A 144,179-nucleotide genomic window follows, 5' to 3' on the forward strand; every position below is an offset into this window, starting at 1 on the left:
AAATAAATAAATAAACCATCATATATTACCTTTTGTTAACACTGAACTTAAAATATATTTTGAAATCCTTTCTAATATGAGATCAGAAAACCAGAAGCTTATAAAAACAATACAAATTTTTAAAGCTTTTCTGCCCTAATATTTTACAGCACTTTTTTAGACTGGTATTTTTATTTTAATCTGTTATATTTTAATTTGTAATTTAATTTGTATTACTATAACATTGACAAGCATTTAAAAAAATGCAGGTAAAGGAGACAGATCCAGGTAGGGTCTGCTGTCAGTACAGAAACAAGATGTGAGGGAGTTAAAAGAATAACAGCAAAAGAAGCCATGTACTCATGTAAAGGCATTCTGAATTTATACCATGCTTGGTATGTTCATATTAGTTTCTTAATGTATGTACAAGGAAAGTTGTTGCAGGTTTTGGATTGTGTTTTTTAGATTTATATGCAGATGCTGATCGTAGTCTATGGAAGTATTCATTCTATGTGCACCATGTGTATCAATTTAATTAATTCTAGTCCTGTGTTTTAGTTCATTATTATACGCCCTCTTTCAGACACCCCTTCAATCATGTGCACAAGTGAAATAAATGGTGGTTTAAATAAAGTGTCAAAAGACATTTAAAACCGTTTTTTCATATATCTGAACAAACATCTGTGTTGAACTAGTTTCCAACCAGCATCCCCTACTGGTTGAAGCTTAACCAATTTTCTACAAATGCTACCTTGTTGGTGTTTCTACAGCGGGAGAAATTTCACATCATTCTCTCTTTTACATACATTTTACATACCAGTCTAAGTGGGTGCCTTACTGTAAATGAGAAGTGTGCAACTGCAAAAGCCCTTATATCATTGGAGCAGCCAATCACACAGTGACACCATGCATTCAGTCAAATAATAGTCTGGTGAGCTTATTAAAAAACATAGATCCCAAATTAAAGTTGGATTTTCAAAATCTGAAATCATATTTTACTGAAAAGCTGTATAAAGTACATACGTGCCTGATAAATGACATATGCACAAAAAATGAAGGCAATAGATTAGAGAAAAAATTAAATAAATGAAGTCATGTTTAAAACAATAGCAGAGATTTGATTGTTAATATGTTGCTGGTACCTGGACACACAAGTAACTTTTTCGCTACCTCTCTGTTCTCTATGTACATATCTAAACAAGTAATGTATAAGCTGAAGGAAACTGAAGACAATTTTAGACCGCAAGTGTATCTTAATCTGAATCCAGTTCTCAATCAAATTCAGGAATAGAGCCAAGAGACTCCAATCCAGAGCTCGTTTTTGAACTTGACTTGAAATGCCACTCTTCAGGTGTTTCTTTGGATCTCTGGGACAGATATGCTGAACTTATCCCTGAAGAAGAATTGCATCTATCAGCAACTACAAATAAAGGATTTAATACATCAGACAAAGCTTAAAATATCACACAATATGCAAAGAACAACTTACAATTTAAATAACTTATTCTGAACAACTTACGATTTATTGGATCATCCATACTCTGTGCTCTTTTAATGGGTACAGCTACTGTTCTTTCAGCCTTCTCTAAAGTCTCTTCATCTAGTCTAAAATGGTATCCTCTATTTTCTGCCACCATCTTTTCAATCTTCTCCAGGAGTTCTGTGACTTGAGATCCACCACCCCAGTTCTTAGTGTTGAGAACATGATACCTGTTTCCACATTTTTCAATGAGCCACTGGAGAGCATCACCTTCACTTGCAATGAATAACTCTATGGGATTTTCTCTTAGTTCATCGGCAACATGGAACAGAACCAACGTGTGATTCCAAATGTTTTCACCAAGAGGCTCCATGATTTTCTTTAGTGTTCCGTTCTCTTCCTCTGCAAAGGAACAGTCAACACTCTGGACTAAAATGAAAGCATGCGTTCCAGAAGACTGTTCTGTTACACTTCTTAGAAGGTTGGGTTTAGCATCCTTAAGTCTTTTTCCAAAAAGGAAATCTTTCTCAAAACCTGGTGTACAAACCACAGTGAGCTTCCTCCCGGCCACTTCCCCATTATCACTTAGATTGTCTTCGATTCGTCTGTCAAATGCTTGCCTTCCCAAGATTGTGTTCCCTGTAAAACTTATGCCGGAATAATGTGGTCCAAGCAACACCAACCTCATTTCAAAAAGTTCAGCATCTCCTTAAAAAAGACAGAGCACAGACAGTAAATACCGTCATTTACTTCACTGTTAAAACCATGTTTTCAGTGTTTACTCACCTGATGCTGAATGTCTCAGTTCGTTTCTTTTTTGAACTTTAGCCTTTATCTGTTTTGCTATTTCCTCAACTTTCATCCTTTTGTTCTTCACCTCTTGTAAATTCTGATGCTGTGTTATAAAACAGTACCCTTCCTTTCCTGCAACCATCTCTTCTATCTTTCCAAATAACTCTGTCACTTGATTGCCATCATCTGTGTTTCTGTTGTTGAAGACATGATACCTGTTCCCGCATTTTTCTATTATCCACTGAAGAGCTTCTCCTTCACTCTCAATGAACAGCTCAATGCTTGTGTCTTGCAACCAGTCACCAAAGGTAAAGAGAACAATCATGTGATCCCAGATTTCGAGACCAAGAAGAGCAACATGTTCCTCCACTGCCTTTCTGTAGACTTCAGTGAAAGAGACATCCACGCGTATGACCAGCAGAAAGACATGTGGTCCTGGAGGACAGTGAGATGGACTCAACACAATCTCATCTTTATAAAGTCTGGGGGTGTATTTTGAGTGGTAATTTCTTCTTCGGCCTGGAGTGTCTACCACAGTAATGTGTCTTCCTGAAACATCTCCTTCTCGTACTGAAGATGTAAGTGATCTTTTGGAATCAAATGCTGAATTGCCCAGGATGGTGTTTCCTGCTGAACTCTTGCCAGATCTATTATAACCCAGTAGCACCATCCTCAGCGCTAAGATGGGATGTTTATTTTCTGCAGGCAGACATAAATATTTTATTATGGTAGGTCTTTGAGCTCAGTTTGTTTAATGACCTCCAGTAATATGAAGGTATTTCTGTGGAGAAGGAACACTGTTGTGTTATAAATAGAGTAGGCTATATAATTAGAGGTTAAAGTCTCTTAAAGTCAAATTAGTCCACTAGATGGCTGTCTATATAAGTAATGTTTTCAGGCAGCCTAATGACCGTATTTACTTAGACAGTTTTAGAGATTTACAGTCTTTCCCTGTTTGTCAAGATTATGTTTCAATAATATTTCAAATGAACAAATTACTATGACAACAATTGTAAAACAAAAGTTTAGTACAAATCTGCTAAAAACTGGCAGATCCTATTAATGTGCTTGAGTGTTCTAGAGTAGTACAATCAGAAAGAGGATTTGATTGGCTCCTTTAACTGAAAAGTGGAAATATTCTATTCTATTCTATTCTTAGAGGTGTCATCTTGAATGTTACAATTTATCTCATTCATTCGTTATATAAAGTGCCTGGCTCTTTCCCCCATAAACTGTCCCTGGTTGAACACAATAGCAATATACAGAGTTATAAAAAAGCTCACCAGTTGTTCTTGTCTCGTCTTTCAGTTGTTGATTTTTGATCGTTCTTTTGCCTGCTCTCTTTTCTTGTTCTTTCCTCTTCTCTTCCACCTGTTGCAAAGTATCTCTGTTTATTTCATAATAGCCGCCTCTGTTTCCTTCCACCATCTCCTGTATTTTCTTAAGCAGTTCTGTGACTTGAGATCCATCACCCCAGTTTTTAGTATTGAGAATATGATATCTGTTTCCACATTTCTCAATGAGCCACTGGAGTTTTTCATTCTCAAACTGTTGAGCGATTATATCTCCTTGATGATCTTCACAGGTGAACAGCACTATAATGTGCCTCCATACTTCATGACCAAAACATTTAATATTATCACATAGGATGTCTTTTTCATTTTGTTTAAACAGTGTGTCCACATTTAAGACCAGCAGCAGAACATGAGGTCCTGGAGGACATTTAGTCACACTCAGGAGAATTTCTTGTTTATACAGTTCAGGGTTTTCTGCAAATGGTAAATTTCCCCACCAGCCCGGAGTTTCAACCACAGTGATCTTTGTTCCAGCTATTTCACTGTGTTTCTCCACACAATGCAAAGTCTTCTTCAATTCAAACTCCTTTTTGCCCAGGATAGTATTTCCTGCTGAACTTTTCTCCGCATTTTTTTGACCCAAAAGAAGAATCCTCAGCTCTGTTAGAGAAAATCAGGGCAGAAGTATGCAAGTATGTACTTTATTTAAAAAAAAAAAAGTTCTAGACAGAGCACAAGCTGTTTATGTTAATATGACATTTCTAGTAGGCCTGCACAATTGATTATTACAATATGCCAATACAATAATGGCTGGCGTGATTAACTAATCGTGAAAAGTGTTAAATTATAACATTCTATTTCGATCTACTCTCACTGCTTCAATGGTTTCTATTTAGTTTCAGTTCTAGCTGAAATGAAAGGATTCACGGCATAAGTAATACAGAATGTGAAACACAGGGTGCGTTATATGTAAGCGTTCTGCATATAATTGATACACTTTGTTTTTCATGCTGCTTAGATGATCAATGTTAAGTCTTGATATGCTGATGCATAAAACAGCAATAAACAAAACAGTTCTCAGCTTGTTTTGGATGTGTACTCTGTACATAAAAAATATGTAATCCAAAAAGTATTTAAATATAAATTAACCAGCATTATTAATCACGATTACAATACCAAGGGCAATGAAAAATATTGTGCAGCTCCAATTTCTAGAGTAAAGTAAGTTAAAGTAAACCGTGCAATAATCCATATTTTTCACACTAACCTGAGGAACTATGTGAGCTGCTTGATTTCATGATGACACTGAAATTCTTCTTCCAGAATTCTTCTTTAATGGGTAAATGTCCAGTTCATTCCCTTAAAATAATGCATTAACTGTAGTAATATACAGTTAATGGTACAAGTATTTTTCAGAGACGTTGTTGCGTTGCACAGTCTAACTTGTTTATGCAGAACTTTGTTCCCTTATTGCTACTGTTTTATTGAGCCATATATTTTACAACGGTCAAAGAACAATCAGGTGTGTTGATTCAAAAAGAAATGATCCACAACAAAGGAATCAGTATGTGAAATACAATATTTAACTGCAAGATTTAAGCTGTGCAATGAGCAACAGTCACATTTACTAAATGAATGAATAAATTTTATACATATATGGCAAAAGGTGCACAAAAAAAGGAGAAAGTGAAAAACAAAAAGTAAAGTTTTGCGTTAAACTCATACATTAAAGGCCCTGATTTTTAAGTGCCCCTATTATGCCTAGAATATTACCTTTCATGCAGTGTCATGTAGCTGTATGTGAACCAAGAGGCAACCTCCCGCTCCCTCTCTTGAAACCAATACGGAAGTGACTAAATCTGCAATTCAACGACTGGCCGCTAGAAGTTGGCTCCTAAAGGGAGTCAGTCCCATAGACCCATTTTAAAATGCCCAAGTTTACAGCAAAAAAAAAAAAAAGGTTTACAGCCTGGTACAAAAAGTGGTTGTGGTATATATATATATATATATATATATATATATATATATAGGTAATTTTGCCCTTCATGACAACTGTGAGGGGGGTGAATTAATTTTTTTATAAATCATCCATTTAATTTATATTAAGCTTTAAATTCGCGTGAACCGGAAGTTGCTGCCAACTTTATTTCAGTGCAGTGACGCATTTCCTGCAGAAACGGAATACTGAGTAGAGGGCAGGGTTTTATTTTAGCGCTACTCCTCTCTGTCTCTCACTCATAGCAACCTAATGGTCGGAGGGGTGTGTTTAAGGATATTCTGCCCAAGCCGTCAAACTGACGACATCAGAAAAAGGAACGTCATTCCAGAGCGGACGTAAATGTTTAGATTTTAATTAACTTGCACGGATTAATTGTTCACATCAAGACTAGCAATGTGCGATTTAAAGATTTTTATTTGAACAGAAAAATTTATTGTAGGTAGGACACTGGAAATCTGGCAATTAAATGTTTTAATGAAAATGATCTCAATCTTGATTTTTACCGCTATTTTGATATTACACTCTGCCTTTGAGCTGTCTGCAAAAAGTGAGATGTCACGCCAAGCCATAAGGCAGTAACTTCTACATTATATACAATATTTGGGTGCTGATCACCATGTACAGAATCATTATAGTAACATCTGTATAAAATCTAATGATCATTGCCTAGGCTATAACATCTAGTAATATGATTCTTTTTTTTTCTAACCACAACAACCAGAAGAAAAGTTAAAAGTGAGCGGATACCGTTTTGCAACCAATTTATTTGCACTGTTCGCTAACATTAAAGGATGCAAGACATACTTAGCCTATTGTTTTTACATCGAACTGAATTCAAATAGCTTAACCATATAAGAACGACTTGTGGATTGATGTGAACGCCAGCAGGAATAATGCTCCAAATGATAGTGAATTAAACATCTCCGATAGTGTTCTTTGCAATAGATTTTATTGAGTTACAATAAAAGGAAGGAAAAGGATTTAATTACGAACAGTTATTGATTTTGTGTGATATGCTGTCATGGCATTTGGTACAGAAGTGTGCAGCCCCAGACTGACAGCTGGCACGGAGTGAATAATCTGCATTATAAAAAGAAGAAAAAAAACTTTAAAGATTATTTATGATTAATTGTTGCCAAGTTATCTAGTCATTGCTTGTTTACGGTGTTGTTATATGGAGCACTTTGTAAGATCGCGATCTATCTAATTTGTTTGTCTAATGAAGTGCTGATGTATAAACGTACACAAGTCACACCGTAATTTAAACGCAGTTGACTTTAATGGAGAGTAAAACAAAGGCAGACTGCTGTATAACTCCAGTATTGACTAACAAATGCAAACGAATGCAGAGCACCATAACTTAATTTGAGCGTTCCCAAACAAAGTCAAAGAGCGGTAACTGATGTAATACTGTGTTCTGCCTTGGTTTATCCAGGGCTTTTCTCCATGATACTTAAACACATGATAAAGGAGGTCATCAATGTCCCAAAATTATCAATAATTTATTTTCGACCAAAAATGAAGTTATGGTGTTTTGTCTTTGCACGGCAGCACTGCTGTCACTATAGACGGGCGTGGTTTCAGCAACCAGGCACCTCAGCTTCACCCACGTCCCGCCTTTTTGCCAATTTTCGATTATCTGGAATTGAAGCGCTGCCTTATTTCAAAAGATTTTGAAGAAACCACTCATTAGTATGTAACTGTGGTTCATAAAAATATTGTCAGACCCAGAATGTACCATACAGGACCACAATCTAGTTATTATAAAAAAAAAAAATGCTGATGCTAGTATGGATCAAATAGTTCACTCAAAGAGATTACCTTACTTCAATGTTTCTAGTTTCCAGTAAGGATGCTCCATTGCAGCAGAGAGCAGCATCATATCTAAGTAACTTGGGTTATTCTTTGACAGGTCCAGTTCTCTCAGATATGAGGGGTTTGATCTCCGAGCTGATACCAGAGCAGCACAACCTTCATCTGTGAAACTACAGCTCACCAATCTGCAGAAAAACAATACAATTTTTCCTTTTTTAGTTCAAGACACACTGATCTTTGAAGCTGTGATCTCCAATGGCTACCCAAAATCGCAAACAATTTTTTTTTTTAAATCAACAGTGCTTCAAGATGTGCGGGTCTAGTCGACTAGTTGACTAAATTATGTTTTATTAACAAGGTTCGGGGAGGAGCACGATCAGATAATCAACTAATTTGGCGGAGGTGCAACTCATTTAGCTAACTATCGAGCACAGTGCATATAAATATGCAGCCTGCCTACCTCTGTTCAATGACAGTTTTCTGGCATCCAGCTTCATTCGTCTGCCGAGAATGTCCGAACTCGAGCTCTTCCCGTCTGACAACGAGCTGGACGCTCCACCACAAGCCACTCGCTCTAATGCACAGCTTGGTCAAGCCTCCGGCTCAAAGACACCACCTTCTCAAGCCCCTGGCTCAAAGGCATCTCCTTCTGCCGGCTCTAAGGCGCTTCCTACTTGACGTCCCACTGCAGACGTCCAAGTAGGGCATCATCAGCCAGCAACGCAGTCTCACTGGCCTCCTCCCTCTTTTCTTTCTACTTCTTCCTATGGGCTTCGATCCCCAAGCACCAGGGGCTAATCCGTGTGTGAGGCTGCCTCTGCAAACGGTTAGGGCCCATCCCTATCTTCCTTCCAACCCTTCTATCCCATCTAAATCTCAGTTCACTTTATTCACAGCAGTCCCTCTACCTACCCCATCAAATGCAGCTGCTCTGGAACCACCTCCTGTACCTAACACCATCAAATCTCACATCCTTGCAGGTGCGGACATTGATCTCTCATCTCTCCTCTCTCTGCTACCCCCCGCCGAAACCCACCGTCAAATAGATTGCGGAGATTTTCTGTAACTTTAAAAAAATCCAACTCCCAATTGATCCTGCCCCCTCTCATTTTCTGAATTCACTATAGCGTTCGGCCGCTATACGGAAATGGTTTGCTCAGCTTTTCCCCATAGACAGTGCGAACTTGATGATTATCTTACGATAATCACTGAACTCACGCTGTCTTATGGCGGGGGCCATTTTTACATGTACCATAAACTATTTTCAGCCAAATGTGTGGTTGACTCACTCGACCATCTCATGCCCCAAAATGAATCCCGCTATAATACCCTGCCCAGAACCGACGCAAGTCAAATCCACCAGCTACATCCCTCGTTCTACAACTATGAATCCAATATCAGATTCTCTCCTGGAATCCGATATTGGATTCAATCTCATTCTCTGGTAATCAGCAGGTATGCGGAAACTTCAACAGAGGAAGATGCGTGAGACAGCAATGCAAATACATCCACGTCTGTAGTTGTGGTGGGGCTCATGCCTGTACAGTATGTCCTGTCATGAAAGCTACCAATAAAAAAAATCTAGAAACTACTTATCGACTCCAGTCAATATATTTCTCGTCTATCCTCTGAACTTTCACATCACCCAGATACTAACTTCACCAGTTATCTATTGTCTGGCCTCAAACAGGGCTTTAATCCTGGCACTACATGCCCGCTCTCACATAATATAATTTGTAACAATCTCCAATCTGCACTCGCAGAGCCAGATACAGTAGATAATCTAATCAAAAAAGAAGTTGAGTCAGGTTTTATGATCGGACCCTTCGATTCTCCACCCTTTTGAGATTTTTCGCATCAGCCCTGTCGGAGTGGCTACCAGAGAATTTTCGGGAAAAGAGCGATCTATCAGCTCCACGCAATTCCCTGTTTTCTAGCATAAACAGCCTCGTACCACTTGAGGAATATCCTCTACACTACCACGATATGGATCAAGCGATCACAATGATAAAAAATGTAGGTAGCAGCGCGTGGCTGGCTAAAGTAGACATCACTTCTGCCTTCAAAGTGACTCCTATCCACCCAGATTCTTGGCATTTATTTGGGATCTGCTGGCGCGGGAAGTTTTGTTTCTCAGTACGCCTAACTTTCGGATGTAAAAGTAGCCCAAAAATTTTCGACATGTTATCGGAGGCAATCTATTGGATCCTGTCTAACAACTATTCAGTTCCTCACCTAATCCACCTGCTCGACGACTTCCTTATCATATCTCCTCCCGATGCCATCCAAGCCAAAAATAATACACCAGTCCAAAGAATTTTCGCAGAGTTGGGAATCCCCATTGCGCAGGAAACGTCTTTAGGACCAACACAATTCATCGAATTTCTAGGCATGAACCTGGATTCATTCAAATTCCAGGCCTCGCTGCCCAAGGAGAAGAAAAAAAAAAAAAAAAAAAAAAAAAAAAAATCGATAGATTAATCTTAGTGGCTTCCTCCTTCGCAGAGGGCCATAATTGCTACAAACGCTATCCTATCCTTACTCACCTTAACTTCGCAATTAGCCTAATCCCCCAAGGCCACCCCGTCATCTCTTATCTTCTCACACTCGCATGTAGTAATTTTAGAACTATTTTAATTTTAGCTTTTGGAAATAGAGTCGTATGGATGCAATATTTATATGATTAATTGATATTAATCAAAATGTCCAACTTATACCTTATTAACGATACCTCATTAACGACTTGTCCAGCAAGCATTAAAATCAGTATCTCTTAACGAATCGGTTTATTCCCATGGCCACGGTAATACAGAATTGATTAGATAATTTTGAGCATAGGTAACGCGATCTTTGGCAAATAGTTTCAGACTTGAAAATCACATAACACCAGACAAAAGATTCCTTTATAAATCAAAGTTTATTTGCTACTCTACAATACTACTAAGCTAAATAACACAAAACAGAATACGTGCACACACAAACAAACATTGCAGGCAATGAACTTGAAGAAAGCTTAAAAACTAGCATTCCTTTGCTAGTTGCTGAAACCTTCCCTGAGGAAGTTTCAAGCAGAGAACTTGTCTATCTTTACTCTTAAAATTACTTCAACCAGTTTCCAGCAGAATTATGGAGAATTGTTTGATTACTTGCTTTAAGTTGAGTTTGACAGCTGATCAAGTGTTTCCGCGCGGTCTCCGAGGGGTCTGAGGGAACCTCCGACTGATTGGCTGCTGATGTGTCATTGTCTGACGCGTTTCAAGGAATGCCCTTCGGTGGTTGGTTTGCTTCTTTGTGAAGTGATGACGCTTGAAGTTCTACCTTGAGTTCCTTTCGCGTAGCTTCAGACTTTCAAGGGTTTCTTCAGAAGTTTGACTAAGTATTGGTAGTTGTTAAATGCTCGGCCAGATGTTAACGGCTGGGAGCACTTTTGGCGCAACTCAATGAGACGAAGCCAAGATTTTCAAGCAGCGCGCGAGCAAGCAGCACAAGCCAAAGTTTGTTGTCTGTCTTTATCGGGCTGATTTCAGTCCGCCCCTTTTGCTGTTTGATCCAATCAAAAGTGTTTCTGTAGGGTGAAGCCCCCCAGATTCCTATAAGTGTTTTAATCATACATTATGATGAGCGAACTCAACTTTCATCCACACCAAATTATCGTTGAGGACAACAGCTTTCGTTCAAAATCAAACACCAAGTATTTGGCATAGCCAAAGTACATATTTCAATTTTATCTATTACGCAGTTAAGGCATAAATTAAACTATGCTAAGTTCTAAATAATCACGTCAAGCATATGATACTAAACACAGGGAAAAGTTGTCACAGATAATACACAGCAAGCTTATAAACGACATAAAATACCTTAATATATATTGTCTATATATATATATATATATATATATATATATATATATATATATATATATATATATATATATATATGAGTATATATTGCTTCTAATAGCAGCATACTTTATAAAGGTCTGATTTTCTTTGTTCTGCCAAAGAGAAAAGGCGTGCTTCTTGGAATGCAGGAGAGAAACGGGAGGTCAGGAAGTCAGTTTGGGCATGCATCTGCAAAACTTCAACACTCGGACTTCTTCTCGTAAACCGGTCTCCCATTATTGAATTATGCGTTAAACGCTCATCCTAGACCATGTCCAGATAGGGAGTTCTTTTGTCCTGTTTCGGTTGAATTATGGTTAAGTGATAAGAACCAACCGTGAAGTCCTGTTTTAAATACATTCCAGATTTTCTCCACAAATCTATCCTTCTTTTAGGGGTCTCATGAGACGTTAAAGCACGCAGTGTTGTTCATTTATTAATTCTACGACCACAGATAATGAAAAGAGGGGAGTTCCTCAGGAATGCTGTCTTGTTAATGGTTGTGCGTGTGTTCCTGGTTTGACAAGGTTCTAAACGCATCTTCCGTACATGCCTTACACGATAAAATTATCATAAATCAGGCTTGTCGTAATGAGATCAGTTTATGGATTACCTTCCTTAAACAATGGAATGACTTAACTTTTTTTCTACAGCGATTTGGTTTCTCTCCCTGACGACATTCAATTGTTTACCGACGCAGCCCCATCCGTCGGTTTCGGGGGATATTACCAAGGGCGTTGGTTCGCGTCTCCATGCCCCCCCCCCCCCCCAGATGCTCGACTCTCCCCAGTCCTCAGCACTGTTCGAACTCTACCCTCTAGTTATCGACGCTTTTTTGTGGGGAAAAAAATTGGATGTCAAGCAGCATCTTGGTGCACTGTGATAACGAACCATTCACTGCATAAAAAAAGGCTGTTCCCATTCCCTCGCTCTCATGCCACTACTAAGACGTCTAATCTGGTTTTCATGCAATTTATTATAACTGCTAAACACATTCCCGGATCCAAAAATCAAATAGCTGATTCTCTCTCTCGTTTTATGTCCAGATGCGGACCCATTGCCAACCCCAGTACCTCACTAGTCGCAACTCATATTCCCTTAACATTGGGCTGTAGATGTTTTGACTAGTTGTGTATTGATATGCTTTGTGTGTAATTTATGGATATTATTTGTTAAACCCACGTGAGCTATGTTACTGTTAATCTCAGCCAGGACGCTCTTGTAAAAGAGATTTTTAATCTCAATGTGCTTTTTTTTCCTGGTAAAATAAAGGTTATAATAATAATAAAAATAATAACACACAATACACAGTAATGAACACACACTATGAGCCCTGTTCATGATCCAAGTTCTCTTTGAATTTGTGTAACCTGAAAAAAACAAAGAAACACCCAATTACATTCTTGTTTAAATGAAATTGTGGTTCAACTGCTTATAAAAAAGGAAAATAAATATTCATATTTTATTAAAATTTTTGTAACTTACATATATTGTTTTACTTTTCTATCCATATCAGCACATGGCAAAAGTGGATTCTCTGAGAGGACTGAAGACAGAGCTGCTAAACCCACACCTGTGATGTCACAATCATACAGCCTGCAGAGAGAACACGTTTTTAAATCTACAGATCCACTCATCTTTTAGGAACTTTATTTTCAGAGTGAAAGTGCATAGATGGCTTGTTTGTGATTGGTGATAATCAGTTTGACTGTGATGTTGAGCAAGCAAAATGTGGTAAAAATCCTCATACCCGAGTGTCTCCAGTTCACAAACAGGATTCTTCAATGCAACAGAAAGATGTCTCACTCCTGTGTTTGTTACTTTTTCATCACACAGATACAATATTTTCAAATGTGAGAGGTTTGATGTCATAGCTGAAGCTAGAGCTTCACAACCCTCATCTATGATGGCACAATCAATCAGCCTGCGGGGAGAAGAAAAAAAATAAATAAATACAATTAATTTTCACAGAAAATTAGATATTTAAAACCGTATTCATTTCCTCATTTATGATTTAGTCATTTATATGAATATAAAATAAAATTCACTGTATTCATTGTCTAAACCAAAAGAGTCCACACAGGATAGGTCTTATATGAATGACACATAGTAAAATGATCTTACCAAAGTGCTTCCAGTTTGGAGTGAGGATTCTTCATTTTAGAACAGAGGTGTTTAATTCCAGAGTCTCCAAATTTATTTTCTGACAAATTCAGCTCTCTCAAACATGAGTTGTCTGAACTCAGAGCTGAAACAAGATCAGCACAATCTTCATCGGTGAGACCACAGTCTATCAGCCTACAATGGATTGTAAATAAAACAATGCTTTCTGTTCAAGGTATACAGAATGATTTTTTTAAAAAATCATAAAATACCTTTAAACAAATAATTATTATAATGGTTAGTGATAGTCATGTGTGAGACTAGATAATACAATACCTAAGTATTTCCATTTTACAGTGAGGATTGTCTAGAGCAAGAGAGAACAGCTTTCTTCCTGAATCTCCTATATTATTATGAGACAGATCCAGATCTCTCAGGTGTGAATGGTTTGATCCGAGAGCTGAAGCCAGAGCAGCACACCCTTCATCTGTGATACCACAATCATGCAGACTGCAGAGAGAACAATGATTCTATTATGAGTAATAATTGGTGAAGGATGTTGATGGATAATAGTGATGAATCTATAAGATATTATTATCTTAATATAATTAAATGTTAACTCCCTGACCCTTAAAATAACTTTTCATCAATTAAAGATGACAAAAACAAAACGGAAAACTAGTTAGCAGAACAAAAGTTAGCCCTGAGTCTCTAGCAGCACTTGTTTTCAGATGCAACTTTTGTATATAATTCAAAGAAATTCCAACATTTTAAATGTGGCTCAAGTGTTCAAATACTATTTGGGGAATCTGAATCTGAAGTTTCTGAAATTTTGTACTGCATAAATCGAAATTGCTCTCACTGTTGAAGTAAATGATATAGGCTTTAATAGGCACCATGTCACATAACGTTATATATATAAAAAAAAAATCTTACCACAGAGTTTCCAATTTGGAGCAAGGATTTGTAAGTATAGCAGAAAGCAACTTGATTCTGGAATCTTTAAGGTTATCTCCCGTTATATCCAATGTTTTCAGGTGTGGGTTTGAATTTAGAGCTGAAGCCAAAACATCAAAACCTTCATCAAGGCCACAGGATCTCAGCCTGCAGAGAGGGGGCATAATTTAGCATTAGATAATGAAAGATCTACTGTTTTAGAATATTTCTTCAGAATGTTGACACAGACCATTAATTTGCAGTAGTATTAGTTTAAACAAATCTATAGAAAGTGACTTACAAAATCAGATAAAAAGATATTTAATTTTGGTTATACTTTATTTTGATAGTCCACTTTAGACATTCTACTAACTATAACTAACTTCGTATCTACATGTCAACTACATGTCTACTAACTCTCAGAGTAGACTGTTAGCGTAGGTTTAGGGTCAGTAGAATAAATTGACATACTTGCAAAGTTTCTCAAAATCAGTATGTTATTGGGTTGTGGACCCATCAAAATAAAGTGTTTGAAGATATGAAGCAGACAGTCTACTAATACTCTAAATTTTAAAGTGTATGGGATGTCAAAGGTATTTCTATAATCACTCTTGATATTAAAAGAACCACCAAAGAAATCATACTTCAGTTTTTCCAGTTTACAATCAGGGTTCAGTAGTGCCTCACAAAGCAGCTTCAATCCTGAGGCTCCTAGTTTATTCTCAGACAAATCCAGCTCTCTCAGTTGTGAGGACTTTGATGTGAGAACTGAGTTCAGATGAGTGCAACCTTCATTTGTGATGTCACAATTCCTCAACCTTCATTGAAAATAAAATAAGTGATTGTAACTACTTCAATGCTGTGGCTTTGTGTAAATAACTGCTATGTTAAATAATTAAAATGGGTCTAACTGAAAACATAAGTCAACACAACACTGACAGTTACCTCAGTATCTCTAGTTTACAGTGAGGACTCTGCAGTCCTTTAGAGATAACCTTGACACCTTCATCTTTCAGTGTATTTTCACTCAGGTTCAGCTCCATCACGCATGAGGCTTCTGAGCAGAGAGCTTTGGCTAGAGGAACACAGCTTTTCTCTGTCAATCCACACTCAATGAGCCTAAAAAATAAAAAAATTGTATTTATTCTACCTCAAAAGAAGAAGAAAAAAAAATTAAAGGTGCAGTATGTGATACTGACAGCTGAAATGGGTACTACAGTCCAAATTCAAAATATTGGAGAGAGGCATTTCTACAGCCCCTTCCTCCTCAGACTCATTGCTCACGTGGGTTGCCAGATTAAGTATACACAACAGAAACGAGCACTGATAACGGAAGGTGACAAGTAAGTTCTTGAGCTGATTTATCCATGTTTTACCATGGCCCTGGTCATAGAGATTTTAGATGGATGCCGAGGCTTTTTGGATCAAGGAGAATCTGATCTCTGACCCGGTTGATTCTGTGTTTTCCACCAACAGGCAACCCAGGGTATTTAAATACTATTGAATTAAATAGCAGTGGGCGGAATCACATGGACCAAAACAAAAACAGACATTCCGACACAGAAAACACAATTTCAAAGTAGACTATCTGGCTTTTTTGAAGAAATTAAAACTTGGAAGGTTTCCTTAATATCTGCAAAATATGGTATTTTTATGCTTTAATACAGTCAAAATATATGCACAGCACCTTTAATATTGTTATGTATAATATTTTGATAATGTGGCTATTGTTCTTATTACTTACTGAATGGATGTCGATGCTTCAATCACAGGCAGCAGTTTAAGGATAATTTGCAGCATTCGTGCAGAATCCTTTACTGAAGCAGAATTCTTAAATTTAAACACACCAAAGTTCTCTGAAGTCAACAGAACAAATATGAGAGCTGACCACTGTAAGGAAGTGTTTAGATACCACAGCATTTGTTCTGTTAGTCTGTAGTTTCCCCTAAATTGTGTAAACAACAAATTCCTCTAAATCTGCTTTCTGTCTGCGTTAGAAGGCCTTTTAAAAGAGTCTGATTGGACTCCAGAGAAAAGCTCAGAAGGAAGCGAAGAAAAAGGTCTAAATGTCCAGTTTTACAGCCTCATCCACAGCTTTCTGATGTAGGTCAAATATTAAAATCTGTTCGTTTTTTGTTTCATAAGTTGGTTCAGTTACATTAAACATGTTAATGTTGTTTTTTGTGAAGGAGTGATGCACACACAGATCAGCTAGATGTTCTTGGATGGTTAGATGAACAAAACTGTAGACTTTCCTTTGATGCGAGTCCTCTCTACAAGTTGCTGGAAAGCCAGTTTCCCAAGTTTGAGGATCATGTCTTCACTGTTCATTCTCTTCTCATAGTCCTTCTCATGTTTGATTTTGGTCTGAAGGATCAGGAAGTGTGTGTACATTTGAGTGAGAGTCTTGGGAATCTCTCCAATTTCTGCTTGACTCAACATCTTCTCTAGAACAGTGGCTGAGATCATGCAGAAAACTGGTATGTGACATGATGTAGAGGCTCCTTGATGACTTCAGGTGTGAGATGATTCTTTTGGACAGAAACTCATCTCTGATTCTCTTCCTGAAACATTGGAGCCTCATACCTCTGTCACACGATGGACACACTCAGAGGGGATGAGATCAGCTGCTGCTGGTCTGGAAGTGATCCAGATGAGAGCAGAGGGAAGCAAATTCCCAGCAATGAGGTTTGTCAGCAGCACATCTACAGAGGCTGATTCAGTCACATCACACAACCTCACGTTTCTCTGAAAATCCAGAGACAGACGACACTCATCCAATCCATCGAAGATGAAAATAATTTTAACTTCATTTGGAGAGACTTCAAGTTATTTTGTGCCCATAAAAAATTGTAGAAGATCTTCAAGACTGAATGTTTGGCCCTTGAGTAAATTGAGCTCTCTGAAAGGAAGTGGAAATATGAGGTGAATGTCCTGATTCGCTTTCCCTTCAGCCCAGTCAAGAATGAACTTCTGCACAGAGACTGTTTTTCCAATGCCAGCGACTCCTTTAGTCAGCACAGTTTTGATGGGTCGGTCTTGTCCAGGTGATGGTTTGAAGATGTCATTGGAGTTGATTGGTGTATCTTCTGTTTGTTCTCTCTTGGAAGACAAATCAGTCTCTCCATTTTCACCTTCTGTGATGGAGCTCTGTGTAGATCTCATTGATGAGGGATGAAATTCCCTGCTTTGCTATTCCCTTGTGCAGATGTTGAAACTTCTTCCTCAGCTTTATTTTGAAATTAGTGCTGTTCAATTAACAGACACAAATAACACAAGTGATGAGCACACTGACAGCAACACAAAAAAGTGAATAAGATCAATAGTCCTACCTGTGATCAGAAGAGATGCCAGTTTCAGATTTAGCACACAGAACATGCTTTGTGTCACTCTTTTTGGACTCCAGTGAGTCTGGTCTTTTCTGTCTACAACACAAAAGTATCTTACTTAATAAACACTTCAATATTTAGCTGAATGATACATGCTTCCTATAATGTCTTCTAATGAGTTTAAATTTGTCTTTATTATCTCACTATATCTGGAGTTTATAGAGGCTGAAAAAAATAATTAAGAGAGACATATCATATTTGGTCATTCAGTTTTAGCCGATTAGACTTAAAGTGACAGGCCAGTTGACTAATATGATGTTCACAGCTTACAAAAATGGACAGACTCTAAACAGAAGTAACTCATTTACATCAAAGTTGCATGAGGAAGATCATAAAATATATTCCCTCCAAAAGTATTGCATTGATTTGTCCTATCTGAGTAGTTTATTATTCATTTGTGCCCCTTTACTAGAAACACAAACAGAAAAACTACAGCTTCACAAACAAACTTGAAGACAGAGAAAAGACAAGGGTGAAAAATAGCGATGGATGGATGGATGGATGGATGGATGGATGGATGGATGGATGGATGGATGGATGGATGGATGGATGGATGGATGGATGGATGGATGGATGGATGGATGGATGGATGGATGGATGGATGGATGGATGGATGGATGGATGGATGGATGGATGGATGGATGGATGGATGGATGGATGGATGGATGGATTTTTTTTCATTGTGGTTGTCCACACACTGCTAAGATACATGTATGCAATCATCATGTACAAGTGAATTTTGCATCCAATGTCTCCTTTAAAATTAAAATATTATAATCTTAATTCAAGTGATGAAGGATTTCGAAAGTCTGACAGCAATCAGTGTTGACTGTTGAATACTACTGTAAGGTTAACCCTGCCTGATTTGTTTGAAAATGATTAACAGTTGAAAACATTAGAAATTTAGAAAAGTAATCAGAAAGTAATCAGTTACATTACTTTAATAAGAAATTGAAAAGTTACACTACTTATTTCATTTTAAATAGGGTCACTTGTAATCTGTAACCTATTACATTTCCAAAGTAACCTTCCCAACACATACATACATATATATATATATATACACACACACACACATATACATATATATATATATATATATACACACATATATATATACACATATATATATATATATATATATATATATATATATATATATATATATATATATATATGAACTGATTATAGCATTACCCCGATTATAAATTTACCTGTGGTGAGAATTGCAGCCGCATTTAAATACATCAAATGGCAGATCCTTTGATGCGTCACTTTTCATGGACACACAGCTGGGCTCTGGTGAGTGTGGTGAGAATTGCAGCCGCATTTAAATACATCAAATGGCAGATCCTTTGATGCGTCACTTTTCATGGACACACAGCTGGGCTCTGGTGAGTCTGATCTCTTCTGCCTGTGACAGAGAATAGATCATGCATAAGTGAATCACAAAAAATACCACAGTGAGAAAACTATGCTTCTCGGTTTAATGTAGGTGTAGCAATAAGACTGTGCATAACTCCAGCTATAGAAGTGTGGGTATATTAATAAGGTTACTTCAAAACAATGTTCAAGCAGTACTATTAACATATTTGAAATGACATGCTATAATATATACCTGCATTGAGAATCGCTGTCAACTTTAAATACATCAAATGGAAGATCCTTTGACGCGTCACTGCTCATGGACACACAGCTGGGCTCTGGTGAGTCTGATCTCTTCTGCCTGTAAACAGGGTGCAAATTATATAATCTTTATAAAACGAAATTGCATTGCAAAATTTATTCACAGCCATGGCCCTTCTTGTCACCCCTAAATTGAGTTGCTACTGAGTGTTTAAGTGTATTCACACATTAACAGTTAACAGTATGTTGGGTTTCAACCTGTTGGACCAGTTTCTGTCACTTTTTTCTGTTCACCTGAGTGCAGAAGAATCTCTGCCTTCAGAATGCAGTGGAGGATCCATTGAATGTTTACTCTTCAACAAAACACTCCTGGGCTCTTCCACTCTATTACAGAGTCTAAGAAAAAATTGGAGTTTTAATTAATCATGTAGATTACATATGACAGAATTATTAGAATTAATACATTTATTGTAAATTTTACTGTATGTGGATAAAAAAAACTTCACAAATATCACAAGCACAGTAAGAGCTCCTTTAACACTTTGAACACGTTATATATAACCTGCTTTTAGACTTATACATTTATTGCAAGCTGTTAGTGACTGAAGTATTTCTTTGTATATTCAAGGATTTATAAATTAACAATATTTATCGAAATTTAGGTAAATAAATTACCATACATATTAAAATCAACTTCAATTACGACTTAAATGTCAAGATATTGCAATAATATGAATACCGGTAATACTTACAGTTATCATAGAGCTTCATGCTGTGTCTGCCGGTGTAAACTAAAATGAAAGTAAAAGACCTCTTATAAGGGACTTTTTACCTACATACTTTCAAATCTTGATTTTCTGGAAATGTAGCTTTGCTAAACTATGTAAAACTTATCTGTATGAGATGGTGTTGCACACGTACACACATATATACATAAATACACAGAAAATGGCTGAGAACTTTAAAAAGAAAGGCTTTCTTTTCATGTATAAATACAAAAATGCCAAATCTTGTCTAGTCTGTCAAATTCATAATGGAGTTTTTTTTTTTTATTATTCCAATTTAAAGTTGCTTATAATTTAACCAAGATTCATACCTGAAAGCACTAGATGTCCATTCTGTAAATGTATCTAAATGGAATCACAATCCTAATTTATACTTCTCTAGTCATACACTTTGTGAAAACATACTGACTTCTATTGCTTTTATAAAATCTGAAACTCACCATTTGTGTTGAGAGCCGGACACAATTAAGCTGGCACTACAACTTCAGGATTCTCGATTCAATAGTTTGTCATCAATTATTCCTTAATTAACCACTATAACAACATTTTGATAGCCATTGATAATTCTGTTTATGTTAATTATAAAAAACAAAACTATTTAATAAACAGCATATAAGTAAACATTAACATACATATGACATACAAAAACATAAAACAGTTGTTTGTAATTATAGTTAATGGATTGTATAAAATTACATTTAAATATGTGACATTGCCTTAACTCCACATTTACAACAACAAAAAAATGTACATTAGTTAAATCATTATAGTGTTACTTCTTTTCTGAATGTGAGAATTGCACACACTTGTTTAAGAAACATACATGACAAAATATGTTAGTTCCGTTCCTTTTTAACTAAACAGGTAGCCTTAAAATTACTGCATTCCAAAAAAAAAAAAAAAAAAAAAAAAAACATTTAACAGCTTAAAACATTGCCCATGTTTGTGAAATAGAAACACAAATAGATTGAAAGACAGACAGACAGATAGGGCAATTGTACCATTTTTCTCTCTTAACTAACAGACCTCTACAAATCATGTTATGATAAACATGCGTCCACAGTTATTGCACCATTAATACTCTATATTTATATATTAGTCTTCATATGTACTCTTTAATACATTTATTAATGACATAAGCACACTGTACTCAATTTTTTTGAAGTTGTAATAAAACATTGTAAAACCTTATTATAAAAAATTAGGCCTACTGGAGTACACTTTACAGAAAAATATTTCAATTTTGTATTTCAAAATTTCATATTTAAAATGTGTTGCTTGTGAATATTAAAAAAAAGTTACCCAATAATGGATAGTTCAAAGTAAAAGAATGAATGCTGAAAAGTTCAGTGCTTATTTACAAGTGTGAGGTGGATCTTGTGTCAGCCTGTGTCAAATATGAGTAGTGATTAATGTTTAATTGTGCAGCAGGATCATTGTTGCTCCTGACATCTCAATATTCTAAGTAAGAATCAGATCTGCAAGTGGATAGACTGAAAGGAAAGCAAAGACAAGTAACAAATAAATTACATCTCTACAATATATAATGTATAATGAGTGTACAGATAATGAGTGAACTACGGTGCCTGGGAGGGGCCGTCTTCGGTTCACTTAGTTTTGTTGTGGCCACGAGATATTAATTCATGCGAACGTCATATTAACTCATGGGAATGTGATATTATGACTTCTTATATTGAGGGAACGACATTTTTCTCGTGGCCATGAGTTTAATGTGTGAACAAACCTGATAAATAGTGATGATAAATGAGCGTGTTGTGTTTTCATTTACTAACTATGAATGATTCATTCCTCAACAAAACACTAGGCAGTAGGCTATAATATTAATAATTATTAATTTGGAGAAAAAAAAAGAAATATGTTAAATTCAACCTTTAAACTGTATTTCCATTAGGCTATAAATTCCAGTCAGCATAATCAAAGCTTAATGTCGAGTATTTACAAAACTGATCAGAATGTTATGTAAAGAGATCGAAATGAAGGGAAAAGTTTATATAAAAATAATAATAGGCTAATAATAATAATGATAATAATAGCTAATAATAATAATATACAAATATTATGGAAAAAGACTATCAGTTAATGGAGACACACAGCTAGCAAGACTGTGTGATGGATAAAAATGTTTTCTTGTAGGTCTATTTTATTTTATGTAACATTTAGCCTTTGCACAACTGCGCAACATTGCGTGCAACTGCTTACAGTCCGGCAGCCTATTCTATAATAATTAATGAATAATTTCTTAATTCAAAATAAAATATGAATGAATCCTGATAATCCCGGGTTGCTATGGTCACGTAGGTTTGTTTACACATTAAACTCGTGGCCACGAGAAAAATGTTGTTTCCTCAACATAAGAAGTCCTGGCCATGAGAAATGGATGTTGTTCCCTCAACATAGCATCTCGAGGCCACGACATAAGGATGTCGTTACCTCGACAAAACGATCTCGTGGCCACGACATATCACGTTCCCATGACTTAATGACATGACAAAACTAAGTGAACCGAAGACGGCCCCTCTCGGGCACCGTAGTGAACAGATCTACTAATAACTGCTTAACTTCAAGTCTGTTCCTCACACTAAGATAAAGTGTGGCTTAGAAAGACTTGCAATAAAGCTCATGGGATATATGGACTACTTTTACTGTTTATTGCGGTTTAAAATGTGAATCATCATCCACTTTAATTGTGTGAAAAAGGGCAACTTTCTTTAAAATAGCACTTGCATGCAGGATAGGAAAGGTTTAAGTTATGGTAAGTAAATAATTTTTGAAAAATCATTTTGGGTGAACTATCCCATTAAAACTCACTTGACTTTTTTCAGCTTATTATCTGGATGATCCTTTAGAGCCAAAAGTTGCTCCGTTGACTTTTCTATTTCATTCCCAGACAGATGCAGCTTACTCAAGTTTGAGAAGTTTAATGTCAGAGCAGAAATCAGAGCATCACAACCTTCATCTTTGATACCACAATCATTCAACCTGCAGAAGGAACAAAGACACATCTTCACTGTTGAGGATACTCATAGACACTTATGTGATTTCTGAGTTTGACTTGCAGAGTATTTCAAGTGCTGTGACTCTACCCGAGTGTCTGTAGTTTACAGTGAGGACTCTGCAGTGCAGCAGAGAACAGCTTCAGCCCTGAATCTCCTACGACATTGTTAGACAGATTCAGCTCTTTCAGCTGTAAGAGGTTTGATGTTAGAGCTGAAGCCAGGGCACCACAACCTTTGTGAGTGATACCACAACCAGTCAGCCTGCACAGAGAAACTTATTTGGATACACTGTAATTGGGGTCAGGTAATGTGTAACTCAGGAAAGTTTTCTTACCACAGTTGTTCAAGACCAATAGCAGGACAATTTTGTCCTTTAGAAAGAAGCTTAATTCCAGAGTCTCCCAGTTTATTCTCAGACAGATCCAGCACTTTCAGGTGTGAGGGGTTTGATCTCAGAGCTGAAGCCAGAGCAGCACAACTTCCATCTGTGATACCACACTCCTTCAGCCTACAGACAGAACAAATATGCATCTTTCACTTGTTTTATTCATAAAACATAGATCAGTTCACCAGTAACCACTTGAGCAGACTACACGAGATCATACCTCAGAATTTTCAGTTGACATTCAGGATTATGTAAAGCGACAGATAGCCAATTCGCTCCCTTATCTCGTACATTATTTGTAGTCAGATCCAGCTCTCTCAGGTGCGAGGGGTTTGATTTCAGAGCTGAATCCAGAGCAGCACAACCTTCATCTGTTATATCACAATTCCTCAGCCTGCAGATATAACAAATTACACACTTATTTGTATGTAAGTGTTTTGAGGGCAGACTTAAGTATTCTGTTAACACAACAACCAAAGAGATCATACTTCAGTTTCTCTACTCTGCAAAGAGGATTCTTCAGTCCATCAGACAGACACTGTACTCCTCTACCTCCTAGTTTATTAAATGACAAGTCCAGTTCTCTCAGGTGTGAGGGGTTTGATATGAGAGCTGAAGCCAGAGCAGCACAACCTTTATCTGTGATACCACAACCATTCAGCCTGCAGAGGGAACAATAACAATTCTCTCTCAGTTCATGTAAGAGCAAATACTTCTTCATAAAAAGTTAACCACAACCTATATTGCCAAAAATATTGGGACGCCCCCTTCTAATGAACAGGTTTGACTACTTTAGTAATTCCCATGAGTACACATCTTAATGTTTAAGCATATAATGATATTCTAGGGAAGTCTGTGCTTCTAATTTTATAGCAACAGTTTGGACAGGACCCTTTTCTATTCTAACATGACAATGCCTCTGTATATAAGGCAAGGTTCAAAAAGAAATGATTGATGCAATCAGTGTGGAACATGTTCATTAGAAGGGGGTGTCCCAATACTTTTGGCAGTATAGTGTATGTACATTTCAGTACTTGCTTTAATATTACGAATATCCTTCAATATAAGCTTATGCATAATAACAGTTACCCCATTATCTGTAGTTTGCAATTAGAATTTCCCATTCCTTCAGACAGCAACTTCACGCCTGCATCCTTCAATTCATTTCCATTCAAATTCATTTCTGTTAGACATGAAGGCTCAGAGGCAAGAGCTATGGCCAGAGGATGGCAGCACTTTGGTGTCAGTTCACAATGAGTAAGTCTATGAAAAATATTACAAAAATTTACAGAAGGATTTATTTCAAAATAAATCAATTGAAGACAGTTTGTATCATGGAATTGTATAAACGCATTGTCATTATGACATACCGAACTGATTTGGATGCTTTAACCACAGGCACAAGATGCAAAAGAACTCGCACCATTTGTGCACAGTTGGTTTTCCAGGCATATGCCTTCAGTTCAAACACATCCAAGTTCTCTGAAGTCAGAAGAACAAACACGACAGCTGACCACTGTAAAGGGGTTAATTTGGCTGTGGTAAGAGCTCTTTGATTGAGATAATGCTGAATTTGTTCCACTAGTGAAATGTCACCCAGATCATTAAGGCAGTGGAAAAGACTGATGAATTTATCTGGAGTGGGATGTTCCTCTATCTTCTTCTTAATGTATTCGACCGTTTTCTCTAAATTGTGGTACCTGGTTTCTGTCTGTGACAGAAGAACTTTTAAAAGAGTCTGATTGGACTCAAGTGAGAAGCCCAGAAGGAAGCGAAGAAATAGGCCCAGGTGTCTATTTTTATTTTGTAAGGTCTCATCAACAGCTTTCTGATGCAGGTCAAATATTGGAATCTGTGTATATGTTGCTTCGTGAGATGGTTCAGTAGTTTGGTGTAACACATTAATGTTCTGTGTTGTGAAAGTGTGATGCACATACAGAGCAGCCAGATGTTCCTGAATGCTGAGGTGAACAAAGCAGTAGATTTTACCAGAATGTAACCCAAACTCCTCTCTGAAGATCTGACTGCACAACCCAGAGTACACTGATGCTTCTGTCACATCAATGCCACACGGTCTCAGATCTTCTTCGTAGAAGAGAGCATTGCGTTTCATAAGCTGCTGAAAAGCCAGTTTTGCCAGTTTGAGGATCATGTCTGCATCTGTCCCGTTATTCTCATAGTCCTTTTCATGTTTGATTTTGGTCTGAATGATCAGGAAGTGTGTGAACATTTGAGTGAGAGTCTTGGGAATCTCTCCACTCTCTGCTTGACTCAACATCTTCTCTAGAACAGTGGCTGAGATCCAGCAGAACACTGGGATGTGACACATGATGTAGAGGCTCCTTGATGACTTCAGGTGTGAGACGATTTTCTCAGCCAGGATCTGATCACTGATTCTCTTTCTAAAGTATTGCACCTTCTGAGGATCATTGAAGCCTCGTACCTCTGTCAGTCGATGGACACACTCAGAGCGGATGAGATCAGCTGCTGCTGGTCTGGAGGTGATCCAGATGAGAGCAGAGGGAAGCAGATTCCCAGCAATGAGGTTTGTCAGCAGCACGTCTAATGATGTCTCTTCGGTTGCATCCTGTAGAATCTCATTTCTGGGAAAATCTAAGGGAAAACGGCACTCGTCTAGACCATCAAAGATGAACAAAATTTTATATTTATCACTGAAAATGTCAATTTCTTTAGTTTCAGGGAAGAAAACATGGAGAAGATCTAAAACACTGAGCTTTTTGTCATTTATCAACTTGAGCTCTCTGAAAGGAAGTGGAAATATGAGGTGGACGTCCTGATTTGCTTTCCCTTCGGCCCAGTCCAGAATGAACTTCTGCACAGAGACTGTTTTTCCAATGCCAGCGAATCCTTTAGTCAGCACAGTTCTGATGGGCTGTTTTTGTCCAGGTAACAGTGAGAAAATATCATTGCAGTTGATTGGTCTGTCCTCTGTCACTGCTTTCATAGCTGCTGTTTCAATCTGTCTGATCTCGCATTCTTCAGTGATTTCTTTAGCATCTGTGATGTAGAGCTCAGTATAGATCTCATTTAAGAGTGTTGGGCTTCCTTGCTGAGCTGTTCCTTCATGTAAAAACTGATATGTTTTTGTCAGTTTCATTTGGAGTTGAATTCTGCAAAATTTAAATAATCATACATTACTAATATGTAAATGTACTGTATGTACGTTGAAGACTTGTGATAGTAAACAAAAATAACCTTTATTTGATTATTTTAAGTATTCCTCATGTGTCTCCATGAAACCTGTGTTAAATGTCTTACCTGCACTGTGTATATGTAGATTCCTGGCAACTGTACTCATTTATGGACACACCACTGCTAAGGTCCATTCTTTCCTGCTTTATTAACCTAGAGTAATAGGCAAGGCAAGGCAAGTTTATTTATATAGCACATATCATACACAATGGTAATTCAGTGGGATTTACATAAAAGGAAGTAAAATAATCAAAAATATAAATCACAACAATAAAAACAAGGAATTTAAAAATGTTTAAAATTATTTAATTTAAAATTTAATTTAAATAAATTAAAATTAAACAGTTAAGAATATAAAATTATTATACATAAAATAGTGTGCAATCAGTTTGGCACTGATTTTTTAAATAAATCTGAGTATTCAAAGAACACAAAGCGATTAAAGACACAAGTGTGCTGAATCTGATCTTCTCTGTTGACTTAAACTGAAGTAAAGCACATATTTTCTTCATGCAATAAATAACATTTTGGAAAACAGTGCAGTACTTATAGCAGCCACATAAAGCTTTATTTTTCTGACATAATATTTGCTACATTACATGTAATTTTGATCATTGGTGGATGATTGTCCCATCTATAAATTTACCTGGGTTTAGAATCGGGAATACATTTAACAGACAATGGCGGATGGTTTGCTGTGTCGCTTGTCATGAACACACAGCTCGGCTCTGCTGAGACTGGTCTCCTCTGCCTGTAACAGGGAATATTATACTTCACATACAACAGTAAATAAATAAAAAACATTAGTCTGTTAAGAAGAACAATAACAAGTAACAATCACACATATTACTTTAATTTGTAAGCTTAATACAGATTCAGATAATTTCCACATGTGCCACACCATGTCAGTTCAAATCTTTGATTTAATGAATTGAAATATTAGCTAAATAATTTAATTTCTGAAAAAATAAATAAATATCAATAACATATTACAGATTTAAATATCTGTTTTTATATTATTTTGTTATGACATTTTAATGAGAGATAGGAAGTGATAGTGACAAGATTGTCCATAAATGTACCTGTCTTCAGAAGTGCGGTCACCTTTGAATTCAACATATAGTTCCTTCGATGCATTACTCTTCATGGAGACACAGCTGGGCACTTCAAAGTCTGATGTTTTCTGCCTGTAATGGTGCAAAAACAGTTTTACGTCATATACAATAATAATCTGTTAAGAATAATCTGTTGGGCCTCACAGCCTGCCGGACTGCTCAAATCTGTATTCACAGATTTTTTTTTTTTAGTTTTTTGTATGCTTACTTGAGTGTAGGAGATTCACTTTCCAGTAAAGGATCCATTGCGGTTTACTCCTTAACACACTCACCAGTCCTGAAAAACTCATTTGCTGTGTTACTGGGATACAGAAAAAATAAGCGTTTCAGTTAGAAATGCATTATATAAATAGCAGTAATTTAAATTGACTTTCATAAAATATCTAAATAAAAATGAGTATTTAAAAATGTATCTAAATACAGATGAAATACGACAAATTATGCAGGAAAAAATGACTATGATGCAGTGCAATAAACAAAAGGTAGGAACAAAGGGTATTCCGTGGACATGGACTTGGACGTAACTATGATTTAGAAGTCTAGTATTACAAAAAAAGCTCATTCAAAGACTGCTGCGCCTTGTGTGTTCATTGTGCTCCAGTGACATTCAATGTACCAAAGATTTTCCACTTTGAACGGCCTAATCCACCACCCGTTGAACAAGTTTAAAACAACAATCTGCAGCAAACACATTGCAGTCCACTGTTATTGCACTTGTGTAACCACAATTTTTAAATTGTACATTGAGATTTATGATAGTGATCAGTTTATTTTCCCACATTGCTGTTGCATTAGGCCAGTTGACATGAAGAATGACAACTAGAGGAGAGCAGGGCACAACCTAATACTTTTGGACTTTCTCAGTTTGTGTAAATCCACATGGGGTTCAGAGTAGCCCCCACAACAATTTCACACTTGTCTAGTACAAATATGAGATTGTGTTTCATAATTACAGTGTATACTTTTTTCTTTATTTACCCTAAAAGAACAGAAGTGAAATCTGGCAACATTCCCCAGTGGGGCACATTGTAACATGACCATAGACTGTAAAAAAAAGAAAGAAAGAAAAACATAAAAAAATATGACCATAAAAAAAAAAAAAAGGTTTTATAAAATACTGGCAATATAATAAAATTAAAGGATTAAAAATAAACTAATTTTGGACTTTGACAATGAACACATTACAACCAGGGCCCCATGCTTGGGACTGCCCCGATCGCATAGTTCAAAACAATAAGGGGCAATGAAGAAACATGTTCAGAAAAACCGTAAAGAACACATTCCCCGCCATTCACACACAGCTCTCACAGAACAGGAGACAAATAGACAAGCCAGTGCTTGTAAAGCAAAGTAGGCTAATCGTCTGTTTGTGTGGACGCTAATAAAGTTATCGATATTGGCCTAGTTCTGGGAGTGAACGGGCTTTATTTTTTCGAATGGAGATCAACTTATTTGAAGTATTTCCCAAACATATTTAATTTACAAGCTCTAGTATTTTATAATGTAATAAATTGAACTTACCAACAGTTTTACCCGGGCTTTAGATGCTGCGCTTTAGATGCTGTTCTAGTCTCAGCTGAATGCATTCAAATGGCTATAACCTGCCTTACTGGAAATGCAGCTTTATTGTTTAGTTATCTAATTGGGCTGAGTTTTAAAACAGACAACACCCTCTTAGCTGCAGACGGTGACATGACGTGACCTAGAGTAACTATGTGGAAATTCCAAGCTTATTCCCCCAAGAGTCAAGTTTATCCATCGTTTGCAATGACCAGAATTAAGAAGATTTTTATTTATTTTTTTAAAGACTGTTTTGTGGTGACATTTTTTTTGTTTTTTTTTGTTACAAGGATAAATGACGGTAGTTCACCTAAATATAATTTACACTGAAGATTTAAGTCATGACATAGAAAAGAAACGTAGGCTACATTGTAGGTTTAATTTTGCAAGTAAGGAGTAATAATTATAACTTTTCCTTAGAAATAGTGTAGGAGTGTTTGGTTTCAATAGTTCAAGAGGCTTCATTGGTTCTGATTCATTTAAATTTATTCATAACTATTATGATTCTCACAGCATGTACTTACAGCTGTATATAGCACACAAATACATAAGCTTTTGAATGAACTGAACAAAGGTTTAACCTGTATGCCCACGTGAAATACATCATGAGATTCTGGCTGAGGTGTCACCGACAAATCACAGAGTTCAGATTCTGATGTCATGCTCCGGATTATTTATTTTTCAACTAAAGTCAGCAAATTGAAGCTCTGAAAAAGATTGATGTGTGAAAAAGCCAGTAGAGAGTGCCAACATTTTTACCTGAGAGCATGAGGAGAATTTTCAAAGAAAATTCTGTGGAAAATCTAAAGAATGACCATCACAACAGGTCACACTGGTAGCCACTGAGTCTGATGTTCTCTGATGAACTTGGAATAAAAATGAAATGTACAGTTCTTATTAGTATTATTAAGAATTAACAGTAATTTAACTTCAAAGCCAAATGACAAGAAGTTGCATATGGAACAACATTTGTGTCCAAAATAACTAGCTATACACAAACAATGTATGTACTCAAACATCTAGTGTGTGAGGTTTAAGGTTATGCTGCCCCATGCCATTGGCCATCTAACGAAAGGCAGTTGAGTGCATGTCAAGTTCTGTGTGTTTTCTGACTGACCACAGCTCTGCCCAAACTTGAAAACTGCTTAATCTCTGATGGACGCAAAGGACAACTCAAATCTGTTTCTTTTTTGTTTTTTTATTTTCTTAAAGATGGTTTGATAGATTGGGATGGAACAGAATAGTTTGATAACCTTTAAGATACACAAACAAAAGACATGAATTAGTTACAAATACATCTCAATAACACTTTCTCAAAGTAATAAATAAATGTTACTGAATCCTCAAACCAAAACAAAGTCATGTAGATTAACCTAGGATCTCTAATAGTTAATAATTAAAATACCAATCCCATAATTAAACTTGTATAATAATTAATACACATGCTTAAAGTAACGTTACTTCCAAGTTTGACGTTTACGTAATAAAGTCTTAAACTATTTAACTTAAATTGAACGTTACAACTAAGCAAAAGTCATATAGAAGCATGACCTCAACACATTCAATCACATTCTGTCCTACCAGTTGCGTCTTTGGATGATCAGGAGCTGTGGTCATAATATTTCTTCAGGACCGGGTGAGAGGGCCAACTGAACTCTTACCAAACATTTCAATGCCATGCACTAAGCCGATCAAAACAAGCCCAATTGGGCGTCAACCCGCCCAATCTGGCAACACTGCTGACAGAAAGACAGGACAGGACATTAATACAGCGTTGCAAAAACCAAGAAACTGTTGGTTGCTGCCATCTGCTGGGGTTTTGTATACATGTTAGAAGAGTACACAAAATTAGAAAAACAATAAATTTTTACAGATAGATTTCAGATGTGTATTTTAATGTGCATAATCTCAAATCATAAAAGTGCAGTAATAAGACTAAAACATACTAAATAGAAATAATTTACACTTAGAATGTGTGTAATAATTTACACACATTCTAAACCCCAATGTACAATTAGCTATTCCTTCTTTAGAAAGAAATCTGTGTTAGCAAAATCAGAATCCCTTCCTCCCAGTTTTGTTACACATGACTGGAATAAAAACACGAGTAACAGGTTAGCCGCTGACATTACATTTGAAATAATGCTCTTTGTTTTCCAATGTTTCAGAGGCTAAGATGAGGTCTTAGGCCTACTGGAAATGCATCTGTTTACTTGACCAAATTGGAAAGAAAGAAGTTTAAATTGAGACGCCCTCATGGACAGAAGTGTTGCATGTTACAAAGGAAGTGGCATGTAAATGTCAAAATGATTTATACTGCGAGCTTTAGGAAACAAAATCCTAACAAATTACATTTTATGTACATGCAAGAACAGGGTTACTAAAATGGTTTAAGTAGTTTAAAATAGTTACTTTTTGCACAAATATCTTTTGAAGGTTTTGGTTATAAACCCTTCTGTAGATTTCAAACCAGATCCAGGGTTAGATCTCAAAGCAGTTCAAGCATTATGTGATGCCACAACCTCTCATCCTTCAGAGTGAAGAATGACATCCTTTATATTTGAGTACTGGTCAATTACAGTTTAATCATGACAATGCAGAAGTTAAAGACACTACATAAATAATATTAGTACAATTAAAGCCTTTATACTTAATCTACTTTTGAAACTTTACTTTGCCAAGTAAACATTTTGTGCTTAGGTCTCACGTTATCAACTCACAATTAAGACTGCAAGAAACAGAACTTAGTTTATTTTGATTTTATTCATGACATGTTTAGTCTTATTTGGATGATTAACCAGAAACATACATACTGTATACCTCATTAGTGCATATTCACTTTAATCTGCATTGTATTCCTCTTCAGTCACAATCTTACTTCCAGCACTTTTCAAAATACTTTAAGCCTAGGGCCAGGCAATTTGGGCAAAAATGACAGTTTCCATGTACGATATACAATATCTCTCATGGTTTATCGTTGGTTGATGCAATCTACTGGGGCTTTGCGCATGTCTATTAAAAACATGGTTTTGTAAGGTTTCAGAAGTGTATTTTAATGTGCACACTCAATTTGTAAGTACAGTAACAAGATCAGACTAAAACATTGTATAAATCAGTTTTACACCTGTTAAACAGTATTTAAATAAAATACAATTTACAATTACACTTCATAAAGTCTTTGTGCTAGCAAAATGACTAATAAAAGAACGAGGACTAACAGGTAAATTTACAATTCCTTTATTATACTGAAATCTGTGGTAACAATCTTCCCAGGATTGTTAGACACTGTAATAAAAGCACATGAGAAGTAAAAGATTAGCCAATGCCATTCAACATTGTTATGCATTTGTTTTGCAATGTCCATAATGGGAGTACAATTAAATCTTGTATAAATGGCTTTAGGACGACCATCCATACAATAAAATATTTACCATGTAAAGTCTTCAGCCTGCCAGGATGCAGCAACTACAGACATCACAGTGGAGTTTCTCCCATCAGAAGTTGTCATATCATCTGCAGGGTTTCCATTAAAGTTGCCACAGGCACCACAAACTTTGTCTATCAGGTCTCTGCTTATGGATAACACGATGCTTTCACGGAGAGTGTAAGTCAGTGTCATGGCAGACATCTTGATGATCACAGCCTCATTTCGGTACGAGATTGACATTCCCTCTTTAGGAACGACGGGATACGAGACTTTCTTTCCATTCACCTGTTTTAATGAGAAATACATTCCCAGTTTAAATGTCGACAGCACTTTATATTTGATTTGAAGCAATCTGAAGAATCTGAAGTAGTTAAGTTTAACAAAAAAAAAAAAAAAAACCTAATTCCACTGACCCAGCTGTGCCCGTGATTGACTGTGATGATCATGTCCTGGAAGAAGACATGGACAATTGTCACATTACCAGAATCATTCCTGGCACACGCATGTGCATCTAACACCACACGGAACCAGTCAGGTGACTCTTGATTGCACAAGAAAGCCATTTGATATGCTCCCGGCCGCTGCACTGCCCCCTGTACACCATCAAAGGACTGCAACTGGTCACTGGCATCGAATACACATTGGCCTTGATCAGTGTAACAATCTCTTCGTCCATCCTGAACCTCACAGATCTCTCCTCTGCCACAGGTTTTGTTCACACACTCCAGCAGCCCAGCAGCACGACACACACACTTCCTGTTGCAGGTGTCAGTCACCAAGACTTCACCAACCTAAGTGGAAAGAGTGGAGAATATAACCATTTAAGATAATTAGCCATAACCTTAGCCATATAACCACCAAGGAAGGTGATACCAGTTTTTTTTTATCATTCTACAGAAACTACATTTCAACTTGAACAATGATTTGAGTTAACAAAAACATTAAACAATGGATTTAAGAAACTTCATGAAAATAATAAAAAAAAAAAAAATCTAATTAGGAGAATCAGAACTCCTAAAGCCTGTGGCCAAAGTTAAATAAATGCTCTTTTTAGACCGCAATCACTTATATCATCATGAAAATAAATGAATCTGACCTTTAAGTATTTGCCATTATGGACACATCCGCAGTCTCCCACAGTCACACACGTGTCACCATCTGAGAACCAGCCTTCGTCACACTGACAGCCTTCCATGAAAATATCTGGGCAGTTGTTAACGAACCTGCCAAGGCTGGCACAGGTGTTGGCACAGTTATTAGAGTACTGTGTATAGTGACTGTTGGCTGGACAGTCCGCCGCTTTAAGAGAGTGCAAAAAATAGGCGGTTATTTAAAAAAAAAAAAAAAAAATCCTAAAATATTGTACATTAAAATAGATAAAATCATAAGGTTTAAACTTACAGCAGAATGAACCATTTCTCCATGGCATGATTTGTATTCCAGCTTGCTGGCACATGATGGCATAAGCCTGAAGATTCTCACACAGCATCGCTGTCTCTCCATCCATAAAACACATGTCAAACACACAGTTAATCACATGCTGCTCAGGATTCACGTGATCATGACAGGCACTGAAGGGACCAGCAGCAGCTGCCATCAGTCCACAGGCATCATCTCTGCGGTATCTCTTGGTTTTGGTTTGATCGCACTGCTGCGGTAAACTTTCATCTCCACATTCAACACCAGTGGCTGGCAATGCCCATGCTCGTCCGAATGCACTGACACTGGCGCTTTGTGTGCCATTGGGCAACAAGAAGTCATCGGCAGGGTTACCATTGTAGTTTCCACACAGGCCACGCATGCGGCCTTGATAGTTGGAGGGTACATATACTTCTGCGTGGTATCGGGCGTCATACAGAACTCTCAAGCCAAAGTCGGTTTGCACCGTCACACTTTGATCAACCTGGTTAATGGTGACTTGAGTGCCAAAAGATGAAGGGAGTGTGACCAACTCGTCGTTCACCTGTGAAAGGGAACCAACAGGAACATTTCATCTTAATATACAGTTATTTTTCTATTATGATTTGTTTCATATTTACATTAAGAAATTAAAGTAATAAGTTAACAGTTTTTTTTACTACACCGTTCAAAGGCTTGGAGTTGGCAAGTTAAATTTTTTTTTGCTCCCCAAATGAGCATTTTCTATGCTTTATCAAATACAGTAAAACAATAGAGAAATTACTAAAGATTTACAATTTTAAAAAATGCTATTTATTCCTGTGATGGCAACGATCATCCAATATGCAGATTTGGTTCATATTAGAAAAGACAACCATTCATCAATGTGGACAACAGCTGAGCAGCTTAACATCTTTGTGGAAACCGATAAACATTAAGATTTGCTGAATAAAAGTTCAAAAGAACAATTCATTCAAAATAAGTGACAATAAATACATTTGCTGCAGAAGATTGTTTAATCCTTGCTAAAAAAAAAAAAAAAAAAAAAAAAAAAAAAAAAAAGGGCCAATCTAGATGAAGACTTACAGTGACTCTCAAGCGTTCACCTCGTCCGATGCTAATCGTCAGGTTGTAAACAGTCACGGTCAAGCTCTTGACGACAGAAACCCTTCTGTTTGTAATCTGGTCGTTCTTGGATTCCACAGAAAAATTCACCAGCCGTCCTTTGGCCTGATCAAATACCTTAGCGAGCGTATAAACACACGCACCTTGAAAGTCAAACATCCTGCCATCAAATGAAAAGTAGTGAGGGTCACCAGTGGCCACACATCTTGCATAACTGACAGGGTGGCATCCTAAAACTCCATCCACCACCCTGCAAGATTCCCCTGGACTACAGCTTGATGCTTGGCAGGAAACGCTTCCATTTTCTCCACACACGCAGCGCTCCAAGCATTGCTTTTGGACGTAAAACATCTGGTGTTTGTTGTAATAGCGTCCTCGATAGAAGCAGCCACATTCTGCTTGCGGCAAACAGGTTTGACCGCTCAGGATGTAACCCTGATCACACTGGCAGGCCTCAGCACAGGGTCTGCTGCAGTTGTGTGCAGAGATATTAACACAGCTCTCCGTACAGCCTGGAGCACAGGGGTTGTAGTGGCTGTTGGATGGGCAGGATGGAGCTGTAATAGAGCAGAGACAGAATTCATTTCAGTCAGTTTGTCTTGGGAGAGAGAAAAAAAAAAAAAAAAAAAAAAAAAAAAAAAAAAAAAAAAAAAAAAGTTTCTACTACTAAAAACTTTATTAAAATAAATCAAATAGGGATACTTAGTTCACCCACAAGGGACCTTTTACTCATGCAGAAAAATGCATACAGGTTTAGATCATGAGATATTTTGACTCATTGAATGGGGAAATAAAATTAAAACGATCATGCTAACTGAAATAAGTTTAAATATGCATAACATCTATTAAAGCTATATAGAAATAAAATCATGACAAGCACCAAAAAGTGCCAAAACTTAATGAAAACTAATGTTTTGTCACTTCTGCATTCACATTCAAAATTCTAAATATTAAAATACACATTCGTATTAGTATAATAGTAATGCTGCTCTTTAAAATTTAGTCAAGTCACAATTAATTTTAGTCAATTGTACTAAGCATCAAATTGTAACGCTGACTTTAACAAGTAAAATAAAATCAGTCTTGATTGTAACACTTTATAAATTTACTTACGGCAGAAAGTGGCATTTCTCCATGGGTGAACCACGATATTTTGACTCTGACATGCAGATGCATAAGCTGCCACTGCATTGCACAACGCAACCTGATGTCCCTGGAAGTGGCAGGTGTCGAATATGCAATCCTCTAGGTAAGATCGGGAATTTATCTGCTCATGACATTCTCTGAAAGGCCCCGTCCGGTTTGTGATGATCTCACAATAGCGCTGGGCGTTCCCTCTCTGGGTTACTTTGCAGGTTGAGCATCCAGCACCAAGGCAACCAGCTGAGGAACAGCCAGGTGCTGCAGCAACCTGCCAGCTCTGTCCCAAACTACTGGCATTGGCTGCCATCAAACCATTGTGCATTGTAAAGTCATCCTGAACAACACTGTTGAAGTTTCCACAAAGTCCACAAACTGCACCGCTGTAATTGTCACGTAAAGTGACCCTGACCACACTGGACCAGTCAAAGGTCACCTGGAGACCAAAGTTAGTCTTCACCACAGCAATGTTACCGCTGCGGAAAACTAGAAGCACATCTTGCATCAAAAAAGGAAGCTCCGCTAATTGGCCATCGAACTAAGAGAGAAAGACAAAGACTGATTACTAGCACAAAAGAGTCCATATTTCAGGTTATACATCAAACTGCGGGAGTGACTGGAAAGCAGACGGCGCTTTATGCTTTTGGATCACCCTCGTGGTGCTTTGTGCGCGGATTGATCAATCCGTCTGCATGGCACCGATGCACCTCAAACAAGCCAGTTGTCTTTGGCGCGGCCATGCTAGTGAAATGAAAGATGAAACCTGTTCAGTGATGCAAGATCTGGCTCTGTGGTGGCTCTCTAGCCTGTGGAAAAGCAAACCAGTTCTTAAAGGGATCGCCAGTCGAACAAACTAAAGAACCGCCAAGAACACTGGCTCTGAACTAGCACTGGCCCCCCCTGAAATTTGGCTGGCCACCCCAGGTGCCCCCCCCTACCAGATGTCTTGCGATAGGCTTGTTTTTAGTTAGTTTCTAACTGCATCTGGCGCATCTTGGCATGTGTAGGCAGCTGCCTAGGGTCGCTTTCTCCTCTTTATTAATTTTAGGTATTTTAGCGTGATCTAAATGACAAATGTCGAGAGCGCATAATGTTACGCGATCATGTAATGCGCGAGCACGAATCTCTCCACTCGCAAGCGGATTTCCTTCACTCACACAAAACTGGACGTGTGCTTTTAATTCTACATTGTTCTTTTATGAATTGGCTCGGGTCTCACTCAGATATTGCATGTATGCTCAAACTTTATTCTCGCATCACTGAAGACCAGAAAAGCTTTTTTCTAATTCAAGTGAAGAGTAGGCTTTTCTCTCTAAATGGAAGCAAGCTGAATATAGTTAGCCTTCTGTAGTTATAAAATGTTATTAATAACTATTTTAGTTAAGTGCTTAAATTGTAAATATGCACTTATTGAATTATTTTATGTAGTACATTTGTATTTTGCTGTTTTTGTATATTTATAGAAGCACATCAACCAGGTTCCAGAAATAACCACTAAGGCTGCTTCTGAAATAAGTGGGGGTGCTCTCTTAATGCACATTTTCACATTTTGTCCCTTCTATTGCCATCAATATGCTGCTACTTCGAGAGCGAATCCCGCATAAATATGCAGATGTCATTCCCAAAACTTTGCAACGTGTGTGGGCAAAAAACAAGTTCTACATTTTAAATGGATTGCTTAGAAGGCTCGCAAAGAGTGCTCATAACCAATAAAGCTGTCACTCTTTGTTCATCGCGATCTCACGAAGTTCTGTGAGGACCAATGAATCTCACACTGTGCAATTAATAGCCTATATAATATAGGCCTATTAACATTGTGTATCCAACCCCTCCACCCCCACCCCCCCCAACCACCCTCTTTTAAGGCAGTGCCCCAGACTGCCCCCCCCCCCCATTTAAAGTGCTCTAGACACACCCCTGCTGGCAATTAAATGATCTTCATACTACGGACTTGCTAATGGGAATCAATGGCTACCAGGGGCCTGTACCATGAAGCTGGTTTAGCTGGCTAGCCAGGTAAGTTTTAGTTCGCACCAACCGACTTACAATTTTTTTTTTTTTTTTAGGTCCAGGGTCATAATTGAGATACCAAACTTGTTTTCCTTCTTGATAGGTAAACTAATATGTTGGAGCTTTTATTGAAAGCAGCCTACTTTTACCTACAGACACCGGTCGTAAGTTTTATAGGCCCGTAAGAACCGAGATTGACGGAGGAGGGGGGGGGGGGCACACAACATGTGAAACGGGTGTTTGCAAAGGTGTTTTGAAAATGCGTTTTGTAATTCCACGGAGTCAGCGCAGAAACTACACACTTCACATTTAAACCGAGCTATTATGTTAACGAAAAACCACTGGGAGCTTCCATTTAAGCTTCCTTTGGTGTGTGTAATTTTTAGCCTAATTTTCCAAATAAATGTATCAGTAATTACCAATCTCTGTGTCTGACTAGAGTAACTTTTTTTAGTCGATTCACTTCAAAGAGCCACCACATAAGTCATTCGCAATAAGACTTCAGCAGTGTCATAACACATCTACAGGCAGCATGGAACTGATAGCGCCACAGTAGAGTAGCACAGCAAACAGTATTTTAGCATGCTAAAATACTGTTTTCTGTGCTACTCTACAGTGTCTCACCAAAAATATAAACCAAACATCACTTTAGTCTTAATGAACCTGAACAAGAATGGTTCTCACCCCACTAGTGTATAAGGTGTATATTGTGTGACTGTACTCACCAGTAATCGATATGGATGTTCTCTGGTCATTGTGATGGTGAATCCATTCACAGACACATTGACAGTCTTGGGGAAGCTCACTGCACTGCTCAAACGATGATCATTCTGAATGGTCAGATTAAAAGGTACCAGGCCTTCTTTATCAGTGCACAGGGCAGCCAATTGATACACACATGTGCCCTGGAAGTCAAAATGGAGGCCGTCGAATGTGCTGTAATGTGGGTCTCCTGTTGCTACACATACGGCAGAGCTCATTGCATGACAACTGCGATTTCCATTAATGACCAAGCAGCTCTCATCAAGGGCACAAGACGATTCATGACACACGACAGACAAATTTTGATTACATTTGCAAAGCTGATGACACTTTTCATCCGCCCAGAAAGTTTGGCCTTGTTGGTAGTAGGCACCTTCATAGATGCAGCCACATTTATTGGTGGGCACACAAGTGTCAGCGCCGAGGACAAATCCACTGTCACACTCACAGGCTTCCACACAGGTATCACTGCACTTTGGCTGCTGATTTGGGTACGGACACGTTACTGGACAAGCAGAAACGCAAGCCTCATAATGACTGTTGGGCGGGCAACTCATAGCTGTTGAAGAACAAGAGGTTCATGGTTAAAAAGTTTAGGAAATAAACGTGCACCCTATGAAAGTAATCAAACTTACAGCAATTGAATCTCCCTCTCCAATCTGTAATGACAACACCCTCTTGACGACACTGATGGACATACGTCTCCAGAGCCTGACAGAGTAGTTCTCGGTCTCCGTTATTGAAGCACAGATCGTAAACGCAGCCTTGCTGGAATGCCTGTGGGTTCACTTTAGCATGACCTTCACTAAACACTTTCTGGCCTTTAGATGTCAGGACACCACAGAAAGCATCCGTTTCGTAGAGAGCATGTTTGTCAGGAGGGCAAACAGGGCAGTCAGTCTCACAGCCATCGTGACACACAGATGTGACACTGTCTTCTGCTCTCCAGCTCTTTGCCCACTGGTACAGACTTGGAAGGAGGTTTCCAGCAGGGTCTCTCAGCTCATCTCCACTATTACCATTGAAATTTCCACACAGTCCACACACAACTCCATAGTAACTACTAGGCAGCTGCAGGACAACTCTTGAGTTCCAGTTGAAAGAGACCCGCAGACCAAAATCGGTTTCCAAAAGAGCAGCTTTGCCACTTTGTCTCACCCTCACACGGCCATCATGAAGATCAAGTGGAAGATAAAACTGTAAACCATCCACCTGACAGAAGAAAGTCAGAATCATTAAGAGGCATAGTTAACCCAAAAATGGAAGTTCTATTAATTACTCACCCTCATGTCGTTCCAAACCCGCGAGACCTTTATTCATCTTCAAAAATATCTAAAATAATAAATTTGTGTTTTGATGGCATTCGAGAGCTTTTTGACTCCACAGACAGCAAGGGTCCTATCACAATCAAAGAACAGAAACGTAGTGAGGGCACACTTAACAGACCATGTGCCAGTGGCTTAACAGTAATATTATGAAGCCATGAGAATACTTGGAGAAGAATTGTTGAATAAAGTTATTAGTTTTTCGCACCGTGTCACCCTAGGGTGCCATTTTGGAGAATGATGACACACGCATGATTTTCCTGCTCGTAAACAATGTGGGTGCAGCTGACGATGAACACGCTTTGTTGTGATACTCTCCAAAATGGTGCTCTAGGAAGACGCAGAGGAGAAGAACTGAATAAAGTTATTTTAGTTCTCTTTTCACACAAAAAGAGGAATCTCGTAGCTCCATAATAAAATCACAGCTGAACCCCTGATGTCACATGGACCATTTTGATGTCCTTACTACGTTTGAGTTTCTTGATCGTGGTAGGACCCTTGCGGCCTATGGAGGGCCAGAGAGCTCTCGGATTTCCTCTATCCAAATTTGTGTTCCGAAGATGAACGGTGGTCTTACGGGTTTGGAACATGGGTGAGTAATGACATTTTAATTTTTGGGTGAACTAACCCTTTAACACGAGGCGGTTTAAATGGAAATGTCTGATTTAAGTGCGGGAATAGATGTTACACCCCAATATAGATTTGGAATGTCAAATATTTTGTCCAATTTATACATGTAAAAAGTAGACTTAGAAAACAGCAAATCGGTTTTGTATAAAATAAATTACAGGAACAAAGTAGGCAAAATATTAGGATAAAAGCAACCATTTTAAATTCTTGCTGAAACCTTTATATAAAAAAAAAAAAAAAAAAAAAAAAAATTGTTTGGAAAAGTACATTTATGCAAGTGTCAATGACTAAGTGATGGCCCTGAGTGAGTATTACAATATGAAAACGTCTGTAAATAAAGTGACTCATTACCATGATCCGTGCAGTCTGGCGCTTCACTAAGGTTAGGGTTATGCCATATACAGCAACTTCCACCTCCCGCACACAAGACACGTCAGGGTTACCACGGTTTTCATTGCGCTGAGTTACCGAAAAGGGCACTAGTCCGCTCAGATTCCCAAAGGTCTTAGACAAAACATATCTGCAGGTGCCCTGGAAGTCATATTTGTAGCCATCAAAGGTGTGGTAGTGCGGATCACCCCACGCCAAGCATGTGCCGTTGTACTGGGGCACACACACTGCCTTGCCATGTTCAGAGAGGCATTTCTCTTTCTCACGACAGCGGAGGTCTCGACAAGGATCTGTAAACCGAAAAACAGGGGTTTAAAAAAAAAAAAAAAAAAAAAAAAATTTGCCATTTAATAGGATTAAGAAATTAGCGGTTAATAGGATTAGCGGTCCAGTAACATCTTACCCTCACAGGTAAGTCCCTTCCCTGGATCACACCGACACATCTGCTCATAGCGGTCCAGGTAAACAACTGCTCCAGACTGAAAACACAATGTGACAGTGCAAAGCAATGCATATGGACACTCACAGAAAAGCTAGGATGTGCGCCCATCCAAAATCCTTAGAGTAAACGCAAAGCCATCACTCCACCTTAAATGTGTGTCCCTGATCATAGCACCCACACTGCAGGTGTTCAACGCACTGCTGGCCATCAAAAAGATAACCATTGTCACAAGCGCAGCCCTCTGTGCAGGTTTTAGGACACTGGACTATTGTAGTTAAACCAGGACAGGCAGCAGAGCAGATGTCTACACAGAGCTCATAATGACTGTGAGTGGGACATGACATTGCTGGAATACAAAATGATAGACAAATATACTGATGAGGAAAAAACAAATTAAGACAGTCACTTAAGTTTCAGTCAGTGATGGATAAATACCACTAAATGTCTAAACACTTACAGCAGAAAGAGTCTGTCCTCCAGTTTTGGATAATGACCCCAGCTGTGTGGCATCTAAAAGCGTATCTCGCCACACTGTCACAAACCACCTTGCTGTTGCCATCAGAAGCACAAGCATCAAAGACACAATCATTCAGATACGTTGAGCAGTTCACCACAGAATGACAGGCAGCAAACGGCCCACTGGGGTCAACTAGAACTCCGCAGTAGGGAGGCTTTTTAAAGACTGCTTTTAGATGGGAATTACAGTTCAGACATGTGTCGCCTTCACATCCGTCCTCACACACGGCTCCAGGGATGTCCACTTTCCAGGCACTCCTGAATACATTCACATCCTGTGTAACACTGCCATCTGGGAGGCGGAAGTCATTGGAAGGGTCTCCGTCAAAGTTGCCGCAGAGTCCGCAGATTTTGCGGCGGTAGTTGCCAGGAATGGTAACAGTGACGTAGTTAGAGAGGTCATGGGTCACTCTGAGACCAAAGCCAGTCGTGATGACGTAGTTAACGCCATCTTTATAGGCCTGGACCAAGGAGCCATTTAAACTCTTTGAACTGTATGGGAGGTTAGTCAGAACCCCATTGACCTGTGGGAATGGTGTTGTGTTAGGATCATACTACTTATTGGACCAAAAAACAATACACAGAATCTCTTGGATTACAATTTACAACTTGACGGATGCACTGTCACATCCTCTAAAGTCAAAAATCTGGGTGTTATATTAGACAGCAACTTGTCCTTTAAAAATCATATTTCCCATGTTACAAAAACAGCATTCTTCCATCTTAGAAACATTGCCAAGCTTCGAAACATGCTACCTGTTTCTGATGCAGAAAAGCTAGTTCATGCATTCATGACCTCTAGACTGGACTATTGTAATGCACTGCTAGCTGGTTGTCCTGCATCTTCAATAAACAAGCTACAGATAGTCCAAAATGCAGCGGCTAGAGTTCTTACAAGGTCAAGAAAATATGATCATATTACCCCAATTTTACAGTCTCTGCACTGGCTACCTATTCAGTTCCGTATCATTTACAAAATATTATTACTTGCCTATAAGGCCCTAAATGGTTTAGCTCCTGCGTACCTAACTTGTCTACCACGCTACAATCCAACCCGCTCGTTAAGGTCGCAAAACTCTGGACTTTTGGTAGTACCTAGGATAGCAAAGTCCACTAAAGGAGGTAGAGCTTTTTCACATTTGGCTCCCAAACTCTGGAATAGCCTTCCTGATAACGTTCGGGGTTCAGACACACTCTCTATGTTTAAATCTAGATTAAAGACACATCTCTTTAGCCAAGCATTCACATAATGCATTTTATAATCTTGTACTGTAGTATATCTGATCAAATGTACATTATTATTATTCTTTAGCTTGGGATGGAACAGCAGCTACGCTAATTATGTTTCTATTTGTCTCTGTTTCTGCCACGGGATTAACATCCCGTGGTAATTAGGAATGACAGAAGCTTCAGTCTGGATCCAACCCCTAAATGATCTGAGATGACCGAACACCTGAGAAAAGATAATGCCAACCCCTCAGAGGATGCCAACGCTCAGACAACATACAGAATTACCAAATGACCACTGGAACTAGTTGAGACCTTACAATCTGACTTTGCTGCAGTTAAATTGAACTGCTGGTTTGTTGGCCAGAGGCCAATGTTTGATATTGATATTGTGATATGTTTGATATTGATATTGTGATATGTTTGATATTGTGCAGTTGCTTTGACACAATTTACATTGTTAAAAGCGCTATATAAATAAAGGTGACTTGACTTAGGATCATACTATAAAATTAAAAAAAAAAAAAAAAAAAAAAAAAAAAAAAAGTTAAGCAGAACTACATATCATCAGGCTTTATGGAAGCTTCACTGAAGAACAAATACAGACAAATCAGCACTTACCAAGATCTGGGGCTCGTTTTGTCTTAAGATGATGGTGCTGCCGTAGACCGTTAAGGCCACTTGCTTGGTAACGGAGACTTTATGATTACTATTGGGCCACCATCTCTCATTCTCCACCTGGATGGAGAAAGGGGCCAGGTTGGTCTGCTCCAGGCCAAAGGTTTGAGACAGAATGTAGGTACAAGTCCCCTGAAAATCAAAGCGTTGCCCATCAAAGGACACATAGTGTGGGTCTCCAGAAGCTTCACAAGTGGCCTGTCCGATTGGCTGGCATCTGCGAACGCCATCCACCAACTCACACCTCTCATAGGGGCCACAAGACAACTTATTAGAAAGCACCTGTGGAAAGAGCATTATATTAAATGTTTAGTAACTAGTATCAAGATATGAAGCCATCAACAGAAAGCCATTCCAAAATCTGAGAACTCCCTTACTATAAAGAAAACAAAATCAACAAAAACCATGTACAGACAACTTATTTCAAAAGAGCGATGTAATAAATTATTTCTCATATGACTGAGAAATAGGAGACTGAATTCTTATAACAAGCACTTTAAAACCCAAATCAAATCCTATTCTAAAACTGATGTATAACCTCAGTTTAGGGTCTTCATACCTGGCCATTCGGTAAACAAGTGCACACCTCCTCACAGTTTTTGCCAGGATAGAACTGTTGGTAAAGCAAGTAGTAGCGGTTGCCATAGAGACACCCACACTGAGAGCGAGGGACACATTGTTCCCCACTCCTGATGTAGCCCTCATCACACACACAGCCCTCCATACACGGGCTACGACAGCCAGCAGGAGGAGCTAAACTATGACAGGTGACTTCACAGGCAGAGCCACAGAGCTCATAGTGGCTGTGGACAGGACACTGAACACCTGACAAAATGAAATGTCAGACACATGTCTGGTTAAGTGCTGATTTGAATTACAAGAATATAAGTGGTCAAACAACCAGTAGAAATGCTAATATTAATTCTGGTACTCACTGAATTAATATTAGCCCTAGTTACTAAGTTAGACTAGGGGGTTTTCAAATTGGGGTCCACAGAAAACTTAGGTTAAATAGTGCAAAAGTTAACGTAACATCTTATTTAAAAAAAATAAATGGGGGGGGGGGTTACAATCTAGACCGTTTACAAGTTCGTAAATCATGTCAAATCTACTGCAGGCCATTTTTCAAAATGGGTCTTAAATAGATTTGTATTTGGGGCAAGTTGTGCAACTCAATACTCCGATGCTAAAATGTACAAACATCCTTCTAACCATTCCATTGTTTTTGTGCTCTGCTTTATTTTAAGCCTTTGAATAAACGGAACTAGAGTGTCATGAAAGGATCACTATTCTTAAAACTTGTGTATGAACAATATTGCCATGTATATAGTTTCTCAGAAAGGTCTAAATACAATTGCTCCAGGTTTCTCACCACAGAATTCTGCAGTTCTCCAGGGGCTGATGGTCCTTCCAATCGCCTGACAGGCAGATACGTATGCTGTTATGGCCTGACATAGTACGTCTCTCCTTCCATTGTACAAACATGCATCATAAACGCAATCCTCAAAAAACTGTGCAGGGTTTATCACAGTTTGACAGTCCCTGCAAGGTCCTTGTGGGTCACGCAGGAGTCCACAGAAATCAGACGTCTCATAGACACTCCTTTTGGTTGGGTCGCAATCCTGACAACTGTCAGTGCAGCCATGCACACAGACTGGGATCTCAGCTACACTCCAGCTCGCCCCAAAATCCATCGGTCCTGAAGCAGGTATTGTTGTTCCTCTGACAATCAGATCATCTTCTGGATTTCCATTGTAGTTCCCACAGAGGCCACAAACGGCACCCATGTAGGTGCTGGGGATGGTGATGGTTGCATAGCTGTTCCAATCAAACGTGACTCGGAGACCAAAAGAGGTCTGAATGACAGCAGACCAGCCACTTCTGAAAACCGAAACCAGACCTTCAAAAAGTGTGAGGGGAAGGTTCACCAGCTCACCACTGACCTAAAAAGAAAGCCATTTTTGCTTAATGAAATTACTTTCATGTAAAGCTATATGGAAAGAACGCAACTAGAACTTACGGTAACAAAACCGCTGTATTCCCGATCAATGACAATGGTGATATTATATATTCTGATCTCCAGTAATTTGGTGAACGACACCACTTTGCTTCCCCGAAAGTCATTATGCACCAGCACTTCAAAGGGCACCAGTCTAGAATCTGAGACATTAAGTCCAACCAACTGATACACACAGTTGCCCTGAAGGGAGAAAATACCTTTTCACCAAGGCTATTCAAAGCACATGGAATCATTTACCAAAAAGACGAATAATTCATGCCTACAAGTGCATTTAAAGAGCGCTACCACTGTTGCTGTAGTATTGTTTGTATTACAGTACTTACGTTTTGCTTTTGTGTTTTCATTTTCAGTACATTCCCATTTTATTTTAAAAGACTTATTAATTGCTTGTCAATTACTACTTCACACTAGCTTCTAGAAATTGGTACTTTGTTACTTCCCAGTTAGTTGTGAAGTGAACATTTTTTCCCCATTTTATTTCAAGTTTGCTTTTGAGGGAACATTTGTGGTCTCCTGCATTCTTTTACTCATTTGACTTCATATTTTGTGCTTTCACTCCCTCCATTCTTGGTTTGTCACCCACTACAGAAAAACACTATAGAGACTGCACTTCCCTCGTGTTAACAATAGTACCTGGAAATTAAAGTACTTCCCGTCAAAGGTGTAGTAGTGGGGGTCACCAAGAGCCATACAGGTACTTTGGGAGACCGGGGTAACAGTCCCTAATCCCATTTTCCACCCGGCAGTGCTCTCCTTCCCCACAGCCTTTGTCTTGGCATTCCAGATGTCCACCCTCCATTGAGCAACGACAAAGCCGCTGACAGGCATCATCTGCCCAGAAAGCCTCTCCAGCAGGAACATAGTGTCCATTGTAGGAACAGCCACATTGGGTTGAAGTTACACATTCAGATCCACTCAGAACAAAACCAGGATCACAAGTGCATGTTTCCACACAGGGTAAAGTGCAGTTCACAGGAGACCTGAGGCCCATGCAGGTCAAAGGACATGCGCTACCGCAAAATTCATAATGGCTGTTCTCTGGGCATCTGTAAGCTGAAGACAGAGACAGAGACACAGACAGAGAGAGACAGAGAGTGCGTGTGTGTGTGTGTGTGTGTGTGGGGGGGGGGGGGGGGGGGGGGGGGGGGTCATGATCTTGAACAAATTTGAAGTAAACTGGACAACCATCTACAAAACTACTCACAACAATTGGCTGCTTCTCTCCAGTTGGTTAGCTCTATCCCAACGTGTTGACATACACCTGCATAGACCTCCAAGACCTTGCATAAGTAGTTTCTCTGCCCAGCTGTCATACAAACATCAAGCATGCAGTTCTGAATGTAAATACTTGGGTCAATAACAGAATGGCATGGAGTAAATGGTGCCATCATTAAGAGTCCACAATAGTTTCCCCCCTGCCATTGCTTAAGTGCTTCAGCATCACATCCGATATCCCGAACATTATCATCACTACAACCCTCATCCAATGTTAAGTTGTGAACTTTCCAACTCTGGCCAAATTCTGTTGCACTGGCAGCCTGGGTGTTTGAAGGCATTGTGAAATCATCATTGGGATCAGCATTGAAGTTGCCACAGAGTCCAGAGACTTTGTTCATGAAGGTATTGGGCAGGGAGATCACGAGATAGTGGTTCCAGTCATATTGCACACTCAGCCCAAAAGAAAAAAGGATGGTGATGAAGCTGCCAGACTGGAACATGGACACCCCAACATCATCAAGAACCACAGGAAGGCTCCACGAACTCTGGTCAACCTGCAAAAACAATATTAACTTACTTTATATAGTGACAAAACACTGAATTAGCATGTCACACAGTCAAGGTTGTATAAAGAGTTCAGAAAATGCATAGTTCATAAATTACTCAGATTAAGACATTTACTTGATTTTAATATTGATACAATATTTAAACTAACAAAACTTCACTTTAGATTTATTAAAATGAGGGGGGGAAATGGCCAATGAGTAAGAACAATCAACTTATTTACTAAATCAATGTAAATAAACTCATTTTCAGCAAACTACCAGTAGTCGATGTAGTTTTGCTGCTTGAATAAACTAATTAAAAATGGCAATAATTTAACAAGACAAAGTTGTCAAAACTCAAAAGCATGTTTTAAAACAAGCTGGTTTTAAACAAATTGCAAAGAAAAAAAAAAAAAAAAAACCACATGTACAAAAACCATGACCACTACAAGTTACTTCGAGGAAAATAAAAAAAAATAAGTCTACCTTGACTTTCCCAGGCTGACAACTCTCAATGACTATGGTGGTTTCATGAATATTCACAATTACATGTGCCACGTAAGAGACACTAATGTCACCACGGTTTTCATTTTTAGCCAGGACCTCAAAAACAGGAAGACCATTTTCCTGGTTGTTCCTTGTGACAACATAAGTGCAAGTGCCCATGAAGTCAAAGTGATTGTGGTCAAATGTGTAGTAGTGAGGGTCGCCCATTGCCCAACAGATTCCAAACTGCTTCACACAGGTGGGGTAGGGACCCTTCATCTGGCACTCCTCATCCTCACTACAGACGATGTTGAAGCAAGTGTTAGGTGTTGGCACAATATCTACAGAAAAACAACCCAAAAGGTACGTGTTATTTACACAGCATAAACAAGTCGTTTAAGAAATGTACAGTATATGGTTAACGAGCTAAGAAAGTTAATCTTTAAAATCAAGAAAATCTACACAAATATGGATTACACTTTTTAAACAAGGGACAAACAAGTTTGTATCGATATACCTCGAGCAGTACATGGGGCTGGCGCTCCATACCCATTCGCTTGCATTACACCCACACTGTACACCACAAAGGAAGCATTTGGGTGGTTTACTTTGTGTCTGTCTGCACCGGGTGGGTAAACCAATTCAGTCCAGGAGTAATCACTTCCATTGATAACCCTCCACTGAACATTTCCAGGTAAAGGCAAATTAATCCCCGCTTGTTCATTGGTAGGAACAATCAGGAGAGCTCGGTTGTCAAATCCTGCTATCCCGTCAAGGGTGTATGAAGAACAGAAATGTTTCTTGGGCAGCAGATTTACCATAAATGGGCCATATATGCCACCATGGGATGTTTGCACACCATTAAACATAAAAAACACCTGGATTCCATGGTCAGCAATGATATTAAGGCCATCTGGAAACTGGATTTTGTACTCTAGAACCCGACCACGCTGAAGAACATCAGTTAACGTACTACAGCCAAATTGAGTGGTTATATTCGTTGTCTGTGACGCTTGGATATAGATGCTGTCAAACTGGCTCTGAATGCTAAACGGAGCCACCAGGAAGTGAGTTCCCCAGCTTTGCACCGGCAGCAGTTGCTCATAAACATGATTGCACTTAGAAAAGCGCCATGTGCACATATGACCAGAGTATACGGCGACGGGAAGTTGTGAGGATATGCGGGTTCCTGTGAGGTCTCCTTCGCTTTGAATTTGTGCATTTTCAAAAGGATCCATCACCACAACTAGTTTACTGCCAGCACCATACAAGCGCCCTTCAAACCGGACCGCCGCTCGAAGGAACACGTCCACCGAGTTCTGCTCTTTACTGTTGATGAGCACAAACTCCTTCAGCATTGATGGAGGGGAGTCAGTGGGAGTGAACACAACATATTCAGTATCCCATTCGCTCATGGGGTAGACCAGTGATGTATCCGCGGTGTTTTCTTTTGAGTTTAGTGAGGAAACCGTTATGTCATCAGATGCCTGAACGAGGACCGTTTTGCGGGACCTCCTGGTGCCAGACAGCTCGACCTCTTTGGGGAGGGTCACAGTGAAGCCCTGGCCTGCAGTCAATTGCACCTCCTGGGTAAAATTCAGACTGGGCACGCTAACATTCACTTGACAATTAGAATTCACAGAGGTGACATAAAGCTGAAAAAGTGACTGGTTCAAAGGGGAAACATAGTTTTGCATGAACGCAGTGGCAAACTCTCGTCCTGCAGATCGAGCCTGGCTGCCATCTTCAGGAAGTTAAGAGAAAGATAGAGAGAATTAACTGCACACAAATAGATGAAGTTGCACTTTTCAAATGTTAATTTAAAGTTTAAAATTTAATTTTCAGGATCTCAAAATACTTGCATTAATGCCATTTTCATTAAAATAACTTCATAAAAAATTGCTCAATCTTACCACTAAAAATTAAAAGGCCAAGGTTCACACCAAGGGCAATAACTATAAAGTTCTAAAAATCATTCTCAGGTTACAGAACATAAGAGTCCATGCCACCACTATAACGATAACAGGACAGAGAAACGATATCGTCGGAATCACTTTTTTTCCCAGCTGATGAATTAAAAGAATAAAAATTTAAGTAAAATGGCAATCAATCAGAATCAATCCTGCTATAACTGGGTTGAGAAGTAAAAGCTGCAGACGCTCCTGCACTAAGAATAAACAGTTTGCGGGTGTGGACACTTTTGTTAGTTCTCTTTATAGTAATCGTTCTTGGTGTGAACGGGGCTTTACCCCAACTTCATTTCTGGGACGGTGTGCCTTTTTGACAAAAAAAAAAAAAAAAAAAAAAAAAAAAACACACTTCAACTTAAACATCAAGTGCGGTCACCATCACAGTGTACACTAGATGAGCCAGTTAGTTTTTCTGGTCATAACAGGCTGGATACTTTGACTTAAAAATCAGAAGTTACACTCAGCCTGAGCAAAAAATGCAAACACAGAAGGTCTGTCAAATAAAGAATTGAATGGTTTTCAAAAATGGTACTTTTAAAAATAATTTCCATTTACTTTTTTTCAAATTCCCCTTAACAGGGTGGACATGTTATTAACAAAACAGAAGCTCGCACTCACCTTCTTTGTTACCTTTAATTATGTCAGCTGTTTGAAAAGATGTAACTTCCTTTTTCCAACTTTCATTTAAAGTGGCAGTAGTCAAATGTAACAGGGTGGACATTATTTCGAGTGACAAGCTAGACTTTATGAATTTAATACACATACACACACGAAAAATTTGTCCCTGCTGATTTTGTAAGTTTGCCAACTTAAACCCTCTTTTTTTATCATTTTTATGGTGGGTTTATTTTAACTGACAAAAGACAGAAAAGAAAAAAAAAATACTAAAATTTAAAAAAATATATATATATATATATTTGTAAGTAAAATAAGTATTTGATCCCTAAGCAAAACATGGCTTCGTTTTGAATCCCTTGTTGGCAAGCACAGGGGTAAGACGTTTCTTGTAGTTGGTCACCAGGTTTACACACATCTCAGGAGGGATTTTGGTCCACTCCTCTTTACAGATTCCTCTCTCAGTCATTAAGGTTTCTTGGCGGTCTCTTGGAAACTCGAAGTTTCAGCTCCCTCCACAGATTTTCTATGAGATTAAGGTCTGGAGACTGGCTAGGCCACTCCATGACCTAAATGTGCCGCTTCTTGAGCCACTCCTTTGTTGCCTTGGCGGTATGTTTTACATCACTGTCATGCTGGAAGACCCATCCACGAGCCATCTTCAGTGTTCTGGCTGAGGGAAGGAGGTTCTCATTTAATATGTCACGGTACATGGCCCCATCCATTGGCCCTTCAATGTGGTGAAGTCATCCTGTACCCGTAGCAGAGAAACGGCCCCAAAGTATAATTTTTATACCTCCGTGCTTGACCGTAGGGATGGTGTTCTTGGGGTGATAGTCAGCATTTCTCTTCCTCAAAAAAATAACGAGTTGATGCCAAAGAGCTCAGTTTTGGTCTCATCTGACCACAGCACATTCTCCCGAGCCTTCTCGGAATCATTGAGATGTTTATTGGCAAACTTCAGATGGGCCTGTACATGTGACTTCTTGAACAGAGGGACTTTGCGGGCGCTGCAGGATTTCAGTCCATTGTGGCGTATGTCCCAACTGCTTTGAGATCATTAATAAGCTCTTCCTATGTAGTTTGGGGCTGATCCCTTACCTTTCTCGTGATCATCCATACCCCATGAGGCAAGATCTTGCACGGAGCTCCAGACCAAGGCCGATTGATAATTGTTTTGGGCTTCTTCCATTTCTGAAGAGTCACACCAACAGTTGTCACCTCACCAAGCTTCTTGCTAAGCTTCTTGCTGATGGTCTTGTAGCCCATTCCAGCCTTGTGCAGATCTACAGTACAATCTTGTCCCTGATGTTCTTCGACAGCTCTTTGGTCTTGTCCATGGTAGTGTAGAGGTTGGAATGGAAGATACAGATTATATGGCCAGGTGTCTTTTATACACAAGTCAAACTGAAATTAGAAGCATCTTAAAGTGACAGGACTAATCGGTGTTCCACATGTGCACATAGCCATCTGTGGGAGCCCAAATTCCTGCTGGTTGGTAGGGGAGCAAATAGTTATGCATTTTTTTTTTTACATTTGTATCCTGATTTTTTTCTGGATTGTGTTTGATATTCTGTCTCTATCAGTTGAAATAAACCCACCATAAAAATGAAACAAAAAAAACAAAGAAAAAACGTGCGCAAACTTACAAAATCAGCAGGGGATTAGATTATGTTCCCCACTGTACATTAAAGATTGAAAGCTATTAGGCTACTGACATACCAAACAAGATGGAAAAAGTAAAAAGATAAAAAGCACTCATTAAGTCTTGTATTACCAAAATAGCAGACACAAAATGGTGACTTAAATATGCTTAGAGTTCACGAGGTGTTTTTTTTTTTTTTTTTTTTTGTCAAAGGAAACTTTAAAGTTGATGTTAAAAATTGAAGGCAACAAGATCATGATCTTTACTGGGGACACAAAGGAACCGAATCCCAGGAATGACATCTTTGTAACAACCAAAGTGAATTATAGGGACATTTAAATAACTCGACTCACATGTTTATATTAAAAAGGTATTATCACTACCATAAACAAAAGAAGAAAGAATCTTACCCCAAAACAGATATAGCACAAAACAAGCCAGTAAAAGTTTTGCTTCCACGATTAGCTGCAAACGACCATTAATCATCTTGACTAAAAACACATTTCAACGTACAAATGCAAACAAAATACAAGGCAGGTCACATTCACTAAACACTAGACCTGTGTGAATGAATCGTCTTTATACGCCGAGGAGACCTTCACGCCACATGAATTCAGTCTAATACACAACAGGTGTGTAAGCACTGAATTTGCTCATAACCTCATTCTATTAATGAACTTTAAGTATTCTAAATGAGCGACCGGGTGCCTGAGGTAAGTAATCAGGATAAAACACGCCCAAACATCTATAAGCTTTCATCACAACCGGCTGTCTCAGTCTGTAGTAAAAGCAAGCGGTTAACGCGCTCTCTCGAGCACGCGCAGGGAGAAACAAACCTTTTCGAAGCTACAGATCTTCTTAAAACGTCAGTTGTGTAAATGCAACAAAATATGCACATCATTGCAAATGTTTTCTTTAATTGAATGCACTTAAAATCATAAATATTCATAAAAATAAAATATTAATAATTTGTATAATGTGTTTTTAAAAATAATTATTATTAGTTTGCATTATTAATTAATGAACTGGCACGATTCACGGGTTCACACCACCGCTTTGTTCTTTGTTCTTCTTTGATTCCTTTTTTTTTTTTTTTTTGCTTTCCTTCATTCCACATAAGCCTATTGTTTTGGAACGTTTAAAACGTTTCAATTCCAGTTACTATCATGGAACAGCTTTCTGTAGGCCTTCTTGTTACAGTAACACTTCATGTAATATTTATATGGCCTACCCTACAACAGGATTTTGTTGATAAAAAGCTAATAATTAAAAAATATAAATCTAAACATGATTAACACAACAGTATGGAGCATGCAATTTGGATGCTTTCACACACCATTATAAAACAAGATATGCAAGTTAGTTTTTTGTTTTTCTTTTCAAAATGATCTTCACCTAAGTGCTATGGTCAAAGAACAGATGTTGCATTATTATGGTGTACCGTATGTTGTAATGTCTATATTGTATTACTTTTCCATGTTTATTATGTTATTTGTAGTAGTTCTTTATCTCACAGCTGTTAAACAGTGCTTTGTATTTGACTGCTACTGAACTATAAGTACAATAAAAACCCGATGTATGCTTCTGTGAATCTTAAAGGGATAGCTCACTCAAAAATAAAAATTGTGTCACCCTCATGTTGTTTCGAAGTTGTGTGACTTTCATTCTATTGAAGATTCTGTTAGTGTTTTTTGATACAGTGGAAGTCAATGGGAACAATATTGACTGGCTCCCAAAATTCTTCATATCAATGAACTACCCCTTTAACCTATTATAGATCTGTAGTTTGGTGTTAATAATAATAAAATATACTTGAGTCTTACTGATGGGGCTGTGGAGGCTGGGAAACACTGTTTATAAACAAAATAAATTAAGGATGGCACAGGATAATCACACCAGGCTATTTTGGTTACATTTTATTAGGCCACAGATGCATTTCCATAGTACCACAATCACAGAATGACTACTAGGTAGCTATCAAATTATTCAAATAAATTTGAAAGCCTCACAAAATTAAATAAATCAATAAATAAACATTAAAGTGTTGCATCCCCGGGCATAAGGTTTTGTGACTGTGTTAGTTGTCATTGCGATTTGACATTTATTGTATTGTGCGCAGCTCTCTCTCTCTTTTACATTTACACTTGATAGCACAGGTAAGTCTTCAAGATGTCTTTTATTAAAGGCACTTCATCTGGAAAGCATCTGTCTTTAAAAAGTTTCCTAGACATGCATTCCAAATCATAAACATCTTAAAGACATTTTCTAAACGCATCTCATGGATGCATTGCAGATGAGCAAACACTAAAAAAATTAATCTTGCAGATGAAAACATGCAAATGAAATAGATGTTTATGTGTGCTCATTTGTTTTCTTAGTTCAGATAGCTATCCAAGTTGTTAAAACTTTTTGTAAACAATTTGTTTAATTTACAACTGGCCACATAACTGTCTTTGAGAAACAAATAGCCCACATGTACATTTTCTTGAGCTACAGGCCTATGCAAATTCAACAAGTTCACCTCACCTAGAAAAAGATTTGCACGGCATTTTATTGATCATCAGCTGATTTCTAGATCAAAAACTGCAACAGTTGAGAGAGCATCATCAGCATCAGTGAAAGAATTTAGCGTTTACCACTTTTTATGAAGATGGTGTGCTGGACAGGCGAAGATGCCGTAGATTGAAGATGCGATGGAAAATGGTGAGTTTCATTTTCGTCAGTTTGCACGTTTGCTGAAGTGATATACTCATCTCAGACAGGCCGTATAATCGCAAGGCCTCAAAGCACCTCCATGTGGGCCCGTCTATGCCTATGGGCCCCATGCACACAGACCCCCACTGCATTTTTAATTAATTATACTCTGTGTTGTCAAAGTTCATATTGTGGCTTTATATTGTAGAGAGCTTTACTCAGTGCATTCTAAATTCTAATTTTGGCTATCTCTGAAATGGGCCAAGTCATAGATATTACATGAGAAAGTTCAAGTAAATATGCTGAAATCTGCCGCCATCTACTGAGGCTTTGTGAACATGTCTAACTAGTCAAGAGAAAAAAATATAGAATAATAGAAAAAAGTATTAGACAGTTTTGGAGGTAAACCTCAGAAGCGTATATCTTTAATGTGCATAATCTCAAATCATCTCAAATCTGAAAAGGTGCAGTATTAAGATCATATATAGAATATGCATAAATCATTCAGTTTTCACCAAAGCATCTTCCTAAACCCCAGTGTGCAATTAAATATAATTTACAATTCCTCTATTAGACAGAAATCTCTGTGGTTATCAAACCTTCCAGACAGTTTTTTTTTTTTCCAGTTGTTACACACTGCAAGAAAAGTACATGAGAATTAAAAGGTTAGCCAGTATTTGACAGAAAATTACGCATTTGTTTTGCCATATGATGAAGGCAGCACATTTATAAGGCTTTACCATGTAAAGAAGTCTTCAGCCTGCCAGGATGATGCAACTAGAGACATCACAGTGGAGTTTCTGCCATCAGAAGTTGTCATATCATCTGCAGTGACTCCATTAAAGTTGCCACAGGCACCACAAACCTGGTCTGTCAGGACTGTGCTTATGGATATCACGACCTCTCCAGTGCCATAGTAAGTCAGTGTCATGATAGATACCTTCTCAATGACCACGGCCTCATTTATGTATGAGACTAACACCCCCTCTTTAGGCATAAAGGGGTATGAGACTTTCTTTCCATTCACCTGTTGAGAGAATGAGAGAAATGTGTTCTCAACAGTTTCTTTGTGTCAAATAAAACATTTTAAGACTGTAGCTGATGTAAAAAAACTATAGAATCTTAATCATTTTTTCCACTAACCCAGCTGTGCCACCTTGTTGACCGTGATAATCATGTCCTGGAAGACATGGACCATCGTCACATGACCAGAATCATTCCTGGCACATGCATGTACATCTAACACCACACGGAACCAGTCAGGTGACTCTTGATTGCACAAGAAAGCCATTTGATATGCTCCCGGCCGCTGCACTGCCCCCTGTACACCATCAAAGGACTGGAACTGGTCACTGGCATCAAATACACATTGGTCTTGATCAGTGTAACAAAAAAACAAAACAAAATTGTGTGTATATCAGGTCATTTTGGTCATTAAAAAAAATATTAGTAAAAAATATATACACTACAATTCAAAAGTTTGGGGTCTTTCTTGTATTATGGATGTCTCATGCTCACCAAATCAGAGTTTATTGGATTAAAAATATAAAAAGTAATATTGTGTAAATATTATCACAATTCAGAATAACTTTTCTACTTTATCTATTTTGTGTTTTTTAAACGTTTGCATCTATCTATCTATTAAACATAGATAGTAATATATTTTTCCCGTGCATCAAATCAGCATTTTAAAATGATTTCTGAAAGATGATATGACACTGGAATAATGGCTGCTAAAAATTCAGCATTGCATCACAGGAATAAATGACACTTCAAAATATATTCAAATAGAAAAGTTATTTTAAATTGTAATACCATTTCACAATATTACTGTTTACTGGATTTTTCAAAATCATTTAAAACCCTAAAATTTATTCCAAACTTTTGTACGCCAGGGTATAAAACAAAATGATTATTATACATAATTTAAAGGCAATGATAAAGCGAAGAATAGGTTAAGATTTACGAACTTACGGCAGAATGAACCATTTCTCCATGGCATGATTTGTATTCCAGCTTGCTGGCACATGATGGCATAAGCCTGAAGATTCTCACACAGCATCGCTGTCTCTCCATCCATAAAACACATGTCAAACACACAGTTAATCACATGCTGCTCAGGATTCACGTGATCATGACCGGCACTGAAGGGACCAGCAGCAGCTGCCATCAGTCCACAGCCATCATTTCTGCGGTATCTCTTGGTTTTGGTTTGATCGCACTGCTGCGGTAAACTTTCATCTCCACATTCAACACCAGTGGCTGGCAATGCCCATGCTTGTCCGAATGCACTGACACTGGCGCTTTGTGTGCCATTGGGCAACAAGAAGTCATCGGCAGGGTTACCATTGTAGTTTCCACACAGGCCACGTATGCGGCCTTGATAGTTGGAGGGTACATGGACTTCTGCGTGGTATCGGGCGTCATACAGAACTCTCAAGCCAAAGTCGGTTTGCACTTTGACATTGTATCCAACCTGGTTAATGGTGACTTGAGTGCCAAAAGATGAAGGGAGGGTGACAAATTCATTGTTCACCTGTTAAAGTACCAACAGAAAATATGATTTCAGAATTAATTTTTTCTTTCATTACAACTTAAAAAGTGCAAACCAGCATTACATAGAGAACGATCTTTAAACTTTATGTTTATTTAACTATTTTTCAATTAATTCATACTGGTTATTTGGTAATTATCTTTGAAGACTTTATCTTAATTTTAAGCATTCTTTTATGCATTTTAACCATTCGTCAGGATTTTTTTATGTCTCACCAAAAGCTGCAATACATTTGCATTTAAATGATCAAAAATACAGTAAAAACAGTAATATTGTAAATACAGAAATTGCCAGAAATTTACAGAAATTTGTGTATTCAAATATATTCAAAAATCTATGCTTATAATATGCTTATTTGCTGCTCAATAAACATCTGTGTTGAAAACAGTTTTTACAATTTAAAATTGTTTTTTTTATGTAAATGTATCCTTTTTTCTACGCTATATAAGAAACATTTCTTATATTATCAATGTTGAAAACAGTTTAATATTTTTATGTAAACGGTAATAAAAAAAATGTCAGGAACAGCATTTATCTGAAATGGAAACCTTTTATAACAACATTATACTTTACTGTAAATTTTTGTCAATTTCAATGCATTCTAGCTAAATAAAAATATTAATTTCTTTAAAAAAAAAAAAAAAATATATATATATATATATATATATATGAGGCCAAACTAGATGAAGACTTACAATGACTCTCGAGCGTTCACCTCGTCGGATGCTAATTGTCAGGTTGTAGATGGTCACAGTCAAATTCTTGATGATAGAAACCCTTGTGTTTCTAATTCACTCGTTCTGTGTGTCCACAGAAAAATTCACCAGCCGTCCTCCAGCTCGATCACATACCTTAACGAGTGTATAAACACATGGGCCTTGAAAATCAAACCTCCTGCCATCAAAAGAAAAGTAGTGAGGGTCACCAGTGGCCACACATCTTGCATAACTGACAGGGTGGCATCCTAAAACTCCATCCACCACCCTGCAAGATTCCCCTGGACTACAACTTGATGCTTGGTAGGAAACGCTTCCATTTTCTCCACACACGCAACGCTCCAAGCACTGCTCGTGGACGTAAAACATCTGGTGTTTGTTGTAATAGCGTCCTCGATAGAAGCAGCCACATTCTGCTTGCGGCAAACAGGTTTGACCGCTCAGGATGTAACCCTGATCACACTGGCAGGCCTCAGCACAGGGTCTGCTGCAGTTGTGTGCAGAGATATTAACACAGCTCTCCGTATAGCCTGGAGCACAGGGGTTAACAGGGCTTTACCACTGTAATTGCTAGGCAAAGTGACGCTCACCACATTGGACCAGTCAAAGGTCACCTGGAGACCAAAGTTTGTCTTCACCACAGCAATGTTACCGCTGCGCAAAACTATAAATACATTTTGAATCCAAAAGGGAAGTTCTGCTAGCTGGCCATCAAACTACAAAGAAATGAAAACACATTTGGTTACTATTACAAAGTGCTCATTTAGTTGAAACTGTTTAAATAGTGTGTAGACCTGGGAATCACAAGGAATTTAACAATTTCGGTTCCAATTCTATTTCAGACTAAAAGGTCCATCTCAAAGTCATTGGTTTCGGAATCAGACTACACTGGTTATTCTATAACAATTGATTTACTAAAAAGAAGCATCGGCACTGACCAGGGTATGAATTATTAGAGGAACCAAACATCATTCAATATATATAATTTATATATTTCTTCAAATAGAACTGAATCTGAACAAGAATGGTCCTCAACCCTACTAGTGTATAAGGTGTATATTGCGTGACTGTACTCACCAGTAATCGATACGGATGTTCTCTGGTCATTGTGATGGTGAATCCATTCACAGACACGTTGACAGTGTGAGTGAAGCTCACTGCGTTGCTCCAATGATGATCATTCTTAACTGTCACATTAAAAGGTACCAGACTCGTATTATTAATGCACAGGGCTGCTAACTGATACACACACGTGCCCTGGAAGTCAAAATGGAGTCCATCGAATGTGCGGTAATGCGGGTCTACTGAGCCTGTGCATATGGTGGGGCGACTCACTGGCTGGCAGCTGTGACTTCCATTAACAACTGAGCAGCTCTCACGGACAGCACAGGAAGAATTACGACACACCACAGCACTTAAGTTACGGTCACACATGCAAAGCCGATAACACTGCTCATCAGCCCAGAAAGTTTGGCCTTGTTGGTAGTAGGCGCCTTCGTAGAAGCAGCCATATTGATTGGTGGGCACACAAGCGCCAGCGCTGAGGACAAATCCGTTGTCACACTCACAGGCTTCCACACAGGCATCACTGCACTTTGGCTGCTGATTTGGGTATGGACATGTTGTTGGACATGGAGACGCACAGGCCTCATAATGACAGTTGGGTGGGCAACTCATAGCTGTTGAAGAACAAGATAACGTCCGTGGTTAAATTTAATCATACAAACATGTGCTCTATGAGAGTTTAAGCAAACTTACAGCAATTAAATCTTTCTCTCCAATCTGTAATGACGACACCCTCTTGACGACACTGATGGACATACGTCTCCAGAGCTTGACAGAGTAGTTCTCGGTCTCCGTTACTGAAGCACAGATCGTACACTCAGCCTTGCTGGAACGCCTGTGGGTTCACTTTAGCATGACATGCACTAAACACATTCTGGCCTGTAGATGTCAGGACACCACAGAAAGCATCTGTTTCGTAGAGGGCACGTTGTTCAGGTGGGCAAACAGGGCAGTTGATTTCACAGCCATCGTGACACACAGATGTGACACTGTCTTCTGCTCTCCAGCTCTTTGCCCACTGGTACAGACTTGGCAGAAGGTTTCCAGCAGGGTCTGTCAGTTCATCTCCACCATTACCGTTGAAATTTCCACACAGGCCACACACAACTCCATAGTAACTACTGGGCAGATGCAGATCAACCCTCCTGCCCCAGAAGAAAGAGACGCGCAGACCAAAGTCCATTTCCAGCAGAGCAGCATAGCCACTCTGTCGCACCTTCAAACGGCCATCATGAAGATCAAGAGGTAGATAAAACCACAAACCATCCATCTGACAGACAAAAAACATAATGATAGTGCTTTTTAATTTAAAGACATTTTGGTAACACTTTATGTTAAGGTCTAATTTTATATTCATGATTACCAATGTTTTTATTATTTGTGGGAAAAATATTTTAAAGGGTCATGACATGAACTGAGAAACCAAAATTCCCTAGATATAAGAGGTCATTGTACTATAAAAGCATCCTGTAAGTTTCAGAACTCAAAACTTTCCCATTAGCCTAAAAACAGATTATATTGAAGCCAGTCTGCCAAATGACAGCTTGTGGAATGTACCACTCTATGTTGTAATAGTGAAAATAGTGGATGAAATTTATTTTTAATGAAGTTCCAGACATGTCAGTAAGAACTTGGTCCTTTGTTCACTTCATTTTCCTGCGAATTCATTTACAAACAAGGCATAATTTGACGCAGGGTTTTCAGAAAGATTGAAACTAAAAGACTATGCTGTGCCAACTATACTGGATCCGACAGTAATGCCACACCACACAAGTATGAGTAACAGTTTTCATTATGTGGTCATTATTGCTTTGAATCTGTTCTTACAAATTGTTTGATGTGTACTGAGTGCTCATGCGTTTTTGACCTAAATCACAGCAGCGTCCATCTATGAAGGATGTAGGCTGTCAAACATACAAAGGCAGTTCATGACCCCTTTAAATAAATATTTGAATCATACTGTAAATGTGTTAAACAGCATAGTTAAAAAGCACTCAGAAAAGCACAAAACACTGCAATGAAGCAAAAATATTCTTACTTTTAAAATATGCACAAAAAACTTGAATTAATTTAAAATCATACTGTGACAGTGTAGATGACCCTGAGTGAGTCTGTATCTTTAAAATATTGGTAAAAACGTGTAGTGACTCATTACCATGATCTGTCCTGTATGGCGTTTCACCATAGTAAAAGTGCTGCCATATACAGTAACTTCCATCTCCCACACATAAGACACATCAGGGTTGCCACGGTTTTCATTGCTCTGGGTTACAGAGAAGGGCTCAAGACCGTACAGATTTCCACAGGTCCTAGACAAGATGTATTTACAAGTGCCCTGGAAGTCATACTCGTAGCCATCAAAGGTGTGGTAGTGCGGATCACCCCACACCCAGCATGTGCTGTTGTACTGGGGCACACACACTGCTTTGCCATGTTCAGAGCGGCATGTCTCTTGCTCTGGACAATGGTGGTAATAACATGGATCTGTAGACAGAAGCAGCAAGAAGAAACAAAAAATCTGCCATTTGATAAGATTACAGATGTTGTTCCATTTGTTGCACTATTCCTGTTTTTTGTATATCTTAACCTGGGTAAAAGCAGCCCCATATTCCCTCTCTAAGTAAACACTGTGTGCCGTTAGGACAGTTGGCTTTTTCACAAGTAAGTCCTTTTCCTGGATCACACTGACACTTCTGCTCACACTGGTCCAGGTAAACCACCTCGCCAGCCTGAAAACACAAACTTATTCACAAACAAGACAAGAAAAGGAAAGAATGCCATTTGTAGCTAATATGTGTACAACATCACCACAAACTCAAAGCTTCACCTTATATGTGCGTCCCTGCTGATAGCAGCCACACTTCTGGTGTTCAACGCACTGCTGGCCATCAAACAGAACCATTGTCACAAGCGCAGCCCTCTGTGCAGGTTTTTGGACAATGGACTATCACAGTTAAACCAGGACAGACAGCAGAGCATACGTCTGCGCACAGCTCATAATGACTGTGAGCTGGATACAGCATTTCTGGAATACAGTGACAAAGACAAAAAATACAATGATTGCAGGAGAAAACGTATAATAAAACAGAATCTCTCTCCACGCTGTTGTTGCATTCATATCTTACATTTAAATCTTATGATATAGTTTAGCAATATCACACAAGCAAGAGTGCTGTTTCTTCCAAAATAATGGCTGTGTTGTGATTGCAAATGTGATATTGATTTATATATGTTTTTAATATATTTTGAATATACATTTCCAATAATATTTTAGATATTTTTTTTTATATTATGATTGCAAATGTGATATTGATTTTATACAACAGTTCAACAAACAAGTTTAAATTGTATATACAATATTGTCTGTTTTGGTTAATTAAGGTACCAAATATATAAGCTTATAAATGAATTTCTAATAAATATTTATAAAAAAGTAAATAAAAATGGAAAAAGTTCTGAAATGTCATATAATATTTTATTTTTATATGATGTTTTTATATTTTGAATATATATCTCCAGGAATACTTTAGATTTCTTTTTTTTATATACTGAAAAGAAAAATGTAAAAATATTGTTTAAAGTACGTTAACATTCATTTTGAGAATGTCCTGACATTTTTATTTTATTTTATTTAATTTTTAATTTATTTAATTTATTTGCTCAAACACAGTAAAAACTGTAATATTGTGAAGAATTATTTAAATTTAAAATAGGCATCTAATAACTAATGTATGATTTTTATGCATTATTAAAATGCAATATATTCCTCTGATGGCAAAGCTTAATTTTCAGCATCATTACTCCAGTCTTCAATGAGCCATCAGAAATCATTCTAATATGATGATTTGCTACTCAAAAAATATTTATTACCAATGTTGAAAACAGTTGTGCTACTTAATATTTATAAGGAAACAGATTTTTTTAGGATTGTTTGATGAATAGAAGTTTCAAAAGAACAGCATTTTTTAATATAATTTCTTGTAACAATATAAATGTCTTTACTCTCACTTTTGATCAGTTTAATGAATCGTTGCAGAATAAAAGTAATTCTTACCGACTCCAAAGTTTTGAACAGTAGTGAATTTCAGTCATTTATATTGTTTAGAATATATTTTAGCATTTTTTAAAGCTGTATGAGACATAATCCCTTTGTTTTGCTGTGATATTTATTTAATATAAAAAAAATAAAAATAAAAATGAAGAAAAACTTCTCCAGAAGAACAAACTTACGACAGAAAGAGTCCATCCTCCATCTTTGAATGACGACTCCAGCTGCGCGACAACTAAAAGCATATCTTTCCACACTAGCACAAACCACGCTGCTGTTGCCGTCAGATGCACATGTATCAAAGACACAGTCGTTCAGATAAGCTGAAGGGTTCAGCACAGCATGACAGGCAACAAACGGCCCATTAGGGTCAACCAGAACGCCGCAGTAGGGAGGCTTCTCAAAGATGGCTTTCAGTTGGGGATCACAGTCCAGACACATGTCCCTTTCACATCCGTCCTCACACACGGCTCCGGGGATGTCCACTTTCCAGGCACTCCCGAACACATTCACATCCTGTGTAACATTGCCATCTGGGAGGCTGAAGTCATTAGAAGGGACTCCGTCAAAGTTGCCACAGAGTCCGCAGGTCTTGTTGCGGTAGTTGCCAGGGATGGTAACAGCGACGTAGTAAAACAGGGCATAGGTCACGCGGAGACCAAAGCCGGTCTCAATGATTATATAACTACCATCCTTATAGGCCTGAACCAAGGAACCATTTAAACTGTTTGAACTGTATGGGAGATTAGTCCGAACCCCATTGACCTGTGGGAATGGTGACATATTAGAGTTGTACCATACTTACAGTTAGTTTAATGTGTTAAAGGACCTCCAAATCACAATATGAGAGTTTCACTGAAGAACAAATGCAGACAAATCAGCACTTACCAAGATCTGGGGCTCGTTTTGTCTTAAGACGATGGTGCTGCCGTAGACCGTTAAGGCCACTTGCTTGGTAACAGAGACTTTGTGATAACTACCGGGCCACCATCTCTCATTCTCCACCTGGATGGAGAAAGGGGTCAGGTTGGTTTGTTCCAGGCCACAGGATTGGGACAAAATGTAGGTACAGGTTCCCTGGAAATCAAAGCGCAACCCGTCCAAGGACACATAGTGTGGGTCTCCAGAAGCTTCACAAATAGCCTGGAGAATTGGACGGCATTTGCGAACGCCGTCCACCAACTCGCACCTCTCATAAGGGCCACAAGACGATCTATTACAGACCACCTGTTGAAAGAAAAGCACTGTATTAACGTTTTTGTATGGGGCAAGATTTGTAGTGTGGTTTTAAAGAAAGAATCTGAAATGCAAATTCAGCAGGTTCAGCTACAAACAAAACAGCTCATGTCAGGTAGCTTTAAAGAGACAACAACTAGCAAGAAATGATGAAAAATACTGTTTAAAAAGGTGCCATACTAAAAAACTTTCTGTAGTATGTGAACTTAGCGTGTTTTCTAAATATCTGCAGGTATATTATGGTATTTTGTGCTTTAGTACAGTCAAAAAATACATACAACACTAAGATAATAGGCACTGTATAACCATATAAAAAAAAAATCAAATCAAATCCAGTCACTAATGCCAAAACAGTAGTATATCCTCACTGTCATCATACCTGGCCGTCCGGTAAACATGTGCACACCTCCTCACAGTTTTTGCCAGGATAGAACTGTTGGTAAAGCAAGTAGTAGTGATCGCCATAGAGACACCCACACTGAGAGCGAGGGACGCATTGTTCCCCACTCCTGATGTAACCTGGGTCACACACACAGCCCTCCATACACGGGCTACGACAGCCAGCAGGAGGAGCCAAACTATGACAGGTGACTTCACAACTAGAACCGCAGAGCTCATAGTGGCTGTGGACAGGACACTGAACACCTGACAAAACAAAGACATGTGATTGGTTAAGTTCTGATTAAAAAATATATATAAATATATAAATTAAAGGAATGGTTCACCCAAAAACGAAAATCCGTAAGCTTTCTGACCCTGCATAGCCAGCAACGCAGCTACCACGTTCAAGACCCAGAGAGGTAGTAAGGACATCGTTAAAATAGTCCATTAAAATCATAATTTTTGTTTTCTTTGCGCACAAAAAGTATTCTCGTAGCTTCATAAAATTACAGTTGAAAGACTGATGTCACATGGACTATTTTAACAATGTCCTTACCTTTCTGGGTCTTGAACGCACCAGTTGCGTTGCTGTCTATGCAGGGTCAGAAAGATTTTGGATTTCATCAAAAATATCTTAATTTGTGTTCTGAAGAGGAGTGAAGGTCTTAAGGATTTGGAACGACATGAGGGTGAGTACTTAATGACAGAATTTTCATTTTTGAGTGAACTGTCGCTTTATTTGTTAAATAATAGTAGAAATGCCACTCTGACTATGAATTTTTGTTCTTATTTATAGGAAACATCAGGGTTTTTCAAACTGATGTTCAGGTGCCCCAAAAAAATCAACAAGGTTGTGCAGAAAAGTTTAAAGAAACATTTTTTCCATAGAAAAAAACAAAACAAAATCACAATAACAAATGTGTAAAAAAGTAAACCAACTAAAAAAAATGCATTACCAATTCATTATCGATTATCAAAATACCAAAACATTTATATACTCTCACTGTCCAAAGTAGTGTATGAATTAAAATAATTAAAAGTAGTATATTCTCACTGTCAAAAATTAGAATTAAAAAAAGGGGGAAAAACCTTCTAACAAATATGTAGAAGTGCAAAAAAAATGATAATAATAAAACCATGTACATAAAAATTCATAAAGATAAATTTAATATTATACCCTTTTTCACAGTATAAACTGGACTTCATTTAGGAACATACACACGTTGTCAGAAGTTTTGGTACCCTTGGTAAATATGATCAAAGAAGGCTGTGAAAATAAATGTGCATTGTTAATCCTTTTGATCTTTTATAAAAAAAAAAAAAAAAAAAAAAAAAAAAAAAAAAAAAAAAAAACAGAAATCTAAGCATTCATTGGAGAATAAGAATTTAAAAAGTTGGGAAATACCATTATGACATAAATAGTTTCTCAAATACATGTTGGACAATTACTAGTACCCCTAGAAATTCTTATGAGTAAAATATATCTTAAATATATTCCCATTCATATTCCTAATTTTGAGCACACCAGCATGATTATGATCATGAAATTATCCAGCCATGGGTTCCTGTTTCACGGAAATATAAATAGGAGGGAAAACAAAACAAAAGGCCAAATTCCAAATTAATCATCCATCACAATGAGAAAAACCAAAGAATATATTTCTGATGTGCAGCAAAAGATAATTGAGCTTCACAAATTAGAAAGTGGCCTTTAGAAAAGAGCTAGAGCAGTGAAAATCCCCATTTCCACCATCAATAATTAAGAATTTCCAATCAACAGAAAATGCTATGAATCTGCCTGGAAGAGGACATGTCTATATTGTCCTAATGCACGGTGAGAAGGAGAGTTTGAGTGGCCACAAGGACCACAGCTGGAGAATTGCAGAAAAAGTTTTTTTGCCCTCAAAGGAGTTTCGGGGTCAGAAAACCTTTAAAAAAAAAAAAAAAGATCCAACAGCACCTACATCACCACATGTTGTTTGGGAGGGTTTAAAAAAAAAAAAAAACCAAGAAAAGTAAATGCTTTCACCAAAAAACAATCTCCAGCCTGTTCAGTTGTCAGACATGACTGGAACTTCAAATGGGACTTCAAATCTTCTATGGTCAGATGTACCTAAAAAAAAAGCTTTTTAGCAGCAAACACTCAAGATGGGTTTAGTGAACACAGGCATAAAAAGTACCCCATGTGTACAATGAAATATACTGCTGTATTTTTGATGTTGTGGGGCTATATTTCTGCTGGAGATCCTGGACATCTTGTTTAGACACATGGCATCATGGATTCTATCAAATACCAACAAATAAAAAAAATCAAAAAGTGACTGACTCCGTTAGAAATCTTATAATGGGCCATGTTTGGATCTTCCAACCGTACAATAATCCAAAAACAAACCTTAAAAACACAAAAAAAGGGGTCACTGAGCACAAAACCAAGCTTCTGCTGGCCATTCCAGTCCCCTGACCTGAACCCTGTAGAAAATGAGTGAGGTGAACTGAAGAGATGAAGCACCGTCATGGAGCTGTGAAACTGAAGGATCTGGAGTGATTCTGGATGAAGGAATGGTCTCTGATTTCTTGTCAGGTGTTCTCTAACCTCATCAGGCATTATAGGAGGAAACTCCTATACTATTTTGGCAAATGGAGGTTTCAAAAAGTATTGAATAAAAGGGTACCCTTAATTGTGTCCAATGTGTATTAGAGAAAAACATTTATTTCATAATGATATTTTCCCCCATTTTAAATTTTTATTCTCCAATGAAAGCTTAGATTTTTGTGATTTTTTTTTAAGTAATAGATCAAAATGATTAACAATGCATATTTATTTCCACAGCTTTCTTTGATCGTATTTACCAAGGGTACCAACAATTCTGACCATGTGTTTATATAGGTGCCTTTATATTTTCAGAAATAGGAGACTTGCAAGAAAATCTGTGGCATCAAACAGTTTGAAAACACCTGGGATAGATTACATGTCAGGTTTGATTTTGAACTCAATAACTTTATGCTGAATGCACTAACACACCCTTCTATGCTTAGCGTCTTTGTTTTTGTGCTCTGCTTTACAGTTCTTAAGGCCTTTGTTGACATGAATGGAACTGGAACTGCAGTGTCTTCGCTAGAAAGTCTATCGCTATACCTACAAAAACTCTAAAATATTACCATGTATACGGTTTCTCAAAAAGGTCTAGATACAATTGCCCCGGGTTTCTCTCACCACAGAATTCTGCAGTTCTCCAGGGAATGATGGTCCTTCCCATCGCCTGACAGGCAGATACGTATGCCATTATGGCCTGGCATAGTATATCTCTTCTTCTGTTATACAAACAGACGTCGTAAACAATCCTCAAAAAATGGAGCAGGGTTTAGCACAGTTTGACAGTCCCTGAAAGGCCCTTGTGGGTCACGCAGAAGTCCACAGAAATCAGATGTCTCATAGAGACTCCTCCTGGTCGGGTCGCAATCCTGACAACTGTCTGTGCAGCCATGGACACAGTCTGGGATCTCGGCTACACTGCAGCTTGCACCGATCGGTCCTGAAGCAGGTGATGTTGTTCCTCTGACAATCAGATCATCTTCTGGATTTCCATTGTAGTTCCCACAGAGGCCACAGACGGCACCCATGTAGGTGCTGGGAACAGTGACGGTTGCAAAGCTGTTCCAATCAAACGTGACTTTGAGACCAAAAGAGGTTTGAATGACAGCAGACCAGCCACTTCTGAAAACCGAAACCAGACCTTCAAAAAGATGAAGAGGAAGGTTCAACAGCTCATCAATGACCTAAAAAAGAAAGCCAACTTTGCTGAAATTTCCCATTGAAGGACTTACCATAACACTTACCATAACATCGCCAAGCTTGCCAAAGGTTTAAAGCGTGCAACTTACGGTAATAGCATCACTGTATTCTCTATCAATAACAATGGTGATATTATACACTCTGATCTCCAGTAATTTAGTGAACGTCACCACTCTGCTTCCCCAAAACTCATTTTGCACCAGCACATCAAACGGCACCAGTCCAGGATCTGTGGCACAAACCCCAAACAACTGATACACACAGTTGCCCTGAAGGGAGAATATAAGAAATAATACTATTATGTTCCACAAAAGCTATTTAACCAAACATTTAAAATAATTTTATGCCTACATTCCTACTAGGGAAGGGTGATTTTTTAAAAATAATAATAATAAAAAATATTTCCTACCAGTGTTAGTATAGTATGGTAAGTATAGTATGTATTAATATTTTTTTAAATAAATACTATTAGCTTTTATTTGTGTATTTTCAGTTTAAATTTAGCTTATACTTTCATATTTTGTTATAATGCTTTTGTCATTTTTATTAGTTTTATTTTAGCTTTAAATTAGTTTATTTAGTGTTAAATTATATTTTGGTTTCTTTTTAGATTAGCCTTTCAGATTATTTTATTTCCTTTAGTTGGTATAGCAATATTTCTTATTTAAGTTTTTGTTGTTAAGTTTTTGATCAAAAATTTATATTTTAGCTATAATTAGCAAACCATTTTAATAGCTTTACTTAACAATAGCAAAATTTCCTTTTTTCTTGATTTTTCCTACTTTACAACCATTAAAAAAAAAACACATTAATGCAACCCCAAATTTCCAAAGTTGACACTACATGCTAAGGTTATTTTGTCTTTCCAGGGCACTTTGATTGTGCATTAAATACTTAGAAGCAGAAAACAAATGGCTGAAATTTATATTTGTGGTTACATGTGAGTTTAAAAGAAACTATGTATAAGAAAAACATATTTATACCATGAAAAGGCGTAAATTTTCCACATTATTTACTATTTCATCCATGTAAAAAAAATGGGGGGAAAAAAAAAAAAAATCACAATAATTTTTCATATTTTATGGTTCCCCTCCATTTTTGTTTGTTATATACTGTACAGCATGAAACATGTAATGTAGAAAAAAAATTCACAGTTCTCGAGTGCATCTTGTACCTGGAAGTCGAAATGATTCCCGTCAAAGGTGTAGTAGTGGGGGTCACCCAGTGCCATACAGGTGCTTTGGGAGACAGGATAACAGTCCCTAATGCCATTTTCCACCCGGCAGTGCTCTCCTTCCCCACAGCCTTTGTCTTGGCATTCCAGATGTCCACCCTCCATTGAGCAACGACAAAGCCGCTGACAAGCATCATCTGCCCAGAAAGCCTCTCCAGCAGGAACATAGTGTCCATTGTAGGAACAGCCACATTGGGTTGAAGTTACACATTCAGATCCACTCAGAACAAAACCAGGATCACAAGTGCATGTTTCCACACAGGGTAAAGTGCAGTTCACAGGAGACCTGAGGCCCATGCAGGTCAAAGGACATGCGCTACCGCAAAATTCATAATGGCTGTTCTCTGGGCATCTGTAAGCTGAAGACAGCGAGAGAGAGAGAGCGAGTGTGTGTGTGTGGGGGCGGTGTGTCATGATCTTGAACAAATTTGAAGTAAACTGGACAACCATCTACAAAACTACTCACAACAATTGGCTGCTTCTCTCCAGTTGGTTAGCTCTATCCCAACGTGTTGACATACACCTGCATAGACCTCCAAGACCTTGCATAAGTAGTTTCTCTGCCCAGCTGTCATCTGGGCATTTGTAAGCTGAAGACACATACAAAGACATATTGCAGAACAATATCAAGCCAACTATGCTTTGCAAATGCTATTACTCAAAACAACTGGCTGCTTCTCTCCAGTTGGTTAGCTGTATCCCAACACGCTGACATGCACTTGTATAGACCTCTAAGACCTTACATAAGTAGTTTCTGTGCCCATCTGTCATACAGACATCAAACATGCAGGTCTGAATGTAAATACTTGGGTCAATAACAGAATGGCACTGACTGAATGGTGCTATCATTAGGAGTCCACAGTATTTTTCACCCAGCCATTGCCTCTGTGCTTCAGCATCACATCCATGGCTCCCAAAATCATCTCTACAGCCCTCATCCAATGTTAAGTTGTGAACTTTCCAACTCTGGCCAAGCGTTGTCGCACTGGGAGCCTGGGTGTTCGAAGGCATGGCGAAATCATCATTTGGATCACCATTGAAGTTGCCACAGAGCCCACAGACTTTGTTCATGAAGGCAGTGGGCAGGGAGACCACGAGATAGTGGTTCCAGTCATATTGCACACTCAGCAAAAAGGAAAACAGGATGGTGATGAAGCTGCTGGACTGGAACATGGACACCCCAACATCATCAAGAACCACAGGGAGGCTCCACAAACTCTGGTCAATCTGCACAAATCAAAACATAATAATGCATATTTTATATAACATTATTATATATTATATAATAATAATACACTTATTTTTCTTATTTTAAGCATAAACCTCCTTTTTTATCTATGCTTACACTATTTTCAATGGACAAGAAATAAACTTTAAGATACAGTTTCTGAGAACAACTCTTGGTCTGTTATACATTTCTGATTCTTGAGTAAACTGATCACTATAAAGATGTTTAGATCTTTACTAAAAATAAGACAAAAATACTGATAATTTCTTATAAGAAAGTGCTTAATATAAAGCAATTATCTTTTTATTTTATTGTATTCTCACATGAGATAATGTTTGCAATATTGCTGCAGGTTTTGAATGAGGTTTCTAAAATGTTTGGTATTAAAATGAACTAAATCTAATGCAATTACTAATACCTTTTCTTTTTGGAAAAAATAAAAAAGGTTTACCATGACTTTCCCAGGCTCAGAACTTTCAACGCTGACGGTGATATCCCCAATATTCACAGTTACACGTGCCACATAGGAGACACTAATGTCACCACGGTTTTCATTTTTAGCCAGCACCTCAAAAGCAGGAAGACTGGCATTTTGCTGGCAGTTCCTGGTGACAACATAGGTGCAAGTGCCCATGAAGTGAAAATAACGGTGGTCAAATGTGCTGTAGTGAGGGTCACCCATTGCCCAACAAATTCCAAATGGTTTCTTCACACAAGTAGGTAAGGAACCCATCATCTGGCACTCCTCATCCTCACTACAGATGATATTGAAGCAAGAGCAAGATGCTGGCAATTCTATTACAAATGGAGAATATATACATTACATTTAGCAGCATAAACATAAATTGTCACGTTCCCTCTCGGGAGACAAGGAGCGAGGAGACGTAGGAGTACCAATAATCCTTTTATTGGTGAGACGAGGCGCATGGGGAGAGACGAACACAAATGACGTTAGACCAGACACAGGGGTTAGGAAACACAGGGCTTATAAACACAGGGAAATCAACGAGGAAGAACAGAAACAGGTGAGGGCTAATCAAACGCAGGGCTGGGGACACATGAACTACTAATTAAACTAATCAACAGGAACGAGGATGGCCAAATAGAGACACGAGAGGAGGGGAAACACAAGACAAGGACTGACATAAATAGAGTCAATTAAGATATTACCAAAATCTGAACATTTAATTCTTCCACTGTAATTAAGATTACTGTCTTACTCATTTAAAAATGGATTATTGGATTTTACAAGGGATTTTCTTATCTTAAAACTGTATCAACACAAATGTTTTAAAACAGAAGGAAGAATGTTTAACTGACATACCTGGATCAAAGCATGCAGCTGGAGCTCCGTACCCATTCACTTGCTGTAGTCCCACACTATAGACAACAAAATAAGTATTTAGATGGGTTAATTTGTGCCCACCTGCCCCAGGCTATAAACCAGCTCAGTCCAAGAGTATTCGCTATTTTCGATGACCTTCCATTGAAAGGTTTCCAGGTAAAGGCAAGCTATCAAAACAAATTCCTTCTTTGTCTTTGGTAGGAACAATAAGAAGGGCTCAGTTGTCAAAGCCAGCTATCCCATCAAGCACATATGAAGAACAAAAGCGGTCGTTGGGCAGAAGATTCACAAGAAACGGGTCATATATGACACCACGGGATGTTCACACATCATTAAACAGAAAAAACACCTGGATTCCATTGTCAGCAACAATGTTGAGACCATTTGGAAACTGGATTTTGTACTCTTGGATCAGCCCACGCTGAAGAATGCCAGTTAAAGTAGTATGGCCGAATTGAAGGGTTATATTCGTTGTCTGTGACGCTTGGATATAGATGCTGTCAAACTGGCTCTGAATGCTAAACGGAGCCACCAGGAAGTGAGTTTCCCAGCTTTGCACCGGCAGCAGTTGCTCATAAACGTGATTGCACTTAGAAAAGCGCCACGTGCACATATGACCCGAGTACACGGCGACGGGAAGTTGTGAGGATATGCGGGTTCCTGTGAGGTCTCCTTGGCTTTGAATTTGTGCATTTTCAAAAGGATCCATCACCACAACTAGTTTACTGCCGACTCCGTACAAGCGTCCTTCGAACCGGACCGCCCCTCGAAGGAACACTTCTACCGTGTTTCGCTCTTTACTGTTGACAAGCACAAACTCCTTCAGCATTGATGGAGGGGAGTTGGTGGGGGTGAACACAAAATATTCTGTACCCCATTCGCTTATGGGGTAGACCAGGGATGTGTCTGCCGTGAACTGCTTTGAGTTTAGTGAGGAAATTGTTATGTCATCAGATGCCTGAATGAAGACAGTTTTGCGGGACCTCCTGGTGCCAGACAGCTCAAAAGGGTCACAGTGAAGCCCTGACCTGCAGTCAGTTGCACCTCCTGGTTAAAATTTAGACTGGGCACGTTGACCTTCACCAAGCAATTAGAATTCAGAGAGGTGATGTAAAGCTGAAAAAGCGGCAGGTCAAACATAGTTCTGCATGAACGCAGTGGCAAACTCTCATCCTGCAGATCGACAAAACAAAAATCTTGTTTGGAAAAAAAGTTGGCATTACATGTCAGTGCATCAAATATTTCTAATTTAACTTGTAAAATAATAATAACGATTTCATATTTTTAAACAATAATTTAAAATGATTCATTTTCATAATTAATAAATTTATAATTTGAATAATTTAATTCATGCTTTCTTAATTTATCTCAATAAATTAGTTTAAATAGAATTTATTTTTATATAAAAAAATGAACGTTTCATAAAATAATAATTTAAAAGGTAAAAAGCCTTACCCCAAAATAGAAATATCACAAAACAAACTGGTAAAAGTTTCGCTCCCATGATTAGCTGCAAATGAATGTTAGTAAAACTGATAAAGCACCAGTAACTTTCAACATGCATTCAGTAAAAATAAAATAAAAATGCAGCATACAGAAATAGTATCATCTACTAAATAAAATCAAAAACAATAATATATATTGGATTATACTATTTATGCAATATCAATATATGTATAAATATTCCTTTGAAAAAATACTAATTATATTTCTCATACCACATTATAATAACTTTTTAATGCTGCTTACCTTCATGGGAATCAAGAATTATACAGTCCATCATATGCAGACTTTTAAATACCTATTATCCCAATCTCAAAACCAATCAGAACACTACCAAATTTGGATCCTGGAACTGGGGACATGACCTATTTATACACATAAAAGGATCCATTCTCTCCCTTGAGGCATAAATGAATAGTATTAAATTGCAATATAATTTCCGAGAACATGCAATCTTCATGAAATAGTTAAACAATCTGTGTTTGATTTCTGAGCACACAACAAATTACACTATGTAAAGTCATACAAATAATAGGTATATACATTGTAAAACCAATATAACAGTTGTTGCAGCTGCGCAAATAAACAAGAATGCAGAACATGAGAATGCTTTTCAAACCATGCAAACAAAACACTATTATGTAACATTTCTGAAACATTGTATGAGCTTGTGATGGTAAATTATGCAAATTATGTTGGTTTGGTTTTCATCAGAATACAAAAAAATAATACTTCAAATTCACCAGCCTTCTACAGCAAACTGTCTCCAGTCTATAATATTCCTGAATGACACAAAGCATCTGTTTGCACCATTTCCATGAATACTTTCTAACAACTGTTGATTTTTCTGTTTCTGTCAAAGCCTGCAAAGAAGTCAGCATTACAAATCTGCACAAACAGTATGGCTAATAAAACAAGCATAAAGCCCCCCTCCCATCCCCACCCAACACAAGACTAAAAACTTAGGCTAGCCATTAGATGTAGCTCCTTGCATACACTCATAATGTCTGGGGAAAAGACAATCCACATGGGTTTTGAGCAGCAGAAAGGCCTACAAAAAAGAAAGGTATACACAAGTGGCTATGTCAATATTGCAACCATGAAACTTCCTGCCCAGATAGATGGCGAGTGAAAAGATATTCCCAGAGCTGTTACAGCAGAGATTTACAATAAAAGAGAGAGATTAACAAAACACACCCCACAGTGAAGATAGACTGAAGGAGGGGAAATAGACAATTCACACATTCGATAACTTGTGGTTTCTGTTCATTGACAATGCAACTCCCATGAGTCCAAAGGAACAATGGAATGAACATTACTGCACATATCACCCCCATTTACAGATCAAGCATGGAGAAGCAGATGGTGAATAAAGCATTATGCCAAGCTCAAAAGGACAGCAGCACCCACCACTAAAACCAATTCAGAATGTACAGATTTAACGATAAAGTATCTTGCTCGTGTTGTAGCATGTAACATTATTAACTCACTCTGCTCTTTTTCTGCAAAGGTCTTGCAGTCAGAGGTGAGGTAATGAGATTCCTAGCCATGCAACAAGCCTTTCGCTCCTTTTCCATGCGGCCGTTACTTAAGCTGAGTTACTTAAGCTGAGCTTGGCTGAGTTACTACAAAGAGATCTGGTGAAAAAATAAATCGTAATTAGATTCTACTGCAGCACTATTTTTCTGTCAGGACAACTATCATCAAAGATGATCGACAATTAGCATTTTTTAGATTAGATTTGATTCAACTTTATTGTCATTGCACATGTAAGGTACAAGGCAACGAAATGCAGTTAGCATCTAACCAGAAGTGCAATAAGCAGATGTACAGGATATACAGTGCAGAAATATACAGATAAGGCAGTACTAGGGACATAATTTACAAATTTTTAAATACTATCAGTATGATATACAGATGGCTGATATGAACATACTATACAGATGGATTATGCAGTAAATGTATATACACTATGAGCAAAAACTATGAACATAATTACAAATGGATATGAAGGAGGTTGTGATGGATAAAGGAGGTTGTGACGGACTTCAGGAGAAACTCCGTGGACCATCCCCCACTGACCATCGACAGCTCGACTGACAATAAAGCTCAAAAGCTTGGAACTTGAATAAGCGATACATTAAGATATATAAACACTACTGCAATGGACAATGAAAGTGCATAGAAAATAAAAAAATCCAGTACATAGTACTCAGTGCGTAGATGGATGGATTTTTTTTTTTTTTAACTGATTTAGTGATGGGGAGGGGTGAAGAGTTTGTAGTGGTGTGTGAGGGGGTTCACCTCCTCCCTGTAGGTTGTCTCATCGTTGTCTCTGATGAGGCCAATCACTGTCGTGTCATCAGCAAACTTGATGATGGAGTTGGATCCATGCACAGGCCTGCAGTCATGGGTGTAGAGGGAGTAGAGAAATGGGCTAAGCACACAGCCCTGTGGTGCGCTGGCGTTGAGTGTGATGGTGGTGGAGCAGGTGTGGCCTGACCTAACATGCTGAGGTCTGTTGATCAGAAAGTCCATAATCCAGCTGCAGAGGGAGGTAACACCCAAGTTAACACCCAAGTCTCCAAGTTTAGTGGTCAGCTTGGAGGGAATGACGGTGTTGAGTGCTGAGCTGAAGTCAACAAACAACATCCGTACATATGTGTTGTTGTTATCCAAGTGTGTGAGTACCGAGTGCATTACTGTGCATACTGCATCCTCAGTGCTCCTATTGCTTCGATTTTTTTAATTGGTGTGGGTCCAGTGTGGGTGGGAGGCAGTTCTTGAGGTGTGCCAGGACCAGTTGCTCAAAGCACTTCATAACAATGGGTGTGAGTGCTATGGGGCGGTAGTCATTCAGGCACGTCGGGGAGGAGTGTTTCGGCACTGGCACAATGGATGTGGACTTAAAGCATGTTGGCGCAGTTGCTTGGGTGAGGGACAGGTTGAAAATTTCTGTGAAGACCCCTGCAAGCTGCTCTGCACATGACCTGAGCACACGTCCAGGAATGCCGTCGGGGCCAGCAGCCTTGTGTGCATTGATACGGCTCAATGCTGTGCAGACATCTGTGGAGGTGAGTTTGAGGGTCTGATGGTCTCCTGAGAGTGTGATCTTGGTGGCTGTCTCCTTGTTGTTATTGTCAAAGCGAGCATAAAAGTAATTTAGCTCATTAAAGAAGGAGACGTCTGTGACCGTCGGAGTGGAGTTGCATGGCTTGTAGTCACTGATGACCTGGATGCTCTGCCACATGCGTCGGTGTACAGTTTGCATACAGCATACAGTTTGGATTGACAGTATGGTTCTGTGCATCCATGTAGCCTAGAGCAGCGATAACCCCCCAGAGTAAACAAAACAGAACCAACAAAAGTATTGCAGATATTGTTAAAGTTCAGTAATTTTATGTACACATTTTAGAATTAGTCGGATTCAGCAGAGAATCAGAAGGCTGGATCATGACTGACAGAGGAAGAGTTGGGGATGGAGGAGGGTAATTAGCTATTGAGCAATGCGAAAACTGCTGATAATACGGACAGACCTTATATATGGATGCTTAGATAGATACAGTAGATGGGGATCAGCTGAGAGTCAGCTGATGCGAGCTTGACTAACGTGACCCGCCAGAACTTACGCTACGCTTGATATTCATTTCATTGTTTCAAATCCCATTATATAACAACAGAGTGAAAAAAAATACTATAAGAAACAAAAATTCTGGTGATGAGCTGTAGTGACCTACTACTCTCTGGAAGAAAATTAAATTAAAATAATAATTAAATAAGAAATCAACATTGCAAGTTAATATTGTAATATTGTGAAATACTATTGCAATTTAAAAATTAAACTTTTCTATCATGATATATTTCCAAATGTAATTTATTCCTGTGATCAAAGCTGAATTTTCAGCATCATCACTCCAGTCTTAAGTGTCACATGATTCTTGAGAAATAATTCTAATATGCCAATTTGCTGCTCAAGAAACATTTCTTATTACTAATACTGAAAACAGCTGTGCGGCTTAATATTTTCATGATAACCATGATACTTTTTTAAGATTGTTCAATGAATACAAAATAAAAAAGATCAGCATTTATTTGATGCATTTTTTTGTAACATTATAATTACATTTAGTCTAACTTTTTATAAATTTAGTGGATCATTGATGAATGAAATTACTTAATAAAAATATTCTCACCCCAAACTTTTGAATGGTAGTTTATTTAGATTTTTTTTAAAGCTGGTTCACCTCAATTTTACATCTGAACCTCTCACAGGGAACAGGAACACACCAAAGCATTGCATAAAAAATAAATTAAAAGGACCTAAAAGGGACCCAACACACACAAAACTTGATTTTTATTTAAAAAAATAGAATCCAGGAATATTTGCTAGAAAATTCACAGGTTTCTTTTTAGTTTTGTTTAATTAGTATTTAATTATATGTGATTTCTCATAGATAAAAAGAAGGTTTGCAGAAGGCAGTGTAGAAATGTACTATTTCCGTGAGCTTACCACTTCCTGTAAAAGTTATCTGCAGGTTCAACATTCACGTGCATCTTCACACACAGCATACAGAGAAGCTTTCCCTGACCTTTCTATACACATGCACACAAATCGCATGCAACGACAAATCAACGGTTCTGGGTTTTCCATAGTTTGAAGTCACTGGAAGGATCAGTGGGTGAGCAAGGAAAACACATTCTTTCTAATTAACATATGACTTTTGTTGATGCTATTGCTGATCAGAGCTGAGAACCAGAAGTTCTGATATATGTGGTTAAGTCTGCCATCTGCAGTCTTATTGGTCCTAACTGTCCAGTGTGGATCTGAATAAAGAGAAAAACAGAATCAAATATTGATCAATACACAAAAACAAGTGCAAAAAGGCTTATAAGAGATTAAAATACAGCAAGGTATTCAAATGTCTATTAAAATGTAATTTGTAATGTCTATATAAAGGTATTAGGCTATTAAAATGTCTTTAATACCTGTAAATAAAAATCAACATATGTAAATAAAGCTAAAATGCTTTTATAAAGTACTTATAAAGACCCTAAATCCTCCACTCACAGTTCTTCATACATGGTGCGACACTGCCATCTAGTGATGATACAGGTATACCCAAATCCATTTAGTCCTTATAGGCTGCTCTGTGCATAGCAAATAGATGCCAAGATGAAATTGCTAATCTAAATACTTGTCGGTCAATAACGGTGGTGCATTAAGAATGCATAGCACAAAGCCGCCAGGGCTCAGATCTGAATATGAATAGCCCAAACTCACAGCTTAGCTGCATTTACTCTGCACTAGTGCCATCAATATCATCTTATAACACATCCCATAGTTGCTTCCTTTGACACGGTTTCATTTGGCAATATGCCATGCATAAATAGCTCAATATGGTGCAATTAATGCATCAAACTTGCTGCTGGTTGCATGAATATGAATGCAGACAGACAAAAAAAAAAAAAGGTCTTGTCATTCAATGCAGTGAAAAGTGTTCTGCTGCATAGCGCAAAACAAGACTGATTATATCTTTAGCTTTTTAACTTAGTATCTTCACCATCATTTGTCCAAAACCCAGGGTCGCCCATCACTATATGATAAATAGCCATTCTAGACTGGCTGGTTGTGCACCTGAAAATTATTTCAAAGGCCGTGATAGGCTCACAAACAGCAGGGGAATAATCAATGCTAAATGCAGCTAACAAAACATAACCATTTAATCACGCATGGTTAGAAAACACAATAAAAAGGCTAATAAACTTTTAAAAAGGGAAAGAAAATGTTGCTGCCTTGGAGCAAAACTAGTTTTATTAGATGCAAATTCAACAAATTCAGCCAAACGAAGGTAGCTGTGAAAATTCAAGACACACTGAGCAACCCAAAAAAAATTATAAACAATAATATTAATGTACTAAAATAGGATATTTTGAAGAATGCTGGTGTCAAAACAACATGCTTTTTCAAATTATTATTAACATATTTGTGACTTCAGGTTTTAAGACTGAGTAAATGTATCAGCAATGCTTCAAAGCTTGAAAATACAACTTACAATAGATCTCCCTTACTTTTTAATTAATTTTACAAACAAACACAAAACACATGGTTTGAAAATCTCTGCTCCCAAACACTATATGCAAATCATTTTACTGTACCTTTTGATCACACTGCAAAAAAGTGATGTTCTTCATCAGTGTTTTTGTCTTGAATTCCAGTACAAATATCTAAAGATGAAAAAAGACTCATTTACTTGAAGCAAAACGAAATAAAATATAAAATCTTTTTTTATGAATAATTGATCAAAATGGAGTGAGATTATGATTAAAACATGGCCAAATATCTGCCAAAGGGCTCAGAAAAATCAACTTAATTCAAAGGAAAAACAAGTTTTCTAATAGATGTTTCTTCTTGTTTTAAGAATATCTTGCTTAATTTTTTTTTTTTTTTTTTTACTTTTCAGAAAACAAGACTTGACATCTATGTATTTGACATCTAGGAAATCTATCTTGATTTAAGGATGTTTAGATTTGTGTTGGAAAACAAAATAAAAATACTGAGGAAGATTTTCTCTCTTTTTCTGGCAGCACATGCAACATTTAATGGCATTACTTTTTGAATTTACGTTCTGATGTTCAGTTCTGTTCTGATTTAAAAACTTCTTAGGCTTTAATTTTTGAAAGGGCAAATTAAGACTTATAAAGATGTATATTATTTGCACATTTTATTACACTTATTTCAAAAGTGAAAATCAACAACAGATGTTCCGCAGTTATTCTAAATGCGCAGGTGTTTCTAATAAGACCGGTTCAACCCTTCAGATCATCTTTACATCAGTTGCAGTTCCCACAGAGTCCACAGGCTGCAACAGAGCATTTGCTAAAGAACACAAGAATGCTACTCCATCTCAAATGTAGAACATGAAGCTTTTGAGTCACTTGTTTTGGTTAGAAAATAGCAAATCTTATCTAGAAAATGCTGTGAAAGAGTTATAACTGATATCTGTGATATTCAAAATATTAGTCTCATACATCTTCACAATCTGTAAAGAACAAAGACTTTGTACCTCCAGTCTGAACATTTACATAGTGTGGCAAGCTGAAACATACAGGTTCAGGCTGGATATGATTAGAATTGCAAACAAGCCCTCTAACTATGACTAGCTCAGCCCTCCTCTGGCTGTTCACCTGGTTAGATCAGGTTGGAGGACGCGCCATATTTCACTCATATTGTAACCCTAAACCTGACACAAAAACTGCCTGCTGATTTTCATATACAAATAATAACTGGATAAACACTCATTTTAGTAAAACAAACAACATTAGCAGGTGTATTCAGAAATATCCAATAAATAATGCATTGAATCATTTACAATTGAGAAATGTTTAATCCATTTCTTTTGTTAAATGTTCTTTCTTTTTCTCAGACCTCTGCTGAAATGCCTCGGGCTGTTGTTCATACTTTTGTTTCTAACCGTGAACTAATTGTTTAATGAAGCGCCTTAATATCTGAATGTCAGTGCATCTACCTGTGTGGATCACCTAAGGCTCAGTCAAGGCATCATGGAAACATGTGACCTGTTTTTAAACTCTGCTTGTGAACACTTTGACCCTGCAAACCTTTGTGTACTTGAACATACAACAAGCCCATTTGTGCTGGAACCTGCTAGTTATGATGCAACCTTTGCAATTCGAAACAAGCTGTCCCCATTCTTGACTCACCATCCCCTCCCCACACCTCCACTGCACACAAACACACAATAGGGCTCATTTCTGTTTGTGACGACGACGGGAACATATCAAGACAACACCCCTCTAACCTCCTGAATGGTTATGTAGTCTTTGGGTAATAGAGTGTGAAAAGTTTTCACTGCGGAGACAGTTTTTAGATCCTGATCATTCTCAAAACAACTGTTGTACACCATAACAGCCCATCGAAGCTACAATGTGGGCTCTTCGAAGACTAGCATGTTTGCACATCTGTGAACTTTTTGTGCACGTCTGTTTTGAGATCATGCTAGTGAACTCCTAAAAGTTGATAAAAATACCACCAAATTTCCATGCTTCTCTTTGGTAAGAGCAGACCATGAAGATTCATGACTCATCCTGCAGCAAACAGCCGCAATCTGGCGGTAGCACTTTTAGCGTACCTTAGCATAGATCATTGAATCAGATTAGACCATTAGCATCTCGCTCAAAAATGAACAAAGAGTTTAGATATTTTTCCTATTTAAAACTTGAATCTTCTGTAGTTACATCATGTACTAAGACTGACAGAAAATGAAAAGTTGCGATTTTCTAGGCCAATATGGCTAGGAACTATACTCTCATTCCGGCGTAATAATCAAGAAACTTTGGCACAATGACAGGCACAATGATATTACGCAGGGCCTGAAAGTAGTCCCCAGCTAGGTAGCTAGTTATGATATAGCTGGGGACTACTTTCAGGCGCTGCGTCATATCATTGCGCCTGCTGCACCCATGGTATGGCAGCAAAGTTCCTCGATTATTACGCCGGAATGAGAGTATAGTTCCTAGCCATATCGGCCTAGAAGGTAATGCACCAATTACGCTGGATGCCAACCGCCGTTAAAAAGAAGACATATATCAGCCTAGAAAATCGCAACTTTTAACTTTCCGTCAGTCTTAGTACACGATGTAACTACAAAAGAGTAAATTTTTAAATAGGAAAAATATCGAAACTCTGGTCATTTTTAAGCGAGATGCTAACGGTCTAATCAGATTCAATGATCTATGCTAAGCTACGCTAAAAGTCCTACCGCCAGACCCGGAGATCAGCTGAATGGATTTGAAAACGGTAAAACTCAACTGTTTAAACTCTGCAAAACTTTTCAAAAATAGTGGAGTGTTCCTTTAAAACAGTGTAGCTTTTCCAGTAGCTAACTACTTCTCCAGTAAGTAGCATTGTAGTGCGACCAAAAGCTAAATTCCGTTTTTGTGTTGACGAATCATGGGCCTGTAATGCATTGAAGCAACGCAGCTCTTATTCTTTTCTTATTAGTTTTCTTCTGACTAGATCACAAACTAAATTTGTACATTACCGCCATCTGTTGTGATATCACGCATCTCGCAGCTTTACAGTCTGTCCACCGACAAGACATCGTCTGATGATTTTGTAATGTACAGGAATGGATATTTCACATGAATCAGCTCTAATTTATGCAAAACAAAGATTAAAATGCTCTCTACGTCAAAGACTTAAAGCACATACAGGAGGTGAATAATAACCTTTTTAACGGCTTAATTTTCCTGTTTTTTTTTTTTTTTGCACTCCATATCAAATATCTATTTTACAATGATGAACCATCATAATATAATCTGTCCCCCCACCTGCTTATTTTATGACTCCTCCATATCCACTTTAAGTTGCATACATTTCGTTCTTGCATTAATGTTACGTTTGCAGCAATTTTGTACTTCAACAGTCAGTTTGAGATAACTACTGTATGTAACCAGGGCCGTCCTTTGGGCGGTGTAACTGGCTCCGTGCCAGAGGTGGGTAGTAACGAGTTACATTTACTTCGTTACATTTACTTGAGGACATTTTTTGGGTAACTAATACTTTTAGAGTATATTTTAAAATGGGTACTTTTACTCTTACTCAAGTATATTTTTAGAGAAAAAACGGTACTTTTACTTCGTTACTGTGGGCGACTCTCCTCTCGTTACTGTATCTTAATGCAATACAAGTTAAAAATGCTTCGGTTTATTCCAAACGCGCCGTCTACTTTTCTCTGGGCAATGAACGATGCCCATTCGCGAATGATTCATTCTTTTGAGTCGATTCTGTTTAAAGGCTTCATCAAACCAGTTGGCAAACCAGTGAATCGGTTCGCGAATCAGTTTGAATGATTCGTTCAGTTCCCTGCCGCACGCGCTGAGTCTCTGAAGCGGTTCTCACTCAGATAACAGAGAGTTTAAGAACATCAAGAGCGCTGAAGACATGGCTTTGGATGTACAGTCAGTTGAAAGCAAATCTGCAAAGGCTTGTTTGCTAGAGCTATATAAAGATCTCTATTAGATGAACACCGCGTGTGCTGTCTACTGTACTGTCTAGTGTCTACACAGGTATAGGCCACGATACCACTATGACATTACCAGTTTGTTGTACATGTACCTTACATTAAATACAATGTATAATTTATACATTAAATAAGCTGTCACAGAGTATGAAATGAACACCCGCGGAACCCGCGTTAGCTCTGCGCAGCGGCGCGCGGCCTGTTCTAGACACAATTAATATTCATATTTTTACAATATTTATGCTTGCAAAAATATAGGCTACATTTGTTTACATTTTGCAGAACAGAAGATCCGTCAATATGCATTTGTTTCGTTATGTTCAGAGCAGTCATGTGAGGCGTTTTCAGAGTTTTCAGTGTCAAAGGTTATAGGATAATACATAATTAATTTACTTTAAAATATAATTTAATTCAGTGATGCAAATCAGAATTTTCATCAGCTGTTACTCCAGTTTTCGGAGTCATATGATCCTTCAGAAATCATTATAATATATCGATTTATTACCAGTGTTGGAAACAGTTTTGCTGCTTAATAATTTTTGGAACCTGTGACATTTTGTTCAGTATTCTTTGATGAATAGAAAGCTAAAAAGAGCAGCACTGATAATAAATCAACATGATTTCTGAAGGATTATGTGACTCTGAAGACTGGGGTAAAGGCTGATGAAAATTTTGATTTGCATCACTGAAATAAATTACATTAAAATATATATATATATATTGAACGGCAGTGTGTGTGTGTGTGTGTGTGTATACACATACACATTACATAAATGTAATCTATATATCTAAATAAAAATAGACTATATTCAGTACCTATATGATCCAAAGTAACTAGTAACTAACTACTTGAGTAGTTTTTTTTATCCGATACTTTTTTACTCTTACTCAAGTAACTATTCAGACTTTTACTTTTACTTTTACTTGAGTAAATATTTCTAGAAGTACTTTTACTTGAGTACAGTTTTTGGGTACTCTACCCACCTCTGCTCCGTGCTTTGAGGAGGCCCCACGGTGAACGGACCGAGGGGGAAAAAAATAAGTAATAGTACGAATATTATTATGAAATAATTTAATATAATTTGAAATCATAAAAAAACATGAAAAATAATGTTGAAATCATAAGAATAAAGTTGCCACAATATGAGATTAAATTTGTAGCATTGATAAATAATTTAATGTTTACATACATATGATTTTAAGAAAAGATAAAAAAATAAAAAAATAAATCTGTACACTATATTTCTAAAGTTTGGGGTTAGTAAGTTTTTTTTTCAGCCAGGATGCATTAAATTGATAAAACAAATGACAGCAAAGACATTTATAATGTTACAAAAATGCTGTTCTATTGAATTGTTTGTTCATTAAACAAATACTGAAAAAATGTATCATGGTTTCCATTAAAATATTAAGCAAGAAATGTTTCTTGAGCTCCAAATTAGCATATTAGAAAGATTTCTGAAGGATCATGTGACACTAAAGACTTAAGTAGTCAAAAGAATAAATTACATTTTACAATATATTTATTAATTCATATTATTTAATAATTTAAATAATCACTTTAAATACCAATATTACTATTTCTTCCCTTTACTTTTGATCAAATAAATGCAGACTTTGTGAACATAAGAGACTTATAAAGCATAAAAAGCTTACCGGTCCCAAACTTTTGAACGGTAGTGCATAATTATTTATTTTAATATAACACTAAAACATCATATTTAATATAAAACAAACATCATTATAACAGAATCTTTTTAAAAAAAAAAACACTTATTGTACTCATTGTATAATAAATTCCAGGGTGATTGATTAACTCTTTTGAGAATACGGGAAGAGCTCATATAGTTCCCATAATTAGACACTTTATATTCATCCTTTCTTTGGAAGTCATAAACAGTGCCAAGCACCTTTTCAAACTAACTGTTTATCAGATCTGTGACTCTGTGACTCACAGAGGCTTAAGTCATGTATCCAAGAGTGACGAATAACAACGCAAAGCCACCTTTCAAAACAAGTGTGGGCCGACCATAACTGGTTCTTTAGCTTCTCAACAGCTGTATGAATGCCAGCAGAACCAGTCGTTCCTTTGCTGACTTCAGCTGAAAAATCCATTAGAAAGGGCACAGGCAGAGGCCTCCGGGTAAGTGTTATTTTGGCACTGTAATGTAGCTAAGGAGTAACACCTTTGCCTACAGGTCTTCAGCAAACCTTCATCAGCCAACTAGAAGTAAGAGAGATGTGAGTGAGTCAGATGCATGACCGATACTAAAAACAAAATCATATTATGGCATCAAGGAGCCAGGTAGACAAATATACAAACCTTCAAGGATCACATATTCTCAAAGTGTACCATGGTGGTGGACGAGGAGACACCACCCCTCACAATGTAGAGCGCTTTGAGTGCTTAGAAAAGCAGAAAAGCGCTATATAAATGTAATGAATTATTATTATTATTATTATTACCATGTAGAAATGGAGATTTAAAAAGATTTTTCAGAAATAGTTCTGTCATAATTTACTCATCCTCGTGTCTTTCAAAACCTGTATGAATTTATTTATCCAAAGAACACAAAAGGAGAAGTTTACAGTACATATCCAAGCTGCTCTTTTACAAACAGTTCATGCACGATTTTTAGTGAACAATGGTCCTTACACAAAGCTATTGTATGACTTTGGAAAACTTGAAATATAATGCAGAAGTCATATAGACTGCTTTCATGATTCTTTTGAAGCTTGACAGCCTCTGGTCACCATCCACTTCCATTGTATGAAAGAACCCATTTTTGACCCTCTGCTAAACCTCTACTCTACTGCAATAAGAAATCCACTGAAAATGCTCGGAAGATCTGATTCAGAAGAATCATTTACTTAAACATTGTGTCTGTGCATATGTTATAATGGGAGTTGGCTTGGCAAGTCAAGGCTTGACTACACATTTGAAGGACACGAGGATTGTTCCTTAGTTTAGGTGGATTATATGTGACTAATTCAACCCTTAACCTGCGTGTTGATCTCAAAAAGTCAAGAAATAAATCAACCACCTGACATTAATAAAGCATCACAGGTTTAGTCACAGTTGTGACCCTCATTTAACAAAGCCTGATATATGAAACAACAGTCAGAAAATTGTGTTATTTACTGGAAAGATTGCACGTGTTTTATATTCTGTATCATATGATACATCGGGCTCATATAGTATGATAGTGAAAACATGGAGCTCACACTGAAGAACAGTTGTTATTTACAGTATGACACGATTTTGAATTGTAACATTTTTTCTTAAAAAAAAAAAAAATATATATATATATATACATGGATGGATAATCAAGTAAGTTGATTCATTCCTGTTCATCTTGAAATATTAATGACAATATAAAGTTTATGCTTACCTTTACTTGGTAAAAAAATGCGAACTATCGATCAGAGGGCAGAAGGTATGTTGAAGATTGTGTAAGTTTTTCAGCAAAGTTTTGATCACATTAAAGATCAGGCATTGTGAATTAATGTATCAAATATGATACAGAAGGCTTTATATGGTTAAGGAGAATTATAGCCAGATTTAACAGATTTAACTTGGCCAGTTCATATATATTTCAACTGACATGGTTCTAAATAAAGCCACAGAAGTGGCTTCTGATAAGAAATAGCTATGGTGACTCACTGTCCTAATAAGACGCAGTGATTTGTGATCGTGAGCTATTACTGGACATACGACCTGACAACCAGCTGAAAGCTTGAGGAGGCCTGAGTAGAGTTTTGAAAAAAGAAGGAAAAAAAAAAAAAAAACGTGGGTCTTTTGTTCTTCTTTCCATTTTAACAGTGGTAGGTGCTAGGTGCACTTCCTGGGGTGGAGTGTGAAACCGAGATGGAGGAAAAAAAGAAAAGGAAAACCATCTACATACTATCGACAGATGCTGACTTATGTAGGCTACTCTGTACAGGTGCTGAAGAATTTAGTGTTTTGTTCGTGAGTGAATCGAATCTTTAAGTGAACGAGACTTGGCACGCCATTGAACGAGTCATCTCGTTCTCGAACAAGTGTTACACAGAAATGTGTTACAATATTTTTTCAATTTATGTTACAATAAGATGATGAAGAATTTTGAATGTGTTGATGACAATATTAACCTAAAGAACTCTTAGCTAATGACATTGTTTAGGATAGTGCCTTTATAGGTCAAAACAAAGTCTGTTGTTTGCTTAAAGCTATACAGCAGAGGACAAAATAGAAGAATAAATAATACATCTGTTTTGTTGACAATTGTGGGAAATAGTCACGATGCTTAAACACTCTTGTCTCTTTTTAATAAAGGATAATTAGACTTATTTAGTCTGTGACTTCTGCGTGAATAACTCACTCATAACATGCAAAGACTTGCAGCCACCTACTGGCATAATGTAGCCTGCTGCAGGCTCATTAAATGGATTCAAATGATTCGAGTCACTGGAATGAATCAAAATCCCTACCACCTGTGCAACCTGGTGAATCATTTAGGCTGGAACTGCTCTGACTCATGCTCAGATTCTTATTCACTGAAAACAACCAATTCAAAAGAGTTAATCATTTCTGAATGAGATGGGCTTCATTTGGATGTAAACATGTTTTTATTGCTTATATTGTCAACATGTTATATTTTAGCGCTTTACATGCCACCCGCTACTTACTTAATATAATTCACAGTAGCTACTGAGAAACATTTGATAAAAGCTTCGCTGCTTAAAAACATCAACCTTCTGCTGTAAAAAGTCAAACGAATGCTATTAGCAACACCATGTAGGCCTATACAAAATAGAGAACCTTACAATTTGTAAACTGGTTGCTCAAACACAAACCACTGACAACTTTAATATTCTGTAAAAAGCGAAACTATATATATTTTTTTAATATACACAATCAGTGATTAAAACAGTCAGTGGAAAAAAATAATGCTTCATATTGTTTACTGTTGAGCAAACTAATGACCAATACAATGAAATCAGCCAGGTCTGGCCTTGATGGATCTTGTAGGCTACAGAAGAAAATGTAAAACAACGTAAGGACAGGAAAGAGGCTGGTTCCCCTGAAATGATGTTGAGCAGATGAAAGATATAGAAGTAACTCGTGATATTTATCATTACATTCGGCACCCGAGGGGTCCCGCCAATCCCAGTTCTTGTCAAACATGTAATTCATAGAAAAAGTACAACACTCCTGAAACATCAATTCATATTCATTTGAGATTCATGGAATCTTTCCCCCCAGCATTTACAACTATAAACCATTCATGCAAAAATGCTGACTGCATAAGGGAGAACCAGAATTTGAACTGATATATGATACAGAAAAGGCCCCTACATAAATGTCAATAATACACTCTGTACAAATCCACTCTTTTACAGTCAGTGGCGTGTAGGTGAGACTCATGCAGGTGTCAGATTTCATGTGGAACGTCAGCCAATGAGACATTCACATCACGGCCCTGTCAAACACACGCAGGGGTTAAGACAGCGAGGAAGTTCTCATTCTGCCAGGAAGGTTGACAAAGGAGCTCATATGAGAATAGAGACAGTCATAAGCGCATGTGAACGATACCTCCAGCAGAGGACTACAATTTGGTGAGTGTGACTTTTTTCTTCACTGCTTCTAAAAGCACGGCAGGAATGGATGTCTCAAAAGTAAGGAGGGTTTTTCATTTCTCTTTAATAAAACATTTAGACTACCTTAAGAATTAAAAAATCGGGATCTCTTGAATTAAAACAGTATATTTTCATATATACATTTCTATGGTATTCAGTACAGAGTAAATGGTGGCATGCTACAAGAATAATAAATGTCTGACAGCATGTTTACAGGCTACTGCAAATTCATTTGTGGCTACTTTGCAGAAACCTGCAGGTGCTCAAAGCACTGCTAGAGATTGCATCACATGCAGGATATATATTAAAGTGTAATCAGGCAACATAAAGGCTCAAATAAAGAAGTCTTTGTTCACAGAGTTCAAATTAGTCGGACGTCACATTGCTGACAGTCATCAATTAAGGTATTGGCCTCTGTGACTGTAAACAGAACATGTTGCCACTTGCTTTCTGTATCTAAACAATTGCATCAAACATGCAGGTCAGTATCAGCTTAGTCTAGATTTTAACTAGTGTTTTGCATATTGCATGGATTCATGGTTGACTTTTCTGTCAAAGATCGATAAAGTATCTAGTAAAAACAGGAGCATGGGGAACTTCTCCCATGTCTTTACAAAACAGGAACAATTGTATCCTCTTTTAAAGAATCAGCATTTAAAATTGCCTGTATATGTTTCCACTGGACATGGTGGTGCAACTCCAAAACTTCTGTGTATGTGTGGTTGGGATGTATTAAACTGCTCGATTTAATAGTGAAGCCTTGATAATTTCTTTAATTCTCTTTGCTGAAAGAGGTCAAGGCGAGAACTGTTGCACATTTAGATATTTTAATACTTGTTATCAAGAAAATCTCAAGACGCTGTCAGACGTGTGCAGGAGAAACGCATTTAACACTCTGTCAACACAGCAGCACTGTTTGCCACACACACATGCGCCTAATACAGATATGCATTGTATTACTAATAGCATGTATATTGTTATTATCATCATTTAATATTATGCATGTATCCTCCAGGAGAAATTTTAGAAATGACTCGTGATACCTTGGTCTGCACTCGGTTTTTGGTTTCCAAATGTTTGATGCATGAAACTCACATCGCCTGGCTTTCACTTATCAGTGCAAATAATTGACAGTACTTTGGCACATTTAAAGCTTTTATGGTGTCATTGCACTGCTAAACATTAGTTCCCCACATAAGATTCACTTTTATGTCCTGCTGCTGCAGTGAAGTGAAACTCATGCACACGTGAGCACCAATCTGCAACTAACTTTGCCGTAACAAAGGCAACCACTCATTGGCTTGTTATTTCAATTCGGATAATTAAATTGGTTGACACTTAGAGATTTAACCACGTTTGAAACTACAATTTTTCTTTAATAAACATCATTATTATTGACAATACTTTGTGGAGAACTGAAACACTGACAGGCTTTAAAGATGGCTCATTTGTAAATTATAATGGAAGCATTCTGTTTTGTGGCGCCTTGTACAAAACATACCAAAATACATTACATTGCAATGCATTTACAAATTAATCTAAGTGTACATGGCGATGCATGCATATCTATGAATTCACACAACCTGTTGATTGTCTTTTCAGCACAAAATGCTGAGCAAGCAATTGTAGCCCGATTCCATATAGTTCTTAAGACCTATGCAAGCACAAAATTAATCAAGGATAATTACTTTAACCTTTGACATTTCTGTTTTTATATCAATAAAAAGGTAAAAAACAAACAGCTTAAGTACCAGAAGACATGGTGTTCTGAATATTGTCTATGAAAATATAAGGACTTGTAGTCAAAAGAGTTGAAAACCACTTGTGTAGTTTTGTTGCACATGTAGGATGACGTACATAGCGTAGATCTCACAGAATGAGTCTGCTGCTCTCAGAGCTCAGGTTCAGTCAGCTCAGTTCCCTGTCCTATTCAGTGCGGCAGGGGCCAAGGAAGTGGTGAGTTTGTAATTAAACTTTCTTTTATTATAAATATGTTATTCCCGTGCAGAAGGCTTTATAGTAGTTGCAGTGTTTCATTGGCTGTTGGATGTTTCTCTAGTGATGTTTATTTGCAGTTGTAGTGAAAGCCATATGGTCAGTGCAGATACTGAGGGACACACACACACACACACACACACAAAAAACTCAAGTGCTGTAGATATTTTCCCCTCCAATGTGAAGACAGGTTTTTGGTACAAAACAAACTTTGTCAGGTACTTTTTCCAGGTTCAATTAAACTGCTCAGTCCTATTATTATTCTTACCATTACTGATATCACTGTCAGTTTTACCATTGCAGGTACTGCTTTCACAAGTAAGGCAACTATAATGCTGAAAGGAGTTTTCTGTCTCAAAAGCTCTTCTGAAACACTAACAGATTCATTCTCAAAATATGCTAGTTTATTTTTGTACATGCAACAGTGCGTGTCTGTTAAGCAAGGCTTCCTGTGGTCTAAAACCTGGTATGCAGACTTGGTTCTTCAGACTTTTTCTCTAAAGTTGACCAGAATGTTTTTTGACTGTTTGCACAGTCATGTTAGCTTTCAGATACTGAAGGGAGATTGTACAATGTTTGTCTTGACTGCACTCAAGAACATTCTATCATGCGTTATGCTTGTGAACATTAAGTTTTGTGTTCCGTTCAGTTTCAACAGATGACCTAAACGACGTCACACTTTCAGAGAATGTCAAACTCGCCAGACCTGAGGTTTCGTTTGAAGTGCTGAATTTTTCAGAAACTTTCCCTTCTACCAGCACCCCAGTTTCTGAACTGCCTCATACTTGGATACTTTCGGGGGGGTTTGGGTGTTTGCGTATCTTGTCACTCGTTTTTACTAAGACCTCCGTCAGCAAATACCGTGTAACACAAACCTTATGTAAACATAACCATATCCTTATTATATGAGCTCCATGTGGCTGGCTGCTGCGGTTAAGTTTGCGTCTGAGGATGTGTTTTCATGTGCTGCTTTATTCTGTGACACTTTGATGAATGTTTGATGTCCCTACTATTGTGCTGTAGGTCCTGTCTATCATCATGGCTGTTCTTTTGTATCATGTCAACCCTGTCAAAGCTCAAAAAAGAAAAATAAATTAATTAATAAAGGAATAGTTGGTCCCAAACTAAAAAAATACCCTAATGCCATTTGAAATTTCATTCTTCTGTGAAATGCAAAAAGAAAAATGCTTTGAATAATGTACTGATCACTCTTTTCCATGCAATTGCCATGAATGGGGACTATATGATTATTACATGACTTTAGAAAACTATTAGAAGTACTACTTTTATGATATTTGTATGGTGCTCTGGACTTTTCAGTGTAGAATAAACCGTTTCAACAGAAAAAAAAAAAATGTGTATTTTGTGGTAAATTTTGGCTTTAAATCTAATTCAAACTGTCATACTTCCCACTTAACACCTAATATTTTCTCTTGTATGGTGTTATTTTGATCTGCATTTATTGAATGTATCTCGCTCATAGACCATTTAAAGGAAATGCAACCAAAGCCTCCTGTTTTGCAGCTTCTGTCTCAAGCAATCACACCTGTGAAACATTTGTTTGTGTGTCTTATATAAACGATGTTTTTACTATCCCACATGTCTTTCACTTTCAGTTCAGACCAAATTTAAACATTTACCAAAACCATGTCTATTAACTTTAGTCACATATCTGTGGCATTGAGGTTTTGGTTCACACAAGGTGTTGGCAGTGGGGAACTGTAGATCAAAAGACAGTTGTCTATGTTTAGAATCTTTGCTGCGATACATAACTGGTCACATTAAGCCCGATGTGGAAGTGTGAAATAAAGAAAAGAGCTGGCAGAACAAGTATTCACACTTTGGTAACTGGAATATAATCAACAATATGTTCAGTTAAAAATAATTTGATTTTAGCAGCTAATGACTAAAAATGAAATTCAGCCTGTAACACAGCCTCATCGTTATGCTTTGGAGTTTTGAGGTTATAACAAGAAACCAAACCAGCCCATAAACTTGTATTGTCCCGTCTGGTTAGGATACTGTGTATACCTGTACTTTTCTAGAACCTGAATTCTACATATAATGCTGACATTATGGACTTACTGATTCAACTGAGTGTTGTTAGTGAGTCTGGCCTAGATGTTTTTGAGACAATTTGTGACTCAGATGAAGTTAACAATCAGAAAAGATTAATTTTCATAAGAACGGAGCAAGGCGGTTTCTTAGGTCATATTCCAGTGTGTATTTGTGTTATGGAGAGCCTCAAATTTTCTCTCACCACTTAAAAGAGTTTTCGTCTGTTCTGCAAGTTCGCGAATTATAACAACATGTAGATATGATGTAAATAAGATATTCATTGTGCAGTGCAGACAGCGTCATTGATTAATGGAACGTCATGAGATCATGATAAACTGAAGTGAATGATCTGGAAGGACAGCTTTTTGTGATTATAGATGTAGCGCTTTTTGCGCACTTTCTAGGCTGTTGGCCTATAATAATGTCTGACTGTCTCAGAACAGATATATTAACATCAGAGAAGAAAGAATTGTGTTTCATGTCATGATTTTATTTGTCTTGATCAAAATGACTCGCTTGAGTGCTTTTCCAAGGCACTCTGACGTGAACTGCCGCACACTCATATATATGCACGAATGAGATGAATTAAGGTTTTCTCTTAATAATAGATTACATTTTCGATTGGTTTCTCGGCAAACCCTAAAAGTAAAAGAGCATACTGTAGTTAATGTGTTAGGGTCCCATACCTGCAATTTGCTTAGGGCTCCCAAATCACTAAATCCGCCCCTGTCAATAATACACCATGTTATGAAAGGTTGCAAATTGTTTAATTTTATTTATGCATGTCCATCAGCCTATATCAACCAATTCTACTCTGAGCTTGTGTTGCTAATTTTAAAGCTACCGTGTCATTTTTTAAAAATTTTTATCTCCAATAATTTCTCAGGCTGATTTTCCAGTGCTATTAACATTAACATATTGAAGAAAACAAGAGAGAACAAAAACTCACTGTGCCTAAACATTCAAAAAATTCTAGGCGGGTGAATCATAATAATCCAAACAAGAAAACAGATGAAAAATGGCCGCACACTATAAAGGAAAACAGACAATTAGGCACTAAAGGTGGTCATGCCATGACCGAAATGTTTGCAGTCTCCTAGTAAAGCTGTGTTTTTTATTTCACATTTGTATTTGTCATCTTTATAGTGTGCGGGCCTTTTTGGCAACTTTTCGCAAACATTGACATACCACTACTGGTTTAACCAATCTACAGTCTGAACAATGTAAGGTGTAGAAATCACACACTGTAGGCAAAAGCAAAATGAAAAAACCCTGTTATACTGTGTGTTGATTTACAATTTTATGAGGTATGTAAGTGGTTTTTCATCGGTGGCTTTGCTGCAGGCTCATTTCGGGCCACTTTTGCAGGACTGCACATATTAATGATAGAGCACAAATTAGGTGGAGGCAAAACAAGTGCAAAAACTGGAGAATAGACCAAATTCAATTTGAATTCAAATACACGAATATATTAGCCAATTGTTCAGCAACACAAGTTTAGGAGGACTGTCAACTCACAGGCGTTGGACTGCACTGATAAATATTTTCAAATTGGTTCAGCTTATTATTTCTCCGAGGCAGCCGGGCGCACTAAATTGGAATTTAGGGAGGGGGTCGGAGGGGGTTTCAGATAGCTGTAGGTTACTCTTGATGGGAGATTTGCTGTCACATTTTTACAAGCTTGGATTGTGCTTGCTCCGACAACCAGTCCCACATCTTCTGAACAACAGCTTAATTGAAAGAATCTCTCTTGCCGTGACGACCTGAACTGAGCATGGAAATTCCAAATTACGAGACGAGTTAAGCCACCACAATCTCTCTCTTTATGGAGAGCTTTCTTTTTTTCCACAAATACCGCAGTCCCTTATGGATGAGTTTGCCAAGACAGCCTATCATTAAGACAGACATACTGGTATCACAACCATGATGCTTCTTTCATTTCCACTTATTAACCGTTTTTGACACGTTTAAGACATGTAAGCTACAGATGAAGACATGACAGCACAATTAAAACTAGGTGTTCCAGGCTGATTTCAGCTGCTGTTACTATAATATGATAATTTGCTAATTAGACTAACAAATATAGACTTGCCAGGGTCAAAGCAAACTCTCCTTTCCGCTCAGCACAGTTCCAAGTACTCACAGATTGTTCTAAAAACTAAGCTCATTTGACAGCGTCAAAAGCATTACTCATTCTCTTGTTTGTATTGACGTTGTCATGACCTGTCCCTCATGCTAATCCACTACTTAAGCCTATTTCTGTAATGGTGTAATTTTCCCACCTGCTATTTGAAAATTAGCAACGGAATTCCATTCCAAGTCGGAATAAAATGGCTCCGTCGAACTGGCATGGCACTAAATTGCAATTATTTTAAAAATATACTTATCTTTTACTGAATTGTTTTTGAATTATTTTTATAGTAATATAGATTATTTCTGAGAATACATTAAATTTATAAATAATGTTATGCATTTGTATTACGTAAAACGAACGTGAGCTTTTCGAACACAAAGAATGTTTTTGTGACACCAACTTGTGGTGCGTTCATATCGTGACTTGTGAAAACAAACTGACGTTGGAATTTGTAAATTTAGCACGAGTATTCTGCGTTGAACCCGGCACAACCAACGGCCAGTGCTACATTACTGTTTTTAATGTCAGAGGAGACATAAACAGCTCTCTCTCTCTCTTATAGTCCGATCAAAGTTGATTCATTCCAGTGAACCAGTTCATCCTAAACGGCACTTTCATATGTCGCATTATAAAGCCGGTGCAGAATTCGGAACCGCAATACCGCATACTACTACTCTTAATTTTTATCCGAATTTCGAATTCAGCAGGAGACATTCTAGTGAATCTTTCCATTCTAAGAGCTCTCCTTTCATATTGGAATGACTGGTTCATTCAAGTGAATTGATTCAGTTCGTTCAGATTCACCGATTCAAATTTCTGTGCTACTGCTTTCGACTAGTTTGTGTAAATGGACATGTTTTTGTTGTTCTAATTTTTTACCTTTATTCTAAATTGTATCTACGCCTATTTGAGATTAATTCATTCAAAAACATTCACTGTGCCAGCAAAAATGACTGATTCAATTGTAAATAGGCCTATTATTAGCTGCAGTCTTTGTGTAAGAAAACTGTCCAAAGTGGACATCCAGTTGTGGTAGTATAATGTGAATGGAGAAAGCAGGTGTATAATGTCCCAGTGTCACTTCCCTGTATGGAGTTCCCAGTTATTGTGACATCATAACAGCAATTAACAACAGGAAGTGGAAGCCCAACACAATGGGCACCCACAACAATATCTGGATGAAGAGCAGGGTCTTGTGAGATGGAAATGCAGGCCAGAGGGGGAATTTGGAGCTTGGGCACCATAGCACTCATTTGATTGTATGGCAAAAGCCTTTTCTATATTTAACCACTGGAGGACTCAGGAAAAGGTCATTCCTGGGCTAGTTCCCATCTCCTAGTCCGAAGTGGGAAGAAAAATAAATACATGTAATTGTTAAGCGCAACGGCCAGCTGTGTGTGTCAAACATCTGCCTGGATAATGAGCACAACAAGGCCTTCTGGGAAAGATGCCATGTGGAAGTAAAATCTTGAAAACATAATAGGTAGAAGAGGAACATTCCTCCATGTGTATTTGTGCTTTAGTTGTACTGATTAAAGTCATTTGGCAGCTGGTCAGATGCTTTCACAATGAAGGCTGTTAAATCATGAGGTACACACACATAAGTCACACATAAGTCTGAAATTAATCACTTTTTATTGTTACAGGAAATTAGGGGGCATTTCTATTACACATTTCTATTTGAATGCCACACAACATCTGCTTGGTTCCAAGCTGGAAGGGTTTAATAATTTAAGTTTAAGATTGCATAAAATGACTTGACAAATATTTGACAAGGGAAAAACTTATGGAAACTTATAATACAAATCTGAATTCTGACTTCTGACTGATTCCATCTCACAATTCTGACTTTCTTCCTTGGAATTCTGAGTTTACATCTTAGAATTGTGGAAGTCTGAGATTCCATCTCACAATTCTGACTTTTTTTGAGTTTATATCTGACAATTCTGACTTTTTTTCTGAATTTTGAGTTTACATCTCAGAATTGTGACAGTTTTTAGAATTCTGAGTTGGCACATTTATATTTTGTTTATATCTTGCTTTGTTTTTTACTCGCTTTTGCTATATAAAATTAAAAAGGTAATTACAAAATGTTTAGCGCACAATTCAGATATCTCTCAGAAATGTGACTTTACATCTACCAATTCTGCATGTATATACATTTGGAAAATGAACCAAAATGCTCTCTTGAATATTGCAACTATCTATACATTTGCCAGGCTGTGATATCAATCCCATGTTAACTTCCTCAACAAGTTCCTGTGAAACTTTTATCTTGCAATTCTGTGTTTATATCTCACAATTCTCAATACTGTGAGAATATTTGGACTCTTAGGGGAACATGGCCTTGAGGCTAAACTACGCAAAATAAAGCTTAATAAAGGTTATGATTTCAAGGGAGCAAAACTGATAAATACCCACACTGTTCAGGAATTTACTGTTATGGGAAAATAAACTGCGTAGCATGACTAGCCTGCATGGTCTGCAAAGCAGCTCATGGCACTCAGCATAAGTTTCCTGTCGAGTATGCTTGTTCAAGTGCTTTGGTAAACAAACAACAACAAAAAAAGTTGCATTGCACACCAGACCACAGACCTGAAACCATGAACCATGAGTCAGCCCACATTAAATTCATGCTGAGATAAGGACTAAAGTCTTCTGATGAATTTATAATATTTAGCCTGGCTAACCACAATTCAGTTTCATACTTGACTGATTATATTTCTAGTTATTTATTAACTCTGACATCTTCAACTATGGCAAGGAATGGTGTAATAGATTATTTGTGATCTGTTTGAGATTAGAGAGATGAGGCAGTTCTTCCATGTGAATTTATCTAGGTTACTCTAGGCCAGGTTCACAGGGTTGACTATGTATCAAAGCTCTTGAGAAATCTAGGTGTAGCGTTCTAATGTGTAGATTCATTTTTTCTCCTTATCTTTTTTTTCCCTAGAATAAGAAGATGCTGCGTTTACTCATTCTGTTTTTGATTCTTCGAGGTGCTGGTAAGTTCATTCTATCTAGGCTTACATTATTCTGTCGTACTTTGATCAAAAGTTCTCCATCCTATTCAGATGTTTATTTTTGTACTCAATCCATCTTTTTCTTCTCATGTCTGTCTAAAGTATCTGTATCGGTGACAGGCTTGTGAACCAATCCTCCTGTTACTCGCCATTTAGCAGATGCTTTTCATCCAGTGTGCCTTGAACGCTCTCAAAGTTTTGTGCTAACACTAGAGATTTCATCAAATGATGACAGTTCTCTATCTGTCACTTAGATATGTGATAAATGAAATGCTATATATTTATACATGTTAATTTCACAACGGAGTTGTTTTACCTTCACTATCTGGCAGTTGAATAACCTCTGAAGATATTTAGTTGTAACCCCTTATAATAATTGGTTATGTTCATGTGGCCTTTAACCTTATATTTAATTATTCAAATCAACAGCTGCAACATCAGAAGACACAGAAGAAGATTCTTCAGGAGATAATATCGGTATGACATCTCTCAAGTTTTCTGAAAATCTGAATGAATCTCATCTTGTCATGCCCAGGTCATATTTCACCCCCATAATCACAAAATAAAAAATAAAAATTATATTTATCTTAAAGAAAATTAAACTCATTTTCAAGACCATTCTTATGAATATTACGTGCATGAATACTCACAATTAAATACACTTTCTTCCTCAAAATTAGTGCTGGGTAAGTCACTCTAAAAAAGTAATTAATTACTAGCCACTATAATTGCATTTTCAACAGTGTAATTAGATTACCATACAAATTACTCTTTCTAAAAATGATTGCAATACTTATTACAAATTACTTTCTAAATCCCATATGAACCTGAACCATACAAAGATAGACATGAAACTGCTTGTTTAATTCTTTCAAATAAATAATATGAAATTACATCAATTATTATTGAACTGATCAAAGTATTTAAAGGTAAAAGTTTTCATTAAAAACATACATTTTAATTTTAGGTGTTACAGTTTGAGGTTAAATTTATTTAGACTATACAGCATACAGTGCAATTACATCAGAAATAAGTGTCATTCTGTCAGGATACTATTATCAAAATTATAGCCATTTAGCAAATAGTTCGGTTTGGCGGTACGGTTCTGCTCTGGGCAAAAACTCCCTGCCCATCCATGCAGCCTTTCATGAATGATCAGGGAGAGCAGAAATAATAACCCCCCCTAGGGTGAACAGAACAGAACAAAGCAGATATCATTAATGCATTTAATGATATTTAAGTGTAACACATTACTCAAGATAAAGGAGTCGGATTCAAAAAGGAATATCAGAAAGCCAAGTCCTGACTGTGGCGAAAGGAGGAGTTGGGGATGGAGGAGGGTTATTTGCTCCTGAGCAAGCAAAAAGCTGCTGAATAATACTGAATAGAGCTTATATAAGAATGCCGTGATAGGTATCGTAATTCAGATGTGATCAGTTGAGAGTCAGCTGATGCCAGCTTGACTCACGTGACCTGCCAGAACTAACGCTGTATGCTTAATTTAAATGACAGAAAAATTAAGAGTAATCCCTTACTTTACTTTTTCAAGGGAAAAGTAATCAAATTGCAGTAATTGATTACTTAGTAATGCATTACACCCAGCACTGCTCAAAATATATGAAAATATGAAAAATATGTGTTTGCCTTGATTTAAATTGATAAATAAATAAATCACATTATCAATAAATACAGAATTGTATTTTACTATAATGCAGATATAAATATGAGAACATAATAAAAGTGACTATTGAAAATAATGGGGGAAAAAAATCAGACTGTCAGAATAATTTAACAAAGCTTAAAATAAGCTTATTTCAAAGTATTTTGTCTTATTTTTGTTTCATTTTTGGGCTGAAGGTGACACGTTTTCATGACATCCAGATAGTAACCATTGTTTGGTAAATAACTATTGCTATTTTGTGATTTTCTGTCATTTTAATTTTTTCTATCTTATCTTCATATTCCCATTTGCCCAGGTGACGACGAGGATGGTGATGATTTCGGTAGGTATTCCTCTCTGGTCACACATGTAACATGAAGAAAGGTTGTTACTGTAAGACGTGACCACCTCATCCGTCACATTAATTCCTGAAAGCAATCAATTAGCGTCTCCCAGCAGAGAGGCGCTGATAGCCTCGGCTCCATCCGCACCACTGTCTGTCCCCTTAATGGACGTTGGCAGTCTCATTCAGCTCTCCTGTGCGAGGAGCTGTCCGTCTTCATCAGTGGAATGATTGCTCTCTGATAGAATTACTGAGCTGTTAAGGTAAACCCTGCTCACCAGTTCTGGCCAGAGGCAGATGGGAAGGGTGGGAGGTGGGATGGAGGGAAGTAAAACTCTCCAGTATGAGCACGATTAGAATTGAGATTCATTTTCCATCTAATTTCCTAGAAAAGGCGAAAAACTGTTAGTGATTAATACAAAGAATTGGATTGAAGATGTGGCCTAGAGGCATAAAGCTATGCTGCTCATATGGGTTCAAATCTGGCGTGCGTTGTGTCAAGTCGCATTTATTTATATAGCACTTTATACAATATGGATTTGTTTAAAAGAAGCCGATTCACAGTAATAAACAGGAAATTAACAGCATTAATGTTGCATTTCATGTTTCATTAATTATGAAATGCATACGATTTCAGCTTAAAGCAGCTCAGACAACACGAGAGTGTCATTCTTCAGCTCAATTTAGTTCAGTGTCGATTCAGTTTAACAGTGTCAATGTTGCAAAATTCATTAATTATGAATGAACTCGATTCAAATAAAGCAGCTCTACAAAAGATAATAGTGTCATTGTTCAGCTCAAGTCACTTTAGTGTTGATTCAGTTTAGTTCAATAATAGTGCATTAAGATTTCAATTCAGTTCAATTTAGTTAGAGTTTAGTTAACATACAATAGTGTCAGTGCAGACACATTGACAATATTACTGTATTAAGTGTCCCAAACCTGTTCCCACAACTATTAAAACTATCCCAGCAGGCACAGGACGTTAATATAATGTCAGGTTGACGTTGGACATGACGGCGGACAGACATTACATTTTGGTTGAAAATGGAAATCAGGTTGACGTCAGTAGTTGACACCAATTTGACATTGACTTAACGTTGGATTTTGGTTAAACAACCTAAAAACAACAAATATTAATGTCAGCTATGTCAGTATTGGACATCAAATGAACATTTACATTACACGTTGAATTGTCATTGAATTTTGGTCACCCAATGTCACAACCAAAATTTAACCAAATATCAATGTCTTATGACATAGTGTGCCTGCTGGGATTATGTGAAATCACTTTAAAAATCCATAGACTTGAACAGGAAAAAAAAAAAAGCCTGACCAATGGCAGATGGGGAAGTGTTTGGGAAACCTGTCTGAAAACAATCATTATTTTCAGCACTTCAGTTTGGTGGCCCTAGAGGAAAATATTCACAGTCGTTTCAATAAAATGGGTAAAAGCCCTACAAAATCATTTCATAAGGCTGTAATGGGTCCCTGTTTATTAAGAAATTGGTAACCATTGTTAATGTGATAGCAGTTCATCCATGAATATCATCCTTGAGTTTTTTTTTTTTCAGTGAAGCAAATGCGTCCTGTAATAGATGTTCATGAAATTCCTGGAGCAAGTCCTGGATCAGATAAATCCACAGGAGACGATGAAGCTAATGGAGGTTGACAAAAACTTCAAATTTATCTACTTATTGATTAATTCATATTTCCAACTTGGAGTTAAAGTATATGTGCACAAATTTAATGCACATCCTCCTGGTTTTATTTTTCACTTTTAGGTGGAACATTGGTAATCATCATAGCTGCCGTTAGCGTCATAGTTCTGGCTATTGGAGGTATTGTAGGTAGGTTGAATCCCAGCAAACTTGCCACACTAACACAGACATTTACTACACCACTACAGTTTGATACTAAGGCCATGCTATCAGTTTTCACAAATAGTGTGTGTAAAAATGAATTCAATATTCTATAAGTTTAAATGAATTAATAAACATTTGTACATCTCTAATGTTGTTCATATCTAAAATGAAGATTCTGTCAATAACGTTCTGTACATTCAGTGCCTATGCAAATGAAGGAAAATGTGTGTAAAGAAACACACTTTACATACAAATACCTACGACTACTAATGAGATCACGTTGCAAATGCAAGTTCAGGAATACTTCCTTCTAATTATACAGCAGTTATAAATTTTATGAGATACATGCTGTAAATGAATATATAAAATGTTTGTCTTATTGTAAAAAGTCAGTTTAATATGGGTGTGTACTTTACAAGAAACACGGGATCTAAAGCTGTACACCAAATTTTCGTCAACTCCCAACAGCTCCATTGATGGGTGTTGGATATCCTGGTTTATTTGACCAAAAAGGCAACACAATTTTCATACAGTAGTTTTTCTGTGAGGCTATTTATTAAGCCGTAACATCTCTTTTATCTTTACAGCTATTGTCTTCTTCAGACGTTACTTGCAAAGCCGAGAACAGGGGTAAGACTGATTTAGCTTTGCTTGCAAGCAATTTTAAATGACCTGGGTGTCAGATAAGCATATTTTTGCAAAAAAATGTTATTAAAGACTCAAAGCATGCCGGGTTGAATATAGCAAAATCCATTTGACAGAAATTTGTTTGAGCACTCCACAAACTGTTACCCATGTTGCCTGCAAATGCCGGGTGGATTTGTGCATGCCTTTGTGAATAGAGATTTGGAAATATCTAATGTACTTCACTAATAATTCAGAAAACATTGAAGCTGAAGTTATTTGCACAAGCACAATGCTTATATATTAGTTGCTCCACATGGCCCCCTTTTTATACTGGATCTAAGAAGGATTTGGCAGCACTTGCTGGAAAAAAATAGTTTTTTTCTCACCTCTAGCTTACTTGACACTTTATCTTGAGTGACACATCAGAGCTTAGATATACAAAGTGGCTTTCACGCTCCACCCTGTCAACTTTTTGGGGTGGTCCAACCAGTCGGATGGGTAACAGTTCTCCGAATCCCTGGTAACCCACTAAACACAAGACGACGTGAGTAAGCGAGACAATAGAGGGCCGTATGCAGGAGGGATAGGCCACCATTAGCAGCGGGTTGGTACATGTGTATTGATGACTCCACTTTCCAGCCATCTGTCAAACGCCCCTCAAGCCCTGAGCTGTTAGAAACAAGTCCCTGAAACAAAAAGAAAAAAGGACAGAAAACAAGCAAGGCACTGACTAACATGAACAAGATATGACCTACTAAGCCCTGAGAGAGTTTACACTGTGGGAATATGTCATGGCAGCATTTGAAAACTAAAAAGTTGGATGTAAAATAAGAAAACTGACTTCTTCCATATCTGTTTGTCAAGATGTTTTTGGACAAAAACAATCTGGTACAAAACTGCCTGAACCAGTTTGTATGTGCATTAGAGACAGAAAAGGAACAAGGAAGAAAACTGTGTTGCAATTCATGTTGCATTATTATTGTTCCCGGTGCAAACACAGCCACACTCCCACACCAAATGTCCTCACCTGAATCAATACACTAAACATTATGACAAATTACATGCCATTTATCTGTACATTGCATTTATAGTGACACCACAAAACGATTCATTATTTGTATCACGTTCAGGCCATTTTAAAGCCTTCCTTAAAGCTTAAACGCTTGTTCACATTAAGAGCGATAACTATGCACAAGAATGTTGTTCCCTTGTCAAAAGCTACTCTCGATGCTGCGCTTAAAGCGCTATTGGGAACGCTCTTTGTTCGACCGTTTGTTGAAGCACGTGTGTCAAACACGCCAAACTTTGGCTTATATAACCTCGGTTAGGTGACGTCACTCGATTACGAACACCTGAAGGTTATAAATAGATGTGTAAAGAAAAAGAGAAAAATAAAAAAAGTTAAGCAGGAAGTGAGTAGATAAAAAAAAAAATATATATATAACTACTCATTATGGCAGATCAGGAGAGGAGATGTTTACCTCCTTGTCAGAGGCAGCTCTCTGACGAAGATCTCCATGCTTTCTGCTTTGAGTGTTTGGGGGAAGAGCACGCGATCCTCGGCCTTGAGGGCAAGTGCGAGCATTGCGATCTCCTTTCGATCAAAGTGCTCGTGGGGAACGCGTGTTGATCTGGGTGAGGCGAGTGAGACGGACTCGCCCCTTTCTCAAGCGTGCTCCAGCATTTCTTCTGAACGGGCCGAGGAGACTTCATCTCTTGCTTCTGCGGAGGTGGAAAGTGCCACCTCAGAGCGCTCCTCTTGTGATGAAAAAGCTTATGAGGAGTTACTCGAGGTGGTTACTCGGGCAGTCGATCGATTACATCTAGACTGGCCGCAGGAGCAAAAGACCCCCAAACGCTCAAAGTTAGATGACAGATATCTGTCGGGTGGCCAGGGGGAGTGCCTCAGCGACAGTCTTTCCCCTTCTTCGGTGATCTCCATGACGAGTTAACTCGTTCATAGAATAAACCGTATTCGTCCCGTGTTTTTGTGCCATCGACGTCGATCTACTCGACTATCGTTGATGCAAAGGCACGGGGCTATATGATGTTGCCCCAGATTGAAGAGATGCTCGCGGGCTATCTCTCTCCTGGGAGCTCATCATCACTAAAGAAGTCAACTCTCCCCACCAAGCCATGCAGAGTAACATCTTCACTGGTGGGGAAAGCTTTTCAAGCAGCGGGTCAGGCTGGTGCTGTCTTGCAGGCTGAAGGATTTGAGCACAGGCGGGGCAGTTGACGAAGAGGCGTTTTTAGAACTTTGCCGGGCCACAGATTTGTCTCTCCGTGCGACCAAGCAGACGGCCCGTGCCATTGGCCGTTCTATGGCTGCCATGGTTTCCATGGCGAGACATCTGTGGCTCAACCTCACGGGCATCAGGGACAAAGACCGCGCTTTCCTCCTTGATGCCTTCCGGGAGGCAAAACGCTATGAGGAGGCGTTTGTGAGGTTTCTTCCCCGCCGTGCCCAAGAGTCGGGACCGTCGGCCACCCGGTCCCGACCAGGTCTGGTTCCTTTGAGGCGTGAAGCACAAAAAGAGAATGTGAATCCCGCACTTCACAGTCCGCCTCAAAGAGACCGGACCTAAGGAGCATCATCTCCTCCAAGAAAAAGTCCTGAGTCTTGAGCGCCCAGGACTGGACTGTGATTTGTTGACACAGGAATTGCAAGCTCTGCTGGACAAAGGGGCCATAGAACATGTTCCCCTGCCAGACAGAAAGTCAGGCTATTACAGCCGGTATTTTCTGGTTCCCAAGAAAGATGGGGGGTTGTGTCCAATTTTAGATCTTCGCGGGTTGAACCGCTACCTCAGAACTTACAAGTTCAAAATGTTGACAATCAAGATGATTGTGTCTCAGCTCCAATCGTGGGATTGGTTTGTGACAATCGATCTCAAGGACGCATATTTTCACGTAGAAATATTGCCACAACACAGGAAGTTCCTGAGGTTCACTTTTGGGGGCGAAGCTTACCAGTATCGGGTTCTTCCATTCGGGCTAGCTTTGTCACCCCGCAGGTACATGAAATGCATGGATGCAGCACTGGCTCCTCTGCGACTCAAGGGCATCCGCATTTTAAATTACATAGACGACTGGCTGATTCTGGCACAGTCACAAGAGCTTGCGCTTCGACATCGAGATGTCGTCCTAGCTCATCTCGAATCTCTGGGGTTGAGACTCAACGCCAAGAAAAGCGTTCTCTCTCCTGCTCAGAGGACAACGTATTTGGGGGTTGTATGGGATTCGATCACAATGCAGGCACAGCTGTCTCCTGCACGCGTCGAATCCATTCTAAACGCCCTAAAGAACATGTTGAATTAAAATGATTAAATTTTTATATTTATATTTATTGCTATTGACTTTGGTGAGAATAGGTCTTGAAGTCTCTGCATCTGTAAGCCAGCATTCAGTCCCTTTTGCCTTTCAAGAAACAGTTTACCCCAAAAGAAAATTCTGTCATTGTTTTCTCAGCTTCACGTAGTTTTAAATGGAGATTAGCTTATTCAGATATCCGATTCGTAAACAAATCTTTCTTTCAAGTTAGATCCCTTTAAGGAATCATCTGATGTAGTTCAAGAAACCCGTCTGAATGATTCTTTCACGAATTTGACAGATCCAATTATTGAGTTCAGCTAGTGGTTGAAATGGGTACTGCAGTCTATATTCAAAATATTGGAGATAATTGTTTCTCCTAGCCCCTTCTCCTCAGACTAAAGGTTGACACCTTTTTTTTTAGATCTGGTAGAATCTGCAAACTCTGACCCAATTTGCTTGCTGGTTTCAATGGCTGTGTTTTCCACTAACTGGCAACCCGGGTTGTGAAATACTATTGGATAATTTGGCAGTGGGTGTAATCACACAAACAAAAAACAAACAAACAAACAAACAAACAACAAAAAACAGACATTGACACGGAACTCACATTTCAAAGTAACTAGCTGTAGCATTTTTTGAAGAGACAACCTTAGGATGTTTTCTAAATATCTGCAAAGATACTGTGACTTTTTATGCAATAGTAGAATAATAAAAAATATTAATGATGAACTGAATTCGTTTTTTTCTTTCACACAAAGCTATTGTGTCACCTATGATAGAGCAAAGTAGTTTACTTTTATTATGTCTTAAGTGAATTTTTGAAGCTTATAAACTCCAGTCTTATTGTACATGTAATAAAAAATCTAAGAGGTTTGGAACAGCATTAAGATGACACAAGTTTTATTTCTTTAGGTGAACTGCCCCTTTAAGGTGACACAATCAATGCGGTTAAAAGATAAAAATGCTTGTTTTCTTTCTGTAGCGAAAAGGAAAGCGCTGCATTTTTCTCCCTCACGTCCTGTCCCCCACATCGTGGCCTATCGCTGTCGTCTTGATAGGTTGTGTAACTGAATTTGGCCGCTATGCTTACCTGTTTTGCACAGTAATCAGTTTCAGTGAGTTGCTGAGTATGTGATATGTGAGAGAAGGCTGGGAGGGAGCAGAGTTTGTCTGACACCTGCCTCCACACAGCAAGCTTAAAGATCCTCTGTTTTCTCTCTTTCTCTCTCACTCTCGCTTTCTTTATTGAGGTTAAATTCTTCTGCAGGATTACAGGTTACCTCAGGGGAATGCAGTTAGCTGAGCCACTGCTTTCTTTTTTCGGTGTTGAGTGATAGGGTGGCTGAAAGGAGCTTAATCACACAGCAACCACAGGCTCTGTGGATCAACACTGAAGCATGTTCACAGAAAGCACACTCAATAAAAAAACGATAAAAGCCCCCCGAAATTCCTTGCGGGGCAAAAATCTTGCCATAGAGTTCACAAAGCCAAACTGTGAAAGAATTCATCACTGAGGTAAATTAAACAGCATTTACCTGAGGAAAGCAAGCATATGTACATGTGTTTGAACAGCATGAATATGTCACAAAGAGCGCCATTCATCTTTCTCCTCAACTATAAGCTGAATGTCCCTTTTATTCACTGCGCAAGTCAGGGTTAAGCTCCTCTCACATTTATGTATTTATATTGCCTTAAGTACAATGTGACCCATAGCTGACCCTATTCTTTACAGATATCAGCCTGGCTGTGTAAATTCAGCAAGCCATTGTTGGTGCTACTGCTATACTTTCTGTCTTAAGACATTGAATAGGTCTTGTAGATGTTCAGTGAGTCTGAAGCATGTCGAAATGGGTCACATCATCAGGAATCACATTTTTGTTAATCTTTTGAGATAACATTTAATTGTACCATGGAAACTTTGTCCACAGTTCAAAAAGACTATTACTGATGTTTGGAACTCTTTTGATATATTACTTGCTTTTGCCACATAACTAACATTATATGAATGTAAAAATATAAATCCATAAATACAGTAAATATTATATAGCTTTCTGGAATTATCAATTCTGACTGGTCAGTCGAAACATTCAATAGTCTGATTTGTACTAATAAGAGTCCACCAATGCCCGCACACTTTTTCAATGGCTTTGGTTTGCTTTGGCCACAGTAATATTACTGTAATATTGTTGAGGTGTTTTTTTCTTAGTTCAAGTGTTATAAACCACAAAACAAACAAACCATGCTACAAGGTGAATCACAACATTAGATATATATGCAGCTGCTGTCACTGCACGTGCTATTACTGTTTTTACTATTACTGCTATTACTGTCCAACGCGTCAGAACAGTCAATCTAATTGTCATTCTGACAAAATTTTGTTTGAAGAATGAGCCACACTGCTGACGTGATCTAATCACTAGCACACCCATGACCTGCTCCGTTTAAAAATATAACAGCTTTCATTAAGCTTTCACTAGGTGTGCATCATTTGAAACAGATCTGTCATTAATTCCATGATGTGCTAAACGGTTTAACGAGGAAAAAATCCTGTTACGGGAAAGGCAGAAAAAAATAGAGCATCAAGTCTTAAAGATTTAATCAAAGTCTCCATAGTGAACTGACTGTTCTCTCTCTGCTTCTCTAGGGTCTACTCTGTGCCAGCAGAGCAAGGACAGAAAGCTGCTGTCTAACCATCAGGGCCTTTTCATTTCCTCTCTCCACTGGATCCTTACAGGGACGTGCTGCAAGCGTGTGATTTCTCATCTGAACACATCTATATCTATAGTGGATTCTATAATGTCAGTAGAAGAGAATGTGTTGCTATCACAAATTTTCTACGAACAGTTTTTAAATGCACAATGTATACTTGTTCATGCACACATGCCGTATGTTGCACTCACAGAGAACGTCCTTGGACTGTGTAGTACAGCTCGTTGGAATTTTTCCTCTCTGCCTGCAATTATTTTGTATTTAAATCAAGTTCAGACAGTTTTTAAACTCTGCTTAAATGTGTGTAATATTTTCCATCTTTAGATATTCTCCTTAAAAGTAAGCCATTCATAGTCATCAAAAATATAAACAAACACTGTGGCTCTGTTTATTTGAGGACACTGATGCAACAACATTGGTTCAGCCAATGGCGTGAGTTTGGGGTGGGACTATCTAATTAACTAGCCAATGGCAGACAGTGCCACAGAAATCATGAACTGCAGCTTTAAGCAAACATCCTCCTTATTTTTGCTCCCGGTCCTCAAATGCAATCTGTCCCCAGTACATTTAAAGTGACAAAATCAAGGCAGTTAAAAGATAAAGCTGGTCTCTGGCTCTCTGATTATTTGACAAAAGAGAGAAAGAAGCAGAGAGAGAAAGACGAATGGAAAAGTGGCTTTGAACACCCTCTTGTCAAATGGTGAATTAATCAACCGCTTTAAATAATGATGTTGCTTTCTTTTTCCTTTCCTTCACCGTGGCCAACTCCTCTAAAGCACAGCACATTGTAAATGGCTCTGGGATGCTGGGTAACAGACTAATGTTTTAAAGGCTATGCTCCTGACTTTAAAATGGAGACAATCCAATAGGCGGACAGAATAAAAATACAACACGTCGCTACAATGAGGTCCAAAAGTCCATCACACATTTTAAAAACTGATTTTTGAAAAGTTGTCAATAAAGATTATTTGAGATTATTCTACTTCAGAATCTTACACTCGATTCAAAAGGGCTTTTCCTGTTTAAAATAGTTAACCCTGGGTCATTCTAAGCAGGTTTTCTTGTTTCACACTGCTCGTGATTCATAATTTTTTTGTTGGACTACAAAGGTAAGAATGAAACAGTCTCTTCTTCACTCCAATACACGTGTTTCGAGTCACCCTCAGTCATTTTTTTTCCACTCAAAGAAATGACTGTTTATGCAATGAACGTTGTTTCCGTTGACGGTTTGAAACAAGTCAATATGAGTCACGTGATTGGGTGTCTATTGCTAAATTTTCTGGCATCTCAATGCGGGGTTAATGCTGCCTTCATGTGCTATCGGAATTATCCTAAATACGAGTTTCCTAATTGGAAATAATTCGGCCTCTCAAGTCGTATTTACTACTGGGAAATTCGGAAATAATTTTCATACCAGAGTTTCCGAGTTGGGAGGGTCATAAACTTTAAACATGGCGGAGGGGACAACCATTCCTGCTGCTCTCACAACTACTACATCCCTTTATCTCGTCGATAAAGTAGTGTATTTATAGGCTAGATATGAACGATCATTCCAAGCATATTGTATGTTTTATAAGCAGTGAAATAAACATGTATTTGACCGAAATTCCAGAATAGTCAGCAAACTGCATGTATGATTGTCAACCAATGGGATGCTACATTTTATTCTTTCCGACATTAAAGCACTTGAATACTACAAGCTCATAATCACGACTTCATAAGTGGGAAATAGGAAATTACGATAGCACGCGAAGGCAGCATAATACCGCAAAAGGGGTGTCAAACTGGCTTCTAAATTACAAGTGTAAAACCTACTTTTATCCGGGGTTAAAAGCGGAGTCTGTAAGGACAGTAAACTGGGGTAACGCAAGGTGTGAAAAGCCCAAATGTGTCACTTGCGGTTGTCAATTTACTAGCAGTTTCTGAGTAAAAAAGGAAAGTTTTTCTTTAGTGTGGACTCACACTTTTGGACCCCAGTGTATCCACAACATCATCGATTGAAACTAAGACACTATAGCGAGCTGCTTATCTTCCTCTTTCTCTCATCTTTTTTTTCTTCCATTTTTTTAGATTAAAATGGAAATCAATCAAAGCCCTTTTAGCCTGAGTCTTGAGACTCAGAGCGTCTCAGCTCTTTACTCTGAATTTACACAAAGACAACAGGCTAGCAAACACTTTTAACACTGCTGAGGCAAGGTTTTTCTGTGCTTTCTTGTTAAAGGGAACAATTTTTTTACTTTCTTCTGTTGAACACAAAACAAGATTGGGGTCCAAAAACATTGAACCCAAATTAATTTTATTGTATAGAACTGTCTGTCCATCCAGCCTGTGTATATATGTACAACATGGGAGGGCTGCTAACCCAGATCTCTTTTTAAAGATGTTTCCATTCCCTTTCTAGCTGAAGTTTGTTTCTTGATCACCTCCTTTTCTTGAGCTTGCTGGTTTTCTATTTAAATCTAAATGAAATCCAATCTTGCGTGCATCAGACAGCTTGAGCTTGTTATTTTGATGCGTGTGGGTGTGTATAAAGGCATTAGTGTGTAATATTAATCAAGATTTGCAATATATATTCTGGTAAATCATTTGCTAAAAGTGTCCTTAGACAATAGCACTTCAGATAACTGGAATTGGAAAAACAGAAAGAAAAAAAAAAAACATTTCAGCTCCTTTGTGTCATTCTGAAAGCCAGTTTCACATCATTTTGACATCTTCCTCCCACTTATTAATAGACTTTTTTTTTTTTAATAAACCGTTGGGGTTTTTGAACTCCAACAGCTTTCTCTTGGGCTTTTTGGGCAGGTTGCTTTATGCCATGTGAAGGGACTTTAAACTGTAAAAAAAAACATGGTTCAACTCCCCCGTTCAAGTAACTCCACAACTGAATCATGTACATTTTGTTATCATGTAAGATAACTTTCGGTTCACACAGATTGACATTTTAATTCTGTTACCGGTTTCTGTTACTCTTAGTGGTTGAAGTAAGAACAGAGTGGAAAATGCAGATGTAGATGTTCCCTCCTAAGGTCGTGCTCAAAGGTCTATGTAGAGAAAACCATAAGAGTCTGTATTGTATTCCCTTTCAATAGAGGCTGTTTCTGACATCAGCGCTTATTATCTTTTATGTTATGTAAGGTATTCTGTCAGCAAAAATGTATACTTAAAATAGTTTTATGAAAAGTTTATGAGGCATGAAAGAGATTATCCATTTATATTGTTCTTTTATAAATGTTATCAGTAGTGTTTTTCTTTGAACTCTTTTGTAGCACAGTGTCACTTGATAAAGCAGCATAATAAATCATGCAGTAGTCGATACTATATGCCTTATTTTCAGTGCTCCATACATTTGTCTTTCTGTGTATATTTGACAAACAGTTTGATAATGTCCTATACTACACTCCCAGTGCACAAGAACAGAGTCCGGAGCATTGGCAGTGTACAGCCTTGATTCCTCATGAGAAATGTTTCCATTATTAATGGACATTTGTGTGATTTCTACTGAAGTTTAAAGGTTAATGCCTGTTTCTGTATATATTTTATAAGACAACCTGTCATCTATTTGTTGTATGAGACCTATTTTAAATAAATATTATTGTTCTCAACAGCTGTGCTAGTATTATATTGTATGTATCTGATTTGGGTGGGAATAAGTATATACTATATGCATATACTAAATGCACTAGAGTTGGGTAGTTTAATATGAAAAATTTGATCATCATTATCAGCTACTCATTGTGTGATTATTGACTCCATTAGCGTGGCTCTATTGTGAGCTAAACTATTTCCTTTGAAGAAAAAAAATACATAAAGTAATAATACATTTAAATAATAATTGTTATAATTCATAAATACTAAATTGAAAAAATTTAATTTATGGTACTATTTGGTGCTTGCCATTTAGTATTATTTATATACTATTAAATAATTTATTAATGTTTTGAATAGCTTTTATTTTTTAAACTTTTTAATTTTAGTTTACGTTTTAGTCATTTCATTATTTTTTTATATATATTTTTAAATATTTCTATTCATTTTAGTTTCAGTACTTTTACTACACTTTATTTCAATTAATTGCCAAAGGAACTTAATTTCTAATTTTCATTGAATTTTTTTAAGCTTACACTTTTCATCTAATATTTAGATTTTCTTTGAATTCATCTTAACTTTGTTTGTTTGTTTGCTTGCTTGCTTTAGTTAACAACCATTCCGTTTTGTTGTTCATAAACGAGCAGCTACAGATCTCCTTTTATGCACTACGGAAAAAAAAAATCTGCTTTTTTATGACCAAATTTGGTTTTTCTGTGAACTATAGAATATTTACATAAACACTTTGCACAATTTTCCAGCAGAGATATGCTAATGGTAAATGTCACTGAAAGATGGTCTTGATATTTTAATTTTTCCAGTGACATCAGCATATACTCATTTTCCACTGCTGACAGCCCAACCGAGCTTAATGCAAGATAAGAAATATGAAAATGTACTTATTTTAAACTCAGGCCTTATACACTGATAAAGAAGGTTTTTTTTTTATTTTATTTTTTTATACAAGATGATGATGGTAGATGGTGAATTCAGATACATGAATCTCTAAACAGACTGAGCCAAACTGTTTTTATTCTCTCCTCTTGGGAGAACTCATAATAAATGTGTCTGAAAGCCTCTTGAGGTCGCTTGTGAGCCACACAATGCTTATCTCCATTTCCAAAAGATAGACACATCTGAGGATGCACAGTATTGAAATAATAATAAAACACTAGTACAGGTCTACGCTGTATAAATTTTGATGCTTAAACTGAGCAGTTTGGTGCAGGAGAGCAGAGGGATGAAGGGATGTTGTGTCTGAGACGCGTGATTACGCTGGGATGTGCCGAAGTCCCAGCCGTTGTGTTACCGCTGGCGTTTTGTGCCACACGATAGCACACATCTTATTCCCTGGCGCCTCAGTGTGACAAACCCAGAGATCAGTTTGAAATAATGAACACGCTCACACACACACAACCTCTCCATCTTGTCCTTATGATGTTGTTCTCACAAGGGGGGAATGTAAGTCTGTAACTGCTGTAGAAACAGGTCTGACTGGCTCCTTTGTGTTCTCCTGCTGTTCTTCTGTTTATTGCCGAGCCAGCAGATCAATGCTGGGAGAAGTGTTAACTTCTGGTCACCTCATATGAACTACACACACACACACACACACACACACACACACACACACACACAAGTGGTTAGAAAGAGGTTGGAGAGAGAAAAAAAGAAAGGTTAGTTGTGCACTTTCTCAGTTTTCTCAAGCAAAAAATAAAATAAAAATCCTTTAAAGTACATCAGTTCACCTGGAGGCCATTTTGACACTGAACTAGTTTGTCAACATTTCCAGAGTTTAACTTTATTAAATTGAGCAGCAATGCTGTGTGACTAATTCTTTGTCAAATTTGTGAGCAGGGTTTTGCACCAGTAACATCCTGTGGGAACGTCCTTAAAGAAATACTTCACCCAATGATGAAAATTTGCTGTAAATTGATTCACTCTCAGGCCATCCAAGATGTACAGTAGATAAGATTGTTTTTTTTTTATCAGAACAGATTTAGAGAAATTTAGCATCACGTCACTTACTCACCAATGGATCCTCTGCAGTGAATGGGTGCTGTCAGAATGAAAGTTCAAATGGCTGATAAAGATATAATAATCCAAAGTATTCCACATGACTCCAGTCCATCAATTAACGTCTTAAGTGACAAACTGCCTGTTTTTTTTTTTTTTTTTTTTAATTCATCAAGACATTTTTAACTTCGAACCACTTTTCTCCATAATATTGCTTTCTCCAGTGAAAAAGTCATCTGGTCTGAATCAGGAGAGAAATATGCACAGATCAAACATGATTTGAAACCAGTCCAAAAGAGTTCTAAACAAATATGTTGGTATATTTTGATGTGAGAGGACAACAGGTGATGGACTTTTTCACTGGAGGAAGCATTATTAGGAATTTTGGCCAGAAGTGACAGTTTAAAGTTAAAACGCCTTGATGGATTTGTTACTTACAAACATGCAGCTCTTCACTCTTCACAAGATGTTAATTAACAAATTGGATTGGTGGACTCTCATCCTGATGGCACCCATTCACTGCAGAGGATCCTTTAGTGAAGAAGTGATGCCAAATTTTGCTCTGATGAAGAAACAAACTCATTTACAGGCACGTCTTGGATGACCTGAGGGTGAGTAAATGTTTTAGCAAATTTTTACTATTCCTTTAATACGTCACCTGGAAGTTGCTTTTAGTAAAACAATTTGCCTTTTTTTAAATGACTGTTCCTTTAAGTTATTTTTAAATTTAATCTTCACTCTAAAGTCCCCTGATAGCACACATACATCTTGGAGACATCTATTTGACGTCTGCATTTACATCTGCAAGACATATTTTTTAGGGTGTTTGCTCATCTGCAATATGTCTATAGGACGTTTCCTTTTAAATGTCAAATAGATGTCTATTAGATGTCTTTAAGATGTTTATGATTTAGAATGTATGTAAAACTGACATCTTAAAGACATCTGTTAGACGCTTGTAGACAGCAGATGCTTTCCAGACCAAGAGATCTTTAATAGACATCTTGCAGATGTATGTGTGCTATCTGGGTCATATAATGCGACTTTACAGCCCACAGGGCATTGAATATTCCATTAAATATAGTATGAATCGGCTGTTAAATCCTCCAGCAGTTTTTTCAGAGCAGCTCTGTGAGGGGTAAAGCTAAGTCAACAACTGCTTTCTCTCCAGGTAAAGTGTTACTGCTTGTTACTATTTTGCAGAGAAAGAAAATTATGCCCTTTTGCCTTAATAGCTGAGACCATTTGAAAAGGCTCTTTTCATAGAGAAGCGTATCATTATTCTTCTCTTATATTACTAAAATGATATACTGTGTTGTTGTCTCTCTTGCACAAGTCAATTCAGCTGACATTGCAATGCCATGCAATGGCTGTGTATTTGTATTTTTTAATTTTCATTTTCAAATGGCACAAACAGGTTTATAATAAGCACATTACAATTAAACTCTTCACTTTCATCATATGCGGCAAGATTGAAATCATGTTTTAGAACAATCTATTTAAAAGCCCTAATGGCGTCTAAACACAATGAAGTCCATAATGATTATAAAGACACATCAGAAAGTTACAAAAGAGGCCAAACGTTATTATGCACCCAATTACTGAATGCATTCAAATAGCACACAATAGCTATGTATGAAAACACATACTTGCAGACTACTTTTAAAGCAAGTATACAGCATGCATACTATGCACAGCATGCAAATGTTCTCAAATTAACTACTAAATTTGACTAAATTAGCAGTTTACAGTAGAGCTTACAGCATGGACTACTGTATCCAATAATAAACCCAAATTCCAGTGCCAAAAGTGATGACATCTTTACACAAAAAAATTATAAATAGAGCAAAATAATGTGCAGTATACAGTGTACCACCTACTATTTTAGACTTATTCATGGAATGTTAATAAACTGTATACTGTACATATGTCATATACAAATATATTTAAGCAGTCTAAATAGACTAAGCATTAAAATAGATCTTTGGGCAGTCTAATCAAATAATGAATCTAGAAAGATATTAAAAATGGCAACTTATTCCATTTCCAGTTCATTCATCATACACCATAGGTATACCATTGAAAAGAACTTCACAGCCTCACACACAAACACACACACTAGTGAGTTTTCGCTCACCTTCCTTTGCCAATACGACACCGTGGCATTCGTTTCATATTGCCACCTTCCAGATGGAGGAAAAAATGGAAAAAGAGAGGATAGAGGTTTAGGGATTTGAAACGTAACGGTTTATAAAAGCAATCAGGACTGAGACTTGAAGTTGGGTTTACTTACAACCAAGCACCATGATTCCCATCACAAAGAGAACTGCAGCGATGGTCAACCCTACATTTCGTAGAGAAGAGTAATCTGAAAAAAATAATACAAGTCATGTTATGTGCTAATCATGATGCAAAACACACACTCACATCATCTACATTTACATCTTACTGTACATCCAAGTTTATTAAGCGTTTTTCCTTATGGCTGGCAGCTGATTCCTGGCTTTATTACCCACGTGGGAACATTTGGTACCAACAAAGCAGGCAAAACCTTGCACACACACAAGCTTTGAAGTAACACTGAACCGGAATAAAACACCCTTAACTGATGACTCTGAAACACATTCAGGCACTTATAAACTAAGTTCCTGGGGAATGAATGCAGAACAGAAGCATCTACGGGTCACAGCTAATGAGACTATTTCCTGAACATCAGATGCCCTGTAGCTGTCCTAACAATAGGAAATAATTGAAGCAGCGGCTGTCGCCAGGTCATAAGGTTTCAACTACAGCTCTTGAGACAGTAATAGTGCTCCCATGCTCGGCACCTCTGTGCTTCTTATGAACACAATACTTTCCACTGACAGGGAGATGGAGTTTCTCCAGTCTTTGTGTTCGAACGCACTGTCAGGGGCTAGTACTAGAAAAACCGGCAGGCAATTAACACCTGAGCCACTAAATATGTGGTATATTAATATTAATTATTATATGTTAACTGAAACTATTTAAAACAACAGTTCAACCATAAATTAAAATTTGCCTAAGATGTAGATGAGTTTGTTTCTTCATCAGATTTAGCATTATCACTTGCTGACCAATGGATCTTCTGCAGTAATGAAATGGGTGCCGTTAGAATCAATTAAAGTCTTGTGAAGTAACAAGCTGCATGCTTGTGAAAAACAAATCCATCACTAAGATGTCTTATTAACCATTGCTTCCAGCAAAAATATGAGTCCTCTATCCATAATATTGCTTTCTCTGATAAAAAAAAAAAAAAAAAAAAAGTAATCTCATCTGAATCAGAAGAGGAATATGCACAGTGAAAACAGTCCAAAAGTTCAGTTCTAAACAAAGAGGTCTGTGGATTTTGATGTGAGGGGATGCACTTTTTTACTGGAGGAAGTGTTATTATGGATTATGTATTTTTGCCAGAAGCGACGGAAGTAAAACATGTCTTGATGGATTTGTTTATTATTTTTTATCAGGTGTTTTGACTCTCATTCTAATGGCAGCCATTCACTGCAGTGGATCCATTGGTGAGTGAATGATGTAATGTTAAATTTCTCCAAATCTGTTCTGATGAAGAAACAGACTCGTCCACATCTTGGAATGCCTGAGGGTACATTTTTAGCAAATTTTCATTTTTGGGTGAAATATTTCTTTAAAAATTTTTTAGTTGAAGTACTAAAATAACTAAAACTGGAATAAAAATAAAGCTAAATAGAAAAATAAATCAAAAGAACATAAAATTACTAAACCTCAAGTAAAATGAAAATCACTTCCAAATATTAAATACTATAATAATATTCAACTACTAAAATAACACTGCTAATTACCGTGATGTTCCGTCTGTTGTGTTTTATCATCCATTAAGTGAGAATCATAAGTCCAGCCATACTCTGGGTTAGGGGTTTGTTCTAGTAGTAATTGTGATGTCTGCATTAGCAAGCACCATTAATTACTGAATGATTAAACAGATACTTACCGTACTGAAACGGCTCATTCCATTTCTCATCTGTTGAGGAAATTGCATAGTTTAGAGAGGTTTTGACATCATAAACAAGACCTGAAAACAGTCCACGTGCCTATAAAATGTAATGGACTCTATCATTTTCATAATATGCTAAATAAGCCAGTAGTATATGTGTGGGTGTGGGTGTTCACGGTGTCTAATGGGTCTAATGGGATGAAACAATCTTTGACCTGTCCCACCTTACATAACCTCTAACACTAATTTCCTATGATTTAATCAGAGTTGTGTCAATGAGATGCTGTTTATGCAAATGACTTGATGGGTAAAAAGAAATGGAGACTGATATAGGTTTTTCATATTTCATATATGTATGATGGAATTTAAAAAGATATCCTACCCCAAATAAATTATGATAAAAAGATGTCTTTATTTAATAACTAAATTTAATAATAAAAAATATATATATATTTTAATACAAAATTATTAATTGTGTAACTGTGAATTATATATACCGATATATATATATATATAAAGTAATACTATTTCACAATATTTGTGTTTTTATTGTATTTTGAGCATAAGAGACTTTCAAAAAATCTTACCGATCCCAAATGTTTGAACGGTATTAGATGAAAGTGTACATTTAAAAAAATATATATTATTTTTAAATTTTTAAAAATTGCAATGATTATTAAGGATTGATATGTGTATACAAAATATAAAATAATTAACATAAAAGTATAATTCAATAAGTATTTGACATAATATTTTAATTATTATTACTTTAAATATTAGAATATTATTTGTTTTTTAAATTGTATACATTTCATTATGTGTATGTAGTTTACATAAAATTTTTGCTATTCCTTAATGGGCTTTATAAAAGAAAATCTGAAAATGAAACAAAAAACTTCTATATTTTAACATTTATTACTTTTAAATATATATATATATATATATATATATATATATATATATAATGTTTTATATTTTTTATGATATTTGTTAAAACTCAGTGAATCTTTCTGAAACTATGTATTATTGACAAAGATATTATTAACAGATACAATGGGAAAGTAACACCTCCAATATATCATGAGTGAAAAGGCTGTAGAATAAATTTAAGTAAGAAGATGATGAAGATGAGAAGGTTTTACCCCACACCACAGCTTGGACAACTCTGGAGGTGTTGGTGGTACGGGCCGCTGCAAAGAGAAAATGAGAGGGAAGCGAGGTCAAGGAAAAAGACAAGGAGAGAAACCTAATCTAGCATGCACATTCTTTCCTAAAATTCACAGAATTATGAATAGAAGTGAGCTTTTGAATCCCATTTTTGACCATAATGTAGGTTGACAGCAAAGCCTTTCGGTGTGAAAAGCAGACACTTCCTCTTATCGCAATCCTATGGATTTGTCCGTAATTGCTTCTAATTAAATTCCAGCAGCACTCATTCTCTGTCCAGCCTTGTCTTTCAAATACAAATTTGGCATATTTCAATGGCACTGCTCTCCCAGGATATATGGTTGGTTGATTCTTCATAAAGCATATCAGCTCACCGCGACAGTGCTCCTCAATCCCACGGAAATGCCGCATTATCTTTAAGCCTCTCAGCATGGAAGGAGCGTTGAACATTTTCTAATTACCTGCTAATTAGTTTCTAAGTTATGTGTGCCCTTGATATAAATTGCATGAGTAAAGAGGAAGCCTCTCAGCTATTCATGCAATCCTCGGCTCTGTTACCCTCCCCCAGTCCCACAATCCCACACTGAAAGTCCTTCCACTAAAACCAAAGTTGCATTTGAGTCAGAATCAAAGCTTACGCTGTGCGGTGGACGTCTTTTCAGAGGTCGCAGCGGAGGCCACCGGGGAGTCTGTAGAGCTGTCAGTGACTGTTGTAGTCGTGGTGAGGTTAGACTGCTTTGCTTCTGGGCTCGTTGACACCCCTGTCGCATTCGAGTTATCTGGACGAACGAAGCGAACACTTTCGTGATTGAATTGTATTTGAGATATAAGCCAAAACAAATATCCCCGGTTTATTATGCCACCAAAAATCAATTCCTTCCGTGACAAATCAAACTTTACAGAGTATGTTATCAAGGTAAATGGAGAACGAAGACATTTAGCTTCAAAACCGCAAATAAAGTGGAAACAAGTATAGAATAAACATATAAAACATAAACGGAGTATGATTTATAGGCAATTCTGAGATGTTTATGTGGTTATGCTGGGAAATAAATATGTAAAAAATAAAAATAAAAATCCTACCCTGACCCACATTTGTGGGTTTAGAGCTATAAAATGGAGGTGTGGAGCTTTCCATTGGTGTCGGGGGCTCTGTTTGTGTCACGTTCTCAGCTGCATAACCTTTATAGACAGAAACACAGACACATTTTGGCTTCAGTGAGTAAAAGTTTTTCATGAACATGGAAAGAGATTGGGTGGAGAAATCTTGTGCTTCTCTTTAGGTAATAAAGAGTAGGCAACTATCGATATGTGAGGTCATTTGGATGCTGATCATATCTCGTATATTTTGGAGTTGCCGGAAAGTATGTTTTCTGGGATACAGTTCAAGATCTTGGGATATTGATTTCCCAGGGGAATTTTCAACAATGTACCTTGGCCATTTTTCTAAAAAATATTTTGAAGGCTGATGGGTATCTTATGATATTATTTATAGTGTATAAAAAGACCATAACCAGAAAATGGCATAAGCAAACACCTGCTTAAAATGGGCAATGGATAGAAATCTATTTCACTGACTTACAATTTAAGGCCCAAAACGGATTGATTTCAAAGCTACAGCAAGAAATGCAGTTTTTATGAATATACATTTAGAAAAAAAATTAAGATAATGAAGACGATGCCAACCAAAATCTTTTTGAAATTATATGTCAAAGAGATATGCTACTTTCTCTTATTCTATTCTTCACTTTAGACTGTCAAATATAAAAAAATATTACATATATAATATTTATTATTTTATTAATATAACATAATAATAAACGGATGGAGTAACTTAATAAAGATGACAAATAACATTTTTTAAAAAGACAATTTGACTAATATCTAAGCATTCAAGCATTTAGCATTCATCCACAAATCACAAAATTACAAATAAAAGTACAGGACGAAAGAGAGAGAATACGAATTTAATACTTACGTTAAGGACGCAGAGACAAATATCTGAGATTGTTACAAGAGCATCTGATCATTTTTTATCAAGCATAAGCAACAATCTCCTTCTGACACCATTATGACTTATGAGTGTTTGAAGAACACACTGAGCACAATGATCCTGGCCGGCTTCAGAGTTCATGATTACACACACACAAGCAGCAGATGAATGCAAATGTATTCTGAGGCTGACATAATAACAGCGTGGTGATGTAGAGTGTAGCAGTTTGTAATGAAGGCAGGCCTCTCATAGACCCTGCCACAGAACAAGGACTAATTGTGGTCTAACAGAGACGGGTCACAGCATTTTTGTATTTTCTGGCTACACACAGTTTTTCCAATGAATCCCTTCACAAGATGAATGGCCACATGAGACTGAGCAATTCTACTGGCAAACACTGTGATTATTGCACAACGGCTATAATCAATCTTTTATTGGAAATATTCATCTGAAAAATCCCATATATTAGACCCGCTGGTCATTCGTGGTTTTGGGTAATGTAGGATTTTATTAAAAATAGGCTTTATCAGATTAAGCTGACAAATGTTCATGATGTATATGTGTAACGTAATAATAGACGGTGTGTGTGTGTGTGTGTGTGCGTGTGAAAGAAAAAGAGAGAGGAGGAAGAATCATGATAACTCACATCTGAAGAGGAGTAACAGAAGAAAAGCGGACCCTCGCAACACGATCTGAAAAAGAGAAAACAGTCTCTGTGATTGTGGAAAAAGGTGGCTGTATAAAATGACCTTATTTGTACATTTTCCCACAAAGCTCTACTGTTTTTTTCAGTATTGTATTCTCTTTTATTTTATTGCAACTTTAAGGCAACATGAACCCATTTTACTTCCATAATGTCACATATTTTTAATATTTGAGAAAAAATATAATTATTTTTATCTATTTGGAATTGACTGGCTAGTGAAAAAATAGTGCAGAATGGAACCAGACTGAATAAGAGTTTGCCTTTTTAAGGTATTTTTGAAGGAAAATTAATACTTTTATTGATTGCAAAGACACAATAAAAATGAATAAAAGTGTCAGAAAAGACTTTTGCATTTTTACAATAAATAAATAAATAAATGCTGTTCTTTCAAACTTTGTTCACCAAAGGATCCTAAGAATATAATTCTTTCATAAACATTTTAATCAGCACTGTTTTCAGCTTTGATAATAATAATAAATGTTTCTTGAGAAGCAAATCAGCATATTGAATGATTTCTGAAAGATTATATGTGACCCTGGAGCACAAAACCTGTCACGGAACGGCGAAGGAAGCGCCACGAAAAGACGAGGTCAGGGTCCAGATGCAGGTAAGGTGCTTTTAATAATAAACAAAAAGGCCAACACGGCACAAAAAAACAAAACAGAAAAGGACTGGGATACAAAACGGCAACACAGTGCATGTATCCCAGACCCGAGCAGACACTAGAAACCAAAAACACATTCACAAATAACAATTATCAAATAACAAACCCAGGCAGAGCGGTGAGAGAGTGGTGCATAAATAGTCTGTGCCAAATGGGGAACAGCTGGGAGTGTGACGTGTTTGCAGGTGTGTGTAATGTGACAGGTGTACTTGGTTACAGGAAATGAGGAAGGGAGATGGCGACCTCTGGTGGAAACGGGAAGAACCACCGAGCCCGGACTCATGACAAAACCAGTCTTAAATATGGGTCAAAATGATTGATTTACTTTTATGCAAAAAATCATTAGGACATTAAATAAAGATCATGCTCCATAAAGATATTTTGTCAATTTCCTGCCATAAATATATTAAAACTTAATTTTTGATCAGTAATATGCATTGCTAAGAACTTCATTTGGACAACTTTAAAGGTGATTTTCTCAATATTTCGATTTTTTTTTGCACCCTCAGATTCCAGATTTTCAAATAGTTGTATCTTTACAAATATTGTCCGATCCTAACAAACTTTCAGATGATGTATAAATCTCAGTTTCATAAAATTGACCCTTATTACTGGTTTTGTGTCCATAAAGACACTGAAGCCTGGAGTAATGATGCTGAAAATTCAGCATTGCATCACAGGAAAAAAATACATTTTAATATATACTTAAATAGAAAACAGTTATTTTTTACTTTTTTAGTACTAGTTTTTACTATATTTTTGATCAAATAAATGCACCCTTGGTAACCACAACTTACCAACCCCAAACATTTGAAAGGCAGAATACTGTAAGTATTTTCATTTTTTATTTCAAGTTGAATATTTATCAGCTATGCTTGTGTTATGGTGCTTTACAGTTCTCTCGTGCTGCCGTAAACATTCTTCCCGTGTAATGAGAGCGTTTGAGATGAAAGGTCTTGACATTTCCCAATGTTATCATTAGCCAATCAATTCTGAAATATGGTTGTTTTGGAAATGTGTGCCTTTTGATCCATAAAAGTGTGCCAGTGTTTCTGAGGGGAGGGGTTACTTAGCAACAGTGACATGAGCAAGCACACAACACAAACACTGGATTATGACACATCAGATGACAGGCCGGCATTACAGTCACCGAGCTCTCCATTAGTATAATCAAACAACTGCAGCACCAAATATACCGCCGCTCTGTAGATGTGATAGAACAGACTTGGCCAAAACTCGCAGCTTTAAATACGAACCAATGACAGAAGAGTCTTAGTGTGTCAGCGAGCATGAGGTAAGATGTGTCACTGGGTAAACTCTGTCAAACCCTTTATCTGGCCAACCGTGCACAGAAAAGATCCATCACATGAAATACACATGATGAGAAAAAAAAAGATAAATAACTTTTTTCCATCTCAGAATTTCAAAATAAATAAGGCATGGATTATTAAAATAAGCATTTTTTTCCAAAATGGAAAATACGCAACTTTTCAAAAGTTTGGGGTCGGTATGATTTAAAAAAAATTGAATAAAATAAAAAATAAATAAATATATATACATATATATTTTACAAAAAAGCACGTCGTTAATGTTACTTTTGATCGATTTAATGTGTCCTTGCTCAATAAAAGTATTAATTTCTTTGAAAAATGTGGGCTAAACTACGTCAGATGCTTCAGGGGTAAGATGTGCCAATGTCAAAATTAATAGTGATAAACAGATTTGCATTCAAATGCAGAAAAAGCTGTTTTATTCATCTTGATGATAAGTAATAATCAGAGAGAGAAATGCTATAAATATTATGAAGAGTAAATGCATCAAAACTAATTGCATACAGTCTTACCACAATAACATGAAAGATAATAGACAACCAGTAACAACCATCAGTATTATTATTATTATTAATTATTCATTTATTTTTTGAGCATGGGTTAGGGTTAAAATTTCATTTCCAATCTTTTAAATTATACATAAACTTAAAAAGTTATCTCTGTTTGAACAGCGTCATGTTGTCTGGTCTGATTTGGTAACAATATTCCAACAAACTGTGCAATGGGAGCTTCCCCTAAGCCAGCAGAGACGTGGCCCTAAGCATGTTCTGCTGAAATCGGCATATGGAGAACGCAGCTCAGCATGGAGCCTTTGTGTTTTTACAGTTTAATTTTATCGGACTCAATTAATTTATAACTTTAATTAACACAAGTAATGACTGCTGACATGTCAAAGGTGATTAATGCATCATATCAAAGCTCTAGGCTAAACATTTTCTGAATAAATGAGCAAAAACCAAATGATGTTACAATTATCTCTGCTTTCCCCTACAACAACAAATAAGAACAGTCATAGTGCATATTCAAAATACAAGCAAATTCAATACTACTTCCTGTAAGCATGAACTGCTGCCACGTGTTACAACTGAACATTCAGTTTGTTGAAAGGTTAGATCAAGCCAATTACTCCCATCTTGTATAACACCTTTTAACGCAGAGACGACTCTGAGTCATAAAGAAATGTAACTTGGAGTGAAAGTGGGGTATAAACATGATTCAATGTCTCGACGGATCTATCCATTAATATATTCATACTGGCCATAGCTTTCAAAGTACTATTTCTAACTTTATAGAACATGGCATTAACTCTGCAACTTTATAAGCTGTCATAAAATGAGGAAAAAAAATGTAAATTATATTTTGCAAGAGTGTCTGTGATGGTATTTTTATGACAAATCAAATAGAAATTTTTTATTATTTTTAAATGTACTAGCAGGCCTAATTGTTTTATGCTAAGTATTTTTAATATTTATTTTTGGAGTGAAATACACCCAGCTGACCATTTTATGTTTATTTTAGACTTTTCTTAACTTTCATAAAAAAGCGATGAATAAATAAACATTTATAAGTAATATTGCACGTTTATTTGTTCCTTTTCTATTTTATGTTGTGGCCTCCAAGACCTTTTTCATTAGAAGTAGGCACTTTGATCTATGCGAGGGCAAGCATGTATTGAACTGTGGCTGTGTGCTTCATTTTCTTCTGCAGGTGAGTGAGTGCGTTTACCTGTTTCTAAAGACAGATGGTCCTCCGGGTCTAACATGATCGATGAATCAGATAAACGAATAGGCTGGTCCACAGTGACCTCACATGCTTGAAGCACATGTGCCTGTGGCTAAGCATATCATTTTCCTCTCTATCTCTACATCTCTGTCTTTCTCAGACGCTCTATTCTGCTTACTTTGTAGCATCTGTGTAAGCTCTGAAACTCCAAAAATAAGTGTATGCTTAAATATCAACTGTTTGACTTCACTTACCTTGATGTTCATTTTGATCTTGCGTACCACATCCAATCAGTCAAACAAAGTGCAGCATCTGCCGGTCTGTCGTAAAAGAGAAATATGGAAGTTGGTTGGTTAACCACGCCCTAACGTCAAACTTCCTCTCACGCTCAGTCTTTCTCACCGAGGCCTCTCACTCTGTCCACATCTGCCAGTTCTCTTTTACGCTTGTCTCATCAGCTATTGTCTACAATTCAAACTGTGTTAATGCCAGCCTCTCTCACATTGTGTGTATCAGCACTGTAACTCATTGTCTAAGCAGCTCTTTGTGTCTGCACATTCTAAATCTACCCTGAAATCAGAATAAAGTCTGTATTTGTGTATATGCAACACATAAAGGAGATAATTGTATTATTCTATTACATTTTAATATTTTTGTATTGATTATTTTAATCTTTGTAATTTTAAACTAATTTTTAACTTTGTACTGATTATATTTGTAATTATTATTGTTGCATTTTTTATTATTAATATTTATGATATATTTAATAAATAATAAAGTATAATATATATACATAGTATATATATATATATATATATATATATATATCCATAAAATTAATTTTATTGTATTAATTAATATTATACTGATATATTTACATTTATGTAATTTATATTTTCATATTAAATGTCATATTTATTGATATGAAAATTATTAGACTATATTTACTATTATTACTATTATTATTATTATATAAATGTAAAAACAAATTGATAGTGCTAGGTCAAGCCAATTTAATTTGTTGGTTAATAAAATGTGGGGAAAAAACATCTTGCATGTAAGGAGGGAAATGAGTCATACTTAGACTTATAGACTTGGTTGAACATTTCGCAACCACACAGAACACCCTAGCAACCAATTAATAGCCTATCGACTTTATTGCAAGCTTGCCTCACATTTAATGTAGGAAATTTAAAAAAATGTAAAGGTGTTTTTCCTTTAATTCCCAATAATCCCAAAAAATATCAGTTATATATGAAAGAACTGCTGATATATAGCTAAATTATACATACAAAATGTAGGAGACACCGTTCAGAAAATTTTGCATTAGAAGGAATTGCTGAAAAATGATAAATTCACACTGCAAAAACTAAATAAAAATATATTTCTTAGAAGATGTAAATAATATTTAAAAGATTATTGGAGTACATTTACAAGAAAATACAGTTTAGAACATGTCAATTCTTTGTGAAATGTTCTAAAAATATATTTCTCTCTCTCTCACACACACACACACACACACACACACACACATATATATATATATATATATTAGTGTACTGAAATCTGACTTTTGATGGCAAACTTTGGTATCTTCATAATGTGAACATAGTTTGTAAAGCAGCAGACTTGCCCGTCATTCAATCATGTCAGTGTGTAGAAACATGCAAGATTTTAAAGACTCATGCACTTTTCTACTTTAAATGATTTACATCCGTGACATACACTACTACGTAGACTTCTCTGAAAACAAAAGGAAGGAAACCATGTAACCCACAACTAAATGCAGTAACGAAAGAGAACACTGTGTTCTAGAGGTTGTCGTGACAGCAAGGCATCCTAAGCCTTAAATTAGGTTAGATTAAACTATGATCACAAAAGTAGTGAAACTTTTTTCATTTTCGATGTTTTAGCCTTCTCAAAAGAGCTGTAATGAACATCACATGATCTCTGGAAAACCTCCTCCTACACACTCCAACATTTCTTGAGAAAGAAATTCAATTTCACAATTCTCAAATGATCAACATCCTCATCTGTCCCTCTGATTCAATAGTAGGGGTAAAGCATGGTTAACTGAGCCCACCTGGTATAAATAGACCGCTGCTTTGTCCTCCACATTAAACACCTACACAATATATAAATCAAACTGTAAACCATCTGTTTGGAAACAATAAACAACAGAAGACCGCCAGAACTCAACAAAGAGGAGGCAGACCGCCCCGTCCCCATGTCACGTTCTCAACACTGACCCCCGCAATCCCAAGATTCCTTCCTCGCCTCTTTTTACAGCATGCTGCAATTTGTCACAACATTTTCTCTTCCTTTGCCTTGTCAGTTTTTATATAAAAATAATAATGGTCCAAGTCATTATAGTATTCAGTTTCCTAAATACGGAACAGGTTAAAGCAACACGGACAATAAGCAAAATGATAACAATAGCAAAGTGATAACATTGATGATTACTGTTGGAATCACTTTTGGAACATTTTGTTGGAACATTTTTTTCTCAAGCTGGTGAATAATAAAAACATCCAACCAGACAACCAATCAGAATCCGTCCTGCTTTTGAAGAGCTTGAGCATTTAAAGTGACAAACTTCGCTGCATTGCTTATAACAATCACAATGTTATTGTCCATTGTGTGGACCCTAATATAGTTATAATACTTTATCTTTACAATTATTTATCTTGCTGTTAAAATTAAATTTCTGTCATTATTTACTTGCCTTCCACTTGAACACAAAACCAAACCAAACAGTTGACTCTTGCCACTGACTTCCACACTTAAAAAAAAACATAGTTGTTTCAACTTAAAATAATTTGTTACCTCACTGACTTAAACTTTTTAGTTTAGTCAACTAAAATATTCCAGTTGTCCCTTAAATTAACATTGAGTAACTTAAAATTTTAAGCTGACTAAACTAAAAATTTTAAGTCAGCAGGGTAACAAATTATTTTAAGTTGAAACAACTTTTTGATTTTTTTTTTTTTTTTTTTACAGTGCATAGTATCCCCCCCCCACCCCCACCCCCCATACTATAGAAGTGAAAGGCTACCATCAACTGTTTGGTTACACATTCTTCAAAGTATCTTATTTTGTGCTCAACAGTTGTAAGAAATGTATACAAGTCTATAAATTCTACACTGTTTAGATTTAAAATTTGTGCATAGTGAATGATAAAATGGGTGAAAAAAATATTTTTCACCTTTTTTATCATTCACCATGCAAAATGTGAACGTCTAAACAATGTAGGATTCAAAACATGCAAAAAAATAAATAATAATAATAATAATAATAAAAACATGAAAGTGTAATACTTAGGTTTAGAAATTTCTAAAAAACTTAGCAAGCTATTTAGTTTTTGCACTATGGTCTCCTCATGTCAGTCCACTAAATGTAGTTCAGATTGCATGGGAAAAAAGTGTTATTTCCACAAAAGCTTTTCGTTAACTGAAGTGGAGATCTAGATCTAGTCTGTTTTTTTCCCCTCTCTAGCACTACCTAGCATAATAAAGAGAACAGAGTTTTAACAAGGCCATTGATGGAGCACCACTTAGCCTTGAGTGCATGTCCTTGCATTTGACTGAAACAGTGGCAATTAGGGACCAATGTAGCCATAATTTGTAGCTGGTCTTCGCAGGATGGGACAGACCCATCATTATGAAATGATCAAGAAATAACTAGCAATAAAACTGAAAACAGAAACAAAATGACCTGTAGAGCCAACATGCATATGTGTGCGTCGGTCCAGTAAATCTATTCAAGCGCATTAACATTTAGACTGATTAAGTTCCAGACTTTGTGAACTCATTTTAAACTTCCTTTGAGTGAAAACTCTTCTCACGTAGAAATGAAAATTCTGTCATTAAATACTCAGGTTCATGTCATTTTTTTGTGAAAGAATCTTTCAGATCAGGTTTATGCACTGGATCAATTGATTCATTCATAAGACTAACCTCAAAAGAATGTTTTAAATAAATAATGACTTACATTTGTGTCTGTTCCTCAGACAAAGTTATCATATGACTTCAGAAAAATCATATGGACCATTTTTCTGATACATTTTTATGATATACAAAAATAAAAAAATAAATAAAAAAAATCCAGAACCGTGAGAGAAAAAGTCGCAATTACCTTTTTTTTTTTTATCCTGTGGAAGAAATGGGCAGTCATAGCATTCACTATAAATTACATTCATTTTCATTTTTGGATGAACCATTATTTGCAGCTGCTTGAAAGCTTTGGCTGAATGTGTGTGAATCAATATAATCAGTAACTCACAGATTATATTACGTTTTCATATTAATATAATAAATATAATTACAAAAAAAAAAAAACATTACAAATGGATACAATGCACAAATCAAACTGCTTTTGATGGGAGAAGTGCAAAAGAAAACGTCTCAGGTTACGTATGTAACCATGGTTCCCTGAAGGGAACGAGACGCTGCGTCGAAACGCATATGGGAACGCCTTCAGCGTGACCAGGCTCTGAATATGATGTGAAATCAGTCAAACAAGGGCGAGGCGTCACGGGCGGGGTGACGTCACGACCAGGAAGCATATAAGCACGTGCGGCGGAGCCGGCTTCAGCTTCAAGTCATGAAGCAAGCGCTGGCAGGGATGCCGGAAGTGTGGCAATGCGATGCAGCGTCTCGTTCCCTTCAGGGAACCATGGTTACATACGTAAACTGAGACGTTCCCTTCCAGGAACTTCGAGCTGCGTCAAAACGCATATGGGAACGAGATACCAACGCCGCCAGACTGACAAGTCCCTGCCTGGTGTCAGGACGAAAGGACAGAAGAGCCGGGAGTGGCTCAGATGTCGAGGTCATAGAACCTAACGAAAGTCAGGGGCGTGGACCACCCAGCTGCGTTGCAGATGTCCTGCATGGAACACCTGCCCAGAAGGCCTTGGAGGCTGCCACACCTCGGGTTGAGTGCGCTCTGACTCCCACCGGCGGGGGGAGCTCAGAGGCCTTGTATGCCAAAGCCACAATCCACCTACTAAGAGAGGGCTTCGTAGCAGGAAGAACCCTCCTAGGAGGACCATAGCACACGGGCAGCTGGTCTGACTTTCTCCACAGGGAGGACCTGTGGATGTATGCGTCTAGTGCTCGCACTGGACACATACGGTTGTGCTTCTCCTGGTCTGGCTCCCCGAAGGGAGGAGGACAAAAGGCCTGCAGTACGACCGGCTTCAGTCAGGGCCTGAAGGTCACCCACCCTCCTCAGCGAGGTGATAGCCAATAAGAAAACGGTCTTGATAGTGAGGAGTCTCTCAGTTATCTCCTGAATGGGCTCGAAAAGGTGCAATGCACAGAGCCTCCAGAACCACAGCCAGGTCCCACGTAGGGACGCGAGATCGTACCGGAGGCCTCAGCCTCAGCGCACCGCTGAGGAAACGTGTAACTAGGGGGTGTCTACCCACTGACTGGCCACCAATAAGATAGTGAGGAGTCTCTCAGTTATCTCCTGAATGGGCTCGAAAAGGTGCAATGCACAGAGCCTCCAGAACCACAGCCAGGTCCCACGTAGGGACGCGAGATCGTACCGGAGGCCTCAGCCTCAGCGCACCGCGGAGGAAACGTGTAACTAGGGGGTGTCTACCCACTGACTGGCCACCAATAAGGGCGTGGTATGACGAAATAGCTGCCACGTAGACCTTAACAGTGGAATGGGTTACCCCTGCGGAGAAACGGGCCTGCAGGAACTCCAGTACTGCACCAACGGGGCAGTTGACTGGGTCGAGCATGGCGGTCCCCGCACCAAGAAGTGAAGAGCCTCCACTTCAAGGCGTACAGTTTCCTCGTTGAGGGAGCTCTGGATTGGAGGATGGTCTCGACAACCTCGGTTGACAGACCGGAAGCTATGAGTTGTGCCCCCTCAGGGGCCACACCCACAGCTTCCATAACTCCGGGTGAGGGTGCACCTCGGTACCCCCGGCCTGTGAGAGGAGGTCCCTCCTGACGGGCACTTCCCACGGAGTGCCGTCAAGGAGAGATATCAGGTCCGAGAACCATACTCGGCCCGGCCAGAACGGCGCTACCAACGGTAGACTGACCTCGTCCCGGCGCACTCTCGCCAGAACTCCCGGGAGCAGAGCGATCGGGGGGAAGGTGTACAGACGGAGCCTCGGCCACGTCTGTACCATAGCGTCCAGCCCCGGAGGAGCTGGAGGAACCAGAGGGGACATTGCGCTGACTCTCGAGTGGCGAAGAGGTCCACCTGTGCCTGGCCAAAAACCTTCCACATCTGCTTCCATACCCCGGGCCTCGGCCCCTGTCTCGACAGGACGCCTGCTCCCACATAAAGATGCCCAGGAATGTGCACAGCTCTCAGTGATGTGGTGATCTCTTAGGTCTGGGAGGAAGTGCTTGAGCGCACGGAACACAGCTAGGATCTCTAGCTGGTTGATATGCCACGTCAGGTGGTGACCACTCCACAGACCGCGGGCAGGGTGGCCACTCATGACCGCACCCCAACCGGTGAGGGAAGCGTCCGTCGCTAGCGAGACGCGGCGACAAGGAGCTCCCAGCACCGGGCCCCGGGACAAGAACCAAGGATTCCTCCACATGTCTAAGGCACGGACAGCGGCGTGACACTTTGACAGCGCGGAGCGAGTCTCCCCTAAGGGAGACCCCCTTGGTCTTGAGCCACCACTGTAGGGGCCTCATGTACAGCAGGCCAGAAGGAATCACGCTGGACGCAGCTGCCATGAGCCCAAGCAGTCTCTGAAACTGCTTGACAGTGAATGGCTGGCCTTCTCACACTCTCTCGACTGCCGTGAGGATCGACTCGATCCGAGCAGGGGTCAAACGAGCCTGCATCGTGGTCGAATCCCACACTACACCTGGATAAGTGGTTCTCTGAGCTGGAGAAAGCACACTTTCCTTGGCATTTAGTCTTAACCCCCCAAATCTTTCATGTGGGCGAGAACGACACCTCGATGCCGAATCGCCGCCCGCTCTAATTGAGCGAGGATCAACCAATCGTCGATATAATTGAGTATGCGGATGCCCTGCAGTCGCAACGGGACCAGTGCCGCATCCACACACTTGGTGAAAGTGCGGGGTGAGAGTGCTAGGCCGAGGGGGAGAACCCGATACTGATACGCTTTGCCCCCGAAAGCGAACCTCAGGAACTCCCTGTGAGAGGGAAGGATGGGTACATGGAAATAGACATCTTTGAGGTCTGTCGTGACAAATCAGTCCTCGGACCTGTTTTGTGACACGATCTGCCTGACAGTGAGCATCTTGAACTTCAGCTTTCTGGCTGAGCGGTTCAGAAGACTCAAATCCAGTATGGGCCTCAGCCCCCCATCCTTCTTTGGAACAATGAAGTGCAGGCTGTAGCAGCCGGCGTGGACTTCGTGAGGAGGAACCAACTCGATGGCTTCCTTCCTCAGCAAAGTATCGACTTCCTGTTCCAAGACCAGAGCCTGCTCGGGACGGACCGTAGTCACACAGACCCCGTTGAACAGCGGAGGTGGCCCATCGAACTGGATGGAATAGCCAGCCTCTACCGTCCGCAGGACCCAAAGAGACACATTCGGCAGTCGCTGCCAGGCTGCCAAACGATCTACTAAGTGAATCAGTCTCTCGAGACTGACCTCTGGTGTTAGAGAAGCGGCCAGACCGCTGCCTCGCTGCGGCGCACCGGCAGGAGACGCGTAATCTGGCGGGCCAAGGCGAGTTTCTCAGGCCCGCTGAAATCACAGGCGGAAGAACCTGAGAGTAATACTCGCTGGGACCTGCTGTGCCCTGGAACTGCAGGGTTGACAGACAAATCCCCGGAGGGCACCGAGGGGAGACGGTCACTGTGTGCCGCGGTGTAAGCCTCTCCACCCCAGTAGGGGTCGTCCTCCGTAGTCCTGGGGCTCACCCGTCAGGACCTCTGAACGAACCAGACCCTGCAAGGCAGGACCCAAAGAGACACATTCGGCAGCTCGCTGCCCAATGATCTTCTAAGGGAATCAGTCTCTCGAGACTGACCTCTGGGTTCAGAGAAGCGGCCAGACCGTTGTAAGCAGAGCAGGAGCCTTCAAAGGCGATGCCGTAGAGGGAGACAGATAGCTCGCAAGCGTCTGTTCAACCCGCGGCATCGCCGCATACCCGCGCTCATTCAGTTCCCGCGGGAACGAATGGCCGGGACGAAAAGATTTCACCCGCGATCTCGACACCTCGGTGAGGAGATCGGGGGAAACGGAAGGCTCCTGTGTAGAAGTAGCTCCTCACACTGGGGTGAGAGAGGCGGCGAAACCTCGTCAACGCTCGTCACATCAACCTCCTCGGAGGAAGAGAGACGAAGCGTTGAGCCCTCGTCTCGGGGGGAAGAGACCGCTTCCGAACCGAGAGACGGGGCGCCAGATCAGGCGCGGGAGGAGATAGGGACATGTCCGTCTGACTCTCGCCAGCCAGATCAGCCTTTTTCTCTTTTTTTTTTTCTCTGCAAGCCCCGCGAGCGCAGCCGCCGCTCTGCCTTTTTTTCTCTCTTTTTTACGGCAGAAGCGGGACCAGCTTATTTTTCTCTTTGTGCTTGTGCAAACACTGCAGCTTACAAAGCTCATAGTTATATCATATTGGGGTGACAGAGGCGACGAAACCTCGTGAACGCTCGTCACATCAACCTCCTCAGAGGAAGAGAGACGAAGCATTGAGCCCTCGTCTCGGGGGAAGAGACCGCTTCCACACCGAGAGACGGGGCGCCAGATCTGGCGGATACGGGAGGAGATAAGGACATGCCCGTCTCACACTCGCCAGCCAGATCAGCCTGCGAGCCCCACGAGTGCAGCCGCCGCTCTGCCTCGGCAGCAGCGGGACCGGCACCGCGTGGGGAGCTCGCGAAGGCTCCCTTCTCGAAGAGAGCCCTCCGGGTGTGGAGACCGATTCTGCGTGCTCCGCACCCAGGCAGACCACGCACAAATCGTGTGTGTCCTTGCTCGTGATATAGCGAGGGCAAGGATGCACACACGACTTAAAACGTGGTCTGAAAGCTTCACCCCTGAGCTTGCCCTTGGCTTTGGCACGATACTGAATGCTTTCCACTTAAAACTAGGACAAACAACAGTAAATAAGACTGACACACACAGAGCGCTTCGCTGAATGACAAAAAGCTGAAGCCGGCTCCGCTGCACGTGCTTATATGCTTACCGGTCGTGACGTCACCCCGCCCGTGACGCCTCGCCCTTGTTTGACTGATTTCACATCATATTCAGAGCCTGGTCACGCTGAAGGCGTTTCCATATGCGTTTCGACGCAGCTCAAAGTTCCTGGAAGGGAACATCTCTCATGAGTCTTTGATTACACCAAATTTGTCTGAAACACATGCCTTTTGCATGTTTTAGAGGTAATTGCCTGATTTAAATCTTCTGAGGTGTTCAGTGAGCAGAAACGTATTTTTGCTTGTCAAGTATCTTAAAAAAAAAGAAAAGAAAAAAAGATGTGTGAGGCATGGGAAATAAAGCTGTTAGAGAGTTAGCCTGCCATAGCGTGTCAGTTTCAATGACTTTTTTAATGGTCCATTTTGTTGTAAACTAATTATTGGTTCTTGCGTTTTTTTAGTCATAAAAACAAATGATACATCAAATTGCGCCCGCCGCTTGTTGAGGAGAGGCATGCTATTACTTTTCAAAAAGATTGGATATATGATTTCAACCTGACACAACAACACAAAAGTCACTCATATTTTCTTCAGACAGCATTCAAATCTTGTTCTGTGTATCATGTATCATATATGTTATAAACTACTCTGAATCTGCTTTGTAATGAACATAAGTCTGTCTAAGAAAACAAAGATGAAACGCTGCAGTTGGAAATGTCACAGCTATTCACATATTCTGCACTGTATTCTCACAAACCAGCGCATTGTGAGCAAAGCCACCTGGGTAATGTCTGAGAATAACCATATTTGCAGACTTTATCATCAGTGATTATGGAGTAAATTGTGTTTGCTCACTGCATTGGCCAGCTTCACAATGCTCTGATTGCTAATGCACTGCGTTTTGTGTCATTTTCAAACAGTAAATGAGAAGAAACCAGGAACCAAAACATACTGCAGCCGCAGAGTAATAGGAGATAGACTGCAAGCCAAATTCAATCAAAATTCTTATTACCTTAGTTCATGCTGCTTTATTATTCATGTAATTTTAAAATCTGCCGTGTGAAAAGGCAATTTTGATAGAAAAGTTCAGCATGCAAATTCCATTATAAAATGTTGCTAGTTTGCGTTGAAGTGCTTATGAGCTGACGGAAAACAGTAAAAGGTTGTTTCCCAGCAACCCGCCACCAAACCGAGAGAGCTACGGGTCGGATGAGTTGCGACCAGCAGAACTGAGCTGGACGTGCATCTAAAACCCTGCATTTGACACTCAAAACCAATCTTTAAAGCGAGAATAAAGCAACGTTCATTGTTGCCTAGACAGAACAGTTTATATCATCCAAAAAGCGCCAGAGAAACACCATAAATTAGCTGGATTCCCCTGCTTTCCTGTCCCTGATGAATAACCTGGGATTGTGATTAATGACAAGTCATCTTTTATATACACATATAAAAAATAGATTAATCTGTCCTCTGCAGAGAAAAGTCATTATTCACTTTTCAAAGTTGGAAAAAAAAAATGTGCAGAGTCAAGCATTCTGTGGGTTTTAACAGCGGTGACATAATCTATGTGTGCACAGCTGCAGCTACTGTAAACCTACTGGATGTAGTTTATTACAGTGCTCTACCCACAATTACCTGCGACAGATTTGTGCATGAAAGCTGGCTGGCCGTCGCTGACCATGCAGAGAGAGCTAAATTTACACAACGCATCGAAATAAACTGCTTATTGCAGGACATAGATCCTGATTTGAGGTAATACGTTAATGTAAATGAGGAAATTAGAAGACTGATACTGCAACAATATTACAGTAATATTACAGGAAATTTCAATGCAATCATTAACTAAAATGCAAGATTAAGCTACTGTAGTTAAGTTTGTATAAAATAAGTTAGTGTGACTTTGCATTATTGACAATGAATATTTGGAAACAAGTCAAGTCAAGTTAAGTTAAGTCAAGTTGAGCTTTATTGTCATTCTGCTACATGTGGGGACATACAGTGGAACGGAATGTCGTGTCTCGCAGGACCACGGTGCTACATAAATACAGACATACAACAATGAAGTAAATAAAAACACTATAAACCTATACACTACTAACCTACTGACAGATTTAACTATAAGTATACTATATATAAGTATTTACCCTATACAAACTAAATGAATAAAGGATAAAAAATACAAACTATACGAATGCTTCACATAAATGTTACCCTATACAAACTAAAAAAATAGAAGATAAAAAATACAAACTATACGAATGCTTCACAAATACTGTACATGTGCAAAGAGAGACATTTGAGTCAGTAGCTGGTTGGGGAACAGTGCAGGATGATTTGTAGTACATGAGCATGTAAACATACATATATTGCTGAGTCTTTTGTGGGATTGTGCACATGCAGCAGTGTGTGTAAGTGTCCATAGTGCACATAGTGTAAAGTGTAAAGTGACCATAGTGTAAAGTGTCCATAGTGCACATAGAGGAGACTACAGTGTGTTACTACAGGTGGTTTGTACAGGCCCACCTCACCTGTGTGTAGCACACTTCGAATTGCACAAAAAAAAAAGATTAAAGTTCCATACAGTTTTTCTTTGGTGTGGTAAGGTTTGGGGTGGGGGGTGGTCCATGTTTCAGGAGGTAGGGGTTTGCATGGGGTTTCAGAGGGGGGCAGGGTGGTTTGAGTTCAGGGCTCTCACAGCCTGGCGGAAAAAGCTGTTGAGCAGTCTGGCGGAGCGGGCTCTGATGCTCCGGTACCGTCTTCCTGATGGTAGGAGCTGGAAGAGGCTGTGGGAGGGATGGGTGGAGTCCTTCACGATGCTGTTGGTTTTGCTGGAGCATCGTGTAAGGAAAATGTCCAGGATGGAGAGGAGAGGGGCACCGATGATCTTTGCAGCTGTGTTCACTGTCCGCTGGAGGGTCTTGCGGTCAGCAGCACTGCAGTTCCCATACCAGACAGTGATGCAGCTGGTCAGCACACTCTCAATGGTGCCTCTGTAGAATGTGGTGAGGATGGGTGGAGGGAGACTTGCTCTTTTCAGCCGGCGGAGAAAGTGTAGGTGCTGTTGTGCCTTTTTGGAGAGTGACATGGTGTTGGTGGTCCAGGTGAGATCCTCTGTGATGTGCACCCCCAGGAATTTAGTGCTGCTGACTCTCTCCACAGTCGAGCTGTCGATGGTCAGTGGGGGGTGGTCAACGGAGTTTCTCCTGAAGTCCATCACAACCTCCTTTGTCTTCTCCACATTGAGGGACAGATTGTTTGTGCCACACCATTCAGCCAGCTGTGCCACTTCAAATACGAGCAACGAATATTAAGCCTTCTACAGACTGCACTATTTTAGCAATTAGATCATTGTAGATTACACTTTGTGACATGGATCTAATAAATTTGTCTAAGACATGCATGTAGACTGTATGATGATGAAACCTATTGACTCGTACGCTATGACGAAGAATAAAATGTCATCAGCATGCACTGGTAAACAAACAAAAAGAGCATGACAAAGCAGACTTTAGCAGTTAGAGTTTTTATGTGTGCAGAAAAAAAAGTGGAAGTGCAAGAGGAAAGAATAAGGGCTTGAGGTAAGCAGTCATATGTTTTAGCACCATGTTGCGTTGATTTCATGTCGTATTTTTATTGGCTGGTCAGTAAACATGGGTCGTAGCAGCAACACACCGTGCGATGATCATGCTGAATTTCTGACACTGTCAGAAAACTATCATAGGCTATCTTTGGTCGCAAGACAAAATTCATCTTTGAACCTCTCACACTGGATGACATAGGAGCACCGATCAGGAGCCACAATCACAGAAATAGCCACGATTGTTTCAAGATGCCAATCTTTTGCAAGATGCCAATCTGCTCCTGTGATTCTCCCGAGTCCGCTCCCTGTTTGCGGTGTGTGTCTCCTCCAGTTCACTGCTCTGCCTACAAGAAGATACGCAAGTTATTCCTCCAGTTTATCCATCAAGACTTCCAAGATCGCTACTTACCTGACATCTCACTCCATTGCTCACCTGTTGACAAATAAAACCTCATTTATTAACCCATCTCTCTGTCTCCGTCCTACTTCTGTAACAGAAGACCGGACCATACAACATTCCATTCGATGCTCCACTCGTATGAGCTCTTGTCTAGCCGAAATCACTGCGGATACCAGTTGCAATTCGCTCCTCCGCCGCCAGGCCGATCAGTACCCTCCAGAACCAGCCCATGAACCCATGCAGATTGACAATTCCCGTTTGTCGACTCAAGAAAGACACAGAAGATTTTCACTTGGTCTGTGCTTGTATTGTGGAGAGAAGGGACATCTACGAGCAACATGCCCCGTAAGACCCCCTCGCCTCTTGGTGAGTGCCATTCATCCAGTCGTTCCTAACCTAAAGCCGTTGGCGATTGAAGTGCTTCTTACTGCCCCCGAATTCTCTCTTCCAGTCTTTGCCCTCCTCGACTCCGGGTCTGCCGGGAACTTCATCTCGGGTAGCCTTTGTCGCCAGCTCAACCACCCTACCACAGCCACTCAAAAGAACTACCAGATCCAATCAGTAACGGTACATCCATCAGTCGCAGATGTGTCAATCGATGTGCTGGGCCAGTGCATATTAAAATAGGATTACTGCACGAAGAAAATATCCAGTTACTGGTTCTGGAGGGTTCAACTGCCAATGTCATTCTGGGACGGCCCTGGTCCGTACAGCATAAACCCGTAATCTCCTGGCAGACTGGGGAGGTACTGAAATGGGGTAAACAATGCTTCAAGGTGGAGGCAATCCGGGAATGGCCCACTCCTGACTCCATCAAGGGACTCCAGCGTTTCCTGGGGTTTGCTAACTTTTACCGCCACTTCATTCAGAACTATAGTTCCATCACAAGTCCATTAACCAACCTGTTCCGTGACAAGCCCAAGGCCCCAGTCTGGACTCCGGCAGCCACCGAGGCCTTCCAGAGGCTCAAGGATGCGTTTACCCACGCACCTATCCTTGTTCACCCCGACCCCAGGAAACCATTCATCGGGGAGGTAGATGCGTCCACCTCAGGAGTTGGTGCCGTTCTCTCCCAGCAGCAGGGGACGCAGCTAAACTCCATCCATATGCCTTCTTCTCACGCAAACTCAGCCCGGTGGAAAGGAACTATGACATCGGCAACAGGGAGCTTCTCGCCATCAAGCTGGCCCTCGAAGAGTGGAGGCATTGGTTGGAGGGTGCCCAGCACCCCTTCATGGTTCTCACCGACCATAAGAACCTGCAGTATCTCAGAGAAGCCAAAAGACTGAATCCACGTCAGGCTCGGTGGGCGCTTTTCTTCACACGTTAAAATTTTTCTATCTCCTACCGCCCCGGACCCAAGAATGTCAAGGCCGGTGCCTTATCCCGCCTTTATGACTCCCAAGAAGAGACCAGCGAGGAACCCGAGCCCATAATCCCCGAGAAAATGATAGTCAGTCCAATCCAGTGGGATTCTAGCCCGTTCACCCCCACCAATGCTTCCACGGCTACTCTGCCGGGCTGTCCACCAGGTATGCAATATCTCCCCAGGACACAACGCACACAACTTATTCAATCCGTGAATTCATCTCTGGGCACTGGCCACCCAGGGGCCAACAACACCCTCTCGCTGCTGAGAGACCGCTTCTGGTGGCCCGATATGGCTGGAGATGTTCGAAGGTTCGTCCAGGGATGCGCAGACTGTGCCATGGCCAAGAATCCACGTCAGTTACCAGCAGGCAAGCTACTTCCTCTGCCCGTTCCCAATCGACCCTGGTCACATCTAGGAGTAGACTTTGTCACGGACCTTCCTCCCTCAGACGGTAATCACTTGCATCCTAGTTGTGGTCGACCATTTCTCCAAGGCCTGTCGTCTGCTTCCTCTCAAGGGTTTGCCCACAGCAATGGAAACTGCTTTCTTCAGTTAATGTTCAACCATGTGTTCCGATACTTTGGGATTCCAGAGGATATTGTGTCTGATCGTGGACCCCAATTCATTTCGAGAGTGTGGAAAGCTTTCTTCAAGCTCCTAGGTGTGACCATCAGTCTTTCCTCTGGATACCACCCCCAGACGAACAGGCAGACTGAAAGGAAGATCCAGGAAGTAACCCATTTCCTTCGAACCTTCTGCCATGGCCACCAGGACCCCTGGAACCAGTTCATTGGCTGGGCCGAGTACACCCAGAATTCACTGCGCCAACCTGCCACCGGTATGACTCCGTTCCAGTGCGTACTCGGCTACCAGCCACCCATGTTCCCCTGGTCGGGGGAACCGTCGGATGTACCATCTGTGGATTACTGGTTCCGGGAGAGCGAGAGGGTCTGGGACGCTGCTCACCACCATCTGCAGCGAGCAGTGCGTAGGCGCAAAATGACAGCAGGCCTTCGAAGATTCAAAGCTTCCGCATACAAACCTGGTCAGAAGGTCTGGCTGTTAACCAGGGACATTCGGATGCGCCTACCCTGCAGGAAGTTGAGTCCCAGATTTGTTGGCCCTTTCACCATTGTGAAAAAGATTAATCCAGTCACTTACCAGCTCCAGCTTCCCCCACAGTACAGGATCCATCCCACGTTTCACATTTCTCTGTTAAAACCTTATAACTCTCCTGTTTCTCCCCCCACAGAGCCTGGCCCCACGGAGGATCCCCCTCTCCCATTGATCCTGGAAGACGGTGCTATCTACCAAGTCAAGGAGATATTGGACTCCCGGCGCCGTGGCGGTAAACTTGAGTACCTTGTAGACTGGGAAGGCTACGGCCCGGAAGAGAGGTCATGGGTACCCCGGGATGATGTTCTTGATCCAGTCCTACTTGAGGAATTCCATGCCAGCCATCCTGAATGACCAGCACCCATAGGAAGGGGTAGACCGCCACGTCATAAGGGGTCCTCGGCCCTCGGGAGCGGGCCGTGGAGAGGGGGGTAATGTCACAGATCTGCCAGGCTCTGCCACAAGCCAATCACAGCGCACACCCTCACCCGATTACTGATCATTCTCACCTGCACATCATTATGTTAAATTAAAGACAAGAGTCAAGAGAGTACTATATATATATAGTACTCTCTTGACTCTTGTCTTTAATTTGCATTATATTTCATTAAACACTTTGAGTCACAGTAGTCATTAACACATATAAATACTCAAATCAAATCAAATCAAATCAAATCACAGTAAACAAATAAATAGATAATCATATATACAGAAATGTTGTAGATCTTCCACACATCTGGATTTGCTCATAAATATCTCAGTTCAACTATTCAGGTAAGTATTTCAGGTAAATAAAACAACACAAACGACTTTGGATAAACTTCGCTATGAAACAGGTATTAAAATTACACAAATACACAAATGATCAATTTGAACAAATTATTAACAAATTAAAGCATATAAACTGTAGTTTGGCATTACATTTTAATAAATTTAACTAACCTTGAAAGTGTTGTTGTCTGAGGATGCGCTGAAGTTGTCACGGTAACCGTACTCTCTCTCAGCTGCCACCAGGAATTTGGAAAATGCAGCTGGACTGTCCAGTGCAAACTCATTATAACACATTAAAGTCATTTAAATTAAACTTATATGTACATGTAAATAGAAACAGACATAACAAAAAACATAAAATATATACAAACAATTTAATATTTTTATGACATTTTTCCTGAGTAACCGATGAGTGGCGCCATGACGGATTCTAACTTCCGTTTGGGTGCTCTCGTGTTCCGGTCTCCACAGAAATCCGTTAAGACAGGGTAAAAAAAGATCGACTGAATTTAAACTTTTTCAATATAACTTAATATAAAAATGTG

General features: G+C 38.4%; 7 protein-coding genes across 13 annotated transcripts; 1 reads left to right on the forward strand and 6 right to left on the reverse strand.

Annotated features, from left to right (window-relative positions):
- Positions 1-1,250: 1,250 nt before the first annotated feature.
- Positions 1,251-4,844, reverse strand: LOC306851273 (GTPase IMAP family member 8; the record flags this gene model as incomplete). The annotated part of the gene is given in 5 exon segments (XM_079387433.1): positions 1,251-1,399; positions 1,499-2,167; positions 2,246-2,948; positions 3,503-4,206; positions 4,814-4,844. Coding segments are annotated over 5 exon segments (2,256 nt in total).
- Positions 4,845-12,462: 7,618 nt separating this feature from the next.
- On the reverse strand, positions 12,463-15,399 carry LOC306851176 (uncharacterized protein). Its single transcript, XM_079387313.1, has 7 exons — positions 15,226-15,399; positions 14,925-15,098; positions 13,681-14,448; positions 13,366-13,539; positions 12,992-13,165; positions 12,727-12,837; positions 12,463-12,611 (listed from the first exon to the last, which is right to left on the reverse strand). The coding sequence occupies exons 3-7, from the start codon at positions 13,692-13,694 to the stop codon at positions 12,566-12,568; spliced, it is 519 nt and encodes a 172-aa protein (XP_079243439.1). The 5' UTR covers positions 13,695-14,448; positions 14,925-15,098; positions 15,226-15,399; the 3' UTR covers positions 12,463-12,565.
- Positions 15,400-16,024: 625 nt separating this feature from the next.
- LOC306851177 (uncharacterized protein) lies at positions 16,025-20,099 on the reverse strand. The gene is made up of 5 exons (XM_079387314.1): positions 20,048-20,099; positions 19,590-19,691; positions 19,288-19,395; positions 17,613-17,705; positions 16,025-17,528 (listed from the first exon to the last, which is right to left on the reverse strand). Exons 2-5 carry the CDS (start codon positions 19,634-19,636, stop codon positions 17,411-17,413), a joined length of 366 nt encoding a protein of 121 aa, XP_079243440.1. The 5' UTR covers positions 19,637-19,691; positions 20,048-20,099; the 3' UTR covers positions 16,025-17,410.
- Positions 20,100-20,629: 530 nt separating this feature from the next.
- Positions 20,630-31,049, reverse strand: LOC306851175 (NLR family CARD domain-containing protein 3-like). Of its 2 annotated transcripts, XM_079387312.1 has the most exons (14): positions 30,952-31,049; positions 30,130-30,623; positions 28,019-28,111; positions 27,778-27,882; positions 27,342-27,446; positions 26,762-26,848; positions 24,853-26,613; positions 24,572-24,745; positions 23,971-24,144; positions 23,703-23,876; positions 23,432-23,605; positions 23,185-23,358; positions 22,910-23,080; positions 20,630-21,573 (listed from the first exon to the last, which is right to left on the reverse strand). In XM_079387312.1, the coding sequence occupies exons 3-14, from the start codon at positions 28,054-28,056 to the stop codon at positions 21,534-21,536; spliced, it is 3,177 nt and encodes a 1,058-aa protein (XP_079243438.1). In that variant the 5' UTR covers positions 28,057-28,111; positions 30,130-30,623; positions 30,952-31,049; the 3' UTR covers positions 20,630-21,533. The 2 variants fall into 2 exon arrangements, with proteins under 2 accessions (XP_079243438.1, XP_079243437.1); XM_079387311.1 differs by lacking the exons at positions 30,130-30,623; positions 30,952-31,049 and adding an exon at positions 29,332-29,418.
- A 1,748-nt stretch (positions 31,050-32,797) lies between these two features.
- Positions 32,798-68,917, reverse strand: fcgbp (Fc gamma binding protein; the record flags this gene model as incomplete). Its single annotated transcript, XM_079387434.1, has 35 exons — positions 32,798-33,082; positions 33,211-33,588; positions 33,894-34,096; positions 34,199-34,760; positions 35,282-35,877; positions 36,434-36,998; positions 39,196-39,791; positions 39,868-40,444; positions 41,539-41,867; positions 41,981-42,056; positions 42,166-42,365; positions 42,477-43,059; positions 44,384-44,722; positions 45,000-45,265; positions 45,813-46,383; positions 46,461-46,600; positions 47,169-47,513; positions 47,971-48,232; positions 48,710-49,050; positions 49,227-50,453; positions 52,521-52,701; positions 56,499-56,660; positions 56,790-57,007; positions 57,608-58,169; positions 59,494-59,619; positions 59,981-60,582; positions 60,662-60,784; positions 60,866-61,238; positions 62,124-62,452; positions 62,556-62,697; positions 62,796-62,912; positions 64,284-64,781; positions 64,905-65,243; positions 65,632-65,897; positions 68,848-68,917. 35 exons carry the CDS (start codon positions 68,915-68,917, stop codon positions 32,798-32,800), a joined length of 12,549 nt encoding a protein of 4,182 aa, XP_079243560.1.
- Positions 68,918-79,278: 10,361 nt separating this feature from the next.
- On the forward strand, positions 79,279-113,739 carry LOC306851418 (uncharacterized protein). 5 transcript variants are annotated; one of them, XR_013782492.1, is made up of 9 exons: positions 90,248-90,374; positions 99,536-99,587; positions 100,035-100,082; positions 101,582-101,608; positions 103,183-103,275; positions 103,393-103,458; positions 104,061-104,103; positions 110,060-110,911; positions 111,883-113,724. XR_013782492.1 is itself a non-coding variant. In XM_079387623.1 (8 exons), exons 2-8 carry the CDS (start codon positions 99,545-99,547, stop codon positions 110,103-110,105), a joined length of 366 nt encoding a protein of 121 aa, XP_079243749.1. In that variant the 5' UTR covers positions 79,279-79,415; positions 99,536-99,544; the 3' UTR covers positions 110,106-113,724. The 5 variants fall into 5 exon arrangements, 4 of the variants coding, with proteins under 4 accessions (XP_079243749.1, XP_079243747.1, XP_079243746.1 ...); XM_079387623.1 differs by lacking the exon at positions 90,248-90,374 and adding an exon at positions 79,279-79,415 and having other exon boundaries at positions 110,060-113,724; XM_079387621.1 differs by having other exon boundaries at positions 110,060-113,739.
- Positions 113,740-114,630: 891 nt separating this feature from the next.
- Positions 114,631-127,760, reverse strand: LOC306851070 (uncharacterized protein). 2 transcript variants are annotated; one of them, XM_079387130.1, is made up of 9 exons: positions 127,548-127,760; positions 123,517-123,562; positions 121,961-122,059; positions 121,516-121,656; positions 120,853-120,900; positions 119,708-119,737; positions 118,016-118,090; positions 117,860-117,905; positions 114,631-115,299 (listed from the first exon to the last, which is right to left on the reverse strand). In XM_079387130.1, exons 1-9 carry the CDS (start codon positions 127,557-127,559, stop codon positions 115,275-115,277), a joined length of 522 nt encoding a protein of 173 aa, XP_079243256.1. In that variant the 5' UTR covers positions 127,560-127,760; the 3' UTR covers positions 114,631-115,274. The 2 variants fall into 2 exon arrangements, with proteins under 2 accessions (XP_079243256.1, XP_079243257.1); XM_079387131.1 differs by having other exon boundaries at positions 114,670-115,299; positions 118,016-118,066; positions 127,548-127,715.
- Between the last annotated feature and the right edge of the window lie 16,419 nt (positions 127,761-144,179).

The sequence above is a fragment of the Barbus barbus genome (assembly GCF_936440315.1).
Source record: "Barbus barbus genome assembly, chromosome: 31".
Lineage (NCBI taxonomy): Eukaryota > Metazoa > Chordata > Actinopteri > Cypriniformes > Cyprinidae > Barbus > Barbus barbus.

Bases quoted from the DNA above. Each gene is read 5' to 3' on its own strand.
- LOC306851070 (XM_079387130.1), bottom strand. The intron at 121,657-121,960 runs GTAGGATTTTTA...TCGTTCGTCCAG, and splicing joins ACCCACAAATGTGGGTCAGG to ATAACTCGAATGCGACAGGG. The intron at 115,300-117,859 runs GTGAGCGAAAAC...GTGTGTGTGTAG, and splicing joins TGTCGTATTGGCAAAGGAAG to TTCATATGAGGTGACCAGAA.
- LOC306851418 (XM_079387620.1), top strand. The intron at 103,276-103,392 runs GTTGACAAAAAC...TTTCACTTTTAG, and splicing joins AGACGATGAAGCTAATGGAG to GTGGAACATTGGTAATCATC. The intron at 103,459-104,060 runs GTAGGTTGAATC...TTATCTTTACAG, and splicing joins GGCTATTGGAGGTATTGTAG to CTATTGTCTTCTTCAGACGT.
- LOC306851177 (XM_079387314.1), bottom strand. From the start codon at position 19,636: ATGGATCCTCCACTGCATTCTGAAGGCAGAGATTCTTCTGCACTCAG. The intron at 19,396-19,589 runs GTGAACAGAAAA...CCCTGTTTACAG, and splicing joins AGAGATTCTTCTGCACTCAG to GCAGAAGAGATCAGACTCAC. The intron at 17,706-19,287 runs GTATATATTATA...TTTGTGTTGTAG, and splicing joins GACAGCGATTCTCAATGCAG to ACAGAAAAGACCAGACTCAC.
- LOC306851176 (XM_079387313.1), bottom strand. The intron at 13,166-13,365 runs GTAAGATCATTT...TTCTCCCCGCAG, and splicing joins TCCAAACTGGAAGCACTTTG to GCTGATTGATTGTGCCATCA. The intron at 12,612-12,726 runs GTAAGTTACAAA...TGTTTTTTTCAG, and splicing joins AGAAAAGTAAAACAATATAT to GTTACACAAATTCAAAGAGA.
- LOC306851175 (XM_079387312.1), bottom strand. From the start codon at position 28,056: ATGGATCCTTTACTGGAAAGTGAATCTCCTACACTCAA. The intron at 26,614-26,761 runs GTAAGACATTTA...TAAATTTTGCAG, and splicing joins TCTACATATACACAGTGCAG to AATTCAACTCCAAATGAAAC. The intron at 23,877-23,970 runs GTATGATCTCTT...TTATATCTGCAG, and splicing joins TGCAGAGTAGAGAAACTGAA to GCTGAGGAATTGTGATATAA.